Genomic DNA, 142,869 nt, shown 5'->3' on the forward strand with positions numbered 1-142,869 from the left:
ATCATTATTAATTCTCAACAACTAAGTACAAAAAAAATCCAAAACAGAACTCCTTAACAGTTTTGCTTTATGTTCATTCTCAGAGTACTGAAACACGGCTTCGAGTTATCTGAAGTAAGTTGTTAAACTTGTGTATAGGATCCAGAAGAAAGAATGAGTCATTGGCTCTTTGATCTTATTTCATTATTCGATAAAATCTTGACTGATCTGATTTTTGGCCTCAACTCCTTTTTTCATACAGCACAGAGACAGGCCATTTGGCCCACTGAGTCCCTGCAGACCTCAAACATCCATTAACACCAAATCTCAGATGGTGACAAGGAGTCGTACAGGAGTGAGTGAGATCGGCTGGTTGAGTGGTGTCACAACAATAACCTTGTTCTGAACTTCAGCAAGACCAAGGAATCGATTATGGACTTCAGGAAGGGGAAGTCGGAAGAACACACACTAGTCCTCATTGAGGAGTCAGCAGTGGAAAGGGTGAGCAGCTCCAAGTTCATGAGCATCAACACCTCAGAGGATCTATACTGGGGCCCAACACATTGGTGCAATCATGAAGAAGGCACACCAGTGGTTGTACTTCGTTAGGAGTTGGAGATTTGGTATGTCACCAAAGACTCTTGCAAATTTCTGTAGGTGTACGGTCGAGAGCATTCTGACTGGTTATATCACAGCCTGGTATGGAGACTCCAATGCACAGGAACACAAGAAGCTGCAGAGGGTTGTAGACTCAGCCAGCTCCATCACAGACACAACCATCCCCACCATCGAGAATATCTTCAAGAGATGGTGCCTCAAGAAGACGGCATATATCACTAAGGACCCTCACCATCCAGAACATGCCCTCTTCTCATTACTACCATTGGGAGGAGGTACAGAAGCCTGAAGACCCACACTCAATGACTTGGAAACAGCTTCTTCCCCTCAGCCATCAGATTTCTGAACAGTCCATGAACACTACCTCATTATTCCTTTATTATTGCACTATTTAGTTTGTAATTTATAGTTCTTTTTATGTCTTTGCACTGTACTGCTGCTGCAAAACAGCAAATTTCACGTCACATAACTTAGTGATAATAAACCTGATTTTGATTCTGATCCTGATCCTAGACTAATTCCATTTTGTTCTCCCCACATTCACATGAACTGCCCTCAGATTCTTTCACTCACCTACACACTAGGGACAATTTATAGTGGCCAATTAACCTACCAACCTGCACATCTTTGGGATATGAGAGATGACTGGAGCACCCGGAGGAAACTCATGAGGTCACAGGGAGAAAGTGCAAACTCCACAAAGACAGTATGTAAGGTCAGGATTGATCCCAGGTCACTGATGCTGTGAGGCAGTGGCTCTACTAGCAGTGACACAGTGCACTGTGTTTTTGGACAAATTTTTGAAAATGTTCTTTCAGAAACTTGCATAACCTTGAAGGGCAATATTGAACTTAGGCTTCCTGAGCATCAACTGGGCCTGGTAGAAAATGATAGACAATATGATACAACATATTTTTGAGGACTATGACTTGTTCCTATCTTGACAAATATATGCATGAACCACTGCTACAGAGCAATGGAAAATCTTCTTCTTCTTCACTTTATTGTCTGAAAGATGAGTAATTTTCAGTCAGCAATTACAAATCCATTGAAGTGGGAAGGGAAGGGAAGGAATGGTAGATTCTTATAATTTAAAATTTTTCCTTTGTTATCTTATTTTAAACTCCTCAAACATCTTCATTAAAATGAATAAGCTTCTTTCATTGAACATGACACATGAAAATATATTAAAATGAAATTAAACTGCTGTTTGTCCCAGAGAAATGACTACTTATAAATTTTCGGTTCACTCACTATAATTACACCACAGAGACTAGTAATACAGCAATAAATCTGCTCATGTCTGAAATTTGGACCTTGAAGTTCCAAGTGGATAAAAAAGCAATTTTAATTAGTAAGTTATTTCAAAGCATCTTTTTTCCCTTTATGGACTCTGATCACTGGGAAACACGCCGAACACATGATGGAGAACTGTTAGACATAAAGATGGCAAATGCTGGTGGAAATGTTGGTTATTAATGCGGTTTAAAATCTGTGACTACTTTGCAACTCATACAATGATTGGCTCTGAATATCACACAAAATTCTTGGTCAGATTCTGCGTTCTGATTGGAGAGTTTCTGTATGCTTTCGATATTAATCACTTTTGGGTGTTTGAAGCTAGTGACCTCATTTGTAATTGTTTATATAGGATATTGTCAGAATGAATCTGTATGTTATTTAGTATGGAAGCGAGGGTAAAACAATGTGATTGTTCAGTGTATCCCTGAATCAGAAGTCCCAGGAAATAATCATTAATATTAGTTAATATCATTTTCACTTCAGTCCAAATACACATTTACATTAACTGGAACAAACATTTTACATGATATCAGAACTAAGAGGTAGACATGTTACATTCCTGAATCCACCCACTAAAGTAACAAAGGAATGGAAAACAAAGGTGCCAAAAAGGCAGAGGAATAACTGTCCAAGTTAGTGATGTCAACAAGTAGCCTTGCCCTCCAGCTGTGCATATTGGGAACTTTGCCCATTATTTTCCATTGTTTCAATGGAAATTAAGAAAGTAACCTAAATGTCATGGCTTGCAGGCAAAAATCAGCATTAGCAGCTCAAACTAGAAAACTTAGCCTTAAATATTTGAAAAATACAGATACGTAAAGCCAGCATTGCAAATGCACATGACGTACAGATGTGTATGTGTGCACACTCACATACAACGTGTTTGTATGACACTTTATAATCCGGCAGTAGATTAAAAATATGCCATTTGAGATATGTAGACAGCATAGTGAAACACAGACTTGCTGAGGCTGGACAACATACTAGTCAGATCACATGTAGGGTGCTATGTATTGATCTCATCGCCATCATAGATGAGCACAGAGAGGAGAAGTACGGTGCACGGTGCAGATTGTAAGAAGTGTTCAATTCCCTGTGACTCAACTAAAAATAATAGAAAGCTGATATCTTGCTTCCAGTTTCTTGTTTTTAGAATTTAACTTAATTCCCTGCAATCTGTTGTATAAAAAGTAATTATATTTACTGTTTGTGTATTTTGCTTGCAGGATGTCTGGCTATTCTACCAAATTATTCTACCAATCAATTCTTTATGTAATTATGTTTTCCTCAATGAGAAATGAATCTTGTCCCATTCCAAGACAGTGTAGCATAAGTAAACCATCAACTTCCTAAACCATGATTGAAACACCTGAGGGAAGCCAAACAAGTTTAATAAATAATTTTGAGATTACTCAGAAATCCAACTGGTAATTGAAGCACAGCCAACAGGCTACAGCAACTGACATCAATGTTGCAAGTAACCTTCACTTTTGTAATTCTCAGGGACTTATTCAATCCCTTTTTTAAGGTCTGAGGCAAACCCATTCTTAGACAACATTCTGGCGATATATTCTTGATGCCAATAACTCACCACTATTTTCCGGTGTCTGGTCTAATTCTATTTTGCATGGGTCCTCTGTATACCTTCTCTCCATTATCTAATTTACGTAACAGGCCCATTAAAACAGAATATACTCAGTTCAAAATTTTGAAGATCTTAAACATATTGCCATGCATCAATTGTGAAAAATATATCATGCCCTGTGAACCTCACCAAGTAACTAAGTGCCCTTGGGTTATGCATCATCGAGGTGACTGGTGCCTGGAACACATTTATTTCAAATCAGGGCAGAGTCTTTTGGCTGGAACCATACCAAGGCTTTGAATTTCTGCTTTTATTCTTAATTGTAATTGCTTCAAATACCAACTCACTTACCCTGCTGTCTCCAACCACACTGGGACCCTTCAAATAAAAGCAGGAAACATTCAGCAGGTCAGGCAGCCTCTGTGGAAAGAGAAACAGAGTTGATGTTTTGGGTCAAAGACCCATCATTATAAATATAAAAGTGAGTAAACAAGTTAGTTTTAAGTTGCAGAGAGGATGGGGTGGGAGGGATCAAAGGGAATATCTCTGATAGGCTGATGCTAGGGAATACCAATGATTAAGGAGCTGTCAGATTAATGAGGACAGTTAGAGAGAGAAAAAATAGACAAATGGATGTGTTATACATGGACATGAATTTGATATGATAAGATATGATATCTTTATTAGTCACATGTACATCGAAACACACAGTGAAATACATCTTTTGCGTAGAGTGTTCTGGGGGCAGCCCGCAAGTGTCGCTACGCTTCCGGCGCCAGCATAGCATGCCCACAACAACTTCACCTTCAGTGAGTGAGAATCTAATGGTACATACTTCACAGCACAACATTTATCCCTCATTCAAAGATAATGAAGCATCTTAACAGTTCTAGGTTTCAAAAGAGTCCATGCTAAACTGACTGGAAATACCTGCAGGTACTTAGAGACCACCTAGATATATTGGAAGTTTTGATCCTCCTAAGAATTTCCAACAAGGACTAATGCACTGCAATGGAACCTCTTGTAAAAATAAACACATTTGTCCTGTCCTAACAAGTCAAAGACAAGTGATCCAAAGGAAAACAGTTCTATCTTTGCAGAAAACATTTTTATTAATATACAGCCACAAAAAATAATGTGAGCTGGTCAAGAAGTATAAAAATTTTATGGAGAGGAACCTGATGTCCTCACAGATATCCAAGGACCTCCCTATTTGAAAACTTATAACATCAAGCTGAATTTAATTCTGAAAGAAATGTTAAACCATATTTAATATATATTAAGCAGAAAACAATATATACATTAAACCTAAATACTCAGCCAGCAACATCCCAGAGAGCTGAATAAAATCAAAATGTTCATGTTTCTAGTGCCAAAACATGAAATTTGAACTTTCTATTTATTATACTGGAGGCATAGACAAGGGCAATTAAAACTTCATTTCAATGAAGGTCTCTACTGAATCTAACCTAATACTAGGTGATGTATCTGCTGTCATAATCGACCTTTTGGTAGTCATCTTGGAAAACCTGCCCCTCATTTATAATTGTAAGGACAGAAGTTAAACATGTGCCATGGGAAATGGTTATGGTGAATATCAAAGAAATGCTTTTGCTGCTGATGAGGTTTTACATTTGTAACCTTAAATCGCTCAACAGTGTATATCCTTGTGTTGGATTAGTTTAGACAGAAGAGTGAATTTCTAGGGTAGATTTCCAGGTTAAAAACATTGGGTTTTATAAACACAAACAATATGCATGTCAAAATTCATCAGCAAGAGCTGCAAATAATTTAAAGTATTTTACAAGGCGGTAGGAGTGGATAATGAGAGCTTTGGGATTGGGAGCAATGACACTGATGAACTGGGAAGGAAGCAGCAGTGTGGGATCAAAACTGAACATGAAAGATTGCATTAGATACTCTGATCTAATTCCATTAGGATTTGCTGTTTTCTTGTTCAACTACAGCTGTGCCAATTTATTCGTTTGTAACAAAATATACTTTTGATGTCCAGTCACTGTAACGTGCATGAGAACATCACCCTGAATGAACCCAAATTGGCTGGATTAAGTGGCTTTTATCTATGGCAACTGTTAATTGGCTTGCTGATAAGTTGCAGGCTGAAATTTGTTTCTGTTTTCTAGTTTGCTTTTCTCCAACCTGCCAGCTGTCTATTTTGGAATAGCATTAGAATGACAATCCGCTGGAGGAATTCAGCAGGTTGAACAGCATCTGTGTGGAGAAAGAAATTGTCGACGTTTCAGACCTGAACACATCAGCATTAGTTATGAATTTTACTCATTCTATACATTCAAAGAATCCCATGTAAATCCCATGTTTATTATTGTCACATGTACCGAGCTACAGTGAAAAACTTTGTTTTGCAAGCCATTCATACAGATCAATTCATACATCAGTGCATTGAGGTAGTACAAGGGAAAACAATAACAGAATACAGAATAAAGTGTTACAGTTAAAGAGAAAGTGTAGTGCAGGCAGACAATAAAGTACAAGGCCATAACAAGGTAGATCGTGAGGTCAAGTCCATCTTATCATACTAAGATATAGCTATACTTACAATATTCTCTAGACTTTGGAATCATAAGAAATAAAGGCAGAAAAAAAAGTCTCAAAGGAAGCAATTTCTTCCAATAATTGATTCTATTTCAGCCACAGGTTATTATTGTTCTCAATGTCATCATTTTTAAAGTTATTTTCTTTGCCTACACAGTGTAACCATGGACTGGATGTCTCCACATCTCAGCAGGTTATCCAAACCCACTGCAGAATTTAGTGAGGTAAGCTTATAACTTTTCTTTTATAGAAGGGGTCAGCAAACCAGCTGTGGAGCTTGGGATTCACCATGCAAACAATGCCATTGTCCAAGATGGAAGCAGCCGGTTGCTGAAAGCTTTCGCTTCTTACTTAGAGCAGATTGGTCATTTTCTTATTTGTCCTTTCTTCATCTCAAGAGACTGCCGTTACAACAGCCAAAAGAGAACATAATCGACCACCTTAGCTCTTTGCCGAGGAAAGCCTATGATGGCAGTTATAAAATATACTCTGTAATTTGGACTGTTGCAGCAGCTGCATGCAAAAAGCCTGGAATTTTGCAATGACAATCCAGACCCTCGTAGATCAGCAGATGAGAAAAAGTAGCCTCTGACAGCTGGCCATGGCACTAGAAACTTGAGCATATAATACATGACAACATACTTGTTGGAATATAAAAATCTTGAAGGGATTTAATTATGTAAAATATAGGGGAATTCCACTGTTGCAGTTTTGGAACTGGTTCCATTTTCTGTTTTCACTGATCTGCCTTGCCAGTTTATTTAAAGTTATTGGGACCAGTATTACATCTTCATCTGACCTCATTGGGTATGAACCGCAAAGGTGATAGATATTGGAAAACTGGACAGAACATAAATCCATTGGGTTTCTTCAGAGAATCATAGTCATACAGCACGGAAACAGGCCCTTTGACCCAGCTCATCCATGCCAACCAAAGTTTCCTCCTGAGCTATTCCCATTTGCCTGCATTTAGCCCATATACCTCTAAACCTTTCCTATCCATGTATGTAACCTAATGTCTTTTAAATGATGTAATTGTAGTCGTCTCTACCACTTCCTCTGGCAGCTCGTTCTATATACCCACCAATCTCTTTGTGAAAAACTTGCCTCTCAGGTCCCCTTTAAATCTTTCCCCTCTCACCTTAAACCTATGCCTTCTGGTTTTAGACTCCACTACCCTAGGAAAAAAGAGTGTGACAATCCATCTAATGTATGCCCCTCATGATTTCATAAACCTCAGTAAGGTCACCCCTCAGCCTCCTTCGATTCATTTTATTCATCTTTGTTCTTTTGCATCACCTTATTGTGCCTCTAAATAGATGTTGGTGGTGAGCCACTTCTTTGAACTACTGCAGTCCCTTCTGGTTAAAGTACTGGACAAACAGTTCCAGAATTTAGACCCAGTGATGAGGGAAAGAAATGTATATCCAAGTCAGGTTGATGTTCAACTCAGAGAGGAAATTCCAGAGAGTCATCATTTAAAATAATTGAAAACGTACCACCTAGTAGAAGGAAGCTATTCAACTCATTGTGCCTGTGCCCAATTGAAAAAGAGCTACCCAACCTGATCCCACACTCCGCACTTGACCTTGTAGGTCACAGCTCTGCAGTCATTTTCTAAATGTGGTGACTGTTTCTGCTTCTACTAGCCTTTCGAGCAGTGAATTACAGATGCCTACTACCCTGTAGTTGAAAGATATTTATCATCTTCCTTCTATTCCTTCCACCAATTACACTAAATCTATTACCTTGGTTTTTGACCCATCTGCAAAGGGAAATAGCTCTTTTCTGTTAATTCATCGAGGCCTTTTGTTATCTAATACACATCAATTAAGTTGCCGCTCTTCCAAAGTGCCAGAGCCTTTGAGTTTGGAAGTTGCTGTGGGAGTGGTCCAGGTGAGGAAATGCAGTGCATTCTGTAGATCCCACACACTGTGGTCACAATGCAGTAATGGCAGAGGGAAAGAATGTTCATGCTGGTGCAATGGATTGCCAGTCAAGCAAGTTACTTTATCCTGGATGACCTGAAGTATTGCTGGAGTTGCATCCTTCCGGGCAAGTGGTAAGTATTTCATTGTGCTCCTGTGTATTTTGGATGGTGAGAAGCATTCAGGTCACCATAGGGTACCTAGCCTCTGATCTGCCCATTCAGATAGTTGCATAAGCACCATTTCTCAGGTGCTTCTTCTGCTCATTGAACCTGTGCTCCAGCAGAGGTTTAGCTGCTTGAACATAGAAAGAAGCCATTCTGCCATTCATATAAATTCTGGCTCTTTGCTGGTGTTATATAAAATTAAACTCCCTGCATCACACTCTCCTCTTAGAAGGAAGAGAAAACAAGACTTTCATTTATGTAGCACCCTTCACATCCTATTGCAGCCAATGACATTTAGAAAACGTGGCAGCCAATTTTGCACACAGGTTCTCACAAATACCAATCTGATAATCATGGGCCAAAGTTTTTTTTAGAAACGTTGATTGACAAACAAAAATCACATCCATCTGAGAAAACCACCGAGGACTTAGTTTAACGACTTGTTCTAAAGAAAATGCTTCTGACAATGGAGCAATCTCTTGGTACCAGCTTATCAGATTTCTGTCTCTGGAGTGAGACTTGAAGCAGAAAATTCTGTCTTAGAGGTAAAAGTGCCACCAATTGAAATACAACTGATACTAAAGCCCTCTTGCTAATGCTCACTGCTTTAAATATTTATTGGTATATACATCAAAGATACAATCCCCTTTAACTCATCATCTCCTGTGTAAACATTCTATATTCCAACACATCATTAACATTTCTCCCTGCCATATTAATATTACATTGATAATCCCTTGCTCTGACTCCCCAGGTAGACACTGGGCTTCACAGCTGAGGTAACCAATTGTCATTGATTTTAATGGAGAACCGAGAGAGTGCAGATGCTGAAATCTGGAGCAAAAAACAAACTGCTTGAAGAACTCAGCAGGTCAGGCAACATCTGTGAAGGCAAAGGGATGGTCAACGTTTCAGGTCCTGATGCAGGGTCTTGACCCAAAACATCGACTATCCCTTTTGCATCAACAGATGTTGGCTGACCCAGAGTTCCTCCAGCAGTTTGGTTTTTTGCTGTCATCAATTTTAAATTGGTCATTTTTCATTACCTTCTGCAGTAGGGAGAATAAAATGACAAATATTTATATTGGCTCTGTCTGGCCCCTCTCTGCCACTCTCAGAGCAGCCAGGTTTCAGTTTGACTTTCCTTCCTTAACATGGGGTGAGCACTGTGACATGTTGCTACAGGTGAGAGAGCTGTCACCGTTGCTGAAATGACTCCATCCTCTAGGACTGAGTGGGGGTCATTGCAAAGTCAAGCTGGCAGGTGGTACTTCCACTCTGCTGCACTTCTGGCAACATTGAAATGCTATGGAATTTTCTTCCTGTTGTCATACTATAGAGAAGAATTTCTTAGTTCATTAAGTTCTTAAAAAGGCTTTTTGTTACTCTGCTGTGGATCATGAAATAAAATTGGAATAAATGCACCCTTATTAGGTAGGTGTCAGAGGCTTTGCTTTCAAAATTTAAAAAGCAAATGACAACTCCATCCCTTGTAATTCCGTTTTTATTCAGATCAAATTGAAAAATCTTAGCGTTGGGTAATAAGAGCAGTATATAATAACAGGGTAGCATCAGTTTATGAAGATTGCTAGCCTTTTTTGGTCTTTACCTTTAATGACTTTTTACGTTATGGTCTAATGCTTTGGAACGTAAATCCAAGATTGTCTTAAGATTACAAAATGTGGAGGAAAATATTTTTCTACCTTTTTAAATGCTTAATTTATCTGTCAACCTGCTGTTGAGCAGTGTATCCACTAACTACTTTATACCTTTGAAAATCCATCATCATAAATATTATGTTGAAGGAAGAGGATGAGGAAAAGGAGACACAGAGGATTTCTTTGATCCTAATATTCTTTAAATAAACCATAAGGACTGACCTTTGGATATTAAATGTCTGAATAGAGAATGCTCCTTTTGTAGTCAAGATCCTATATTTTAGCACTATCTTTGCCTTGACTTCACATTCCATATTAGATGATAATTCTGTGGATTTATGTCAAAGCAGAACCATTAGGCAACAACTGATTCCCATAAACACAGAATAAAAATAATTCAGTTTAAATGGTTACAGAGTTTACATGAAAAAAACTAGAGAGGGAAACCTGAATGGTTTATGATTGTTTGTTGTTTTGCTGCCAACAAGAGTAAGTGTAGCAATGAATTTTCCAGGCTTTCCCTTCTGTCACTCCAGCACAGAACAATTTAATTTTATACTGCTCTCTTATTAATGATCTGCTATTATGATCTTGCACAGCAGTTTTTCTGTCTTGCCAAACATTTACTTAAAACCTTCTCCCCCTCCTGATGACATAGAATCTAGCTTGGGTTCCAAGTGCACCTAAATCATGCTGGTGCTGTACCTGGGAAATATTTTGTAGTGGGAACCTCAATGGAGAAGCATTGAACAAGAACCAAGTGTGGGATACTCTTAAAGTGGTATTGCACCTGCAAATGGTTGTTCTTCCACTCACCCCTTTCCTAACAGAAAGATACTTCTGCCATTTATGCTCCCCAGCCATTACCTAACTGAAATCTTGTTGGGTCTGAGCCAAGGCTGAGTGGTGCCACACACAATTCTGAGTCAAGGGAGTGTGGGATCAAGCCCTACTTAAACACATGACCTCAGTTGGCATTTCAATGCAATAGAGGAACTGTGATCTGCTGTCAGAAGAGCTATCTCCTGAGAAATGGAACTCAATATGAAACTTGCGTACTTAGGAACAATTCATCCCAAAGCACCATACAAAGTTTTCAATGTTATTTGTCAATCAATATTGCAAACATTATCCTGTCATTCGTTTCTTCGTCGTTACTGAGAACAACTTCCTTTATTGGACTGGATTTTGTAAGGAAGTTATGATATTTCCCCACAAATATGTCACAATGTTCACAATTCCTTTAACTTGCTAGCTTCTCTTCACCATTCTTTTCAGGACTATATCCCAGCAACAGAAGGTGAAGTTATGGCAATTCATCAGCACCAACATATTTATGTATGTAGGGTCCTGCCACCATGAAGCTTTTTCCATTTACAATCAAGCTGTATTGGATGTGCTGGTTGACAACAGCAGATCTGCAAAAGGTACATTTATATTACCAGGTAGGTCAACAGCAAGGGATGGCAGCAAATTCTGGACCATTACAACAGACACAAAGCGTCAATAATTTTTCATTGGCTATGAAACATTTTTGGACATTCCAATGTTGTGAAATATCCAAAATAAATGTGAAACAAAAGCAGCAAGACCTGAGAATATTCAGCAAGTTGGGCAACAACTGTGCCAAGAAAAACAGAGTTACCGCTTTATTAGACTGAAAAACAAATAGGAAGTTTAAAAAAACAGAGACAGGAAAATCAGGGAGGGGTAGTAAAAATAAAAGTAAAGATTAATGACAGGCGGCAAAAATTACATGACAAAAAGAATGATGTTGCAGAGCCAAAACAGATGGTAATTGGATATGTAGCAAAACATGGTCCTTTGCACAGGAAAAATAGAACCCATAGTTCCAGCTGCATTGTGGAATAAACAGGCATGTTGTTTGTCATTTTAAGTTATTGAATTCTTTGTGAAGTCTAGAAGGTTGATAAGTGGATAATCAAAAGGTATGGTGCCTTCTGAACTTCATTACAGCAATAAAGGAAGTTAAAGACACAGGTCAGAATGGGAGGAGGGCAGAGAATTAAAGTGATGGATAATCTCATAAGTACGCCCCAATTTATCTTTTACTTTCATACATCCGTCATTTGTTTCAAACAAGAGTGCTTAAAAATGGCATTTCCCTTTAACAGAGGAGTTGAAGTAAAAAAGGTATTAGTTTTGATGAGACAGGTTAGAGCTCTTGACATGGCCTTTTCAATAAAAATGGCCACTTCTCTTTGTTGCCTCTTGTCCTCAGTTCAACAAATTATTTCTTGTATTCATAAATCAAAACTCTGCTTACTGTTCCAATTTATTAACTTTTCTGCTGTTTTGAAGAAAGGCTATGAACAAAGCATAAAATATGTTGTAATCATTCGTTACCACACAAATCAAACAAGTAACAGTTTTATTTCAATAAGGCGTCAATGGGAATCCCTATGTTACTCACTCTATAAATGTAAATACCTTGGATCAGTAGGAAATTTGCAGCAGCAGTTCCTAAATGCAAACACCTTCTCAATGTGGGCTAAAGGTTTTATCCTTGGAGAAAAAAGTACTGCTGCTACCAGTCATTTTTACTCTCCTGATAGTGGACCCATGGTTTCAATGGTTTTAGTGCTGTGGTTTTGCTGACAGCTGGCTGGAAGTATGAAAGGATATTCAACCCAATAGTGAGGCCAAATTAAATAATTAAAGATTACAATTTTTTTTAAAACAAAAATTGTATGTCTACAGTGAAAACACTGCTGCAACTATTTCCAGAAATAACAGCACATTGATTAAGAAATTATGAAAGGAATTTGATAGGCAGAAGTAGAAAGTTATTTCCTCTGGTGGCAAAATCAAGCACAAGAAGCCATAATCACAAAATATCGATTAGACCATTCAGAAGCAAAAGGCCTGGCCATGTGCTGGAAGGTGCTACATCACTACAAAATATTCCCAACCACCTCCTTCATATGCTCCATTCCCCAGCATCAACCACACTTATTGTAAATGGTAGAATTGGGATTCTATCTAAGCATGTCTCAGGGTGCCATCATTACTTCCAGTAATTTAATGTAAAATGTTTTTGACAGCTGCAGGGAGAAAACAGTTGAAATATTTAGATTGATGTCACAAAACCAGTGTCATTACAGCGGGCATACGTCACTTGAGTATCTATTTTTCAGACACTTTCTAAGCACTTCCAATCTAATTCCAACCTATCAAAATCTTAGAACCACAATCTTTTCTCATGAATTACTCTGTTTAATTTGAGTTCAGATGTAAAGCTAACTGAAGAAAGTTCAAGTTCAGATGCAATTAAGGAAATAGCACTACTCCTTATTCACAAGGTCACAAGACAAAGGAGCAGAAGTAGGCCATTCAGCCCATCAAGTCTGCTTATTTGTATCGGGTAATCTCAAGAACATTGCCTTTTGTTTTCTCTGTTTCATTAATTCAGTAACACACAATTGAAAGATTTGAGGGTAAATTCATTCCATTGGAAACATAACGTAATTGATTAAAAGATTCCACTGCAATCAATTGGACCTAAATTTCCTTTTCATTGAATTGATATAAGAATCATATTTGTTCTGTTTTTATCAATTTGCTATATTACATGCCAGAATCTATTTCACTTTCCATTCATTTGCCTGCTCGTTTTTCTCCTATTAGAGAGAAAACCTGATATTCGTGCTGCAAGCTGAAATTTTCTAGATTCTCACATGTATAGCTAATAGTACACTCCTTCAGTTCTTCAACCTCTGTAGAACCTGAATTGTACAAACATACATTCAAATTATAATTGGTTGCTCTGCTTTGTATGATTTCTGTTCAAAATCACTGTCTAAGCTACCTTAGTCTCAACATGCAATGGCAGTATACGTCCAAGTTGGAATGATGTGTCTCTTGGAAGTAAATATGTTCCCATGCTCCTGCTGTGCTTGGTCATCATAAAGGTAGAGATAATCTATTTGACAAGTGATGTTGAAGAAGCCTTGGTGAATTGCTGTAGTGTATCCTGCCTATGATGTCGGCAGGATGATGATCTGCCAATCGGAACCTGGAGGTTCAGTACGATCATCAACGGGTGGGGTGGAATGAAGTTGGAATAACCTATCAGTCAGCAAGTTCAGAGTTGGAGATCATTGCAGATGAGTGTCAGGACAAAAGATAATAGGGGGGGGTGTGCCAGAAGAAAGAATAGTGTGGGGACACAGGGAGGGACCGTGACGTGGACAACAATGAGTAGGAAGGAACTGGGTAGCAAATCATTGTGGCAAGCGGGTTGATCAGGCAAGAGTTGGTGGAGGGGTCAGGTGAATCTTACAAATGGAGTCCAGATGAAGGGTTCTCGACCCAAAATGTCAACAGTCCATTTCCATCCGCAGATGCTGCGTTCCTCCAGCATCGTATTTGTTGTTACAAATGGAGGAGTGGGTTCAGTTGTAATCTTGGGTGAAGATGGAGCCTGTGCTGGGGTGGAAGTAGGGGTTCCATGGGGGAAACACTAAAACTTCACGGATCCAATAGTAAGATGATGCTTTTACTTTGTGATGGTTCTATTATTGAAATGTTAACACTGAGCCCCAAAAATATGCTACTACACAATGCAGTTTCTATTAGTGAATAGCACAATTTCTAGGCAGTTACTAAATTTCTTATATTATTCACCATTTTCCAACATAAATATGGTCATAGTAGCACCTGGAGAAATAAGCCAAACAATAACCAAAAGGAAATAGGAAAATTTTCTGGTAGTTTGAAATGGGGTGGAGCTCATAAGTTTAGATATTAAATACTGAAATGGGATAGTGTACTAGCTGCATAGTGGCACAGCTGGTAGAGCAGCTACCTCACAACTCTACTGACCCCAGTTCAATGCTGACGCCTGATGCTACAAATTCAACCCATGTGGGTTTCCTCCCACATGCCAAAAGTGTGTGAGTTCACGGGCTAATTAGCCACTGTAAATTGGCACTTAAGTGTAGGTGAATGGTTGAATCTGGGGGAGAGTTGTGGAGGGAATAAAATGGGTTAGAGTAGAATTAGAGTAAAAATGGGTACTTGATGTTCAACATGGACTCAGTGGGCTGAAGGTCCTGTTTCTCTCTATGACTATATCACACTAAGAATATAAGAAATAGAAGATGGGTTAGGTCATTCATCCCCTAGTACCTTCTCTGCCATTCATTAAGTTCATGACTGTTCTTTAAGCTCAGCATTAAGTTCTTGTACTGATCTGATATCCTTTGATTTTCTTAATATCTCGAAGTCTATCAAACTCTGTCTTAAATATACTATGACTGAACCTCTACAGATCCCTCAGATAGAATTTCAAAGATTCATGACTGCCTGGATGAAGACATTTCTTAATATCCCAAATGGCTGACAGTTTATTTCAGATCTGTACTCCCTAGTTTTGGACCCTCCAGCTTGAAGAAACATCAACTCTGCATCTACCCCGTCAAACTTCTGAAGAATTGTGTATGTTCCAATGAGATCACGTCTCTTTTAAACTCTGGAGATTAGAGGCTCAGTCTGCTCACTCTCTCTGCACATGACAAACCCACACATCAGGTACATCCATGTCCCTCTGAATGCTAAATAGTACTCCACCTTCCTTCCTCATCTACAAAGTGGAGGAGTTCACATTTTCCCAGATTATACTCTATCTACCATGCCCACACTGTATCCCACTGAAGCCCCTCTACATCCTCTTCACAGACAAACTTACCACCTTTTTGATTTGGATTTACAACACTAGATCCCCTCATCCAAATCATTGATATAGATTGTAAACAGCTGGAACCCAGCACCAATTCCTATGGCACCTGACTGACTACAGCTTCCCAACCTAAAAGTGACCCATTTCTTCCTCCTCTCTGTTCTCTGTCCATTAACCAATCCTCACTTTGTGCCAGTATATTACACTCAATAGCATGTGATCTGATTTTGTTTCAAGAATCTCTATGCATGGCACCTAATCAAAGGCTTATCAAACTTCAGATTATCAGGCTAAAATCTAAATTCTATTGACTTTCCTTACTGACAATAAATTGTATGTATTAAAACTCTTATCTATGTACTTTTATCTTTGCAGCAAAACATAGTTTTGTTTGTTCTGCATGGAGTGAGCATGGTGCAAGTCCTTTAAGTTGTTTGATGAAAAATAGGGCTAAATTAAGTTGCAGACAAATATTGACAAATCTGCCAAGTAATAACTAAAATTGAATATTGTTAATTTGATATTTTTTTAAATGCTTTGTAAAATTCTGCCACTGTGATAGAGTTAACATTTCTTCAGAAAAGAATAACATCAAAGTGAGATATGAGAAGAATTGTTGTTAAAATTTGTTAAAATACTTATTTTGACCTAAAAGAAAGTCACCATTGATTTATTTTTTTTTGCAGTTGAGCAAAATGCACAGGAAAGAAAATTGATGGGTCCTTCTGCAATGTATCCTCTGACCCTGGTCGAATTCTCCATTATTCATTTTGTCAAGGCCACCCAATGTACCTGGGCACTGGCCCAAGGAAATTCTTGTGTCTGTTGCAGAAGTTACTGTAAGCATCATTGTGCTCGTCTCTGCTTTCAATACTCAAAAGCATCGTGCATGGGCACATTACTGGTTGATTCAATATTTTTCACAGCTTGCAATGTACTACTTTGTTTCCATTATATATACATTCGAAAACAGTCAATAGAATCATCACCCTGAGCTTTGCAAGTTACTGGAGAACTGCTTCTAAATTCTTTTGTCCTCTTTGCCAATATTACTTCAGGACATGTTTAGTTTCTATGTTGTATTATTCATCAAAAACATTAATATCAGAGTTAGAACTTGCTACTTATCTATTTCTTGCATTATGTCTTTCATCCTCCTTTCAAAGCATATAAAAGGTGAATAATGACAAAAAAAATCAAGAATTAACTAACATACAAAGAACGCAGAGCAGATCACAGGAGTCTGCACATCAACATAGATGCTTGTCTGTGCAGATTATATTTATGCTTTCCAACAATCTTAAACTATGTAAATAAAAAGCTTATACCCTTGGATGAACCATAATTCAGATCTTCCTCTCGGCACTTAACATAGAAGGGAACAAAAAGAACAAGACAGGAACCAAAGGTTAAAGAAGATTGGTTTGTCATGGAATTCTGAGGAAAGCTCCACTCTTGTGCTTAAGTGGCTTGAAGTTTTAAGTTATTTTGAAAGTTGTTTTAAAGGTTACCGCCACATATTAAAGTATGTTTACAGCAGTAAGTTATTACTGTTTATATGTTTCTAACTTCTTATGTTCATTTCTTGAGTGTTCCAACCAGTGCTTTGACTGACAAGTAGTGGTGTTAATCTTCTGCCGGTGACTTGTTTTATCATGAGATATGAAAGTAGTAATTTGATCCATGTTTCTTTCAACGAGTCAACAGGTTCAAGGGTCCCCTTTGTAGGCTGATTTATTTCAGCAGTTTTCACGTGATTTTCTTCAAACCTGTTTTATTTCTCGTTTTGGGGATTGTGATAATTTGTTCCTTTTGTTTCTCTTCTGATAATATTTGTAGCATCGTTTTTTGTTCTTAATGTGATTAAATGCTCTTGCACATGCTAAGATCCATTAACTGATTTATTGCAATGACTTTGTTTTAATTATTAGAAATTCTATAACCTAGCCTTCCAAACTCAGATGAAGTGGGTAAAGTTAAAAGAGGAGGGTGCAATTAACTAAACAAATTGTTTTTTTTGTTTAATTTTTATAATTCAATTGCTAATGGTGGGGTGGAGAAGTGGAAACAAATTTCTCTAAAGTGGGGTGCAACAGAGTAACCTCTGCTCAGATGGAGAAACTTTTACACTATGTATCATCTTCTCCTCTCTTAAATATTAGCCTGTGCTTTCTTTAAAGAATTTATCATGCTTGCACCAAGTACATAGCAAACATTGTTGGGTCACCACCATTTCCCCACTTCAAAACAGAGTAAGTGAGAGAATTATAGGGAGTATCAGGATTCAGATCATGACATGAGGAAGTTGCTACAAATCTTAAAGATTAATGCCTACAACGTTCAAATATGCCATATTAACTCAAGCATTACAATTATGATTAGAACAACAGTTAGTCAGTGTCTGCTTTATGAGGCTCTTATTAATATTTTTTGAGAACTACTTTCCACTGATGACTCTAAATAAATCCAGTTCTAATTTTATAATATAGACTAAGTTCCCATCTGCTTTGAGGATCATATTTCACAATTCCATTTACTTTTCATGAAGACCATTCTGACAGACTTTCTTGTGGTTTCTTCTGGTGAATGCACCATAAGGAATCCTTGAAGCATAAAGTTTGGATATAAGTAGAACACAGGTATCTGCTGTTTTTTTTTAAATCCCAATTGGGGTAAAAAATGTTTTATGCATTAAACACACAAAATAGTAACTTATGCACATTGAGCTCCACTGTTTTCTTTCCAATGAATTTTATAGATCACCAGGTCATATGTTTAGTACATACAACAAAGGACAAGTTTCCACACTGGGGTTGCTAAAGTTGCAGGTGAGCCTTTGCACTTGATGGAAAGATTAAATCTTGCTGGTGATTTCTGTTTAACTCAAGTTGTCAAAACTGTACATTTTGGAAGTTGCTGCCAGTGCTGAAGGATAACTTCAAAAGACTGGAGTTCCTGTGTGATGTTGCAGCTAATTTGAACTGACATCTGAACAATTACTCGAGAGGAAGCAAGCGCACTCTAAAATTGGCCAATCACCACATTTGAAACAGATGACTGGCACACTATTCAAACAGGAATGACTTTTTTTTGAAATGTGGTGCAGCAAACATTTGGAAACTAGTTTAGAAAGGGTTCACTTTTGTTATAGCTCTAATTAAAGCTTCCATAGTGTACAATCATGGCCAGAGTTTGTGGGGTCAAGCTAACAAAATGTAATCATTATGAAATTTTAGATCTTGTGTTAATAATATACACATTGGCTTACAGTTGGCTAACTCTGATCAAAATCAACAATGAATAATAATTGATTAACATGGACATTGACTCACAGTTGCCTAACACTGACTAACATAGGCATTGACAAGCAATTGACTAGCATTGAGTCATCTGATCATTGATGAAGAGTTGGATAGCATTGATTAACTTCAGAATTGACTAATAGCTAAGTAAGGGGAACGGGTGGATGAACGATACTTAAATTTCTAGAAGATATATGATCTGTATAAAAAGGTTACTACAGAAGATAAAAGCTCATGGTAGAGGAGATAACTATAGTCAGCATAGACATGGTAGGCCGAAGGGCCTGTTTTGGTGTTGGATGACTCTATGACATATTAGCATTAATGGAAGATTGACTGACTAAAGGGAAACAGAGACAGTCATAAACACATCTTTTTCTGGTTGGCAAGATGCAATGAATGTTATGCCACAGGGCTCAGTGTTGGAGCCTCAATATTTTACAATTTATGTAAACTTATGCAAAAACAGACATGCTGGAGGAACTCAGCCAGTCAAACAGCATCTGTGGAAAAAGAAACCAGTTAACATTTTTGGTCAGGGACCCTTCCTCAGAGTCCTCAGCAGTTCTGAGGAACTGAGTACATTCCAGCATTTCTGTTTTTGTTTCAGATTCCAGCATCTGCAGTTTTATTTGTTTTTCACTCAACCTTGTAGCCTCCGTATGTCTTCTTCACAACTTATTTTCCTACATCTCTTTGTGACATCAGTAAATTTAGCAACCATGCCTTCGGTGGCTTCATGTAACTCATTTACATAAATTGTAAAATGTTGAGGCTCCAACACTGAGCCCTATGGCATATCACTCATTACATCTTGCCAACCAGAAAAATGATCTATTTATGACTATCTCTGTTTCCATTTAACCAGTCGGTGACCCTTCCTCAGAACTGCTGAGGACTCTGAGGAAGGGTCCCTGACCCAAAATGTCAACTGGTTTCTCTTTCCACAGATGCTGTTTGACTGGCTGAGTTCTTCCAGCATTTCAGTTATTGTTACAGGGTTGAGTGAGTGTACAAAGGTCTGGCAAATGATGTGGGAAAATGTGAAATTGTCCATTTGGCAGGAAAAATAAAAAGGAAACATATCATCTGAATGGTGAGAGACTGCAGAGCTCTGAGATGTAGAGTTCTGGGTGTCCTGATGCACAATTTGCAAGATGCTAGTATGTAGGTTCAACAATCTGTTATCATTTATTGCTACATGAATTGAAGACAAAAGGAGGGAGATTATACTTTAGTTATATAGGCCAGTGGTTAAACTACATCTGGAGTTCTGCATACAATATTGGTCTCTTTGTTTAAGGAAGGATGTTAATGTATTGGAAGCAGTTCAGAGAAGGTTGACTAGACCAATACTTGGAATAGACGAGTTGTCTAATGGAGAAGAATTAGACAGGCTAGGCTTGTATCTGCTGGGGTTTGGGTGATTTTATTGAAAATATAAACCTCCTGTGGTTTCCACCAATCACTAACCTGCCTCTGTCTTCCAACTCCACCCCTTCCTCTCCCCCACTTCTGGGGGATGGTTTCATCTGCCCATCATCCCTCAGTCCACCAATCAGCTAGTGTCCCCTATCTCACCCCTCCCCCTCTCCTTTTTATGCCAACTATCTTCCCTCTCTGCTCTTAATACTGATACAGGGTCTCAAGTTGACGTTGACAATTGCTTTCCTCCCACAGATGCTGCTCGAACTGCTGAGTTCCTCCAATAGGCTATTTGTTGCTCCAGATTCCAGCATCTGCAGTCCCTTGTGTCTTCTGTGTTTTCTAATCTTAGTTGAAGCTACAGTCATCCAGGCAAGAGGAGATTATTCCATCACTTAGTGACTTTTATTTTGTAGATGATGGAACAACTCTGGGGTGTCAAATGAGGATTCACGTATTGCAGAATGCCCAACCTCTCACTTGCTCCAGTAGCCACAGTATTAACGTGGCCGGTCCAGTTCAGTTCTAATTACACAAAGACCAAAACAAAGCACACTTGAAGTGCTGAGTGCATAATTACACACTACATTATATTTCCCTTCTTTCTTCCCCCTCACTTTCCCACCATAAAGCCTCCAATGCCAAACTAATACTTCTATCAGTGACAGTGGGGATGATGTAAGGAATGTTCAGAGTGTGAATTCTGAACACCTGCCTCATTCCTTCGGATTTTGTCTGTCTGCTAACCAGTTTTTGCTGTAAACAGAGCATTCCAGAACGTTCTCACTATGCCAGAGGTTCTGGCTCTACAGGACCATGTTCTGTAACATCTGGTTCAACAGTACACTCGAACTGTAAATTTAGTAACACAGAATGGAACAAAGCAATAGACTTCACAAATACTTAACTGTAGATTCAATCATGCCACTAATCCTACCTCATATTTGTAAGTGACTTGTAAAACTCATCAAGCTAGATTTAGCCCACAGGCCATACATTTACGCCTTTGGATGCTCCAGCCTAACTGAGCTACATGTGGCTACATAATACTGTAGCTACATGATGCTTCACAGTACCTGAAAACAGAGCATCCATGAACATATGTCCTAAAGACATGTTGAAAGGTTAATTGGATACTGTAATTTACCCCTTAGTGTAAGTGGCCAACGATCCAAAGGGAGTTGATGGGCTTGTGAGAGAGTGTAAGTTGCAGAACTACAGGGAAATGAGGAGAGAGAAATTCAACCGATGAGGTTGGTCTGCTGAGAGCTGACATAAACCTGATGAGGTAAATGGCTTCCTTCTATGATGCAATAAGTAAGTAAGTTAATATCTACAAAAGCATTTCTCTTTGGAGGTTGGTTTACAAGAACCATTTATATTCTTTCACTGATATCATTTGTGAATTTAGGCTTATTCTGTCATCTCAGACTGGTGGGAGTTGTGTGGGGATCACTATATTTCCCCAAGAATGAATACCATCCTCTAGGAACAGGTTAACATGATCCACAGAATCATGATATGCACATTTTTGTCATCATTCATTTGGCCAGTACCGTCCCTGAACCAGAGTGCAACTTTTACCTGTGAGATTATTTCTGCTGATCCTGATTTAATAATGAAGTACACCACATGATTATAGCCCAGCAGTTGCCACCAGAAAGGCATGTCTAATACACAAAGTCATCTTTACCACTCTTGTGTCAGCAATCTTTAAACGACAGTATGCTTTACCCTTCTTGTGGTCAATCTCTATGTTAATGTAACTGCCTATTTTAAACGAATATTTTCAACTTCTTTGAGATTTAAATTTAGCATGATGATATATATTCAACTCTCCCAGAAGATTGATAATGATGAACTACAAGCTGTGGTATGCATAGTGGTGCAGTTGGTGGAGCTGCTACTTCACAGCTACAGCAACCTGGGTTTGATCCTAACCTCCAGAGCTGCTTGTGTGGAGTTTGCATGCTCTCCCTGTCACCACATGGGTTTCTTCCAGGTGCTCTGATTTCTCTCCACATCCCAAAGTCATTGCAGGTTGTTGGTTAATTGACCATTGTAAATTGTCCCTAACATTTAGCTGAGTTGCGGAATCTGTGGAGAATAAAATGGGATTATTGTAGGATTAGTATAAATGAGTGATTCATGGTTGACACGGACCAGGTGGGTCAAAGGGCCTGTTTCTATGTTGCATGACTCAATGGCTCTAGTATTGCTCCCTGCAAGATCACTTCCTCAGACATTCTTTCTAATTCCACTTCCATTTCAGGATAAGAGTGTTGTCTGAAATTGCTATCACAAAATATGATAACACCCATTTGAATGTTATATTATTTGTCAGATGCCAGAGCAATAATTCTTGCTTTAAATTTGAAATGGCGTCACCTTTTTCAGCATAGTAACTTCAGGCATGAAATGATCCCTGGGTGGAGGTCTGCATTCCTAGAATGTTTCATCTAATGTTATTTACATTCATACAAAGGATCACAGATGGGATGGAGACAATCAAAAGTGAAATTGTAACTGCTTGTACTCAGCAAGACCACAGAAAAGGCAATGAATGCTAGGATAAAGGTTAACAATATGCATCCGATTTTTTTTTAGTAGCCTCCCTGAGGGAGGATCATACCCTAATTCTGGATGCCAATATCTGCTTGGTAAATAAATGTGAAAATTAACCATTCCTCTTGTGTAAAGTAAATATGAAACATTGTATTCAGTAATTATATCCACGCATACCAGATGGTGAATATGTGGGAAGCAGAGTATCATGTTAAGGACTCTTCAATCTATATAAATTTATGAAGCTGAGTAGTAAATACTAGTGATTTAAACAAGCAAGTCATATGAATCATTGCAACTTTGTTCACTTAGTTTATTAACGGTACAAAAGATGCGATTTGTCAAAATTTGTAGGTTTTTAGTAATGCATAATTCACAAATGCAGGCTGTCATTTTAGAAATAATTGTGCAAGTGCAATCACTGAACTATTTCATTTGTACTTGATTTAAATTGTCAGATACAAAGTGCTAGCTGCAAACAGTTACATATAGTTGTAAAAGAGAATTTCTTCACCTTGTTTTTTTTTTCCCTTATGTTTGAAGTGCAACATTAGAGATTTCAGATATTTTTAAGAGGAATAAAAATTGCTTACAAGAGAATTGTTTGTTACATGCTGCATGAAAAGTAACTAATCACTGGAAATAAGAATATAAGATGCAGAGATAACAACCTTTTTATGGGCAAGAAGTATTTTTGGCAAATCTAATGGTGGAAGATCAAACATTACGTCTGTCTGACATTCTTTCTGTTTCTTTTAGCCAATGGAGAACATCTGGAGTTTCATTTCCATCTTCCTGATCTTCTGCAGACGCTCAAGATAACATCAGCACTTCAAAATCCACTCCATGTACCAATTATTTATGACCCTCTTGGCAGAGTCACAGTCAGAAGGTAATGTGATCGCTGCATCCAGAAATATTATGGATCTTTTTTCGTTTCATTTTGAAACAAAATGCTGGGCAAAACTGTCATGGGAGATGCACCATTTGGTTCAGGTAATTGCTGAAGTGTTCTTGGCAAAGATAATATGTGTTTTACTCATTTTTCAAACCAAAGGTTTGAGCTAATGTTGGATCTATCTGAATGTGGCCTTCAGGTAACTCACCCAAGCGGCCATTTTCTTACATCTGCCAATTGACAATCAAAGTCCTGGCAGTTTATTTGTCCTTGGGAGAGGAGTAGTGGAGAGGATTGGTTTTGCAGCTGAGCCAGCTACTGCCCTTACTTGACAGACACACAAGTACATTTCAAACAGGAGGCAAAGGAGTAGCGATGATGGGCAGGAACTATGGCTGCTTTCTCTCCCTTCCTGTGAGACAACCAGTCCCATTATAATGCGTTCCTGATGCCCCATTTGAGACCAGTTAATTCAAAACAGACCAGAGATCAATGGTTTATGTACCTTGGTGTATTAATTGTTGCTTGAATTTAAAACTATTGTGTGTGTGATCCTAAAAGTGTTTCAAACCAACCATCACTGGTGAGATATCCTATGTGTCTAGTGGACACACAACCCTTTTGCTGAGACTGCTTTGAAAGAATAAAATGATTCATTATACCTGGAATATCTCTGAGAGACAAGGATATGCCCCATGAAGGCTAAAGTACTTTCAATGTAATTGGAATTACCTTTTTTTCCTATTTGCTTTATATTTAAACATTTGGTTGAGGAAGTATTACTTTTTTGTGATGGATTCCTCCACAACGTTGCATTAGTGCATCCTAATTATTTGTAAGGCAAGAAGAAATATCATGGAGCATGTCTATTTGCAGCTGTAAATTCTAGCATTACCTGAACAATCACACAGACAAGCTTAAATTCTCATATTTTCTCCCAAAGCCTCAACGTTGAAAAGAATGTCAAAGTTGCCAAATGTTCCCTGATTGTATGAACTAGGCATGAACATATATGACACATGCAATCGAGGAAATTCCCATCAAAGTTTCTTGAGAGGTTCTGCAGCATGCTTTACTGAGATAAATTGGGATTTACAGCAGGTACTAAAAATGTATGTTTGGAAGAGGGCTGATGTTAAAAGCAACTCCTTTTTTGTTAATTGGGGATTTTGTTAATTGACCTGAGTGATTATTGCCATAGTTCCAGCTAATAATCTTTCCAGCAGGTCTTGATGATAAGAACATATGCTAATGTTAGGCCAGAAAAGCATTATGTTTCATCCCGAAAGCACTTCAAGAAATCCACTTACAATCTGTGGTCTAAGCCCTGGTTTTCTGCATCTTTTTCATTTTCCAGCACCACTCACCAGCCCTCATTCCTTGTTCAGTTCCCTCTAACATCACATCAGCTGTTTGCTTCTCCCTGTACTGGCTGTAAATTCCTCACTCTTAATGTCTCAGTGCCTTAGTATTATTATACCTTAAGCTCATCTGTCCTATGTTGATTATATAGCGATGGCCACATTTAACATGGCGTGATCCAGAAGCCTATTTACTATTTACCTGTAAGACAGGTAATTCATTCTGCATCTTATTAATTAATTGATAATGGTAATTGGATTATTATTGATACAGTGAAAAGCTTTCGTTTGCATGCCATCCAGTCAGATCATTCCGTACATAAATACATCGAGATAGTACAAAAGGGAAAGAAAAATCAGAATGCAGAATATAGTGATATAGGTACAGAGAAAGTGCAGTGTGGGTAGACGAATAACATGCACAGGCCATGACAAGATAAACTGAGAGATCAAGAGTTCATCTTTATTGAATAAGAGGTCCATTCAAGAATCTTACAACAGCAGAGTAGAAGCTGTCCTTGAGCCTGGTGGTACGTGTTCTCAAGCTTTTGTATCTTCTGCCCGATGGGAAGGGGGAGAAGAAAGAATGGGTGGGAGGGGTCCTTGATTATGTCGGCTGTGGGAAGAGTAGACAGATTCAAAGAGGGGGAGGGCTGGTTGTCAGATTTTTTTTAAGTCTCTGGACTTGACACAATGGACTACCTGTAAGTTAATGTTGAAAGTCCTGTCCTTTTTAAACTACTTACTCCATAATTAATTTCTTGTAAGGTTATTGCAGAAGTCACATGGCAATACATTAAACAAAAAAAGGACTTGCATTTATATAATGGTTTTGAATTTGCTGAGTGAGCTCACCACTTGCATTTGAGCTGAGTATAAGTCACAAACTTAACAAATTCATATCCAGAACACTGAACTTACTGAAAGGTAAGGCCAGTTCTAAAACAATAGTTCTCTGTATAGTAGCAGGAGCTTGTGTGCAGGACTGCTGTCATGAGGGGGTCAAAAATAAGTCACACCAATGAATTACAGAGTGGTTAGAGCACATAAGGAGGCAATTCAGCCCATCATGTCTGTGCCAGCTCTCCACCAGAGCATCTCACCAGCTTCCAACCTCAGCCCTTTCTCCATGACTTTGCAAACTAGTAAAATGGCTAAAAAAAATTGGCAGCAAGCAAAACGATGGCCACAGGTTTTCCTGTTGTCAAAGTGCCTTAATGTTTCTAAATATCAAGTACATTCAGAAACTCCAAAAAATCAATTAAAATCTTTAAAAAAGTATTATAATATATCACCTAAGTACATTTAACTAATTTAAAACATTAAAATAACACATAATTAATTTTAAAAATATATAATTTCCTTATTTTTCATGTTCATTCTCACACCCAATGCTGTCTATTCGAAAGAATGGGCTCATTGATGTGCAAATTCAATAACAAGTGCTGGGAATTCAGCAAGTTTATGCTTCATATGGAGCCCAGCAGTGGAGCAACCCGAGAACACATCAACAGAACTTAGCCAACAATTCTGGTACCTCAAACTTGCTGACAACTATGAAGGTCGTTCTGTGCCAGTCTGTGCACAGCGAGAACCCACAGCACAAATGGGATAAGTAACCTGGAATTTGTCCTCAGCTGCTGAAGTGAAATGAACAACATTGCATTGATTGCACTTTACACTCTGCTCCAGGAATTTCATCTCATTGACCTCAGTTATTTTTCTTTATTTGGTTCAGGAATCTCACAAACACATGACAAATCCTAATTGAAGATTCTTAGATTAAACTCCACTTATTCTATCTTATTGCAGTCTCGCTTTAAAAGATCAAAACTAAGTGAGCAATATTTCACATTATTCAAGAACAATTAAAAACAAAAGGATTTACATCAATGTGTTCCATTTACATTTTCAACCTGCTTCTTCATTAATAAATTACTTGTCTCTGTTGTCTCTTGCATGTTGTCTCTGTTGCTGCATTGGCTATCATGAGGGTCAAATGACACACAACATCACAACAAGAGCAAGAAAGATTAATGATCTATTTCATTGATGTTGGTAGAGGGATAACTTGTGACCTTAAGAAATGTCTGCTGCTTTTCTTAAGGCTCTATAAGATCTTTTACCACTGTAGGCAAACAGGACATTGGTTTACTATCTTGTCAACTAGATTGTACTCCTAGCATTCCAGTGACCCTTTGGGTCTGCCTTGCAGAACTGGTTCAGGTAACCTACTCAAGAACTTAAGACTGGGCTTGACCCTTTGACCTTACATCTCAGAAGTGAAGGTGCTACCACTGAACCAATCCAATGAAAGCTATATTATAAGCCAATTCTTTTTTGAGAGTTTTCATTAACCTTTTCAATACTGCTTTGCAGTTTTTGAATACAGAGGTTTATTGTAATTTTGTATTTTATTTAAATTTTGTAGAGTTTTATATTATAACATTTATAACTATTTGTCTTCAAGTTTACATCCATTGACTCATTTCCCTAATGATACATCAAATCCTTCAAACTAGTATACTTATTCTAGCAGATTTAGTTTAAGCACATCGGGTGAAGAGGAGATAAAACTCAGCTGAGATTCCCCTCCTGCTCCTCTCGCTAAACATTTACACCTATTTTAATACTATCACCGAGGACATGATTCAGGTTCTTGAACTACTGGATAAATCTAATCTCTTGGTTCATTAAAAATGCATATTTTAAGCAGATATATTCATAATTTAAGCTGAATAGTAGGATACCCCATGACAGATTCAATAGATTCAGAATCTTTCCACTATTTAAATGTGGTTCAGTGGCAGTCTGGATCCTGGTTCAAATCTGAATCTAATCCCCAATGAAGTGAAAATCAAAAAGACTGTAGTTGCTGGCAATCTCTGATGAAAAGAGAAAATGACGGAAACACTCAGCAGCTTAGGCAGCATCTGTGGGAAGGGAAACAGAGTTAATGTTCAGGTCAAGGACCTTTCATCAGAATTGTGAAAGTGAAAAAACAATAGAATCACCTCAGCAACCCTCGCTTCACCCGATCACAAATATGTCCTTTGTCCTATTCATCCCTCCCTTAGCTCTCTGCATTTTAAAACTAACTCGTTTTCTCAATTTCCCAGCTCTGACCTGAAATGTTTTCTCTTTCCACAGATGCTGCCTGACCTGCTAAGTGTTTGCAATATTTTCTATTTTTACCCCATTGAAGTAACTGGTGTATGTTAGCATTGGAAATGGCCTATTGTGTGTCTGCTGGCTTTTTTAACAGAGTATTCCAATTGGTCCCATCCCCCTAATCTTTCTCCATTGTTCTATTATTTCCCGCCTTCAAATGTTTATCAATCCCCCTTTGAAAGTTATAATAAATGAGTTTCCACCACAGATTCAGGCAGAGGATTTCAGAACAGAACAACTTGCTACATATTTTAGTTTCCTCTAAAGATCTGTTTTTAATTCAGATCTTTAGATCAAAAAACTTGGTTCAAGACCATTTCTGTTTGCGTAAATATTTTGATAGTTAATACAAATGAATGACCTACAATAAAACATTTGAACATAGTTTGTCACAATTGTTTATACTATCTTTTCCATTTTGACATCTATATTACTGAACCACTGGTGTATTCCTTAATGTGGCTACAAAAGGATCAAACTACTTCCTCTATGACAACAAATTAATCTAACTTTGCAATCACCCAAAAATATTTTGTGAAGACTATTAAACACATCAATCAATTTGCTGACTTTGTGCTATCTCTTGTGTACATGCACATGTTGGAATTCTAGCATTTCTTCCTCAGAGATTGGTGAATGAAAAAGATACTAATCAATGTCACTGTTTCATTTTTATTTGAAACTTTTTATAAACGTGTTAATACTCATAACTGAGACATGAAATAATATTTTCTCGTTCTTGTCTAGACTGAGTACTGATGACAGAATGTCCTGGGAAAATTATTGCGTTGGATAGTATGAGTGAGTAGCTTGAATGCACAGAGGACATTGGGTTTAATGGCTATCTCAACTTGAATTAACGTTGACTTGTGTGATTTAGTTCAAGTCACCACTTTTTCTGAATAAGGAAAAAGCAACAAATTCTGATTTAAGTTTTCTCTTTTCCCAAGAAATCTGTCCAGGACCTGGCTGATGAGACAGTCGACTCAGCAGATATGCATCACTCCATCAAAATCTTCAGGCTCTGATCCTGCCACTTTGCTTACTAGAAGATAGATTAGCAGTTGCATCTGCACTTGGTGAGTTACCAGGCATGAGTGAGCTGCAGCCTGGCCAGTGGGAAAGGGAAGGACTTGTGCCAGCACCCTGGAGATTGAGGCTTTACAGTGGGTCTGGAATAAGGCAGCCTTGGAGAAAAAGGCTCCTGTGCATGTCCATCAAGATCCTTATGAGTATCATGAGGCCTGCCTGAAAATCTGGGTGAGAATCCAGGAGGTTGGGTCAGACCATCTCCACCTTACTCATGACTTTGGCTGGAACCCATTCTTCCCAGTGTGAAAATAGTGACCATATAATTACTGGCAAACCTAAAGATACTACAGAATCCAGTGGCTAAAGCCTCAGCTTCCATGCCAGTGTTAGTTGGCCACCCAACAGACTAGTGCTTGATGACGTCTTCACTTCAGTCCTGCACTCTCAGCTTGCTGAGATGCAAGCTCACACTGCTTTCGTGAGTGTAGATGGGAAAATTCAAATGAGCTTTCAGAGTATCACAGCAGTCCTGCAACTGTCTTCCTCCTGCAGGTTATTGGGACTAGTGTTGCCCTGTGTCAGGACACTGGAGGTTGGTTCACAAAGGTTGAATCCACTGTCCTCTCCCACGATAACAGGTTTTGTGCTCTGTCCCCTGATCTTCTTGACAGTACCCTAATTGCTTCCCAAGCTGCTGTCCCTGAAGGTGAGACGATTTAGGTTAAAGCCGTGTAGGACATCTAGACTGAGAACTAGAACTCTGGTCAGACCACACTTGGAGTATTGTGTTCAGTTCTGGTCGCCTCATTATAGGAAAGATGTGGAAGCTTTAGAGAGGGTGCAGAGGAGATTTACCAGGAAGTTGCCTGGACAGGAGAGCATGTCTTATAAGGATAGGTTGAGCGAGCTACGGCTTTTCTCTTTGGAGAGAAGGAGGATGAGAGGTGACTTGACAGAGGTGTACAAGATGATAAGAGGCATAGAGCGAGTGGACAGTCAGAGACTTTTTCCCAGTGTGACAATGGCTAACACGAGGGGACATAATTTTAAGGTGAGTGGAGGAAGGTATAAGGGGGATGTCAGGGGTAAGTTTTTTACAGAGAATGGTGGGTGCATGGAATGCACTGCCTGCAGAGTTTGTGGGGGCAGATACATTAGGGACATATGAGAAACCCTTTCATTCCCAGGATCATTCTCGTAAACCTCCTCTGGACCCTCTCCAATGCCAGCACATCCTTCCTTAGATATGGGACCCAAAACTGCTCACAATACTCTAAACGTGGTCTGACCAATGCCTTATAAAGCCTCAGCATTATATCCTTGCTTATTATATTCCAGTCCCCTTGAAATGAATGCTAACGTTGCATTTGCCTTCCTTACTACTGACTCAACCTGCAAGGTAAACTTTAGGGAATCCTGCACTAGGACTCCCAAGTCCCTTTGCACCTCCGATTTCTGAATTCGCTCCCCATGTAGAAAATAGTCTATGTCTTTATTCCTTCTATCAAAGTGCATGACCATACTCTTCCCTACATTGTATTCCATCTGCCACTTCTTTGCCCATTCTCCCAACCTGTCCAAGTCCTTCTGCAGAATCCCTGCTTCCTCAACACTACCTGCCACTCCACCTCTCTTTGTATCATCAGCAGACTTGGCCACAAAGTCCTCAATTCCGTCATCCATATCATTAACATATAACATGAAAAGTAGTGGACCCAACACCGACCCCTGCAGAACACCACTAGTCAACAGCAGCCAACCAGAAAAGGCCCCTTTTATTCCCACTCTTTGCCTTCTGCCAGTAAGCCAATCTTCTATCATGATAGTACCTTTCCTGTAATACCATGGGCTTCTATCCTGTTTTGCAGTCTCATGTGCGGCACCTTGTCAGAGGCCTTCTGAAAATCCAAGAAAACAACATCCACTGACTCTCCTTTGTCTATCCAGCCTGTTACTTCCTCAAAGAATTCCAACAGACTTGTCAGCCAAGATCTCCCCTTAAGGAAATCATGCTGACTTCGGCCCATTGGCCGATTCGGCCTATCGTAGGCTGACAATGGAAAGAAAAATTTTTTGATACTGGAAGTGGTTATGACCTGGAATTCATTGCCTGTAGGTTCAAACAGAATCAAACAGGACTTTTGAACTGGATAAAATAAGAAAATACTGGAAATATTCAGCAGGTGAAGCAGCATGTGTGGTGAAACAGAGTTAACATTTCAGGTCAGTGACCTTGCAGATCACTGGGAATAGTTAGAAATGGAAGATAGTATGGGTATAATAGTATGATGGTTAAGTTACTGAACTAGTAATGTGGAGGGTAACAGCTAGTGACCTGGACCTGACCTGGATCACTAGCTAGGAGCTGTATAATTTAAATTCAATTCATAATAAACTTAGAAGCTAAAAATTAATCATTAATACTGATGACTGCAAAACTACTGATTTGTCATGAAAACCTCTTTGATTCACTACACTCGTCAATAGAGGAAGCCTGCTATCCTTATCTGGCTTGGCCTATGGTGCTTAGCCATGAGTCTAATTCCCCCATCAACAGATGAAGCAAAGCTGGCTGAAGGTTCCACCTGTAACAGATTTAACTCTCCACCCCTCATCGTTTGTGCAAGAGACAACCAATGTTTCCACCATTATGTGGAAATCTTCCAAAGATTTTCTTTCATGTGAAAAATAAAATGGTTTGTAGGAAAGCTGGCAGAGAATGAGATTGTAGAAGTTACTTAGCACGCCAAAATATGCTACTAAAATATAATTGGGTTTCAGAGGAAATGTCTGATGTAGCTATAAAGGGCTCACTTTCCAAGTCCACAAATACTCTTATGTAAAGAGTAATACAGATTTCAATTTAATTTTGAGGTAATTCCCTGTAGCTTCTGCGTCTTAGAGTGAAAATGTCCCCTGTGCATATAGAACACTTATGTAAAGGAATTAGTCTCTATATTCTGCAAATAGTGTGTTCATTCATCGCATTGGACCATGAGAAGAAAGTAGCATTGACTCCACCATCTGGGTGCAATTCAGGCACAAATATAAAGGCATCCTCATCAATTGGGTTGCTATCAAGTTATACCAGTCACAAATGTTAAATGTTCCCAGAACTTGTCTGATAGTAATCAGCCAGACCTATAAAGATTTTCTAAGATGGTTACATAAAATGGGGGGAAAAGCTGATTATTCCAGGGAATATTAAAGAACCTGTAATAGTGCAGTGAACTGTCTTTGACAGGAATTTGGATCAGAAAATCTGGAAGCATATTTCCTTTTACATTCCATTGTTTTCTCACTGGGAGTGTAGAAGAAAGGAAAGATTTGCACTCATATAATGCCCTTTGTAACCTCAGGACATCCCAAAGCACAATACAGCCAATAAAGTATTTCTGAAGTGTAGTCACTGTTGTAATGTAGGAAACACTACAGCCAACTTGAATACAGCAAGCTTCCAAAAACAGCACTGTGATAATGACCAGCTAATCCATTTAAGTAATGTTGAATGAGAGATTAAGATTGGCTTGGCCATTAGGGAAAACCACTGCTCCTCTTTGAACTTGTATCATGGGAGCTTCTGCTCTCTCTTACCTCAGAGAGCAAATAAGACTTCAGTTTAAAAGATGGTATAACTGAGCATGGTGCTCCCTCAGTACTGCACTGAAAACCCAGATTATTATATCAGACTTCTGGAGTAGTGCTTCTCAGAGCTCCTCAACACACAACACACAACACACAACCTCTAACTCAGGGCAAAAGTGCTGGCAATTAAGCCACATCTGACACAATGATCTTTATATATAGTTAGAACATATTCTAAACTCCATGTAGGTTCTCTGTTTGGTCTTAAAGGCAACAACGTAACAGAGGCCAAAATCTTAATCTTAGTGCTGCATTGCAGATAAGTGTTAACCATACCAACTGTACACATATTTACTTTCAAAAGATCGATAATGCACATTAAAGGAGGGGACAGATGGAAAATTATTTGTGTTAATTTTCAAGCAGTTCAGAAGTAATTACACCCATTCAGAATATCTGTACCCTATCCATAACCAAAAAACAAACCGTTTTAGCCTTTGTTATCTTGTTCTTAATGAATAGGATTTAGAATATGTTTCACAAATAGTCCATGCAAGTAATCATCTTTCATTTCTCAAATTTGAACATTCATGGAAGCATCACAGCATGCCTGACCAAGAATGATTTAATATAGCAATGGAAGAGAGGATAAAGAGCTAACAGCTGCAGGAGGAAAAGAACACAAAGAAGGCAATTGTTTGTCAAGCTGAATGTAAACAGACGACATTTCTGCATCCACCCCTCTCAAAGGTATGCAAACTTCACTTCAATAAGCCAGGCGTATGATGTGATTTAGGTTAATGGTTTTGAAATTACTCTGTCTCAGAATCTCTGCAGAGTTAACACACTCCCAGGAACATCTCACTTACAATGATAAATTCCTGTGGATTCTCTCTCTTAATTTATGAAAGAAAGATTGACTATTCAAACGAAAAGAATGTTATCATTGCAGAAAATGAAAATAAAGCTTATGAGATTTTGTGTTTTTTTTAATATTGTTTTTCAGGATCTGCCTGTCGCTGACATGGCCAGTATTTATTATCTATCCCTAATTGCCCTTGAGAAGGTATTGGTGAGCTGCCTTTTTGAACAGAGGGTGAAGATGCTACCACAATACTGTAGGGTAGGGAGTTCCAATATTTAGACCCAGCAACTCGGGATGGCACGTGACTGAAAGGGAAACCTGCAGTTGGTGGTGTTCCCATGCATCTGCTACCCTTGTCCTTCTTGGTGGCAGAAGACACAAATTTGGGAGGTGCTGTCAGAGTAACCTGGGTGAGTAATTGCAGTGCATTTTGTAGATGGCACACACTTCAGCTATTGTACGGTGGTTATGGATGAAGTGAATGTTTAGAGTGATGGATAAGGTGCCAATAAAAGAGACTGTCCTGGACGGTGTCGAGCTTCTTGAGAATTGTTGACGCTGCACTCATCCAGGCAAGTGTAGAGTATTCCACCGTGCCCCTGACTTGTGCCTCAGGGGTGGTGGAAAGTCCTTGGGTGTCAAACGTGAGTCACTTGCCACAGGATGCGCAGTTTCTAACCTGCTCTTCTACCACAATGTAAATGTTACTGTTCCAGTTAGGTTTCTGGTCAATTGAGTCCCCCAGATATTGACGGTGGGGGGCTCAATGATAGTCATGCCATTGAATGACAAGGGTAGGTGATTCGATTCTCTCCTGTTGGAGATGATCACTGCCTGGCACTCTTGTGACCCTAATATTACCTGCCACTTATTAACCCATGCATAAATGTTGTCTAGGTCTTGCTGCATGCAGTCATGGACTGCTTCATTTGCTGAGGTATGGCAAATGTAATTAAACATTCTGCAATTATCAGTGAACACCTGCACTTCTGAACTTATGTGGAGGGAAGGCCATTGATGAGGCAACGGATGATAACTGGGTCTAGGACACTGCTCTGAGGAGCTCTTGTACTGATGTCCTGGGGGTGGGATGATTTCCCTCCAATAACTAGAACCATTTTCCTCTGCGTGAGGTTTGACTCCAGCACTGGAGTGTTTTCACTTTCATGGTCGTTGGCGTGAAATCCACCTACAATGCAGCAATGACATTTTACGGAATTGCTTTAAATAGAGAAGATTCACGAATACAATCTCACCATCCCGATAATCTGTAGAGTTGATTCCACAACTTGTTGCATTTTCCTGAATGCAAGAAATTTCACTTATCTGGCTATTTGAGCAGGTTTATATCTGTATGTTTCTATGTAGCACTGTGAAAGCTCCCATATTTGTGAAACTTTCAGCTGCCAATGTGTACTGCATTATCTGCTGTCACCTCTTATACATTTAGAGCTAGGATCCTTTTTCAGTGAGTGAAGTCTATACTTTAACTTCTGCACTACAATTTTGAGCTCACTGCTTGTCTTTGCAAATTTTTCCTTTAAATATTTCCATTACACCAGGTAGAAGTAGCACATGTCAACTCAACACACACAAAATGCTGGAGGACCTCAGCGGGTCAGGCAGCATCTATGGAGAGAAATAAACAGTCAACATTTCAGGTTGAGACCCTTCATCAGGATTGTGTTTGGCTTGTGTTTATAAGCCAACTCAAATCAGTGCAATATGATGTATGCCATGATGTAAAGAGGCACTTGTGCCTCAAACATAAGTGGTAGTACCCACCTATGTTCGTCTAAACATGAATTCTAAAAGGACATTTTCCTGGATTTTTTTGCTATGTGTTTCTGCATAAAAGATTAAATCTACTTGTAATGTCCCTGATGCCTTGTTCAAATTTTGTTTTTAAAAGACATGCAAAATTAACTGCCTTTTTTTAACATTCTTGGGTGGAAAATATTTTTCAATAGAAAATCTTGTAGACTTGGAAATTCAATTGTATAACGTTATATTTCTCAGTGTTCTGCTCATTTTTCCATGAGTGAAATGTGATAACAACCACTCTAAAATTCAGCTGGGCGCATCCTGTCATGAGACACCCACAGGACTCCAATACAATCACCACATCAGGGCCACATGGGATGATGTAACTCCCCTCCCAACACTCTTTTTGCAGCTTTGGAATCAACCATATTGCCCTGGGAGTGCCTGACACTTTGCACTCCTGGGACAACACAGTCTTTCATATTTTCTTACAACATAGAATATATGTTGGATCACAGACTAATACTATTCCCACACTGATTTTCCCTGTAACCTTTTCTTGCCACAATCTCATCTGATCCCCCTGATTCTACAACTTATCTGCACACTGGAGGCAATTCACAGTGGCCAATTAACCTACCAACCTATATCTCTATGGAATGTCAGAAAAAAAAGAGCAATCAATGGAAACCACATGGTCAGGAATGAACCTGGAGTCACTGGAACTGTGAGACAGCAGCTCTCCCAACTGTGCCACTCATAGAGTCTTAGACTCATACAGTTATACAGCACGGAAACAGGCCCCTCAGCACAGCTTGTCCATGACGATCAAGGTGCCTTCTTGAGCTAGTCCCATTTGCCTGCATTTGGCCAATAACCCTCTAAACTTTTCCTACCCATGAACCTGTCCAAATGTCTTTTAAACACTGTAATTGTACCCGCATCCACCACTTCCTCTGTCAGCTTGTTCCAAATACCCACCAACCTCTGTGTGAAAAATTTGTCCCTCAGTTCCTCTCTCACCTTAACCCTATGCCCTTTAATTTTAGAATCACCTACCCTGGGAAAACAACTGTGACCATCCACCTTATCTATGCCCCTTATGATTTTATAAACCTCTATAAGGTCACACCGCAACATCATTAACTCCAGGAAAAACAGTCCTAGCCTCTCTCCTTATAACACAAGCCCTCCAGTCCTAGCAACATCCGTGTGAAACTTTTTTGCACCCTCGCCAGCTTAATCATATCTTTCCTATAGTATGGTGAATAGAATTGGACACAGTACTCCGGGCATGGTCTCACCACCTTGTACAGCTGTAACATGACATCCCAACTCCTGTATTCTGTCCCCCTTTTGATGAAGACAAGCTTGCCATACATTTTCTTCACCACCTTGTCTACCTGTGTCACCACTTTCAGGAACTACGTGCTTTAACTTCCTATGCTTTAACATGCTGACTATCCCTAATCAGTCCTTGCCTTTCCAAATGCAGATTGATCCCATCTCTCAGAAACCCCTCCAGTCACTTTCCCACCACTGATGTTAGGCTCACCAGTACGTAGTTCCCTGGCTTATCCTTGCAGTCCTTTTTAAATAAAGGAACAGTATTAGCCACCCTCCAGTCTTCTGGTTCCTCAGCTGTGGCTAATGAACATACAAAAATCTCTGCCAGGGCCCCAATTTCTTCCTTTGCTTCCCACAACATCCAACAACACACTTGGTCAGGCCGCAGGGATTTATCTACTTTATGTACCTCTAGACTTCCAACATCTCCTCTTTTGTAATATTGATATGTTTCAGGACATCATTGTTCTCTTCCCTGAATTCCCTATCTTCCATGACTTTCTCCATGGTACATACAGATGAGAAGTATTCATTTAAGACCTCCCCATCTCCCATGGTTCCACACATAGATGACCACACTGATCCTTAATGGGATATATTCTCATCCTAGTTATCCTTTTGCTCTGTTCCAGTCTTATTCCAGAAGCACTGACCTGGGATGCTTACAAGTACAGGTCATCCCCGGGTAATGAATGGGTTCCATTTTTACAGGCATCCATAAGTCGATCTTGCTTTTAAGTTGGAACATACACAAAAAATCACTCGATAACCATATGTCCACAGTATTGTAACGAATAGCATCAAAAGCACATAAGACTGATAAGAATAAATGATTACTAAAAGTGGAGAAAGAAAACTAGTTCTGCTGTTAGTATGTTCGTCAGACTTTTGAATTCAATAATACTTTGAGAGCTCGTTCATTTGTAAGGGTGTTGATAAATCAAGCTTTTGTAACCTTTATAAAGTACTGTCCTAAATCTTTAGGATTGGTCTGGCTCCCTCCCCACTTACCATTCCCCAATTTCCAATCCGGTGCTAACCATCCTACCCACCACCTCTTGATATATTGCTGATGTCCTGATGTTCCTAACCACCCTGCACCATTCAACTCCCAAACACTGACTCCTACTCTCACAAATTGCTGGACTCCAAGGCTCACTGCCCTACACTCTGAACCCCCCCACCCCCCGCCCACCACCAATTCTGACCCTGGCTTCTGGAGAGGGGCATCGGGCACTACATTTCAAAGCAGATGTGACCAAAGTCTTAGTTCTAACTGAATTTTAATATGAAGTGGCAATGACCAAAATAGGCATTATCTGGTCTCATCTATGTCGTTTCTGTGCATTCTTTTAGCTTCCGTACAGGCTAGAGTGTTCCCTGGTAGGACTCTTGATCAGCTCTGCGTTGACAAAACCTATCCTTCATTGGTTTTTGACAGGTTGCTCATTGCCAATCTCAATCCAATGAATGTAATTGCAAAACATCAATATACATACCACAGGTTTGGACATGATTGATCTTAGCTATAATAATTAATCATTAAGTGACCTCCTGGCAAACTCTGTTTAGAAAGATGCATGAAAAACAACTTTTTGCAGAGGTACCAGAGACTAGAAGTACCCATGGAATCATTTCCACCTTTACAGGTTTGCCGATGGATGTTACATAATGACAAATTAAATTGATGAATGAATTTCATAGCAGGAATTAAAGGGAAATATTAAAGCAATTGCTTTACTGCAAAGAATCCTCAGGATAGATACAAGTTTTTACTTCAATTATTTGACTCTGCACAACCATCCTTACGCCAAGAAACCAGCACAATTCTTAAAACCTTTTTTCCTCACAAAGGAACTTTTTTAGTATGGAAGTGTGTGATGTGTGAGTCAGTTTATTTTCATTTATCCAAGTGCATTACATCAATTTATGTCCTCTTGTATTTTGCTGCAGTTCTCCAGGTCATTTGCTTTTCCGCCCAATCTGATTTCAACCACATATTTCAAGACCATATTTCCAATTTCTGTGAGCAGTTGAATGAGCAATTGCCATATCAAATGCCAGTGTGAGAAACCACCCTTAATTCCAACCATTTCTTTTCCTGTTTTGTGTACATTTTTGAAATCATTCTAATCATATGCACTTACATCACTTGCCCTGATCACAACATCGGATAACATGAGTGTCTAATGAAGATGATTATTCAAAAGATTTATTTACTTATTTGATATGGGTCCATTGACAATATACCAAACATGCAAGATATTTACAGAACAACATAGTTTCAGAAGGGTTTGAATCTAGAATAACTGTCACATGCCTGGAGGAATGTTTAACTTGAGTGAGTATACAACATATATTTAAATTTTATGAGTGGTCCAATTGATATTGTCATCATTGAGGTATAAACCTCTTTTGCTACAATGCATCTAGCTGCTACTAAAGTAAGGTGATGTGCCAATTCTCATCTCACAGTCATTAATTCATCTTAAACCTCTTGGTATATACTGCAACTTGGTTTTCAATATAATAAATGATGATATTGAGAATAAATTATTCTAATTAGTGTATTAAAAACATCAAACTAACTGAAAAGTACAGAGAGAATGACAATTCAGCCCATTATAAATCTTAGTATCTGAGCTTGTGAGTGGTCTGGATATTTTCTGGCATCTCTCAGCACAAGTGCTGCCAAGTTTCAGATTCCCATGCGAATCAGAAGTCATGAACTTATTGGCTGAGCTCCTCCGGCAACATTCTGGCTGCATTCCACCTCTGGACTCTGTATGGAGTCCAGCAGAGGAGAGGGAGCTTGCTGAGATTCTCCAGCATTTATGCTGATCTCAGGTCTGCACCAGGCCAGACCTCTAACGGGATCCATGAGTCCATTCATTTGAATGGAAAATGTACAATTGCAAGGAAGCAAGGTAACACTGAGTTTACAGTTCTATCCTGTATTGAGGTTGTGCTGCATATTCAGAGATACTATCCTCCAAGTTGGATGCAAAACTGTTGCGGGTTCTGCTGATTGTTAACATTTCTTTGAATTGGGGAGCCCAATAATTCTCCTTAACCAAAAAATAGTTTTACTTTCTTTCTGGGAACTTGCAATAAGCAATATGGCTGGCACATTTACTTTTGGTGATAACTAAATACATGCGAAGCACCAAGAGATGTGATCAGATTCTAAAATAAATATACATTTAGAAAGAAACATTCAGTGCCAATTAGCTCATGTTTAATTTTTGAATGCTGCTTTATTTAAATATGACAAGAAGCTCGACCACTGCTGTTCAATGCACATCATATTGATTAAGATTTAGGTGCTAATAATTAACTTCTGTTTACTTAAATTAAACAGTTCATCTGCTTGGATCCCACCCACTGAGATACTATTCAAAGTTTTTATGTAGCTTAGCAACCATACAAATTGTATTACTTGCTTCATCAAAACTAAATGTGTTTAGTGAAAACATTGGACAGTAAAGAATCAATTAAAATCGACAATGCCATGAACCACCTAAAGAATATTTACAGGAAAGTTACCAGTTTGACCACCCTTTACGTCCTCTCAGATAATCCAAATCGCTTTGTTAATGTGTTACACTGGTACCTGGTAAAATTATTTCTCTGTAGATACATTTATCCAATAAACCTTAAGTCATAAAAACACACTAATTTAAGTTCAACATTGAGCTGACCAAAGACTCAATGAGAAATGCTGACACAAATCTTTTGCCATCGTAAATATTACACAGCGAGTTAAATAATGGCCCCCTGAATGGCTCTGATATAGTGTTACAGGGTTTCCTGGTGATTAACTACAGATTATTTCTTCAGAAACCCACAGGGAATTTGTCAAATTGTTAATCCTCTTGTGTGTCCATCAGTCACACATCACATATATTACATACATTGACAATTGGCGTCTGTATAGAGAGCTGCGTTGGCAGAAAAGTTGAGTAAAAACAGAGTAATTTCCTACCTAAAACTGAAACAGTTCTGTTTATTATGAAGGATAGAATCCACCAAAGTGAGATTTTAAGGCTATGAAATAATTCTAAAGGCTCAGCTGTTGGTTGTAAACCACTTGAACTTTGCAGATGCAACTTATATTATCAGTTTTTCTTCAGTCCCTTGCTCTATTAGATTCCTATGGCGTAATTACTCTCAGGAATCCAATATTCATTCTTTAAATTGATAATGTTGTCCTCATCAGTCCAATGCAAAAATTATTAGCACAATTTGTAAATAAATGTACAAGAAACCGATACTCAATAAAGTTAGAACGAAAATGAGGAAAAGCAAACTTCAAACATGTTGCTATCTTGAAGCAGCTCAGAGACAGAGAACATTATTCCTCAGAAATGTTGACAGAATTAATTACAGTGGTTCTGTAGATAAATATGCAAGCTATGAAGCTGTTGGTTCTTAGACATTTTTATTTTAAAATGCTACAGATAACTAACCTTTATCTCACAGAGAATTTAGAAATGAATTTGATTGGACAACAAAAATCTGTACATTCCAGCACAAGATTAAGAACAGAATAATTTATAAATGTAACCTTGCAGTATTATTGGACTTAGATTCAGCACCTTTAACACAATTTAATAAAGGCCAAAATATGAGGAGTTTTGATACCTCAGACGTTTAGATTGAAGGAGATTACAGAGGTAGGCAAGAGCAATTCCATGGAAATATGCCAAAAACAATGAAAATAAGGATGAAGAATTTAAATGGGAGACAGGGTAGGCCAGCAAGTGCAGGGAAATGAAATTTGAAATGAGTTTGGATTTGTGCAGCAGATTTTTAGATGACCTCAGTTTTATTGAGAGTAGAATGAAGGCAGCCAGCTTGTCATTAAGCATAGGGGAAAGGAAAACATGGACGAGGATTTCAACTCCTAAAGAGATGGGGCAGTGTAGAACTGCTCAGTGTTGCAGTAGTGATGGTGAGGATACATGGTCCAAAGCTCATCTCAAGATCTAATACAATAACAAAGTTGGAACCATCTTGTTCAATGTTAGACAGTTGCTAGATACAGGGATGGAGTTGGTAGCGAGGGAAATGGAGTTGAGATGAGGTCTTCTCAATATTTAATGGAAGGAAATTTCTGCTCATCCCATGGTAAATATTGGACAAGCAACCCAGCAATTTAGAGTCAGCAGAGTCATAAGTGGTGGGAAGGTACAGCTGAAGGTATAAGATATGGAAACTGACCTGGTGCTTTTGGACGGTGTTACTGACGACCAACAAGTAAATGAGAAAAAGGAGGGAATTCTTGGAACAAGCAGTGGTAAAAATGCAGTTCTGGGATAGGGAGCCATGACAAGTGACTTTCTGTCAATGACTGGACAGATAGGAAAAGTAGTAGTGAGTGTAGTCCTACTAAGCCGGAAGAGAGTAGAGATAGAGCAGGATGTTGTGAACAACCATATCAAAAGTTGCTTTTCAGTTTTTGAAGGATTAGGAAGAATAAAATACTTTTGATGTATACCCATAATATGTCATTTCAGTTCTATTCCAAAAGATTTGGTACAGCGAGAAGGAGAAAAACTTGATTTGAGGGATGCATTCAAACAGTTCCCAGAAAGATAAGCTCAGATTTGAAAGCTGATAACATGCTGGAGAAGAAAGGAGAATTGGAGATGGGGCAATAATTTACAAGGATAGTGGGCTCAAGAAAGACAAAATTAGCTAAATTGGAGCCAGCAAAGGAAGTTGGGCAAACAATGGTTTTGTGGGGATTGAATTGAAGGAGCAGAGAGTGAGCTTCATGGACAAGATAAGCACATGAAGAGAATGGGAAGAGAGGAGAAATTAGAAAAAAATGCAAGTTCAGGCCAAGGACTGGAAAGGACTTTAGAAATTGTGCCCTTGAAAGTGAGGGAAGTAATAGAGGTTGCCCCGATGGTCTTAATCTAATACCAATGAAGCCCATGTGCTCCTCGCATTTTTTGCAAGTGTGATAGAGGAGATAGGAGAGTTGGTTTTAAAAGAAAAGTCAAACTTCTTGCTATTCTTAAAATAGGTATTTTTATACAACATACAAAACTGCACCAATCCTTACTGCAAAAAACAAACTGCTGGAGAAGCTCAGCGAGTCATGCAGCATCTGTGAAAGGAAATGGACAGTTGAGTTTTTGGGTTGAGACCCTTCATCAGAGCAGTTCCTCCAGCAGCTTGTTTTTTGCTCCAGATTCCAGCAATGTATCTGTGTCAGTGATCCTTACTATTAAGTTAGCCCTAAGCTTAATTTTAAACCATTCAAGGCCACCAAGCCATTTGATTTTAAAACTACATCACTTCATTACAATGTAGTAATAGCAAATGCTGACAATTGGGACATGCAATAAGTATGATCACCATGAGAATATTTTGATTTGTATCTTCCTGCCTTATGGTATTATCTTTAATTCTTTAAAACAAAGCAAGTAATACATTAATTTTAGATGTTTTACATCAATAAATATGTTTTATTTTAAATAATTAAGTTCAGCACTATTTCTGTTGGCTCCATCTTCTTGTAATCAAAGTAACAGCTGTGGTAATGAATCGATTATATAATTGCTATACTATGGTCTGATTTGTGAAACAAAGCCAGATGCCAGATGAACAGGCACCCGCAACTCAATTTTCTTTGATTTAAAATGTCTGTGTAGGCAAGTGGTCCAGGGTTTCGTTGCGAACCTTTATTGTCAAAGGGCCACGTGGTACAGCAGGGGCAGATTAGTGATCGACCTTGATCTGACGGATGTTTAGTGTAAGGCCGATTCTCTCATATGCTTTGATGAATGAGTCAACAACGTATTGGATCTCAGCCTCTAAGCATGCACAGACACAAGCATCATCTGCATACTACAATTCGACGACTGACGTTTGGGTTATCTTGGTTCTGAATTGTAGTTGCCATAGGTTGAACAGCTTCCCAAGAATAATTGGATATGGCAGAAGAAGTTGAAATGTGACTTGAACTTTATTTAGCAAAAGTAGATTGGCAAAAAACATAAAACTGTGATTACTTATGATAACTAAGCATATGCTCAAAGTCCAAAATCCAGCACCCTTGGGATTGAGAAAGTGCTCAATTTCTGATTCTCCCATATTTCAGACAATGTAAAAATAATGTTTGAAAAATAAGAGCATTTTTATTTCCTGAGTAGATTTTCTTCCAAGTCATCTGCTTCCAAAGTAAGGTCAGATATTTCAAGCCAGACCAGTGTGAGAGAAACAAAGGACTGCAGATGCTGGAACTCAGCAGGCCAGGCAAGATCCATGGAGAAAAGCAGGCAGTAAATGTTTCCGGTCAGGTCAGGAAGAAGGATCCTGACCCAAAACATTGACCGCCTGCTTTTCTCCATGGATGTGCCTGGCCTGCTGAGTTCCTCCAGCATCATAGTGTTTTTCAGACCATTACGACTTAGAGTACAGGATCAGCATGACATTGTAAATGATGTGGCAGAGCTGGAGAACTTAGTAGTTAGCAAAACACACAGAAAAGTCTGGATTTCATTCAGCTCCAGTTTTCAGACATCCAGTTTTGGACATCAAATCTCTATTGTCAATTATGATTTGTGTCTCTGGCCCATGATGACTCAAAATGGAGGAGCATTGGAGATGGTATTGGGAACCTTGAGGCATTCATGGAGCCTTGCATACTGATGATAGAAACAGATCACCTCAACAGATCCTATCAGGCACCTCTTGCAACATCTATGGAAAAGTCTGAGGTTCCCATATTAACCCCATTAGCCACTTCAGAACCCACAAATCTTGAGTGGAAATAAGTCATCATTGAACCTAAGAGAATGCCTGGGAAAAGAAAAAAAATTAAGCTATGATGCCTAGTTTAACTTCCAAATGAATTTCATGCCTTTTCCACCAGTTCCAATTAATTTGGAGACTCTGGATACCCTGGAAAAATATTAAATTTCTGAAATTTTAAGACACTGATTAAGAAGCTCCACTTGGAATAATAAAGCTCAATTAGAATTAACAACGTGTCCAGATATTGGAAATAAAGTGGGACTCCAACTGGAAATTTGATGAACAACCTACAGAATACTAATGATAAAATATAGGTGCAAAAGCAAGTCCATACGAGAGATAATTGAGAAGGTAAATCAGCCAGGTCCGTAATACAGATTGAAATAAATTGCTAAGAAAGTAAACTGTGGTAACTAAACTGTGGCGCACCTCCTGCAAATTGACTGTGAAATGATTATGAGGAAATAGAGCAAACTGATAAAATTGTTCAGCTGGATGACCTAACTGTGTCAAAACTAGGGATCTGCATCTTTGTTTTAGAGTACCTAAAACAAAATAACAGTAATAAAAGTGACATCAGTAAGTTTTATTTCCAGGGTAACTTTATGAAACTGGTAAAGTTAACTTTCTGGTAAAGTTAGTCTGTGGAGAGTTAATCCTAATAGTTTTATAACCTGGTAGGTTAGTCTAAAGCATAAATTAAATACATTTTGTGTTAAATATTCATCTCAATTCTCAAATGAATTCATGAGTGGTATAACCTTGTCATTTTAAACTGGGTGGGTGCATGCACTTCCGGATTGTTTCTTGACAATGTTTGTATGAAGGGTATGTAAATTAGATGAGCAAGTAAAGTTGCATTGTACATGATGGTTTACACTTGGTGTTCTTGCAATGCAAAGAGGTCATTTCAATGTTCAAGGTAATCAACTTTGACAGTTTTCAAAGTAACAGGTTAATTTTCAAAGATGAGCAATCATTAAAACCAGAGACTATTTTAGAATTCAACAGGTCTGTGTGTTACAACTTGGTCAGGATATGGGGTGACATTAGCAGTGTTTTCAAAAGGTCAGCCAGAGGAGAAAAAAGACTTGAAACTAGAAGAACAGTGGTACTGTTTAAATTAGGTTAATATCTAATAGGATAGAAAGTATAAGCATTGTATCCTTTTGTTGAGTGTTGATTGGTTAAAAAGCACACCAATTTAGAATGGGATACAGCCTTTACCTGATATGTTGAGGCATTGATTTTAACTCAAGATACACTGGACTCATTTTTTACCAGAAGTCCCAGGCAATGGATGTAATAATTGGAGACCAAAGGTGTACTAAGTAGTGACACAAGAGACTGCATATGCTGGAACCTGCAACCCCTCCTCACCTGGATCCACCTATCACTTCCAGCTCTTGTCCCACCCCTTTCCCTTACTTCTTTATACTGGCTATCTCCCCTCTATTCTTTCAGTCCAGATGAAAGGTCTTGACTCAAGACGCTGACTGCCCATTTCCCTCTACAGATTCTGCCTGACCAGCTGAGGTTCTCCAGCAGTTTGTTTTTTGTGTGTTAAATGACCTCTGACAAATTCGGACCTGCTCAGGATCCTGCATTGGCTCCTCCATGGCCGCCAACAAGGTACCAATATCATTATATTTTAAATAAAGCACTTGTGGAGCCAAGGGGAGAAGGGCCTCTTTCACACTCTGTAGCCTGGAACCTACCTGAGGTTCATTGGCAATGTGCTTTTCATGTGGGACACAACCAGAGCCAGCTACTCACCTCAAATATTTAGATGAGGCCTTGGACCCAACCTTGAGCAAACCATGGAGGCCTCTAAAGGCAAAATATTAAGTATTAATTCACAGTAATTTTCACCCATATATGTAATCAATTTACCTGAATTACTATTTTTCCTATCTTTATGTAAGTTAGCATGGAGTGTATTAGCCTTTGAGGAAGGGCAGGAGAGAAGTGAAGGAATTAAAATTCAAAAACTAAAATCCCAATGCCAGTCTTTCTCCAATTGACCCACTTATTGTGTGAGGGACAGATGGCTAATACTTTCGAAGGTTGGACTTATCATTTCAATATGATACTTAAATTAGGAGCATTAACTGATGGCTTGATCACCCCTACAATCTTCTATCCACAATGTCTCCCAACCTTCCATTCACAATCTAACCCACACTTCAGTTCCACCAATCCCTCCCTCCCCATTACCACCAACCACAGCCACATTGTCACTCTAACTCTCTACATCCTAACTCTGAACACTTTTCCACCCTTCAGCCCTCCCAGACTCTCATTTTTGCTCACTATAAGGCAAGATATATAGAGTTTTATTTTAAATAAGGTCTTGCCATTGAACCACTGTGTTTACCATCCAGTTTAAATCATCCACTTTACCCTACTCCCACTTGTTTTGCTTTGGTGTTGGCCCCATTGTTAGTGTAAAGTAACCGTGCATGACGTTTATCCCCTTCAAAAAATTGTGATTATTCTGCATTCTCCCCTGCAATGATTACCATGATGAGATTTAGTTATTGGATCTGGTTTGTGATAAAATCATAGAAATCAATTTGTAAGAAAAATAGTTTGCTGAAATAGTTTGAGCATAATAGGTTATTATACAAGAGAAAAGGGTAAAAGCCCTTGGATATATCAGATGCCAAAATAAGAGGATAAATAATAAAAAAATAGAGGTACTTAATGTGCAACCAAAAAAAATTGTAGAATGCTGAATGTGGTTACAGTTGTTGCCACATAATAAGTGGACCTTGAGCATGGAAATAAAGGAGTCTTTCAGAACGATGTTGGATGATTATTGGTAATTAGTTAGATGGTAAGAATTATTCACGTCTCATGAAGGTATTGAACCAACCAATAAGAAGGCCTGCACTTATTTCACATCTTTCATGACTTCAGGTTGTCCCAAAATGATTCACAGTCAATGAAATAATTTCAAAGTTTATTCATCGATGTAACACAAGCTTACTTTGATGAGAAAAATGCCTTGTCTTTAATATATCAAAAGAAATATTTTTAGGCTTGTTGCCTCCTGGAAAACTAAGTTTTGACACTCCTTTTAATGGACCTGCATATCCATTACTTAATCTTCTAATCCTAAAATCCAAATTAAAGTCATTCTGTTGGACTTTGAGAAACTAATCTGCTGAATAACAAAAAAACTGACGGATGTTTGGATGAGCAACTGGTGAGAGCTATTAGAAGGAACTACCAAACTGAGTTATTTTAAAATGTATTCATTCACAACACTGTTGTCTAGGCCACCATTTATTGTCCATTTCTAATTTCAAGGAAAGTTAAGAGTCAACCACACTGCTGTGGGCCTGGATTCACATGTAGGCCAGACAAGGTAAGGACGGCAGATTGCTTCCCTGAGGACATGAACAAACCAGGTCGGTTTTTAAACAAAAGTCTGGCAGTTTCATGATTGTTGTTACTTGTCCTATCTTCTAAATTCAAAATGTATTCAATTGTTTAAATTTAAATTTCCCAGCTGCCCTGGCAGGATTCAATCTGTTGTGTCTACACTAATAATCAAGACCTAGCCAAGTAACATAACTATTATGTGACCATATCAGAGCACTCTACTCGATTTTTAACATGTTAGGGTTATGTGAGTGAGCTTCTAGCTTAGTCTGAAACTAAGCACTATGTAGTTCCCATTCCATATTTTCTCACTACATGGAAGGAAGCCATTTGGCCAATAGAGTCCACACCGGCTCTCATAGCATTCCCAACTGTCCCATTCCTCTGCTTATTTTCCTATAACCTATTCTCTCTCATATACCCATCATTTAGTCAGGTACTTTAATAGGCAAGATGTAGAATGATGCAGTCCTAATGTGCATTGATGGGATTCGTGGAGATGGGCAAAAGGGCAGCATGGACATGGTGGGTCGGAGGGCCTGTTTCTTAGCTGTATGACTCTCTGACTCTATAATTCCCTTCTATTATCCTGCCACCCACCTATACTAAAGCAAATTAACAGTAGCCAAGTAGCTAACTACCAGCATGTCTTTTATAAGTGGGAGGAAACTGGAGCACATGGCAGAAACCCACGTGGTCACAGGGAGAACATGTAAACTCCAGACAGATAAAACAAGAGGTCAGGATTGAACCTGATTTGCTGGAGCTTGTCTCCTTTCATTTGTATATACGATTAATAATTGAACAAGCACCTATCACTTCTTGGGAGTGGATGAAGATGGGTGAATCTAATTTAAAGGAATTCCATCAACCAGCTACTAAAAATGTGGCTGGGGAAAACTCATGTTATGTTCACATTCTGAGTAAGAATATTTCAGGTTCAACAGGTCTACCTGCCCTAATCCTACTTAATATGCTTCATAGCCTGATTGATGTCACAGGCATCTGAAATCAATTTTAATCTGAGGTTACAGAGAGCCCAGATACCACCAAAGCCTGGCAAGTGACAGCAGGATGGTCAGAAGAAGGATAGGTATATTTTGGTCTTTTTTGCGAGGTTCCCTTGTGATCATAGCAGCAGGAATTCCTCTCACTGACAGCTCATTGGGGACATCCCTGCCAGCACCGACATTGCGTTTAAGATCATTACCCTGGATCCCCTGGCAGTGGGGTGGAGGTGGAGGTGGGGAGGGGGTAATCACTGGTCCAGTTGCCCATTGTTGACATCATTTCTGTAGTTGCAGGTAGAAGACGATGCAGACACAATTAAGTGATGACTGGCATTTGAAATGCCTCTGGCCTCAAGTCCAACTCTCTATGGACTCCGAATTGCCCTGAGCTCCAATCATGGCTGTACTATATTGCTAGTAATGAAAATCGAAAATCTTGAAAGAAAATTCAAATTTTTGACATTTACAAGTAAATAACCTCAGCTCATTTAGTTACATAAGTTATACTTGACATTAATATAAAGTTCATGGAAAAAATTGTACAGTTCTGATTTTCTGGGCAGTCTTCACTGTGCATTCTGATGAACTCAGGCTGTGAGGAGGATTGTACATTAATATTTTATAGCTGAAATAGAAATCTTCTATAAGAGGTAAAAATACAAGCAGTGATTTGGGGATGCTGGAATTCTGAGCTTGGGTTGAATTCTGCTTAGAACAGGTACATTTTTTATCAAGAAGTTAACTACACAAGCTTGCATGTATAAACAATAGTCACTTACAAAGACAAATCAGTTGCAAAGTAGGTTTAAAAGAACCAAGTTTGCAACACCCACCAGAAGCCTCCCCACCACCCTCCCCAAAATCAGAAGGGGAGAAAAGGGGCCATCAAAACCAATCAGAGGGCCTATGGTGTAGACAAAAGCACATGGGGAACAGCCATAGAGTTATATTCTGCAAGTTTATGATTTTGAATGACATCAAGTAAGAGTCATCATAGATAAGCGGAGACAGCATGAGGGCTCTATGTTCAACACAAAACTGATCCACCACTGCATCGTGTTCAGTCACCCTAAGAGAGTTCATGGATGAAGAAGACCCATCATAGCATCAGTTGTTGTTGACAAGTGCCCCTCAAATTGCTGAGGCCGCCGGAACTAAATTCACCTAATTATAGCCATTGGTGAAAAAGGCATATGGCAAGCTTGCCTTCATTATGATAAAGAATGTATACAGCACGTTTGTCTTCATCAGTCATGGCACTGAGAATAAAAGTTGGAAAGTCATATTACAGGTGTATAAAACTTTGGTTAGGCCACATTTGGAATGTTATGTACAGTTCTGGTCTTCACACTATAAGAAGAATGTGGAGACTTTGGAAAGGGTGTGGAAGAGCTTCACCAGAACGTTGCCTGGATTAGAAACTACTATCTATAAAGAGACACAAGAGATTCTCCAGATGCTGGAATATGGAGCAAACACACACAAAATGCTGGAGGAACTTAGCAGGTCAGGGCTGATGAAGGGTCTCGACCCGAAACGTCAACTGTTTATTTCCCTTCATAAATGCTGCCTGACATACTGAATTCCTCCAGCATTTTGTGTGTGTTTATCTATAAGGAGAGTTTGGACAAACTTGAATTGATTTGTCTGGAGCATCAGAGGGTGGGGGGTGGGCGGGGGGCAACCATGAGAGGCATAGAAAGGGTAAATGGTCAGAGACATTTTCTCAGGGGAAATGTCAAATACTACAGGACATAGGTTAGAGTGAGAGAGGGAAAAGTTAAAGGAGATTTGCGAGGCATGTTGTTTACACAGAAAATGGAACGCACTGTCTGGAGAGGTGGTATAAGCAGATATGATAGCAATGTTTAAGAGGCATTTAGACAGATACATGAACAGGCAGGGAATGGAAGGATAGAGACCGTGTGCAGGCAGATGGGATTAGTTTTAATTTGGCATCACGGTCAGCACAGGCATGGTGGGCTGAAGGGCCAGTTCCTGAGCTGTACTGTTCTATGTTTCTGTGTTTCTATTACTAAGACACAGTTGACACCTGACACCGATATATTTTGCTGAACTGGAGATGGAAAGCAAGGTGCAGGAATGGTTAATAAAATCCACAAACATTTTGGCAACTACAGATCATCCGGCTGCACATATGTGACAATGTTCTGTGTCAAATGTCAACACAGCTGCTGAAAATATATGGTCTGCGTTGCCATAGGAGGCAAGATTAATTAAAATACATAACAGTTGCGAGTTACATAGCAAAGAGTCTACATCATCAGAGAACAATCAGACCAAGTTTCAAATGATATGTTGAGCGGTTTGGTTTAGATTGCAAGTTACAGAAAAGGTATTTACAGTGTAACAACATAAGTCAGTGGATATGTGTTATACTTCATGTAAAGGTGAGTAAGTCTTATAAGAAGCAATGGAAGTCTCAAGGCTTAGCCACAGTGGCAACACTGCATGTTTTACTGTCAATTTGGAAGGAAAATAATAAATTTCACTCCAGGGACTTCTGGTCAAAATCTAGGCTACATGTTCAGGGGGAGCATAACACTTTTGGAACCACTTTAGGATGAAATTTAAATCTAAGTCCATGCTTGCCCCTCAGGTGGACATCAGAGTTCCCACTGTACTATTCTGAACAAGAGTAGAGAAGTTATCCCTGTGAATAAGCCATATCTCTCAATAAACATCTGGTTATTAACACATTGACATTTATGGAACATTGCTGTGTGCAAAATGGCTGTAGCATTTTCCATTTTCCATCAGTGACAGTACCTCAAAACTAAAATTCCTTGCATGTCAAGCATTTTCTGACATCCCGGGGTAAGAAAAGGACCTTCATAAATGTAAGTCTTACTGCTTATTCGCAACTACCAAAGAAAGAAAATGCACCAAAATGATCAGAAAAGATTTAGTCTTGAATGCTCAGAGCATGTTGTTAATTATGTAATATCAAGCCATGTGAATAAACATATTACATATGCATTTGAATGAAATGGTTACACTTTTTTTTAATGCCAGATACTAGACCAGCAAGTTTCGCTTTCAAATTGCCAAAGGACAATGTTTCCATTGTGGTGGAACATAATCAGTTGGTGAACTATCAATATGTAAACGTATCTGATTGATGTCACTTTTGTCGGCAGTTCCAGTCAGTAAGTCCTTTTTTCTTACAAATCAATAATATGTTTATTCAGCCAAATAGACCAAGTAGACTGGAGCAAAATTCCTTGTGCAGATTCTTATCAATTTTGCTATTTTCTAAGTGACATTGTAGAACTGTTTTATGCTTCATGCTGGGTGAACATATTGCCGAAGGAAGTAAACGGGGTCTGTATCCCAAATGCTTGGCTGCACTTCATTTGACATACTGACAATTCCTGCTTTGCAGGAAGAAGATAAACATTCATTTATTCATTTGCTGAAATTTTCACAGATAATAATGTCCCACACGTGAGAGACGGTTTGTACATTTATTATCCTGTAAAGTAATTGTTGCCTGCAATAATATTTCTTTAGCATGTAGAATTTATGCCTGAGAGAATCCCTCAATTTACACCCATATTGCTAATGCTGGTGGAAATTGGATAGGATTTTTTAATTGCTTTTTTAATGTGGTTGGATTGGAGGTTAACATTTTTAGAGAATTTGTGTGAGCAAAATGATTTAAATTTGTAACAAGTAGCACTAACTTACTGTGGAAGGTAAACAACAGAAAAGCTATTGCAACTTGAAACTCAGGTACAAAAGCAAATTACAAATTAAAATGTGGCCACATGCCATTACTGTCTCTTTGCATTTTGTACTGGAGAATACATAATAAATGTATAATATAGCACAAGTTACATGACCAATTTTTGGTCTCCGTTAATAGCTAATCACTAAAAGAATAGAATCTGATCATGGCTTCATAACCTTTTTAGATTATGGCACTTAGAAAAGTGCACAAACCAAACTTAACTTTACATACCTGACTAAAGAGTTGAATCCATTTGTGTTGTAGATTGAATTCCAATGAATGCCAAAACCTAAGTGCAACTTTAGAGAAAACAAATATGTGTAAAATTTTTTTTAAAAGTTGAATTTTTTTCCCACTTTGAAAGGATGCTTAGAAATCTAATGCTTCACTGAATTTGGAATAATCTTTTTATGTTCAAAGAATTATTACATTTACAAGAACATTAGTAAATGTTTTATTCAAATACAGAACAACAGAAATATAATTTTAGAAACTTTAATACTGACTAAAGTTACGCTGAAATTGGGATTGTATCATTTAAACCTGATCCTAAGTATGTACCAATTGGCTGCAGGGATATTTACTGGATTTAAATAAAACACAAATGATTAATTGTCATGTAAATAAAGGCATATAAAACACAGTTTCTGTTTACTTTAAAGGACTATGATCTCCCCAATGATTTTGCATTGGATTTTTAAGTTGTTCAGCAAACTTTTTGTTGGAAAAGCAAAAGCAGAACTCTGCTGATGCAGGTGATCGGAAATAAAAAGACAGAAATTCCTGCAAATCCTTCCCAAGTCAAGTGGAAAGGAACAAAGTGAATGTTTCAGGTCAATGACCTTTTTCTTTCTCCACAGATGCTGTCTGACCTGCTGAGTATTCCAATATTCTGTGTTTTTTTAAATGTTAAATCTTGAAAAGCAAGCCTTCAAACTTCCCATTTCCCCTTTTTGTTTCTTTCATATCCTAAATGTAATTTCAATGCAGGTATAATCGATAGCCTACAATGTCAAGCATTATCTATTGTGTCAAGATAACACTTAAGCTGGTTCCACACAATCCTCACCCCTTCTGGTTAGGTTAAGTACAGTTATATTCTGATAATGCCAGCATTACCCTTCCAGATTTTCCTTTGATCCACCCTCCTGCATTTTTCTGAGTCATCAGGCTTTATCTTATTTATGTTGTTACGTATTCAAATAAAAATCTCAGTACTCTCTCACTTCCCTGTCATTGTGCATCTGGCCTTTAGAAATGAATAACAGCATTTTTCTTCTTATTACTGGTAATGCTTTACAAAATTAAGATTTTGTTGAAGTAACCTTTAACATAACATCCCAATGGAATGAACTACTGATAGAATAATACAATAAGAAGTAACTTTGATGTTAAGAAATATTAAAATAATTTAATTCTCTAATTCTTCTCATTTTGATCTCTATTTTTCTCTAATACTTGGCTTGTAATTTTCAATCTATTTTTATAACCAGTATAATTAGCCTTCTTTCATCATTCCTTCTGAAGCTTTAAAGCATATTTAAACTATACACACCTTTGTAGTTATTCCACATATGTATTTACAAATTATGTACTTGTCGATGCCAATTAAATATGTAAATTATAACTAAAGCTGAGTTTACTTTAATTACAGCATTCAATGGGAGATGGGAGAAGGCAAAGTTCAGGGATCACCTGGTACTTGGAGTTAAGAACAAAGAACTAGAAGCAGGAGTAGGTCGCTTGGCTTCTTAAGCCTGCTCCAGCACTCAGTAGGATCATGGCTGATCCTGTGCTTCCAGTTCCCTTTCCCACATGAGCATTGCATCTCCCACCAGTCCAAAATCCTATCAAATTCAGCCTTCAGTATACTCAACAACTGAGCATCCATAGCCTTCTGAAATGGAGAATACAAAGTTCAGGGCTGAATGAATTCAGGTCAAAGTTGAATTCAGATCATAGAAGATGGAACTCTAAAGTTCAGAAGGTGTAGCTGGAAGATAGCTCATGTTGCCCAAGAGTTTGGTGGGAACAGTGATTAGACGGTATTTGATGGGGACCAGTAAATTGGGAGACTTAGGGAACATGAAAACCAAACTGGGTCTGAGACTGGAAGAATAAAAAAATTTGGGACTACTAAGAGCAAGAGAGCTATATTACAGCTTTTTGTAGATTGTGGCTTAGTTCTTTTCTTATGCTGAATAAGTTGTGCAGTATAATTGCACTATTTCTGGAGGCACCAGGATATATTGGGTCAATGCTGGCTCATGGCAGATGTAATCCAGTTCCATGGCTCATACTATTGATCATCAGTGGAGCAGGCTTGGAAATAGTTTTGGGAATGAAAGTGTTCCAAGTGTGGTATGTGTATGAGAGTTAAAATGATGTGTTCCATATACATGGGGATGGAAACGATGTAAAGTTGTTGTGGCAATTGGAAAGTGGTGTTGGCAGTTCTTGAAGCACTTGACAATTCTTGAAGCCCTACCTCTATAGTGCAACTTTTGTTTTTTGGGGTATATCATCAAATGTGCCAATAGATTGGTACTATTGGGTAAAATCAGATATTTATTGTTATACTGTATGCTGAAAGTTGAGTTTATTTGATAGAATATTGATGAGAAGAAAATTAAAATTAAAGACAAAGATTATGCATATTCCAATTTGTAAGAAGATTCTGGTTTCAAGTCCTCACCCAGCGACTTCCACATACAAAATTCAGTTTGACGTTCCAGTGCATTACTGAATGAGTGCTGCACTATCATAAATGTTGTATTTCAGATGGAATATTAAATTGGGGCCCAGTATGCTCTCTCCGGTGAACGTGAAAGATCATATGATATTAGTTCAAAGAACAGCAATCCCAAAATTAGGTTTGCATAAACTGGTGATCTGGTTATCATTTCTGGAAAACTGTTACGCACAAGCTGGCATTTTCTATATTGCCTCAATGACTGCACTTCAAGGGAATTACTGCACTCCTTGGCTTTAAAGTCTCTTGGAACATTTGAAAGAGATGTAGATGGCCTTCTATAAACTAAGGAGATTTGTTTAATATATTACAAAAGAACAAAAAAAATAGGATTCTAAATCCTGACCAAAAAGAAATGTAGATGCTCTGTTCCCAGAACTATATTAATGCCCATCTTGCATAAAAGTCAAACAAGCCTCTGATTTCCCCTTTCTTTCTGTGGAATAATTGCTCACATCTGTCCAAGAGCTCCCTCTAATGTTCCCTCTGGGAAACTGCAGCTCCACGCCACAGCCTTCTGCTCCAACTTAATCTTCCCAAAGCTTTTGATTTCCACATAATTCTTTTTTCTAACCAAACTTCTAGACATTTAAGAAAATTAAATTCATTGAAAATATCAAAAGTTTTTATCATTGATTCATTTCAATGAACTAAATATATTTTCATGCCTAACAGACTTGCAATGAACCTTTGAAAAACATCATTCTAATTAATTGCACTGAAAGTTTCCTTTTTTACAAGTCAACAGGGATCAAGAGTAAGAACATACAGAGCTATACAAACCATTTAATTAGACTGCTTACAAAATTAAAGGGTATAAGAGTTAGACAGAGAGGCATCACACAAAGGAACTAATGATTAGCTTGCATGATATTGAGGACAAATATCTCAATGCTCTTCAGGATTCTGTGATCTCACAAAGAATTTCTGTTGTGCAACTTGTACATGTATATGTAGAAGTGAATGGAAAATGTTGGAGAGTGGTAGAATGGGTGAAGGGGAGGGGTGTTTTGAAAATAATATCTCTGGGTGTGGAATTTATGTCAATTGTGTATGCATGTAAGATAGTTTATATATTATTGACAAATAGATTGTCAAAACAAGTGCTTGTATGAAAATATACATCTTGCATGAGAAAAGTTATTTGACATATAGAACCTTCTCAATCTGAGAAAGTAGTATGCAAACAGCTGTAACCCAAGAAATGATTAATTCAAAGCCAAGCATTTGCAATTGCAACACTGGCATAAAAGTAATTAAATTCTAGAGTGTTGAGAAGACATTCTAAAAGGATGAGAAGTGGCTGTTTGAAGAGACGTAGAAATCCAACTGGAGAAGAGGCAATAGAATAACTAAGGGATGAAACAAAACTGCTTCAGATGGGAAAAAGATTAAGAACAGAGCAAATAGTGGACAGTGTAAGAATCAAAAACCCACTAAGCTGTAAGATTCAAACAAATGGATAAAGAGGAAAAAAGAGAAATCATTGAAACACAATTTTAAAGAAGTAAAACAAGGAGGAAAAAGGGAATTCTTCAGGAAGAGATTAAAAAGAAAGGCTTTAAAGATTATTGTTACCAAGAATTTCTTTGTTAGATATCAGATGGGATTGATATTAATTGCTTGCAATGGATGTAATTTACAAATTACTATACTTAAATATAACAGTAAATATACTGTAAAATAAATAGACTGAAGAATATTTATTTTCTTATTTATAGTTAAAGTTAACTAAAGTATTGGGGCAGATCCTGTTTTTAAAGGCTCCTTGCAGGCAATCACTATCTGTGATCACCCCGCACTCGAACTTACCTGGTCCAGATGTTGAAACCCTGCTTTATTGACCCAAATTGTCCTAGACTCTAGCCACAAGATTTGATCAGTACTCAGGACTCAAATGACCCACTAATGTAGGTCCAGCCATAAATCCCCTTTGATAGCCTTTTACAAATGGCAAAGCCCACTCCCAGCTTTGTTGGCTGTCAGTACTGTGACATTCAGAGGCAATTGCAAAATCAAAAATGAAGTAAAGAATTTAAAAATATTAAAAATGAAATGAAGAATAAACAAATGCTAAAAATGGAAAACAAATTAAAATCAAAATCATAAAGTCAGCTAAAACCATTTAATGATACTTTTAAATAATTAACAATATAGAAGCAGAACACAAAACAAATAGAAAAAAGACATTTACATTCTCCCTTCCATGTTTTTCCCCAAAGTCCTATAATCCCCACTGAAATCAATGGGGTTGCAGATCCCGTGCCAGATCAAACCTGATCCAGGATCTGAGAGTTGATTCGCCAGTGCAAATCCTCAGGAATCTCAGCAAGATTATGTTCCAGTGCTGGATTTAATAGGCAATCTCAAAATGGAGCACATGGAAATGCATGGTGCCAACTATTGCCCAATAGGTTTAGGACTTCCATATTTGACTCTTGATGCCTGGAAGATCTTGACTTGCTGGCATTTCCTTGCAAAATCTGCACCATTATATTTTTGTCATTCAAATGTAAGTTACAAATTTTAATCACTCATAATGCATTGTAATCAAGTGCACAGACCAGTCAGACACAGCCAAGGCACTTGTTATGTCATTACTTTTCAAGAGACTTTAAGATGTTAATACCAGGTGTTTCAGACTTCTCCAAGTGTCAAGGGAGGCAGCTCTTGCCTCTGCTTAGAGTATCTAGTGGACCATTGGAAAATTTCCTGCTGGAATCCCTTCAAACATTTTCCACTATCTTAACTATTTGTGTGCCTTCTTAAAGCTTTTATTTATGACTGAATTATACTCTTCCAATTTTTTAAACTGCAGTCATTGTTATAAGAATACAATGATGTCTATGTATATCCTGTAGATACATAACAAGTTGTGGGAGTGAGTGTTATTGAGATGAGGACAACCTTGATGACAAATGCTTGCTTGCTTGCTTGGTTAGTTCCTCAAAGATTTTGATTGCATCACTGGAGATACTTGCCAGTGTTTTACTTAGTGCTTTACAAATCAACTTGTAGAAGGAGACAGGGTAGCACAGTAGGTTTAAACATCATTCTTTCATTGGGATATTGGCTTGAATTCAGCCCAGAGTGATGACATCAATGTCTTTCCCGTCTGTCAGTTATCACAGCATTAGGAGCAGCTGGGTGAATATTGTGGATTTTAGCTTGATTAGCTTTGGGATTGGGGAGAATTGATGTGCAATTTTCCTTTGGATAATTGAACAGATGAAGTAAATTTGAAATACGGTTCCTCGTATATAGCTGTGGAACAAAAACTAGATGTGCTGGAAATATGCAGCAAATCAGATGGAAATGTAAAAATGGAGGAGTCTGGAAATTTGCAATAAAAGCAGAAATTTCTGAAATACTCGGCAGATCAGGTAGCATCTGGGGAGATAAAAACAGGGTTAACATTTCAAGTCAGAAACCTTTCATCAGAGCTGAGGAAACTTAGAAATCATACGTTTTTAAGTTGCATAAAGGTGGAAAGGATGGGGAGAAAATGGGCAAGTTTCTGATAGATGGGAGATGAAGAGAGACTGAACGGTACAACTATTGGTGCTACTAGCTGAGAGAGGTGGTGAAGGCTTGTTAATTACAAGTGATCTGCCTGGAGAAGATGTGAATTGGAGGTGAATGAGAACAGAGGAGTGCTATCAACACAAAACATTCATTCTGTATTTCTCTTCACAGACCTGACAGACCTGCTGAATGTATCCATCATTCTGTCTTTATTTCAGATTTCCTGCAACTGCAGTGTTTTTCTCCTCCTGTGTGTGTACTTACAGTTCCTTCAACTAATTTCCTTCATCTCCTATTTACATCTCCTCCATGAAGATCATCCCTGAAAATGTTATTTCCAATTTTAAAAAAAAATTTATAGCAAATCAGTGGCATCTGTGGAGAGAGTAACATTTCAAGTCAACAATCTTTCATCATAACTGATATAGTTAGAGTTGCACAAGTTTTAAGATGCAAGGAATTGGGATGGGGTTGAAAGATAAAGGATTGCAAAGCAAGAGAGATTAAATGACAAAACATACAATTATACAGGGTAGCAAAAGTCTAGAGGGGTGAAAAAAATTATTGATTATCTGAATTACCAAAGGAAGGAAGGCATTCTGGAGAAGTGGATTAGAAATGTTGGAGGTGCTCATTATCTGAAATTGTTGAAGTCAATGCTGAGTCAGGAAGGCTTCAATGTGCTTGATTAAAAGTTGAGTTACTGGTCTTTGTGCTTAAGTTGAGCTTCATTGGAGCAGTGTAGGAGTCCGTAAGCTCCAGGAACAGCAGTTCCTCCTTCTCTTGTTATTATGTCTGTCAATCCTTTTTCTTGGCTTACCTATTGGAGGGCCTCCCAGACCGGAGCAATAGTGGATATCTGGGCAATTTCCCTCCCTGTATATAACCTATACAGTCTTATGAAAATTTCCATCTAGAATTAATACTAATATTAAAGAAGGGTTGAGCTTTTACTTCTGATTCAGATGCCCAATGCTTATATTACTGAAACCTTCCAGGTGATTGAAATTGAAAGGATATTAAAATTTAATATACTCTCTTCAATTTACATTCTTTGTAATTATTCAAAACATTATACAAGAGCAAAAAGTCCAACCACAGATGTTGAAGCACTTCTGCAAAGTTTTTGTGAAAATTAGCTCAACTACTAACCCTGCTGGATAATGGTGGTAAAACAGCTACAGAAACACCAGATTTACAGATACTAATTGCCTCTTAAATTTTGCATAAAATCATGACATTTAAACAGAAGGGAGATACTTTGATTTAAATTTCTGAACAATTGTACTTTGTAGGGATAAAGCAAATGCTCACTATTATAGCTTGATCTGGATCTAACCAGAAATGAGCATTCCATAAGCAAGCATCCTGTATACTGTCAAAGATGCAGCTTACATTTCATCCTAATTTTTTAAAAACCTGCAGCTGACTTCTTTATATCATTTGCATGATCATTTCCTCGGACCTTAGGTTATTATTTTTCCTGTGTAACGTCTCTGACAGAGATCCACAAAGGAGAAGTCAACACATAGGTTGGTACTAAGCTGTGTACAGCATGAGAGTTCCATTTGTAATCTGTGCTAAATTAACTGATCTCAACTGAGTTGGCATCATAGTTATTACAATTACCCATGGTTTTATAACCTAGGGAAGGATTAGCAAGTGGCTTTGTTGCCATTCACTGATTTCAAGTGTGTGCTTATATCTGCTTATTGTTGAGGGAATTGGCGTTCTTTTAATGTAGTACAAGCAATTGAAAGAGATTAAACAAGTATAAGGGGTCGTGGACCTTAAACATAGAGGCACACAGCACAAGAGTAAGAAAGTTATGTTGAACCTCTTTAAAACACTGGTTCAGCTGCACCAAGTGTATTGCATTTATTTCCTGTCATTGCGTTATATGAAAGACATGAAGGCCCCAAAAAGGTTGCAGTAAGGATTTAGTTGAATAGGACTTGGCATGAAGACTTCATTTCATGGATAAGCTGAAGAAACTGAGAACGTTGTTCATGGAACAAAAAAGCTGTCCAGGCCTATAAATGATCCTTGACACACTGACTCTGAACTAATCAATATGATTGAGTCTAGCAAGCTACTCTGTTTAGAATTAAATAAGAATGGACAACAGTTGCTGGTCTTGTTTATTATGATGCATATCCTATGAACAAATGCATTTTAAAAAGTAAATGTAAAGTAATTATTGCATTGTCAATCACGTCAAAGGGTATTTTTCAAGCAGTCCTCGGGATTGGTTCAACAACAATAACATACTTATAGAGAGCCTTTAATGTAGCAAAAGGAACCATGGTGTCTCACAAGCAGCTCTTCAAAATTATTTTGATGCAGGCCACACAGGAAGATATTATAACAGATGATTGAGAGTTTAGCAGAGAGGTTGAAAGGACTGCTTTGAAGGAGGAATGACAGATAGAGAGACAAATCAGTGTGGGATTTCCAGAGAATAGGGTCTTGGCTGCTGTATGTATGGTCATCAGTGGTGGAAGAATTAAATTTAGGAATGAACAGAAGATCAAACACCCTTGAGGGTTATGAGAGATCTGAGGGCACAGCCTCAGAATAAAGGGATGTCCCTTTGAAACTGAGCTGAGGAGGAATTTCTTCAGCCAGAGGGTGGTGAATCTGTGGAATTCGTTGCCACAAATAGACCAAGTCATTGGGTGTATTTAAGGCAGAGATTGACAGGTTCTTGATTGATAAAGTGGCTAAGAGTTATGGGGAGAAGGCGGGAGAATGGGGTTGAAGAAAAAAATCAGCATGATTGAATGGCAGAACTGACTCAATGGGCCAAATAGCCTAAATCTGCTCTATCTTATGACCTTATGGTCTTATAAGATATCTTTATTACATCGAAACACACAGTGAAATATATCTTTTTGTGTAGTGTTCTGGGGGCAGCTCGCAAGTGTCGCCACGCTTCCGGCGCCAACATAGCATGCCCACAACTTCCTAACCCGTACGTCTTTGGAATGTGGGAGAAATCCGGAGCACCCGGAGGAAACTCACGCAGACACGGGGAGAATGTACAAACTCCTTACAGACAGCAGTGGGAATTGAACCGGGGTTGCTGGTACTGTAAAGCATTATGGTAACCGCTACAATACCGTGTGTGCCTGGAGAGGGAAGGCCTTGGATAGATATAAGAATAATAGTGATAATTTTAAAACTAGAGCTTTATTTGGTCAGGAGCTAAAGAAGTCAGAATATATGTAACTTTATTGGTGAGGCACTGTCTGAGCCAGCTTCCCATATGTGGGGTAAGGGGAGAGGGCTTTTCCTTTAGGGCCCTACTGCTACAACAGTTACTTTATAATTAACTCGTTTCAGAAGTAGAGAATTCTTTGAGGAAGGAGTTCATATGTACATTTATTTGTCATTTTTTGCAAGCATTTATTGCCTATGCTGGCGTACTTGTGACATGAATTACTTGCCACTTACAAGCCCATTTTTGAATGTCGTCTAGGTCTTGATAACATGCGGTTATGGTCTGGTTCATTTACTGAGGGGTTGCAGATGTAATTAAACATTGTGTAGTCATCAGCAAATATCTCCACTTTTGATCTTATGATGAAAGGTCATAGATAAAGAAGCTAGTTGGGCCTAGGACAAACTTCTGTGAGGAACACCTTCAGTGCTGTCCTCCGACAAACACAACCATCTTTCTTTGTGTGATGTACGACTCCAACTATTAAAGTGTTTTTTCTTGATGCCCATTGATTTCAGTTTTATCAGGGCTCCCCTGCTGCCACACAGTCAAATGCTTAAAAAAATACATTTGACAGAGTTTTTCAGTGAAGTTGATGCTTGCAAACTCTATGAAGCATATAAGGGCATTGATATTAGACATCTGTATTAAAGTCTGTATTAAAAGTGTATGTGTGTGTGTGTGCACGTGTATGCACATATGTGCGCATGTACATTTGGTCAGTTATGAGGGGCCCACCAATTACAATTTTAGAGTCCACCTAGCCTGAGGGGGGAGCACCTGTGGCCTAGCACCAGTTCCACTTGTGAGACAAGGAGCCAAACAGACTCACAAACTCAGAGCTCATCACAACGTGACTGTTTATTCCAGGGTCTCTCCAAATTGGTCAGGTATCCCTTGACAGACAAATCCTACAACCTGGAGAAGTCAATCCTATGATTCTGTAAATTAACAGTTTGATACTATGTATACCACATAGGCCTGATGGTATGTTAGGGTAACTTAGGATACAGAAAGAAGAGTTTAGGGTGAGCAGGTAAATCCCTTGGTACATTATTGATGAAATGTTATGACATAAAAAGCAAATATTTCCCCTCCCACACACACCGTTTCCATTCACTTTCCAGCAAGTTGTATAGTTATAACAAACTCTTTTAAATGGAATCGACAGTGCACATTCCCTACCTCATCCACTCAGGGTAGAGTGAGCTTGGATGGATAAAATAACAAACAAGTGAATCAAAGAAAAACGAAAGCAGCTCTCTATGACCCAACATGTAAAACAAAAGCAGCACATTTGCTACACACTACTAAATACTGAAGTGCTAGCTGAATGGTAGGGGAAGTATGCAAGGCCAAGAGCAACTTGGCATTATAGAATAAGTCCTTCTAGAAGCTGACATCATAAAGTTCAAGCTCAATGCAGACTGGAGTATAAGAGAGGGCTACTGGCCTTTATGGCAGGACTTTTTAATTTAAGATAAATATGTTCTGTGCTCATGCCCAAGATGAGGGAGTTTTATAACCAAGAACGCACATCATTATTTTAAAAAGGCTTTTCACTACCAGATTACAAATCCAGCACTCTTATTTTGGCATTGCACTTCGTAAACGCATAGAATCATTTCCTGCATCTGCACTCTATAGAAATCAGATCTCAACACTATGTAGTGAAGCAAAACAGCCTTAAAAAGACTTGATACTTGCCAAATATTTTAGACTGCTTGAAGGTCACTATTTTGAGCAAAGACCGAGAAAACTGTAAAAGCACATTGAAACTATTAAATGTGAGTGTGCTCTTCAAGAAGGATAGAATGTAAAAGTGAAAAACCAATGCATCCCTTGTACAGACATTTGGTCAGACCCCAAATGGAGTGCTGCACTCAGTTTTTGGCACCAGATCTCAGTAAGGGATAATTTTCCTAGGGGAAGTATAGTACACATTTGCCAGAGTGATTCCAGGGCCTAATAAAGGATAAATGTATAGATTAATTTGGTTTAAATACCACTGAGTTCACTGAGCTGAGGGGCAATCTAACCAAAGGTTTTAAAACGATAAAGGCTTTTAGATAGTGTAGATAAAGGTGGACCATTTTCTCGGGTGGTGGGGTGGGGGGTGGCAGGGAAATCCAAAATAAGGAGTTAACCTTAAAATTAGAACTGGTACACCTAGGAGTGAAATCAGGAAACACTTGTTCACACAGACTGGAAAACTGGAACTCTCCCCACCTAAAGGTATGGATGCTGTGTCCAATGAAATCGTCAAGACTGAATTGAAACTTGCAACAGGGGCAAGAATGATTGCACCCTAATGAATGAACTAGAAATTTTTTATTAGGTAAAAATATTAATAGATATGGAACACAGGCAGATATATAGAATGAATGCACAAATTAGCTGTAACCCAAATGAATGACAGACAACCCAAGGATCTGAATGGACTACTACTGTTCTGTTTACATTATATATAATTTTTGCAAACAGTGTTCAATAAGTACAGCAGACTGCTCAATCTGAATAGATTTACACAGGATTGCATGGAATTTCTAGTTCATCCATAACGGTGCAGTTGTTCTGGTTGTTGGCCCCTGCTGCAAGTTTCAGTTGAGCAGCCCTGCCTTTAATTGCCTCAATCCTACATTCCCTTCTTCAACCTTCTAATCACTCCACCTTTATCTCCTCCTTGAAGGCACTCTTTAAAATCTATGTCTGTCCTGATTACCGTTTTAAGATTCAACTTTATATTTATTTGTTGGCACTCTTGTGAAATACCTTTGAAAGTTTTGCAAAAAGTAAAAGTGTTATATTAATGCAAATGTTTGTTGTAGCTGTTGCTGCTGATAGATTAATTCTTCATCTGTGATTGACATTTCTATTTCTTTCATTCCCTTTTCCGTCCTTCCAAATTTCTTCTTTCACTAAATGTACTAAAATCCCAATTTATCTATCAGTCTTGGTTTGGGATGGGTTTAACATCTTTTTTTCCCTTATAGGTGCTGACTGACCTATTGTGTACTTTCAGCTATTTCTGTTTTCATTTCACATTTCCAATACTTGCAGTTGGCTTTTATTATTTTACAAAGGAATGGAACAGTTGTTAAGAAATTCTAGCACACCCTAATGTGTGTGAAGTATAGCAGCAGGGTGCCAATGACTGTGTAATTCACTGGCATACATCAGCTGCAAACCATAGTTGCACCCAAGGTCCAACACCAGCTGCACTCCCCCTCAGCTGGAAAAGCTTTATGTCAATTATGACTTCCAAATATCAACACACATATATAAGATATCTTTATTAGTCACATGTACATCGAAACATACAGTGAAAAGCATCTTTTTGCGTAGAGTGTTCTGGGAGCAGCCCACAAGTGTCGCCATGCTTCCGGCACCAACATAGCATGCCCACAACTTCCTAACCCGTATGTCTTTGGAAAGTGGGAGGAAACCGGAGCACCCGGTGTTACGGACTCAGTGAAAGTCCCTTTAAGATAGAGAGTGTGTGTGTATGTGTGTGTGGGGCGTGCTTACGTCAATAGAAGATAAAGGACGTAATGACGTTGTTGAAGAAGTTAGAAGGAGAGAGAGAGAGAGAGAAGGGAGAGAGACACCAGCCTGCTAGTTTTCTCTATCGATGGATGAGAAACAATAACTGTGTCTGCCACTGAAATCCATGTATGGAAGTTGGAAGTAATCCGGTGGAGTTCACTTTGTTGCTGACCTGTAGAAGGAAACAGGTATTTGTGTGTGGACGACCACGATTCGGATGCTTTTCGGGGTGAGGAAGTCACTACCGAGTAAACACTGAAGTGTTGCTTGGGTTCCATCGTGGAACATTTGGATTTCGTATTTACTCTCTCTATGTTTCTCTACGTCTACGTCTTATCTTCAGACAACGATGGTTGTTGAAGAAGCCCTTGCTCATGTTTCACCTTATGGCTTGCGGAACTGAACTTTAAGAACCATTCCGGAACTGGGAGTTTTGGACTTTGCCACACACACACACACGAAGAGTTTAGTTTTGGGGTTAACGTTCGAGGTTTAACATTTTTGAATTCTAACATACTAACATTTTTACTTTTATTTTACGTATTATCATAAGTAGTGATTAATAAAATAGTTTTTAACACTGAATCATGCTCAGTGTGTTTCTTTTGTTGCTGGTTCGTGACACCGGACAAAACCCATGCAGACACGGGGAGAATGTACAAACTCTTTACAGACAGCAGCCGGAATTGAACCCAGGTCGCTGGCGCTGTAAAGCCATAACATATGTTGATCCTAAAGGACTTCTGTCTCCATGAAAAGTACCTGTCCATTTTGTTTTGTTATTATGTCACAGGAAGGACATGATGCATTTTCAATATGTTATTACATCTCTCAGAAAAAGGTGCAGCTCCCCACAAAAATGAATTGCCAAATGTTTTTGTGAAGGTACATCTCCTTTAAAGCAATCCTACTGTATAACTTGACACAGGAAGATAAACTGGATGCTCCTGTAAAACTGCTACACCACCATGCCTGCCTTTGTGAAATAATGATCTAAGCAAGAGGTCATTGTGGATCCTTTGGCAAACCATTAAAGGGAGTTTCTTTTTATGAATAATACGTATTTCAGAAATAAACACTAGTAGCAATTTATATTTCTGTAATACTTTCCACGTAGCTGACCTATTTATAATATTGAACCAAAGTAATCTATATTGTACAAAATATACTTGTGGTTTCAACATCATGTATGTGCTTTGAGAAACATGGAACTGAATACAATGGTTTTCCAAACTGTTTTGAAGTAAAAAGTCCCTTCCATTTGAAGGATTCTTTAAGAAGTTTAAAAAAACTTGAAAGAAAGTGATTGTTGACATGAAGACCAAAACAAGATTATCAGCTTATTATTTAAGTCTTTTTGCCCAGAAATACTCTGTGTTAACTCTCTGTCCTGTGCCAAAATTCTTCATTTCAATTGGGACAAGCCTATGACCATTACAATTGCCTCAGCACATCTGGGTGGAATGGGAGAAAACTGGTCAGGTTTCCAACAACAGATTTTTCCCCAGTATTTCTTGTTAGTTTATGATAAGGACATGATAGAACCAACACTGTGTTGCACATTTCCTCCATGGTCAGCTATCTATGATTCCTTGGATGAGGAGGATGTCTCATGGGAGGAGAATGAATCAGATCGACCTATATTCACTGGAGTATAGAAGAAAGGGAGTTCATGTCATTAAGGCATTCAAGATTCTGAAAGGTTGATTCCAAAGGGTGAAAGGCGACTTGATGGGCTAGAGAATCTAAAATTTGCAGGCATAGTCTGGGGATGAGGAGTCAGCTATTTTGGAGGGAATTGAGGAATACAGATCTTTGAAACTATTTTCCAAGGAGGCCTCCGGATGCTCAGTCATTGAGTATATTCACACTGACATTAACATTCTTTTGTACAGAAAGGAAGTTGGTGGATCAGCTGGGAAAATGGACATGGCTCAGGGTCACTCCTGATTTTATTGTATAATGAGTTGGGAACATCTGTTTTTACTTCTTAGGTTCTTATTTACAAACCATAACCATAAAGGTTTAAGATTTGATCATGGCTAGTTTAGTGAGGTCCTACTCATGAAATTAGTCCAAAAACTTATGTAATGGAAGGAATAAAAATGCCAATGGAAAAATATTTGATAAAAATTCAGATTATTGTTCAAATGATCTCAGTGTGTATCACCTTGTAACTGGACTCTATCAATATTCTCTCTTGCAATGAGGTTGACGTGCCTTTATATGGCTTAATTGTTAGGCTTATCACAATATGTTCCTGTTTATTTTAAATCTTTTTTTATACAGTTTCTATGCATTATCTGCATTGTTTCAATTAGTTTGAAGTAAAATATTACTCAATTAACCAAGATCGCAGAAGTAAAGACAATCACAGTAGGATGGGGTCAAGAATATTTGGTTCTGTTATAAGCACTTCCTTCATAAGATTTATGCATACTCTCATTTTTCAGATGGAATTCCTGACCTCCTGTTTCTCCTTCATAATTTCCTAAGTCAGATCCCCACAACAACTTTGATCCCATAAGACTTACTGAAAGAAATTTGTGGCCATCAATAAGTTTAATTAATGCATCATTGTCCTTTGTGGTCGTCAGCAAGAATAATAGGCTAGGAATTTCCTTGTTTCTCATGCTCCATAACATCATCTTTACCAGGAGTGCAATGGAAACCTGATGTATGGGATTTCTGGCAAAATTACAGTGACAGAGCCAAAGAAATTGGTTTGGAGTTTGCTGTTGATTCAGAGAAGCTTGCAATATTGTGTCAACCATCATCAAACTTAAAGTTAGATAGCACAAAAATGTAACATAAATCTGTTTATTTTCACTGCCTAATTCTTTGCATTAAGTTCCTTACTTTACATTGAATTAAGTTTCCACCATCTCATTTCTTTCTCTGCATGATTCTGAGACACTTTTATCTGTTCTTGGCTCTTATATTAGCCTATCTGTCCAAACCCATGTCGTTTTATTCTTGTATAATGCAACTGTTGTAAGGTTTGCACGTGCCATTTTCCTTCAGTATGCACACCTGACACTGCATAGGGTGGAAATAAGAAAGCAGGAAACAAAAGTCCAGTTAGTTTTACATCTGACAGTGAAAAACTTATAAGCTAATAATAAAGACATCACAGCAGGACACTTGGAAAAGTTCATGGTTATCAGCCAAATTCAACATGGCTTTGTAAATGGGAAATCATGTTTGACCAGTTTATTGGAGTTCTTTGAAGAAATTAAGTGATGTGGGAAAAGGGTAATTGGTGGATATCCTGTGTTTAGATTTTCAGATCTCCAACCTCTTCAGGCATTTTGGTTTTCACTTGATAACATGCTGCATCAAAGGATATTGTGGAAAATCATAGCTCATGATGTAGGAGGCAATATGTGGGTTGGCTAACAGGAAACAGAGAGTAAGCATAAATGGGTCTTTTTCTTATTGGTAAGTTGTAATGAGTAGTGTGCCGCAGGGATCAAAGTTGAACTTTTTACATCTTTTATAAATGAATAGCGCATCAGGAGGCTACAAAGGTTATAGATCGATTAAGTGAAAGGGCAAAATCTGTCAAATGGAGTATAATGTGGCAAAATGTGAAATTGTCCATTTTGGTAGTAAAAATATAAAAGAAGCATAATATCTAAATAGTGAGACACCGAAAGGGGTCTGGGTGCTCTAGTGTATAATTCACAAAAGGCTGGCATGTGGGTATAGCAAGTAATTAGCTAAGCTAATAGAAGAGAATTGAATGCAAAAGTAGGGAAGTTAAACTTCAGTGAGATAGAACCTTGGTGAGACCACATCTGGTGTACTGTGTACAGTATTAAACTCCTTACCCAAGGATGATAATGGATTAGAAGCATTTCAGGGAGGGTTTACTAGACTAATACCATGAATGGTCGTATTGTCTTAGGATGGATTGTTGAACAGGTTAAGTTTGATTCCCCTGGAGTTAGAAGAATGAGAGGGGACTTGATTGTAACATTTAAGATCCAAAGGAATCTTGACAGAGTGATGAGGAACGTTTTCTCTTGTGGGTTTTAATACTTTGTTGCTGATTTTATTTAAGGTCTTTAAATAGAACATAGAATAGTATATCACAATAACAGGCCTTTCCACCCACGACGTCTGTGCTGATCATGATGCCAAATTAAATTAAACCTATCTGCCTGCACATGAAATATATCCCTCTATTCCCGGCGGGTCCATGTGCATGTCTAAATGCCTCTTAAACGCCCCTATCGTGTCTTCTTCCACCACCACCCCTAGCAGCGCATTGCAGGCACCTACCACTCTCTGTGTAAAAAAAACTTACCCTACACACCTCCTTTAAACTTTTCCCCTCTCACCTTAAATGCACGTCCTCTAGTATTTGACATTTCTACCCTCGGAAAAAGACTTTGACTATCTACCCTATCTACATTTATAAATTTCTATCAGGTCTCCCCTCAGCCTCAGAGGCTCCAGAGAAAACAATCCAAGTTTGTCCAAACCCTGCTTATAGCTAATACTCTCTAATCCAGGCAATATCCTGGATTCTTCTGCACCCTCTCCAAAGTCCTCCACATCCTTCCTGTAATGGGAGGACCAGAACTGCACACAATACTCCAAATGCATCCTAACCAAAGTTTTATATAGCTGTAACATGACTTCCTGACTTTTATACTCAATGCCCTTGAGTAATGAAGACAAGCGTGCCAAATGCATTCCTTCCCACCCTCTCTACTTGTGTTGCCACTTTCAGGGAGCTATGGACTTTGACCCTAAGATCCCTTCGTATATCCATGCTCCTAAGGGTCCTGCCACTTACTGTATACTTTCCTCTTGCATTTGACCTCCCAATATGCATCACCTCACACTTGTCCAGATTAAACTACATTTGCCATTTCTCTGCCGGGGTTTCCAACTGATCTACATCCTGTTGTATCCTTTGACAACCTTCTTCACTATCCACAACTCCACCAATTTTTGTCTACAAACTTTCTAATCAGCTCATATATATTTTCATCCATGTCATTTAGACATCCCAGCACTGACGCATGCAGAACACCACTGGTCAAAGACTAAATCACTGTGGATCTCGTGCATTTTAATCTTCCGCATCAGCCTATCATGAGGGACCTTATCTTTACTCTGAAGTTTTCTTAGGATAGGTGCAGGCAGGAAGGATTACAGGGTTAATGCTGCCTGCATCTGAAGCCCATAAGCAAGTTGTGCAATGACCCATACACTATCTAGGGGAAAGAAAGCAATATTTGCATTTATATAAACTTGCAAAAATATTATTTTAAATTCAGGAATTCAGTTTGATTAACTTTAAGCTCGAGGCACGAATACTATGCACAAGAATTAAACACACCGTGGCCATCGACCAGAAACATTAACATTGATTATCATCCACAGACGCTGCCTGACCTGATGAGCATTTCTAACCACTGCAATTTTGTTTTTGCATTGATAGTTTAACTCTGCCCGTCTTAGACACAATACACATGCACACCTTTTAAAAGATCTTCCTTTCAAAGACCTGAATGCGCTTAAAGCACTTTGGCCACGTTACTTGGCAAGGAAAAGCACCTTGGACTCTGATTGACATGTTGAAGCAGCCAATGCCCTTCAACCACATCTACACCTCCCGCCCAATATCATAATTCCCTTCAAGATATTTTAAAAATGAATATCCACGTTGATCACATTATTGAAATTGGTTTTATATTCAGAACTATTAAATTTAATGATATTAATCAAAGTTACATCACCCACCAGCCGTTTGGGACCAGGGGGGTGGGGTTGCGCTCAGGACCATCAACTGTTCATCAAGAGTGAATCTGTGCCTCATTTTACAAATCGAGGGCATTTAGTGCACGGAAAACAGTCCATTGCCGGTCAGCCGGCCGCAGTGTCGGGGTCCGTCTCGGTATTTTTTAATTCTCCATGGTAACGGGAGGGAGGGGCGGGAGCCGGCCGACCCGGACGCGGAAGTGGTCCTGGTTTGACCTGCCTCTGGCTGGCTGACGCGGTGACAATGGCAGCTGCTGCAGGTAACAGAAGCGGGAGCCAAGCGCGGCCGGGAGACACGGCGACCTCGGCGGCGTTAGGCCCGCCCATCCCGGCGGCCCCGAGCACCTCACCGAGCAACCGGGGAGGTCGGGGTCCGGGGGGGTCTGTGCAGACGTGGCTTCCCCCCGCCCCCTTCCATTCATTGGCTTCCCGTCCGGGGCGGGAGCGGGGAAGTGGAGAAGGAGGGGGAACGGCGCGGGCGGCGGGGGGTGGTCCTGGGGATCCGAGAGGAGAGGGGGGGAAGGGTGGTCCCTGGGGATCTGGGGGGGGGGGGAGGGTGGTCCCTGGGGATCCGAGAGGAGGGGGGGGGGAGGGTGGTCCCTGGGGATCCGAGAGGTGGGGGGGGGGAGGGTGGTCCCTGGGGATCCGAGAGGTGGGGGGGGGGGAGGGTGGTCCCTGGGGATCCGAGAGGTGGGGGGGGGGGAGGGTGGTCCCTGGGGATCCGAGAGGAGGGGGGGGGAGGGTGGTCCCTGGGGATCCGAGAGGTGGGGGGGGGGAGGGTGGTCCCTGGGGATCCGAGAGGAGGGGGGGGGAGGGTGGTCCCTGGGGATCCGAGAGGAGGGGGGGGGGGAGGGTGGTCCCTGGGGATCCGAGAGGAGGGGGGGGGGGAGGGTGGTCCCTGGGGATCCGAGAGGAGGGGGGGGGGAGGGTGGTCCCTGGGGATCCGAGAGGAGGGGGGGGGGGAGGGTGGTCCCTGGGGATCCGAGAGGAGGGGGGGGGGGGAGGGTGGTCCCTGGGGATCCGAGAGGAGGGTGGTCCCTGGGGATCCGAGAGGAGGGGGGGGGGGAGGGTGGTCCCTGGGGATCCGAGAGGAGGGGGGGGGGGAGGGTGGTCCCTGGGGATCCGAGAGGAGGGGGGGGGGGGAGGGTGGTCCCTGGGGATCCGAGAGGAGGGGGGGGGAGGGTGGTCCCTGGGGATCCGAGAGGAGGCGGGGGGGGAGGGTGGTCCCTGGGGATCGGAGAGGAGGGGGGGGGAGGGTGGTCCCTGGGGATCGGAGAGGAGGGGGGGGGGGAGGGTGGTCCCTGGGGATCGGAGAGGAGGGGGGGGGGAGGGTGGTCCCTGGGGATCCGAGAGGTGGGGGGGGGGGTCCTGGGGATCCGAGAGGTGGGGGGGGGGTCCTGGGGATCCGAGAGGTGGGGGGGGGTCCTGGGGAACGGGGGGAAAGGGTCGGGTGGGACCTGTGGGGGGGTGTCACAGGGAGGGAGGGTCCGGGGAACAGGGGGGTTGCGGGGAGGTTGGGTTGTGAGGGAGAGGGTGAGTTGGGAGATGATGAGTGTGGGTCCAGGCTGCCAGGGTTTAGCCACGCTCTTTGATCCATTAGAGTTGGGGTATTTTTAATGTTGTTACTCGGTTCACCACTACATGGTGAGCATTTCTAAAGATATCTTCCCTCTGTTGTATTTTGCTCTCTGACTGTGAATCTGCTTGATTAAGGAAAATTGCAGTCAGAGACTGAATCCTCACCCCATTAACTCCAACTCTAAATCTCAACCAGACCTATACAATTGATGAGTGAGGTGATACCCCTCTGGTCACTCTTCAGGCACTTAGACGTGTGAGGTAATATGCTCTAGGATTGATTTTATTCTCCAGAGCTGTCTATGTCCCAACTCATCTGCAATGCCTCTTCTGCTCTCACGTGTACACCTTGGGTTCTCTACAGAGTTCTACGTAGCTATTCCCACTTCCTGGTGGTTTATAGCTGCAGTGCCCAGTTGGATTCTGAATTGAGTCTGTAATCTCTTTAATCCAGTACTAAAGCTCTAGTTACAACCTGTAAAAATTCCTCCTTGCACAAGTATTCATTCACCTGCCATACCAGTCCTTGTTTATCCCCATTGATTGTCTGCTTTGCAAATCCTAATCATGCAAATACCTGGCTATACTTCACAGGGCCTCTGCAAATTCTTCTGACCCTGCATACCACCTGCTTTACAAACTCTGGTCTAATGTGTGCATTTCTCCCCTTCCTCGGATAGTAATTAAGGAGCCTTTAGCTATATGGCTATGGTGGAACTGCCTCCCTAAATCCTTTTACTTCCCCATATCTCTTTCAAAGCCTATTTATGACATGCATGTTCAGCTGTGTTTTTTGCCCTCTGCCCTAATTTTCCTTAAGTTTGATCACCATTTGCAAAGTTAGTCATGACAGAAAACCTAAATTGTTTCTAGGGAGCAAAATATACAATAAAAGCAATGTTGGAAACACTTGGCAGGTTGGGCAGCATTAATGCTTGACCACATCTCATCTGTTCCTTGAATGTCTGTCCTTTTACCCTCTCCTCCCTGACAGAGCAAGAAGGGAGTTTGTCTGGCATGGTTCTGACTAACGTCCGCATTCAACGGATCGTACTTTGCAATTTCTGCCAGCTCCAATAAGATTTCACCAGTTGATGCACTTTGCGTCCCTTTCAGCATTCTGCAGGATCACTTCCTTCTTGATTCATTGGTCTGCTCTGGTGGAGAACTGCTAGCATTTTCCAGGAAGTTCCAGTCCATTGTTATTGATGTAAAAGTAGCAACAACAATGCAAGTTATTTTGTTCTGGCAAATGTAATTTCCAATGTGGCAAAATTAATTTTTTGTTGCAGTTATTTTGTATCAACGGTTTGCAGCAGATATAACTTTGCAAAATACATTGATGCATAATTATTGACTCTGCACCCATTAAATGCTATCAATGCCTCATAATTCGTCAAGATGAATGGCCAGTTAGTTTGAATGAGGTATTACTTTGATGGAGGAATGCTACTTAAATACCAAAAAACTCTTTAAAGAGTGGAGAAATGATTTAAATTCCACCTGAAGTGATGAATGAGAAGTCATTTAAAAAAAAGATTCAGTGTACTGGAGTGTTAGCCTACTTCAGTTTTTTCAAAGTCTCAAACAGAATGTTGGATTCACTGGCAAGACCAATATTCATTACCATTCCTTTATTTTGGGAGACTTGGTGAAGCTTATGCCAGTGAATATTAAGGGCAGGTGGTTAGACTCTTACATGAAAATTACCTGCCACATCAGGCTGTGAATATAAATTGTTTAGATCTTGCTCCATGTGGGTGTGAATGGATTTGAACATTGTGCAGCTATGAGGAAGTAACACCAGTCCTGGCCATATGAAGGAAGCTTTAATGAAGAAGTAGAAATGGTTGGGTGTAGGACACTGTTCTGAGAGTATCTGCAGCAGTGTACAATAGCTGGGATTATTGAGAGGCAACAATTTTCCAGTGCACAAAGCATTAGCCCAGTTATGGGAGTGTTTTCTCACCTTCAGTTTTATCAGGATTTCTTGATGCCACACAGTCAAACGCTGCCTTGATGTCAAAGGCAATCACTCTCATCTCATGAAAAGTTATAATATAAATACATTGAAATATTAAATAACACACTTTGAACTGCATTTATATATAGCCTGTGGCTGATGAAGCCTTACGTTTATAAACCATGCTGGACATAAATTGTTTTATGTAAATGTACTTATACTGGCTCTTGTCAGTTTTACAGCAGCTTCTGAGGTTCATTCTTTCCATTTGTCACCTTTTTGGATCAGGATAAGTTCTGATTCTTTGTAACTGAGTAACCATGTCGCATTTAATAATGCTGTACAGATTCTTTACAATGTTAAACATATTGCATAAGCAACTTTTTTAATTTTTACTATGAATTTGAATAATTAAAATATAAAGGAGTGGCATAAATGTTATGATCATGTACAAAATGGAAATCATTACTAGTGTAACAGGGCATTACACTATTACTAGTGTAATATGGCAGTGTAGTGTCTGGACCTTATCTGTCTAAATGAACTAAACACCTCTTGACTATCTCAAGAATGTGTCTGGAACTATAAAAGTTGTTATTTTATCTATTGATCAAATAGAATTTGCTGCCGGAAAGGTTGGAAGAGCAGATTCATTGACATTTTTGAGAGGATTGGATATGTATTCAAAAAGGGAAAAAGTGCTTAACTGGTAAAATGGACTCGGTGGGTGCTGTAACAACAAACATTCAGATGTGTCAATGGATTTTTTTTGGCTAATCTTATGATTAGACTAATTGATGTAAAGTCCCTATTTTCAGTTTTAACAGCCAGATTAATTGGTGCACAGTTTTCTAATTTCCATAAATGAAGGATTTATTAGTAAATTACAACATAAAATAGACCATTCAAACCAGCCAGCATTAGTGTTCATGCACCACATAAGCAATGATTATAATATCTTGTCCTATGCCCCTTTCCTTCAGCCATTACTAATTTATTAATTGTTCATATGGTCTTCTACTATAAAAACAGAAAGTAGTTGGATACACTCGGGTCAGGCAGCATTTGTGGAAAAAGAAACGATGAACATGTCGGGTCCAGAACCCTTCATCAGAACTCTAACCCTAGATGGATGCTTTGAATAGTGGAGAATAGTAATGGGTCCTGGACATGAAACTTCAAATGTTTCCCATTCCACAGGCGCTGCCTGGCCTGCTGAGTGTTTCCAGCATTTTTTGTTTACAGATTGCCAGCATTTACAGGATTTTATTTTTCACTGCAGTTTCTACCTTAGTCATTAATTCTAGGTATGATTTGCCAACTCTAAATGTTGCCTTTTTTTTTAATTGGAATTGCTTTAATGATTTGTTAGCCCTCTGATCTCCACTTTTGTACTGATAATTCAATACGGAATTATCAGAACTGCTACTCTTTTAGAATTGGCTCTTGGATGAAATGTGTAACTGAAACCTTACCTACCTTGATCTTGTAGACGGCAGAGCTCCCAAGGCATCTTTTCAAAATTTGTCCAGTATTTTAGTCAACTTTCAGAATGTTTTGCATACATTTTCTGTTTACTTGGTACTAAAGCAGTTGATATGGGCATTTGCTCAATTGCCTATTGTGGCGTATTGCTCCTAGTTCAACAATAACTCGTTTAAGATGACCTTCATTAAAGATAAAATTTGATAATCAGGCACATTCTTTCATTACAAAGCTGATTAAATATCAAGTGACTTTGAACATTCATATTTCTCAATCCTGCAGATAACTAGACTATTTAAAGCACTCTGTCAATGGCTACAGGTGTGTTTCCATTGTTGGTAATGAGTGATAAAATTCATTAATCCATGGATCTGAATAATTTGTTTTAAGTGTAATTTTCCACAACTTCAGTGTAAACCCAGTGCTTTTATAAATGGTTTTCCTTTGATAGATGATCTTCATTTCAATCATTCAGCATGTACAAGGATGAAAAAGCATAAAATCTCTCGCAGGTGCAACCAAAACCTGTTCCGGGACTTTACATAGTTCACTTCAGTTTATGTCCATGTTATCTTAGATGTCAGATCCATATGGTTTTGCTTCTCCCAATTTTTTTTTGATGTTCAGATAGATAATGGTACAAAAAATTATAACTTGATCATTAACTTGCTGATTTGACAGCTGTGTCAGCAAGCATTTGTTCTATTCAGTTTCATCTGTTGTAGGCCGGTGAGAAAGTCTTCAATGCTCTTTGATTAGTGTGTATTTATCTCCACTTTATAGCCATCGATCATAGAACAGCGCAGCATGGTAACAGGCCCTTCAGCCCATTATGTCTGTGCCAACCATGATCCCAATCTAACTAATCCCATCTGCCTGTTCATGGTTTATATCCCTCTATTTCCCACCTGTTCGTGTGTCTATCTAAATGTCCCCTAAACATTGCTTTCGTATCTGCTTCTACCATCTCCGTTCCAGGTACCTACCACTTTCTGCATGAAAACAAAACTTGCCTCGCATATCTTTGCACAAATTTCCCCCTCCCACCTTAAACCTGTGCTCTCTATATTTAACATTTCCACCTTGGGGAAATAGAACCTGACAATCTTCCCTCTCTATGCCTCTCATAATTTTATATATTATTGTCAGGTTGCCCCTCAGCCTCCAATGCTCCAGAGAAAACAATCCAAGTTTGTCCAACCTCTCCTTATAGCTAGTTTATTCCAATCCAGGTGAACCTCTTCTACACCCTCTCTAAACCTTCCACATTCTTTGTGTAATGTGGGACCAAACTGCACAATATAGTCAATGTGGCCTAACCAAAATTCTATACTGCTGCAATGCGACTTCCCAACTTTTATACTTGCTGCTCTGATTGATGAAGGCAAGTATGCTGTATGCCTTCTTTACCACCCTATCCACTTGTGTTATCACTTTCAGGGAGCTATGAGCCTGCATCCCAAATTCCCTCTGTACATCGATAATCTTAAGGGTCCTACCATATACCGTATACTTTCCTCTTGCATTTGACCTCCCAAAATGCAGCACCTCGCACTTGTGCAGATAAAACTGCATTTGCCATTTCTCTGCCCAACTTTCCAACTGATCTATATCCTGCTGTATCCTTTGACAATCTTTCTCACTATCCACAACTGCAATTTGTGTGTCATCTGCAAACTTACTAATCAGACCACCTATACTTTAATTTCAATCCTATATAAATATATTACAAACAACAGAAGTCCCAGCATTGATCACAGATTTCCAGTCAGAAAAACACCCCTCCACCACTACGCTCCATCTTCTATGACCAATCCTGCAAACATCTGTGGGAAAGGCAACTCAGCAGTCCCAGCCATATCATTAAAATTGCTGCTCTATCTGTAAAGTGCAGATAAATGTACATACCAGAGTTAAGTGTTTCCCAGAAAAATTACAGAAAAAAAATTTAGTGCATGCATGTATGATCCCATTTACAATTTTTTTTTTGTCTTGTTTTTCAGGTTCAGGGATTCTGTTCACCTTGGCTCTGCTGACCATTACTCATGCTGTCACTCTGAAGCATTATTTGTCAAATTCTGATGTTGAAAGATTAGCACAAACTTTAGAACAGCCTTTTTTAAATTTGGAGAATGCCTATTACACCATAGTAGGCTTGCAAAAGCTAGGAAAAGAGGTAGCAGATGAACAGGTAAGAAGTAGCACAAAGATAATGTAAATTCCAATAAATTTCATGAATGCACATCATGGGTTTTCATCTAGTACAAGTTCTCGTATTTGGGATACATCTTCCTTCATTGGAAAAGATCCACGAAGCCTCCCCAGTTATCTCTTAAGACAAAAGAAAGAAATGTAAAGTTGCGTGATTTTTTTTTCAAGGATACATTTTGAATTAATGCTCTTCTGGGATAGATGGTCTGCAAATTACCCCCTGGATTAATATCAAACGTTGATTTTCAAGTCCCTTAGCATCATACTGTATTTGTACTACTTTTGGATTCTAATTGGTGCTTGATTACTAGCACTATTAATAATGAGGAGCTAGTCTTAGGCTGCAAGATCACATTAATGAATCGGAAAGATGGGTAGAGAAATGCCAGGTGGAACTTAATCCTAATGCGTGTGAGGTGATGCACTTTGGGAAGACGAATAAGGGTAGGACCTCTACAGTGAAAAATAGGGTTCTAAGGGACTAGTGAGTAACAGGAACCTCAGTGTGGAAGTCCAAAGATCCCTGAAGGTGGCACCATTAGCAGGGATGTAGAATATAAGAATAGGGAGGTTATGATACAACTGTATGTATTTTATTTTAAGATGTGGGGCTGCAGCTGGAGTACTGTATGCAGTTCTGGTCGCTGCACAATAGGAAGGATGTGATTACACTGGAGAGGTGACACTGGAGATTCACCAGGATGTTGCCTCAGATGGAGCATTTCAGTTACAAAGGAGAAACTGGATGGGCTGGATTTGTTTTTACAGGATGGGGAACCAGATTGAGGTATGAAATGTATCAGTGGTATGGACGGTAAGAAACTTTTTCCCCCCCCACAGAAAGGTGTGTAAAACTAGAGGACATGGGTTTAAGGTCAGGGGGAGGAAATGTAAAGGGGATCTGAGGAAGAATATTCACCCAGAAGTGATTGGAGTCTCTGCCTCCAACAACTCTTGAAGGGATTTTGGAGTCAGAGACTCCCACAACATTTTTAAGTATCTAGATGAGCATTTGAATTGCCAAAACACCGAAAATTAGATTAGTGGAAAAGGGGAATATTATGTTTTATGTATTATGTTTAGTAATGAGTTTATTTTCCCGAATCTCTTCATTCAGGCAGCCTGTAACTTTTTGAAATCACAAGTGGACTTCACAAGTGTTGATTCCCTTTTTTATGCTGCTGAAGCAAGTCAAGCTCTACGCAATTGTGAGGCAAGTAATGCAGTAATTTGGTAATCTACGTTCATATATAAAGCATACAGGAAATATTTTGTCCGCTGATTGGTTAGCTTCTAAAGGCATGTTTATTTCACTTAAAAGGCTGCAGAGGCTTGTTCCACAATGTCTTTTGCTATATTGAAACAAGGATGATTCTAAGGCTGCAAAGAAGTTTGTTGTAGTAGTAGTACTACTACAACAGGGAAACCAATGTTATTAAATCATTTATACCATTTCACTTTATTAAGTAACGTGAGTTGCTAGCAAAATGGTAAGAGTGATGTTGGTTTGAAAATCTGAACATTTATATCAAGGAAAGGAATGGAATTGGGTTTCGTGCTAGTATTTTAAATAAAAGGAAGATTATGGTATTTATGCTGCCAAATTTAGCTTGTGAACCCTCTGGCTTTCTTCATCATGAAAAATTATTAAACCAGGGATTACAATCCACAATTCTCTGTCCATCTGGTGATGGTGAAAAGCATATTGATGAATTTGTGATGTACTTCATGTTGTGGGACTGTTATTCATCATTAATTTTATGTTGAAGGGTAATGAATAACCTAAGATTAAAATCTCTTCATTCCATAAGTTTTCTTTCATTCTGCTGAAAAATGGAAAATACATGGTCCTAAATAGTCTGTAAAGTAGAAGTAGATGCCTTGAATGCCTGACAGAAGTGGGAGGACTAATAAGCAGATACTAAATTCTTCCTCAAAATTCATTCACAGATTACAGTCAGCAATGAAACCAGAGACTTTTTGTTAGCAACAGTGAGTGATGATTCTTCAGTTACCCAGATTTATCATGCAGTTGGAGCTTTAAGTAATCTTGGCCTTCCTCTGGCATCTCAGGAAGTTCTCAACGCCCTTACAGCTCACATCTCTAAAGATGATGCCTCCTTGGGGTATGTAAGCTTTTTTGTATTGCTGTTGTTGAAAACCAGTAATTTGTCATTTGTAGATAATTACTTAAACTCCTATGTGATCAAGAATATGTATGTACTTAGCTATTCTGCAAAGAAACTACTTGTGCATTTGTGTGTTTTCAAAAATTGCTTTCATTATTTCAGCAGATTACTTGGAACTGAAGGGAGGGCATTTGACCCATTGTATTTGTGCATACTCTTCAAAAATAAACTGTAATTACTCCCACCTATGCTCATTACTTTTCAAATATATATCCAATTTTCTTTTTGAAGTTTGCTATTGAATCTGCTTTCACATTTGTTTCGGATGATCAATTCATGACAATTGACTGCATGACAATGTATCTCTTCGAATTTCATCCAGTTCTTTTCTCAATTAAATTTGTGTTCTCCAATTACAAATCTTCCTCCTCCATAGTTACATCATGTGCCAAAAACCTAGTAGCTTGAAAATTCTTTAGTGCTTGGAAAAGTATGTTAAATATTTAGTGCACAGTGGGCCAATAAGGTTCTTTTATTTTGGAATGTTCATTGCTGCAAAATTCTGTTGCACTCGAGACCCAAAGTGTTGTGTTCAGTATTACCGGCCTTGCATGTTATTGTGCTCATAGGTCGGTCTTCTACTGTCTCTATCCTTGTGCCATCCATGTTCAATGTGTGTAACAGTAAAAATTCTGGAATTGTTGTTCAAACAAGCGATATACATAATAAAGTGCTATTCACATATCCAAGCAGATCCATGCCTTAGGCTGACATACACTTAAAGAATCTGGAAGGAAAATCAATGGCTGCTTAGTCCATATGGTATTTCCCAGATTTTTGGTTACCAGTCAGTTTTCCTGAGAAAGTTAACTGCTTGGCACCCCTATGTCTTGTGCAACAATTAGAACTTCTAGCCCAATTTTTAAAATATCCTTAATCAATTTTTTTTCCTAATTTGATTTGGGAGGGGTGTATCTGTGGCTGTATTCACTGGCATATCCTATAAGGACACTAACTTGTCATTCTGATAATTTGATGCAGGTATTTAATCACAATTCAAAATTATTCTCTTAATTTTTTTTGTATTGCAATCACTCTAAAAATATTATATCAACAAAATAGTTGGCTTCATCATGCAAGCTGGAACCAGACTGAATTGATAACTAAATCCTGATAACAAACATGATATAAATAGGGTTCATCAGCAATCCAAAAATGATAATTTATCTCAAGCTCTGTGAGAGATTGGTGTAATTAAGTACAATCAGTGCATTCTAAATCACTTAAGGGCCAATGTTTATTTGATACATGGAGACAGAAGTTTGGGCACTCCTGGAGCTGTAAATACTGTTGTGAATCTGCCCAGGATTGCAAGAAACTGCAGAGAGTTGTGGACACAGCCCAGCAAGTCACGGAAACCAACCTCCCCTCCTTGGACTCTGTCTTTACCTCTCGCTGCCTTGGTGAAACAGCCAGCACAATCAAAGACCCCACCCAGCTGGGTCATTCTCTCTTCTCTCCTCTCCCATCAGGCAGAAGATACAGGAGCCTGAGGGCACGTACCACCAGGCTCAAGGACAGCTTCTGTCCCACTGTGATAAGACTATTGAACTGTTACCTTGTACGATGAGATGGACTCTGATCTCACAATCTACCTTGTTGTGACCTTCCACATTATTGTCTGCCTGCACAGCACTCTCTGTAACTGTAACACTTTATTCTGCATTGTTATTGTTTTTACCTGTACTACCTCAATACACTCTGTACTAACTCAATATAACTGCACTGTGTAATGAATTGACCTGTACGATTAGTATGCAAGACCAGTTCTTCACTGTACCTCGGTATAAGTGACAATAATAAACCAATACCAGATATAATTGAAGCAAAGGAGCAACAGATATAGTTTATTCTGCTTCTGTACTATCCAAACACTGAGAATATACTGTAGTTAAGATGTAGGAAAATGTTCTGTTTTTATGTACAGAAGAAGGTATCTTGAAACAGTGCATAGAGAATTTTGTCCAAGCAGATGCTACAAAGTATGAGAGAGTTATTTTGTGATCTCAAACTGAGTAGCATAATAAAATTGCAGTAAATTCAGAACTTCACAACCTTTTGATATACAGTAATGGAGAGTGCAGATATGTTCAGATAATAATTACTTCAGTTTTCTTTTACTAGTACTTTGAGATCACAGGATCATTAAATGGAGTTTCTTCTGATCCTTCTGAGCTTTCTAATGCACTGTAAATTATTGTCACATGTACCGAGCTACAGTAAAAAAAAACTTTCTTTTGCATATTATCCATACTGATCATTTCATAACTTCGAGCTAGTACAAGACAAAATAATAACAATGCAGAATAAAGTATTAATTACAGAGAAAGTGCAGTGCAGTAGACAATAAGGTGCAATGGTGTGGTTGCATCCGCTGTGGTACAAATTGAATTACAACGATGTAAAATACAGTTTTAATCTGTCATTAACCTTTTCATATATACCCCGAGTATTAGACAGCTTTGACTCTAACTATGTTCTTACTCTTTACAGAATTATCCATGCACTATTGGCAGCTTCTTACCTTTCTCAGCAGGCTGATCTGAGAAGCATTATGGAGGAGGTTGAGGTAAAAAAACTTCTGAATTAAAAATAACATAAGGAAAAATATTAAGTTCTGAACTGGCAATCTATAGGCAAAATTTTGATACCATTTTTGGGGGATAATGAAGTGGCTTGGGTGAGTTGGACTTTAGCAAGTTAGTTATTTTAGCAGAAGAGATTTTACCTGGAGGATAATGAAAATACAATTTTAAGCATTTTAATTTGTAATGCTAATTGGCTTTTGTATGTATATACGTGACCATTTGAGCTAATGTTTTTGAGATTCAAACCTAAAGTTCATCTGAGAACTAAGCCTCATTTGTTCTAAAGATATATTAATTGTTCAGCAATAGCTCTGATTCTGTAAATGACCTTGTACATTTTGTTAACCATTTTATATTAAAGGCTACAAGTGCCAACCATTATTTTTCCCTTTTTAGATATATTTGAATATGTAGATTAAATCAGTAGTACATGAAAATAAATCACCCGCAGCTGAATTTGCACCTCGTCAGTCATTACACCTTTGTGACTTAAACTCTTGAACCCTATGCTAGATGCTCCAAAGTCTATATACAGCTTCCAATTTCTTTGTTACCTCGATTGTTTTAAATGCGTACCTTAGCTTTATTGATGGAACAGCTCAACTAATTGAGCTCCCTTAGCACCAGGTAGTCAAACCTCTTATTTTAAGATAGAAAACTAATTTGGATGATTCATAGTTTATTCTGTATCTCTGGAGGCTTTGCTATTCGTATCTTTTGCAAATAAAGTAGAACTTTGGACTTTCTGTTGAAAATGTCAGATGATTTAGTTGTGAAGTTCTCATTCTTTTCAATGCTATATTTCTCAAGTTTGCAGTGAAACTAAGATTAAATATTTTTATTCAAGAGCAGGATACAATTTAACATAACTCAGTCAAGGATCAAACATTTTTACGGTGTATTTTGTTGTATGTTTGTGCCTATTGTGTTTTAAAATTCGTATACCTTTTCAGGTAGTTTTTATTGCTCTTATTGACGGTGAGGCCTACATCACCTATGCCCCTCTGTGTTTTCATATATCTTGACATTTAAATAAAATTTAGTGTGTCTTGGAATCCTTTCACAAATCATATTCCATGTCATCAGTGAATCTTCCTTACTTTCAAAAGATCGTGAAGCAGGACATTGTTTTAGGTTTTAACTGCCAAGCAAATTAAGTAAACAGTAATAGAACAGGAGGTAGTATATTTTACAGTAGTTCAAATTAGTTAGCTACTTGTAATCAAACTGTAAACTTTTTGCTGCAGAAAATTATTTTTTTTCCCCATTGGCTTTGAAAGTCATGACTTAAATGATGATCTTATGCTCTAGTTCCTGGCACTCTAACCTGGGGTGGAAAAACGGGCAGACGTTGCAACAGTTATTGGGTCTTGTTAACTTAACCGTCAAGTTCAAAAGCAGCTACTGATCAAATACACTATGAAATCCATGCCCTGCTAGTTCAGGATAATCAACGTTGCTATCATTTTGTTAAGAGGTTAGCTGTCACCAGGAAAAGCCAAAGTACCAATCGCAATCTTAACTCATGAAAGCTTGGTTAAAGACGAGCTTTTTTGAAGCAGAGTTTGTTGATTCCTTAACTTTAACAAAGAAATTCTGTTAATTTCTTCAGACCACCCAAGGTCAGATTTGTGTCTGTATTTGCCATTAATATTTAATCTGCCACTTTAGATAGATCATCTTCTACATTAAACTGTTGTTTGATGTAAGTATTAATATAGGCAGCCCCATTGGGGGGTTGGGGGGGGGGGGGCGCGCGAGGGAGGAGGGAGATTTGGGTTCCTGAAAAACAATCCATGTCACAATTTTCCATCTTCTGCACGTGTCAAGAAACAAAAGTTGGAAAAAAAATAAATTTTGTGTTGACTTATTTACTTTCTCCCCCACATAAATTCTGTGAGAGTGAATTTTATGCCATATCTCCAGTTTTTGTGGAGAGATTTGTGAATTCTGTAAGGATGAATATCTGTTACCCGAACAGACTTAACTTGGGGATTGCCTGTAATAATGTACTTTTAAGTTTTAAAATAATAGATGGCTCTTTAGAGTAAAATTGAATTTGATATTTTACAATAAGTAAATATGCTTTGTTCCTTTTTAGGATCTGATTGCTCGTCTTGATGATTTGGGAGGTATTTATCTTCAGTTTGAGGAGGGGTTAGAGACCACAGCAATGTTTGTAGCTGCTACCTATAAGCTCTCTGACCATGCTGGAATGGAACCAGCAATCAAAGAGGTAAGCATGGTGAAGAAGAAACCAGCATATTGAAGAACAATGCGTAGTTCACTTGAAAAGAAAAGTCTATTGATAGTATTTTCAAAATGGTATGTACTTTTTGTGAAGACCCTGTCCATTTTTAATTTGCGTGCTATCGGAAGTAGTAGATTCGTTTAGAAGTATTCCCTACATGGAAAATGTATGTTTTTGGAGAATATATTTACAAATTAATATTTATAAAATGTCATTTCTTAACTATGCTTTCCCACCAAACCACTCCATTTCGTTTGGTATAGGGAAGAGCAACATGTCATCAGTAGCTCCAATCATTACAAAAGGCTGCATGCAGACCTAGAATCAGATCAAAATTGCTGTTGACATTCTTTTGTTATAATAGCAGTATCCTTTCCAGGCCTTCTAATGTAATTGGCCACACTATCTTCTAATATCTCTGTAATGTGATCCAGTTTGGTGGAATGGTACTTGCCTGATTCCATTTTTATCTATCCACTTAGAATATAGAACAGTACAGCACAGTACGGGCCCTTCAGCCCATGATGTTGTGTCAACCTACATATATAAACACCTACTCCCTGATCAATCTAGCCCTTCTCTCATACACAGCCCATAACCCTCCATTTTACCTACTTCCATGTGCCTATCTAAGAGTCTTTTTTAAATGTCCCTATTGTATCAGCCTCTACCACCACTCCTGGCAGTGCATTCCAGGCACCCACTATTCTCTGTGTAAAATAAAAAACAACAACAAAACAAAACCTACCTCTGACATCTCCCCTAAGCTTTCCTCCTCTGACCTTAAACTGATGTCCTCTGGTATCGGCCATTTTTGCCCTGGGGTAAAGGTGCTAGCTGTCCGCTCAATCTATGCCCCTCATAATTTTCTACACCTCTATCAAGCCGCCTCTCATCCTGCGTCACTCCAAAGAGAAAAGCCCTAGTTCCCTCAACCTTTCCTCATAAGAGATGCTCTCTAATCCAGGCAGCATCCTGGTAAATCTCCTCTGCACCCTCTCTAAAGCTTCCATATCCTTCTTATAATGAGGTAACAAGAACTGAACATAATATTCTAAGTGTGGTTTAACTAGAGTTTTATAGAGCTGCAACATTACCTTGTGGCTCTTGAACTCAATCCCCTGAATAATGAAGCCCAGCACACCATATGCCTTCTTAACCACCCTATCAACCTGTGTGGCAACTTTAAGGGATCGATGGACTTGGACCCTAAGATCCCTCTGTTTCTCCACACTGCTAAGAATCCTGCCATTAACCTTGTACTCCATCTTCAAGTTCTTTCTTCCAAAGTGTATCACTTCACACTTTTCTGAATTGAACTCTATCTGCCCTTCTCCACCCAACTCTGCATCCTGTCTATATCCCGTTGTAACCTTCGACAACCTACACTATCCACAACACCTCCAATCTTCGGGTCATCTGCAAGTGTAACTGCACTTGTAATCATCACCACCAGTGGCTTTTCATCACTTATCCTCGCCATTATCTCTGACCTCCAGCAATCTCCTCTTGGACTTCTCCTGTTTCTTATCTCCATTTTGCCCCCTGGCAAAATCGTCTGAAAACACATCATCATCCTATATCTGTACAATTATATCATGGACCGATTAACTCAAGAATTTCAAGAGTTATAGAGTTAAGTATTTGACTTGAGATTAAAAATTGTACACAAATTTTGTTATTCTAGATGATTGCTAATGATTTAATTGATCCTGTTCAATATTTTGGATGTACATAGAGAAATGCAGAATATGAACTCATTGATTCTGATCCTTTAAGATCACTATGAAACTAAAATATTGTCGATCAACTTTTGTGTATTATACGTCTGTATATCTGCAACATTCAGTTTTACTTTTTAAATTTCAGGATCAAGTCATTCAGCTGGTTAATGCTATTTTCAGTAAGAAATACTATGCCACACTGTCGGAGGCTTTCAGCATTGCCTGTGCGGCTGCAGCTTTGTCCCAGAATCATTATCACATTCCAGTTATTGTGGTACCTGAAGGATTAGCCTCTGTTTCCCATAAGAAGACCAATCTGAAGGTAATTTCTATTACATCTGTGTAACCTTGAATTAACTTAGTTCAACTTGAGTAACTGAAGTTTTACGTTCCATACAGCAAAATCTTTCTCTCACTCAGGTGTTAAAAAATTTGAATCTGCTTTTGGTATCTTCCCTGGTTTAATAGCCACATTTGTTGCCTTAATGATCCAAGCAACCTGGCCCTCAACAATTTGTACACAACTGTACTGAGAGTGAAATGATGCAACATCAATTTACCTTTATAACCTGAACCAGCTATCCATGCCTATTCTAAGTACATCTTCAGTTTCCTTAAACAGTAACCAAACAAGCATTTGGTAAGATAGGTCTGAGTGAGGAAAAATTTAGATGCTTTATTGGATGATTATACAAAGGAATGTTCTAATTCGATCTATATAATTTGTCTTCACTTAATGGACTGAATCTTACTGATCTAACTATATTCAGTCTCCCCATACAAGTACTTAATCTTGTTTGGATGTAGAGGGCTTAGCAAGACTTGGGTGGTAGCAGGCACTGTAGTCTGCACTAAAGTAGTCCCACCTAAGCACTCCTGAAAGCTATGATAGGTGGCAGACCCTGCTCCTTAGGCATCCCAGCTGTAAAAGTTGTGAGACATTTAACATTTCTAAATGTTTCCAATGTTCAGAAACATTAAAGACAATTTTAAATTAAGTAAATTGTTAATTTAATTAAGTTGGGTTTAAAAAAAGATAAAACCAATTTTTGCCTTCTATAGTAACGGTAAATGCTGGAATTGCTCATTACATCAGATAGCATCTGTAGTGGGAGAAAGAGTTAACATCTTAGACTGATGATCTTTTGCCAAACTATCTGACAAGGTCATCAACATGAAAAGTTAACTGTTTCTCTCTCCACTGTTGCTGTCAGCCCAGCTGAGTGTTTCTGGCATTTTCTATTTTTATTTCAGATTTCCATCATCTGAAGTTACTTGCTCTTCAGTTACACTGCCGCTGGATTCCATGTTGAGTCCAGCAATGGAGATTATTAATAGATGTAGCACTATGTTTAATTCAGTAAGTTGTGGACTTTTGCATTTGACAATGGTTGCCTGGAAGTTGATAGCTTGCTGCCTATTTAAAAGCTAAATGTTAATGGCCCAGGTCAGGGTCATCTCTCCAAATGCTCATCTTTACAGCTTGTCTCTTCTAGAAATTCAGCTCACACCCCCTTCCTTCTCTCTTAGCCCCACCCCCCGTCCCCCAACACCACCATCCCCTGCAATTTTTCTCCCTTTTCATATGGTTTGTAACATTTGGGATAGAAATTAATCCTTTGTTGCTTGTGCTGAACACAGGTTCAAGCGTTCTGAGCAGCTACTGCTACTATAAATAAACATTTACCCCAGCTGATGAGGGAATAATGTCCCACTGGATTCAAAATTGTTTGTTCATAAGTTGAGCTAATAAATTGCTTGTTAGCATCTAGGGATAACTTCTTTAGCAAATAAACCACCTGCCATCTGACTATTGTTTTTTTAAAAAAAGTACTTCTGCTGAAAAGGAAAGTACATCAAGGTGTTAACACAAGGCTGTGATATTTGAGTATAGAGATTAAAGTGAGCTATCCTATAAAAGCATCATCTATAGAAATGCAGGAAATTGTATTAGCTAGCTTTGTATTAATTAAAGTCATATAAGAACTATTTTGTTTTTGAGATATTCATATCCATGTGTGATTTTTAACATAAAGGTAGATATAATTGGGTATTTATTCTCCAAAAAATTGACTCTGATTGTTGAATCACAGAATCACAATGTCAGAGACAAAGATCATGTGGCACATTAGTCTTTGCTGACTCCCTGAAGAGCAATTTAGTCAGTCCCACTCCCTGATTCTTCTCTATGGCTGCAAATTATCTTCCCATCAGTGAAGTGAATATTCAGATCCCATTTGAAAAGTATGTTTGATTCGGCCACCTCATGGGCAAAAAGTTCCAGATCATCATCAATCTGCACTCTTTAAAACTACCTTTAGTCACATCCTTTTCAAACTCCCTTATATTTTTCTCATCATGTGACCTTAAAGTTTGATGGAAACAGCTTTTCTCAATTTCTTGATAGGGTGGCAGAGTGAAGCAGCATTTAGCACAGCTGTCTAGCAGCTCTAGGGGTCTGGGTTCGACCCTGGCCTCATTTACAAGTTCTTCCCATGACCACCTGGGTTTCTGGCGCATGCTGAGGTCTTCTCCACGTTCCAGAGACTTGCTGGTACAGTAATTGGCTACTGTAAATTACCCCCTAGTGATGGTAGGAGGCAAAAGAATCAAAGGGCAGTTGATGGGTATTTGAGAGAGCAAGTTGCTGGTGTTCAGGGAAATAAGAAATAGGGAATAGGATTGATTTGATTGCTCTGCTGGGACTAAATGGTGTCTTTCTGTGTTGTAACAAGTAAGTAACTTCATCATGATCTTGTACTTTTCAGTGTCGTTTCAAAGGTGGCCATCTCCAGTTTCTCCTTTCTAACTTTGGTGTCAAAATTGTTCATCCCTGAAACAACATGGTCAATTCCTTTTGCGCTCTCTTCAGGGCATGAAGATTACAGCCTCAGTAGAATCAAAATAAAATTACAGTGGAAACTATAATTTTGACATGATAGCAACATAAGGCCGCCCAGTCTTTTTGCCTCATGAAATTTAAGGCAAATTTTGGGGGAACAACCCTAGATGAGAACCTTGCCATCTCAACTAATTTTGGAGCAACATTGAGGCTGATTAGAAAGGAACTGATGAATTTAGACCACTCTTTGGGTCAAAGAATTATGGGCACCTGGAGGATCAAAATCACTTTTTACGCTTCAGAAAGAATGTGTGAAAATGGAAAAGAAAAAAATAATAAATTTGTGAAGTTATGCTAATTACTTTTTCCATTGATTTTTAAAGAGTGTGGATTCATCTGCCAGATGACTCATCATTTAGGTGCTTTGCAGTTTTTTGTTCAGAAACTGTGTAACTATTTCATGAATGCAGAGAAGGAATTAGACTTGTTCAAGTCACTAAACAAAATGTAGTGTTTTTATGAAGTGAATATTTTGAATTGCAGTTCTCTCATTCTGGTAGTTGGAAAGAAATAGTAAATTTAACAGTAACAACTAATGACCTGTTTCACGAAAATTCATTTGGCTTTTAGCTTCAGCAAATAGTGGTCAACAGGAGCAGTTGCATTTGCAGAACCCTGTTTACTCTAGATGTTAACATAAACCATTTTTCATACAAGAAAAGTAACCATAGTGTGGCACCTGAAAGATGAGGGGAAAAAAGTTCAAGTTACTTTGATTATAGCATTTAATTGAAATTCATCTTCTATGCCCTTAACAAGTGGGGTTTGTATTGTCTTAGAGCTATGATATATTTTAAGAAGCAGCAACTTGTTTTTGGCAGCTGGCAGGAATCTTTGATTGCATTTGTGATGATAAATCTGAAAGTGTTGTTAGCTTTTACTTCATTTATTTCCACTGCTTTTTTTTTCCAGTTGCGTGTAATGAATGTCATGTCCCAGAGTCTGACTTCAGCTGATGTTCAGCTTGAATATGCCAAGTCTGTATTGACGAAAAGTACAATTCTTCAGGAATCATCCTTTACTTTGAACGGGTAAGAATGAGACTTTGTGACATATGCATACAGAAACTTTTATTGGCCTCTCTGGATGATCTGAAATGATTCATACTAATTATCTTTATATCAAGTTGAGGGGTTTGATAATTTTTCAGTTTTCTGTCTAAATCTCTATTTATAGAAGGTTATCCCATAACATTGAATTTCATGAGAGAGAGAGAGAGTAAAATATACTGGCAATGGATATGGTAATTGCTGCAATATAACATTTGAGGAATCTTGTATCATAGCTAAAAGGGTTTTGTATATTTGGCATCCATGCAATCTGTAGTGGCAAGCCTGAGCATCTAATTGCCTGACACTTTAATTATCCATACCACTTCCACAATGACATACCTATCTGTAACCTCTTGCACTGTTTCAATTCACTCTTAATTTCTCCACACACACACACTCCTGACCTTTGCTATTTCTAGCATTCTCTTTCTTGGGGTCTCAGCAACTTCTGATCAGCATTTCACGGCTTTTACATGGTCATTTGTTTGTTTTTCTTGCTCCCTAACTGCCATAATTAATCTCTCAACTAGATGGCTCCACAAAAAGTGGCAGCGCCTCAGCAACCCTGTTCTCAGCCGATCAGAGGTTCATTTTATCCTATCCATCTTTCCCCTACCCTCTCTGCAACTTGTTTCCTTGCTTTTCCAGTCCAGATGAAGGGTCTTCGGCTTTAAGTGATGATTCTGTTTTTCTTTCCACAGATGCTGCCTGGCCTGATGTGTGTTTCTAGCATTTTCTCTCTTTATTTCAGTTTTCCATCACCTGCAGTTTTTGATTTTCAGTTTGCACGTTCGGCATCTGTTGCATCTGATCTAAAAGTCTTTGGCAACATTTTGATAATCTTGACTGCCATGTCACAAATCCAAAAGCATGTTGACTTGAATCACCTTTTGTTTTTATCCATAAAGTTAGTGTATTGTTATTATTGTGTTCTTCCTTGAAAAGAAGGTAGTATTAGTTGCTGACTTTAAACCTTTCCACCAAGATCTGGTATCTGTCATAAGTTGTTAGAGCTCAGATCTTGGAAATTCCCTGGTTTCCAGCAACATTAATGCCATCAAGCTGGCTAAGCAGAAGAATTCTCAGTTTTACAGGGTACAAAATAAAGATCAAAGTGTACACTAGAAACTTAGTTTATTTTGAAATTTGTTTTGAAATATTTGAGGGAATTACAATTCACACAAGTTATTGTAGGGCTACATAGATTGCTAAGCAGCAGTTAAGACATAATATACCATTTTTAAAAAAAGATGAGCCTCATGTTATAAAACGTAACATTTTCAAGGTATTCTGTGCTAGGAATGGTTTGATAATATGGAATTTTGGGGATTGTGCTGTGGTTGGTGGTGAAACAGCACACCATGTGGAGGAGCATGGAGTCACTGAATGACTGCTACATTTTTGTTATCAACAGTGCAAGTCTTTCCTCTAGAAATTGTTGTCAGTTTCTTGGTGCAATGGTAGCATTTCTTTGTGAACTTGCAAAATCCAGGCCATATGATATTTGTTTTTAATACTGGTACACTGCTAGATTTAATCAGAGCTTTATTTATTCCCTTCATTGAAATACTTCTCATGGAATATGTCTTAAAAATGGCAAACCCTTGACTCAAGCCTTTTCCATGGCCCTTAGAGTTGAACAGAATGTGCCTTGCCCATTTTGCAGTTTGTTCTTTATGCACGTGCAATGGAATATTGAGATGTAGGTTCAATATCTGCAACTCTAAGTTCTTAACCTGATGCATTAACCTTGTGGTAGGCATCAATAAAAGGTCATAATCAGTATCTGTTGCATCTTTTCTTTGGTTTAACAGTAAATTAGCACATCAACTGAGGTTGCAGGTCACCTGGCTGCTCTAGTCTTGGAATGGTGTGTGGGATAAAGTAGTTGTCTAATGCACAGAAAACACTAATTTTTCCAAAAAAAAATTGCCTTTTTCAGAGTGCATGTACACAATTTTGCTGTTCTATTGGAACCACTTTGTTTTGAAACAGGAAAGGCAAAAGATTCCTGTGGATAGCACACATCAGTAATTCTTAATTCTGTAAGTTGATGTTTTACCTGATATGACCTTTAAATATTCATTGACACGTAATTTTATGTTTTTCAATAGTGATCTCTTTGAATTGAATTTAATGGAGGCAAAGCCACCAAGCGGATATTATGATTTCTCTATCATTGTGGAAGGTGATAACAGATTTAGGGGAAATCATGTGGAGGTATGTGCACCTTTTTAAAAGGTACTGCATGCAATAATTTCTTTTTTCTAAAAAAAAGTATGAAAGAGACTTAAGGCATTTACTTCTAAATAGAGTGTAATTTGTACACATTCCAGTCTCCAAGATTGTTTACAAGCCCAGCTCTACTCCCAAGCTGTGTTACTTGACCCCAACTCTATACCTTTCCCATGTTGTACAAGGTATTGGCCACCACACCATCATCTTTCCTTTTCGCCTTGCATCCTGACCCATGGTACACTTGTAGAATTTATTTGAGACTAATTTCAGATCTTTGACTCTGCCTTTTGTGCCCCATACACCAGTCGTCTCCCAGGTTTCTTTCTAATAATTCTCACCCCTATTTTCCTCCAACCAGAGTCCATTGCCTTCACTCTCAGATGTGTGGTTTAGCATTTTCTGTGTAAAAATTCTCTGCCTATTTAGGTCACCGTTTCTGGCCCAACTTGTGTTGTCTCTTGCTATGTACCTCGTGCTATAAATAATGGCAAGAATGGCAGTTGACAACATCAAACCAGCATGTGTAGGCTAAATGGAGCAGTTTGAAAATAAAAGAATGAAGAGATATGTGTACCAACAATGAATTCTCTTCCATTTTATCTATTTAGTAACTTTTTTCTTGTTCTGATTTCAAAGTATAAACATTAACATTTTATTTGAATCTAGCTGAAAATCAAAGTTGCCACTGAAGTTGGGATCACAAATGTTGATGTTTCCATTGTTGACAAAGATCAGAGCATTGCACCAAAGACCACAAGGTAAAGAAACCAATTATGTTTATTGAAATATTTTGAAAATGGTAGCTTTTCTAGAATGTCTAATAGAGCTTATGAATTTTATATATATATATATATATATACATAAAAATATAAATAAAATACTCATTTGAAAATATTCTTAGTATCACTTTCAATATTTATCCTATTAGGGTGATTTATCCAGCACAAGCCAAGGGTGTCATTACTGCTGATAGTCATCAGAGCTTCGCCTTATCTTTCCAGTTGGTTGACGTAAACACTGGAGTTGAGCTTACTCCACATCAAGTACGTACTGTACACTTCTGCCTTTCTCTATACGTGTTTTAAAAAGGTACCTTGTTATAGAGTCTTTGGGCCAGATCTTGCTTACCCAGACTTGCCCCCTATCTCCCTAAAACCACCCTTGCCCAGAATTGCCGCCAATGGTACTAAGTCCATCCATACATTGATTCCAAGGGGAATTCTCTCTGGCCCTTCACATTCAAGATTCTGGTAGTGGGATTTCGGCAATGTCATGGCTTCCAATTGCACACCAAGGAAGCCCTGCCACTAAATTTTGACAGCCAAAAAAGGCTCTTGCACCATCATTGTGAGCTGTTGTTTTGAAAAAGTTTTAATTTTCACATCTTACATTATTAAATATTGGGGTGTATTGTAAATGTTGTATGTTTTAGACTTTTGTGCGGCTGTACAATCAGAAGACTGAACAGGAAGTGGTGTTTGTGGCTGAACCAGATAGTAAAAATGTATACAAGTTTGACCTGGATGTGATGGAAAGAAAGTCTGAATTTAATTCGGTCTCTGGAACCTATTCCCTCTTTTTGATAATTGGAGATGCAACACTTGAAAACCCAATTTTGTGGCATTTGGTGAGTTTGTTTTTCCATTGAACGTTCTTTACATTTTTGAAATGTTTAATATTTCAAATAATGGAGGTGGCTAATGCATGCTTTTAAGTGACTTGGAATTTGTTCAATGCATCATTGGAGTCCTTTGGCTTTTTTTAAATAAAATTGTGCTCCCTGTGCCTTTTTTGGTGCTGAATTTTTCACTGAAGTGATTCAAAGTAATGGCTTCATCACAGTATGGTAAGTATATGCTCCTAATTTCATTTAGTTAATTTGCCACGTACTGACATTGTTACATAAAGATCTTCTGAATTAGCAACACATGGGATGAAAACCCCACAGTTTTTGCTTTCTAAAATACACCACTATTCTATCAACCCTTGTGCAGGTGCACAATTTTAATTTTGTATTTAAAGCAAGAAATTGAGATTGAATATGACCAATAACATTGAAAGTTTCTTTGACTCCTTCATGCTTCAAGTTTCAGCAAGTTTCATTCATTGAAGCCAGCATGATATTGAACTCTCTAAGTATTGATTTGTCATTAAAGATGATTCAGGATTTGAACATTCTGCTTAAAAGGGCCCAGAAGAGTGTTCACAAGTCCTTAACACTGGGAAAACTGAAACGTTCAATGATTTGAGGTAGTCAGAGCTGAATCTAATTGTATTCTAGTGGTGGATGAGTAGCTTGGTGTATCCATTATGGATGAGAAATTTCTGAAAAAGAAACAGCAATTCTAGAATTAGTGTCCTAGCTGCTGTGGTAATTTTTTAAAAAACAGAACAATATTGTTGAGGTGGTAGCAATAGTAAGGGTTTAAAAAAAATTTTCTAATACTAATTACAGTAATATTCATGAGAATTTGTAACACGATCTGTTTTGCTTAACACAATTCTAATGAGATGACGAGTCCAGGAGAATCCTATTCTAACATATTTGTTTATCATAACTCTCAATTCAATATGTTTATAATTTAGCTGTATGTATTCTAACATATTCAATAGAAACTAGAAAGAAATTATGTTAAGAAACTAACCACTTTAATACCAGGGTATCTGTTGTGCTGCTTGCCTATTAAAATATTTGGAATATTGCAGAGGAACCATTATAATTGTTTAGGTCCAAGTAAAAGAGAAGTATATGTTGTTACTGTAAATTAATGGGCCAAATCTTCCTAGACCTGGTGCACCATCCATGGTCCCTGCCTACAGACACTCGTGAAGGGTTGATCTCACAACGTCTCCAACTCAAGAACAAGGATTGACTAGATATCCAAAGACTAAATTTGACTTAGTCTTAAGTAATTTTTAAACTAAAGTTAATAGAAAAAATTGAAGAATTATATAACTAACCATTTATGCAAGGCCAAGAATCCCCATGGAAATGAATGGAATCTCCAATCATCCTCCAGATCTGACTTTGGACTAGGTTCAGAGTAATGATTTTTTGCAGTGTAATGTTAGGGATTCTCAGCAAGACTGGGCTCTGCTTCTGGGTCCCATGTCTGTCCATGTAAATACAAGAATTGGTTGCATTGGACTGGTTAAATGCAAGTAGTTTCCTTTGGACGTACCAGTCACAGCCATGAAACAACCAAGGCTTTTAAGATTTTCTTAGCATAAATTGTATGTCTTAACACAGAAAAATCTCTTTTATTTTCATGACTGTTGTAGGCCGATGTTGTAATTAAGTTTCCTGATGAGGAGGCACCAACCCCAGTACAATCTCGGAATCTCTTTGCCCCCAAGCCTGAAATTCGGGTAAGTACTTGTGTGAGACTAAACTGCAAATAATGGGTGGTGTTCTTATAACATTTTGTCCAGGCAAAAATATTACATTTCTAATGCTGGAAATACAATATAAAATACCAGAAATGCTCGGGTCAGATAGCATGTGCAGAGAAAAAAATGTTAACTGTGGGTCAACCTTGATGATGACCTTTTTGCAGATGCTGTAAGACGTGTTGAATATTTGCAGTATTTCAGTCTGGGTATTATACATGCTGGAGTAACAGTATGCTTTACACTACAGGGAATACTTCATGCCAGGCAGTTAACATTCATGAATTGCATTAACAACATGACTCATACCACATGTAGTGCCACTCTTGAGGTTATTTTGCATTTCATTGATATGTCATGTTTGGTAAGGGCAGACAAGTTTACAATGATGACACCAAAGCTAGTCAATCTGTCAATTTAACTTCTGCTTTACAGTGGACTTGCCTGTAACTTTGAAGCCACGTAATGACCAACAGGAGTAGTATAAAACAAATATGTATTAGGAAGGCTCCCCAACTCTAAAAATGTACTGCCTCATTTTTAATGCTTCTCGGTATTAAATTGCATTTGCCATTTTCCACGACGGTTATTTTGCCATCTTTCCACATGGTGTTTTGCAAATGTAAATTGCATTACTTGTCATCTTTAATTTGTGCACCCATAAATTGCAAGATTGCAAATTATTCCTGTACACAGTTCAATAAACTAGATTTAAGAAGGTAAAGGTAATTAATTTATAGAAGTTTGGTATATTACATAAAATTATTGACTTCAAGTATGGCAAGTCATTGACTTATAATTCCACGTGAATTATATATCCATACTTACTCAAATTGCAACGTTTTCTTCTAGTTACTCCCTGTGCCAAAGCATTCCATGATATATATTTGCTTAATGGGATTTGTTGTAAATCATCTTCACTTTTACTAGCTGCTACAAACTAATGAGCCCTCAGAATTCTCCGAACAAATGATCTTTCTCCCTTTGCATTATCAAAATTCACTTTACAGTTTTCTAAGTATTTCCAGTAGAGCAGTGAATATAATCCCAATTTCTCATGTCTCTCTACATAACTGTCTGTAATTGCTTATCCCTGCCATCATTCTGGTCAATCTGTACTACTTGTTCTGTGGTTTTGATAGCTTTTCATTTTGTTAGTGGAAATTTCCCATTGCTTTTACTTTTTTTTTATTCAATGTCCTGGTGTATAAAACTAAAGTGCCTTTTAGCCTTTTAAAGCTGTAATCTGCATGCTTTCTCAATTCTAGATAATTGTGAATTCAAAACACAGAAACTTGTTCATTCATTCCCTTCAATTTATTTACATTTTAGTTTATAGCCATCTCACATTTAAGACTAAAATGCATCTTAAGTCTGTCTACCAGTTCAAATAACTTGCCACCTTTTTACTTGGCACTTCGGAATGTTCTACCCACAAAATTTTAATTTTGTACTTTCCAACCTTAACTACAACTCCTAATTTGTTTGGAGTCCCCTCCTCAGTCCACTAATCACCTCTGGCACCTGTCTTACCACTTCCCCACTCCTCTTTATACTTGCCATCTCCCCTTCACTCCTGATGCAGGGTTTTAACCCGAAGTGTCGACAGTTCCTGCCCTCCCCCCCCCCCACCCCCCGCAGATGCTGCTCAACCACTGAGTTCTTCCAGCAGGTTGTCTGTTGCTCCATCTATAAGTTCCATCTATAAGTTCCAGGACACTCCCACTCCTCCATAAAAGGGAACAGACTGGTACTTGGAATATGCCCTCTTCTGGAATTCACATGGTGTGGTCATTGGCAATCTTGTTGTTGACCAACTTTTCTCATCCACTGGATTCAAGGGCTACAGGAGCCAGTTCTCCTTTTACATCCATTCCTTTCTGTCTAACTCTCCTTTTGCTACTCACGCATTCTGAGCCATGTATGTGTTATTTCTTCAACTTCTCTCGTTCTAGGTCATTTTCCTCTACTTGCTGCTACTTAATCATCCTTTGTTCTATACAAAACACTGAAGACATTTCTATAATATTTTTCTTTACCTATCCATACCTTCAGTCCTTTATTCCATAAGTTTTTAAATGCTCTCTTCTTTAATGTGCTTCCTCTCTTGAAGAAAGATCTTAAAAACTGAATCATTGACTTCTGTTTTTCACTTCAACACCTGACCTGTATTTCATTTTTTTATATAGTTTCTCATTCTGCTCCCACTCCTTTCTTTATTGCACCCCATTCACTGACCTCATCTTGTCTTGCTGACCAGCTCATCCCTCGTAATACAACATACATGTTTTCTTTGCTTAATCTTTTAACCATGTAACTATGTTTCCAGGCTCTTAATAATCAAAACTGTGAATATTAGGGAAGAGGAGACTATCAAAGCATTTAATTGATGTTGTTTACACTTTTCTAAATAGCAGTGCAGGTCAAGACTTGAATTAGGATCAGTCATAGGAAGTAAATGTACTTATTGTTTTAACTTTGATTTATACTCTTTTACATGATTTAGCGGCAACATGGTAAATGATCTTTTAACCCCATTTGTTTTTATGCGGTAATCTTTTAAACATGATTTCTCTGCAGCATCTCTTTAGGGAACCTGAAAAGAAGCCACCAATTGCAGTCTCCAATACTTTCACTGCCCTTGTTTTAGCACCCCTCCTGCTGCTGATAATTCTGGTAAGTCAGTTTTTAAGATAGTTGCTGGGAATGACTGGAATTTTGATTACAGCAATGTCTATTCAATGTAATCTTTTCCCATTTTATTGCTATTGGTTAACTACAGCTCTGACTATAATGTGAACAATTTTCCTGTACAATTTGAAATTCAGTCATTTGGCAACTTAAAGCACATCTTCCTTTTTGATTTTCATTTTTTCCCTATTTTCTCTGGCTGTTCCAAGGAAACAGTAAAAAGTGGAGATGACATTGATGTTGGCATCTAGAATTGCAATTAAGTTTGAACCCAGACATGGAATCATATGGGTATCACATCTAAACCTGTTCATGCCCTTACCAAATATGTAGATGTGCACTTACCACCTTACACCTTCTAGAATGGTGATCAGATATGGCTGACTGATCTTCTACCTTTCCTCAGATCCTTGATGTTTGTTTTTAAAAAACACACAAAAATAAAAATAGTTATGAAGCCCTGTAGTGAATACCTACTCCAAGAATTGATATCTGATCCTAATTGTTTTAATAGCTAGTACTGGGCATTTCAGTAGTAAAACCACAATTGGGATCAGACAAATATGATCTGTCCCATTTTCTGTGGAAGAGATGTCAATAGGTTAATAATTATTAGTGAATCATCAACCTGGTGATGAGGGCCAGGAATGATTGGTGATGCCAAACCTTACAAATCAGCTGCTATGCCTTCCTACCTCTCTCTTGGAGTGGGGGAGGAAAAAGAAAAATCAGTTCACAACAAAAGTAAGTTTGACTTTTTGGGGTGAAGTATTCAAATACTTTGAAATTAGTTTCAAGTAACATCTTGAAATGTCATCGTATTCTGCGAAGAAGGGTCTAGTAAATGGAGTCCACAATGTCCTCTGTAAAAATTGGGTTATTTATGCTCTGAACTTCATGACCATTAAACTTGTCTTCCAAAAGCCATTTATTCAACAACATGGCATATTGTGAATTATTCTTTTCAGCGTAATGTCCAGAAGAGTAGTGTAAATGCAGTTTTCAATATCTTGACACACATTCTATCAAAATGGCAAAAGAATGACTGGTGTTTGAGAGAGATGACTAGAGGGATATTTGAGTAATTTGTCATTTTGGATTCCACTTTTCATCTGGTGACTGACGAAGGTTGCTAGCTGTTCTTGTCCTACCTTGATTTTATTCTTTTTGTACCTTTTTTTTAATTGCTGATGTTGAAACATAGAATTTCAATAGGGATGCTAATATGTGTATTAAACAGCTGACATAGTCGGACATTTTACAATTTCAATTAATTTTAATAACTTCAGATTATTCATTACAGAGAAGAGGAAGAACACTGATATAGATCTAATTAATGTATTAACTTTAAATTCAATAGAATGAAAGATTGTTAATGAGATTTTGTTAACTGCTCTTCTGAGGCTTAAAAAAGCTAAAATTATTGCATACAGTTGTAGGAAAAAGGAAACAGTAAAACTAAAATGCTGTAGATAATCAGTGAAAGGAGAGGTGTTTGGGTCTTAGGTTATTTTGGTGTGTCATGTTACAATTACAGAATAATGTATTGAAATAAGGTAGGAGTTTGAACTGTAATGTGAGTATAATTTTAAAATGAAATGTGCATTGCAAAGTATTTTTCTCACATGATATAGGCAAAGGCATTAACAAAAAGTGGCACTGAAATTAAGTCACCATGAAATCACTGCCAGCAATCAATCTGCATTGATGTTTCTTCAAAATGCTGCCCCAAAATGCTCAAAACACTACAAGATTGAAGTATTGAATTATTATTCACTGAGTTGTACAAAAATGTCAATTCCAGGTTAGTGAAAAAGTCCAGTGGGTCCAACAGTTATACTGTTATGATCAGGTCGTCATGTTGATACCATTGATATCGGTTCTTTTTAGTGCTATATTTCTAAATGAATTGGGCACATTAAGAGTGAGATTCAGTTTAATTGTCTTACAACAGTGGGAGTCATGGAGAAATCTCCCTCGGATTTTTAAATTTTTTTAAAATCTCCCTTGGAAGTTGGCATTAATCATGGTTGAGGTTGGTGAACAGATGGATTTAATGCCTTTTTATTCATTTCCTAAATTAGAATGATCCTATAAGAAGAATATTACAGTTCAAGATTTACATTATATCTTCTTATAAATGTTGACCAGTTTTGGCACGTGTTTGTGTTTTATGAAAGTATCCTTTTAAGCATGTTTCTTCAAAATTGTTTTCTTTTGCAGTGGATCAAATTGGGTGTCAACATCTCTAATTTCACCTTTTCACCAAGCACTATTATCTTCCACTTGGGTCACGCTGGTGAGTTTGCACTTCTTGAGAAACAAATCATTTTAAAATCTATTATATTATCCATTGTACATTAAATTCAGTGTGTGGTCACACATTTACCTAAAAATTCCTAAATACTGTTAGAATGATATTGTTCCTGTCATCTATACTCTGTGTGAAGATGTCACCTCTCCCATCGCACCCTGGGTCACACCTCTTGCTGCAATTTTAGTTTAATTCTGAATTTAGCCATTGGGTTCCTGCACGTTACTCAAAATACTTTCTAGGAACTATTTCAGTTGTCATTTATTTTCTATAAAAGTTCAGTTCCAATATGACAAAAATAATACAGAAAAAATTGCATTAGTCAAAACAATTTTCATAAAGCACAACTTTTTGTGCATTATGCAAAGAAATTTATCCTAAAACCCAGTTATTAAAGGCAACATAGGATTCGGGTGCATGGGTCACTCAATTTTGAAAAATGTTCCTGATCTACTATGTGTATTTTCACAACTTTCTTTATTTTTACTTATGAGCATTATCTGTTTTGATTATGTGATCCAGCCTAAATTGTACATGGTAATATCCAGCAGCCAAAGGAGTGACAAAATCATGCAAATCTATATTTGGTAAGCTAAGGAGAACATGGCTTATTTTACAGACAGCTACTTAATTGTGGTGGTGTAAAGTTTTAATTCTGTTTAAGCTGGTCTTCCACAAACTCTCAAAGCTGTAATATGAAAAAATGTTTTCCTTGTCATGTATTTCAAGAGAACCAGTGAAATAAAGTACTACACAAGAAAGTTGGAGTTTTAATATAAAGAATTGAACTGTTGATGAATTGAGAACTCCCGGCAAGTACATTGTATATCATCATTTTGGCCAGGCCATTTAGTGGTACATGTGCCTGTTAGTAGTTTTGATTCAATGTTTATTCAGTATAGGACTTCTACAACCATTTTAGCCAGTGTAAAATTTCCCCTTGCCCTGCTTAATTCCAGGTATGCTGGGACTGATGTATGTATATTGGACTCAGCTGAACATGTTCCAGACTCTGCAGTACCTTGCTGTGCTTGGCAGCATCACGTTTTTTGCTGGGAACAGAATGTTAGCTCAAAAGGCTGTGAAGCGGTAAGAAATTCTCATCCAGCTCAAGTGTCCTTTGCATCTTTATAACTGTATTTTTAATTGCTCCAAATGTTTCTTTTGTCACTTTAGGTATTACAATTTTTTTAAACACACAAAGAGATGGCCTTTACCTCTCATCACCCTAAATTTACAGGAGCTTGCATCCAACAAAATTGAATCCAGATAATGATTCTGATTTAAATGTTCTGACTGATAAAACCAGATGGCTGGGATTCCATTGTGTCTCATTGCGCTTGGAGTTACCACCTTCTAATTATAAGTTAACTATAATTAAGAAGATAGAAGACTTTGGATTGTTCTGCATGATGTTGATCAACAAATATATACAAGAATTGAAGGAAAATACATAGTTGATGTAATTTTGCACATTATAATGATTTAATCCTAGGAACATTGTAATCACCAAAAACTAGGCCATTGTAATCAGAAAACTAGCATTTAATGTTTTCTTGGTATTGGCAATAGAAAGTCTCATTCAGCAGAACATTCCTATCATCAAAAGTTGAGTGCAATATATTGTGGTCCTTCACCCTAAAATACTACTTTTAAATGCAGCATTATCCCCAAGCTAGAAATTGAATCAGCTGCATCTATCCAGAGGCAGTTTTAGCTTTATTAAAACTTGCAAACTGAGTGACCCCAACATGTATGGCAAGCCAAAGAGATGACTGGCAGTCAGGCAAAAATGACCATAGCCATTTTGGCTTGAACAACAATATAATCAACATAACTAGAAGAGTTTGGTTTGTCACAGGAGAATGGGGGCACCATAATCAGCAGTGCTGACACCAAACGCAGGCTGGCTTTGCAAAAAATCTTTGCCTGTCTGAAAAAGAGCACTAAAGGCAGAATAATGGGCAACCTTGAAATTGACTCTAAAGTGGATCATTTAAATCAGGATATTTTTACTGATGCTGCCTGCATTGACTTGATTGCAGTATTCAATGTGAACATCAATTTTATGGAAATTAAAGCCAGCCAAAGCCTAATTTTGTAAGTGCTGATTCACTTATTTTAAAATATAAAATGCAAAAACATTTGCCTTACAACTGTTTGCCATTATTGTGTGAGGTTCTAAATGTATCCACATGTGTTTCTATCTGTTTCAGTGTAGGTATCCAGTGGCTGAAGTTTTATAGGATTAAACTCATGGTTCATTTACTTCAGGAACTTCCAGACTGATTCAGTTCTTGCCTTTGAGATGAAAGTGTCATCTCTTCTGGTGGGAGTGTAATGCAAAATGTTAAGAATTAATATAGTCACTGATGTGCACATTAAGAGGGAAGAAATTCTAGTGACAAAATATTCCCATTCCTAGCTTTTGTTTTGACTGAACAATTGAGTAAGTTGATAATGGTTACAAAGAAAGGAAAAGTATTCTGTGGTGGTGACACTCCTCACCATGATGAACAATTTTAACTCATTGAGGGTCTACAGAATGAAATATTTCATTCTAATACCACATTGAATCATACTCGATAAATTGGTTGGAGAAACCTTTTTGCTTTGCCTCCTGGGGTGGCCATTTCTACAAATGGATATAGAATTCTGCAGCTGATTGGTGTACCCTGTATTTGTATGGTAATTGTTTGGAAGTTAGATGAGAAGCATATTTAAAAGTGCGCTTGATTGTGCATGATAAATTGATTTTAAAGTATTGATAATTTTTTGATTTTGTTTTAAAGATTTTTTTTACCACTGTTGTAAAACTAAGGCAAAGTGAAGGACAAGCTTTCCTGCACAATGCAATAGATAAGCTATGTTGAGCGCAACTGCTCATTGTATAGTACGCTGCTGTACTGAGCAATTTCAAATGGTGTCACTTAAGTGTGATTTTATGTATTTGACATTTTAATGTAATCAGCTTTGGAAATCTGAAATGTTACATTTGTTGTATCAATTCAACCATTAACTATTGTATTAAGAGTAACTTGCATTTTAACGTTGTCTTCTTGCAAGGCATATTGATCACTTATGCACTCAAGTCAGTTGCAGTGATTATGGCCTTCCTCAATACTAGTTTCCCACCCCCCTACCCCAAATGACACATTTTTAAAAGCTTGATGTTTTACCTTTGGTCGACCTTTCTGTGTATCGTGCCCACGCAAATCAAATGAAATGGGTATTTGTGCTATTTGAGGTATTTCAAGTAACATTCAGCATTATCATACAAACGTAACTTGGTGTTTTTTTTATATACATGAATACCAGTCAAGTGTTCCCTTAAAAGTACAATTCAAAACCCTGGGTGTTGAATCAGTATGCTAAAGCCGTGTGCTATGCTCAACTCATTATTTAGAGCTTTACTGAGTAGTTAGAGTAAAATGCTTCATTTAGGTTAATCCATACCACTTGAATTTGAAAGCACCTCATCCTTTTATATATTTTAACTTAAATAATCCAAGGCTCTTCAGAAGCGTAATCAGTCTAAAATCAACAAGCCCAGGGAGGGTAATCAGAGGCATGGTGAAATTTACAGAAGATCTTGCAAGGAAGAAATGGAATTTTAAGCATGACGCCTAGAAAGCATTGTTTCCTTTTTGGGGTTGTGAGTTGAGGGCTTTCCAAGAGGCCACAAAGAAGAGGGCACAGAACTTGAGAGTGGTTTACAAGCTGGAAAGGATGGGAGAGATGGGAATAGCCTGACAATGAAGGTATTTTAAACACAGGGTTGCGATTTTAATTTTGAGATATTGGGGCCCAGAAACTGAAGATAAATGGAAAGAATTTGATTTGGGTTAGAAGGCAGCATTCTTGTGGGAAATGAAGGTATGATATCAGAAGCTTGGCTCGGTCAAAAAAACTGTAGTTCATTTTGAGACTTATCTGTGGCAAGGGTAATTCAACTTGAATGGCTTGGCATTTTGTTATTAAGCTTGTATTGGAACTTGCACACAGTAATGTTTAAACTTGTATTTTGATTGCTTAATCCACCAATGTTAGCTCATAAGCAATGAAGAATTATTTGAGTTTCTATTTAATAGTCACATTTGCATCTGCAAAAGAATCTAGGAATAATGAAGTTACTATGGTTAAGTATTTTCAAAAATATTTCCAATGTGTCCGCTATGAATCTGGTTTTAAAACTTCTGAAGATACTGACATAAAGAAAACATATTTCAAAATCTTAATACATAGATTAGGAATTGATAATTTGAGTATTTATTCGCAATGCACAGAACATTGCTCATCTTTTAATATGCTTAATTTGTTACTTTTGCTGTGTTTTGTGGGGGGGTTTTTTTGCCTCCTTTTTACTTTATGTTTGAAGATTATGATGTATGAGAGACACTCTACATTGTCCACTTGCAAGTTACCATTGCTGGTGACCCTTTGACAGTGTTGCCGCGACCTCAACCATAGCCAACCACAGAGTTACCCAATTCTGTTAACTGCCTTTTATCTAAAGATGAGTAGCCAATGGATTTCCCTGTTTTGGACAACACACACTGTTGCAAGCTCTGATGACTCTCATTACCCTAAAATGAGCACAAAGGATCACACCTCCAACCACGCTGGCCCATACGAGTCAAGGCAACAATGTACAGTCTAACTTCATGGAGGTTGTGTGTATGACCATTTATAGAATCAAATAGCACAGAAGGAGGCTATTTAGCAGTGCACATCTGTGATGGCAGTTTCAGTGCCCTATCCAGCTACAACCACTCATCTGTGCTTGCCCTCTGCTGTAGATTTTTCCTATCCCTTCACTTTGGAAGTTACTACTGAATTTCCTTCTGCCTGTCTTTCAGATTGTAACTCAATGGCCTGTATTTTCCTGAGTGCGGCCTGCTGATTCCAAATGTTTCAGAGTCATAGAATCTTAAAGCAGGAAAAAGGCTTTTCAGCCCATTGAGTCTGCACCAACTACCAAACACCATTTGCATTAATCCTACACTAATTTTTATTTTATCCTCCGCACATTCCCACCAAATGACCCACAGATTCTACCACTTACCAAACACTAGGAGCAACTTCTACTGGCCAATTAACCTACCAACTCTCATATCATTAGAGCTGAGTGGAATCTGAAAGACAAAGTAAAGCCATGCATTCACAGAGTGCAAGTTCCCCACAGACAGCACCCAAAGGCAGAAATGAACCCTGGTCACTGGAGCTATAAGGCAGCAGTTCTGCAAACTGCCAATTTGCTGCCACAGGTTCATCATTCCCTCATTTACCTTGATTGAGAAATCTAAATTCACTGATTTACGTTGTCTGGGAATCCAGCAATCAGGTCCTTACTGGCAGCAGGCCTCCAACAGCATAATGAGGTGAAGTAGAAGAGCCAGAATAATCCTACCCAAACTACTCCTCTGGACATGTTAAGCAGACAGTGCCCTAAACTGGCTTTGCCATCAAAGCTATCAAAGTTTTTTCAATATCTAGCATTCAGGAACATTTTTAAAAACTAAAAAAATTAACTTAATAACTGTTGTATTTTAAAAATTACTCCTGATTTCCCCCTCTTCAACACAGCCTGACAATCCCCACTCAGTCTGCAAACAGACTTTACAGTCTAAATGCTGGGGAATTGCAGCAAGTTCCTGCTCAACCGTCCGACTCTTTGGGGAATCCACTGGTGGACCATGGCTGGGAACTGGCTGAGCTCTACCGGTGATTAAGTTCAGAACTTCAATCTTTGTTTGGGAATTTTGAAATTTGTCACTGCTCACAGAAAAGCTCAGTAATATCCAAACTAAGGTATCTTTAATACATTTCCCCTTCCAGTTATTCTTCATGGTCTTCCAGTTACTGGCTTTACTACCAGTGGTAAACAGATCCTCTTTATTCTGTCAAAGCCCCTATTCAAACACTTCTGACATGTTACTTGCTAAGGAGAACAGTCCCAGCTTCTATTGTCTATTCACAGCACAGAAGTCTCTTATTCCTGGTGTTAATCTGGTAAATCTTCTCTGTTCTTTCTCCAGTGCCTTAATCCTCCACATATAGTCTGGTAACTGGACTTTGATCCTCCAACTGAGGAATCTTGAGTGATTTTATAAAGGTTTAGTGCATCTTATAACTTTTCTATTTATGCAATCCTGGCTGGCATATACTTTGTCTTCTCAATTTATCCTGCACTTCAGTTTCCTTTGCTAATCTTCATAACCAAGCAGTGTAACTGAAGTAAATGTTTGTTTATGCTGCAGGGTGCTTTACAGATGACTGATTGTATCATGTTGATGAATTCCTGTTGGATATATAATATTAGTAATGCTTTTGAAGGTAGTGCATTTAGAAATAGATTACCTGTGTAGTCTCTGAGGATCTTTTGAGCCATGGGGGAAAAATCTATTTTAAAGTGTGCATTCTTTCAAAATAAGGCACAAGTATATTTATCATATTAGACAGTGTTTTATGTTCCAAAACCATTCTAATAAGCTTCAATGGTTAGTTTATTCAACACAATAAGAGAATGTTCTTGTACAATGCTGTATTAGAAGAGAAGTCTTCACCTAATAGTGTAGTCCGTAATCAAGTTGTTTGATGCAGTTCACTGCAGTGCCACTGGCTTAAGGGGAAGAGGTTTCCTGTTGTAATTGCAATCCTGCTGGAAGCAGGTAGAAATAAAGAGGGCAAAATGGGGCAGGCTGTGATTTCTGAACCCTCCCCTCTGGAAAAAATGATTGAATATCTTACCAACAGCCACTTTTTAACAGTTCCTTGGGTGAGGTAAATGGGAAGCCAATGGGATTGTAGACTCGTGAGCATCTTGAGCACAATAGGCAAACATTTTGGAAAAAGTAAGAAGTCCAAAATGCACTTGTATTCGAAGATTGTTATGACTCCAGACTGAGTCAGTACTTTCGAGAGGAAACATTTGGGTCTGGAATTCACATTTGGCTTTTAAATATGGTTTATTAAAATGTTTGTAACAGTTTCAAATTTAATTAAAGCAATATCTTTAAATTTGTTCATGTATAGTAAGTATATTGTTAGAGGGGAGAAAAAGCTGAGAGTGTTCCCAGCAGAAAATACATTGGGAATTTTGTGATTAAGAAGGACTAACGAGAGTAGAAAGCGAACTTCCAAGTATTTAGTTTATTGCAAACTTTAGTGGTTTGATTCTTGTATGTACAGTTATAAACTCTCAATCTATCATCAGTGGCACTTAAATGAAGAATCTAATTCTGTGAACTTTAACATGGTATTCCTCTGCTCTTAAGATCTTTTGCCTTTTCTAAATCTATATTCCTCTCTCCTTTGCCAGGATTGCAGCAGAACAAAGCAGTAGATTGGCAAAATATAGGACTCTTCGGTAGAAAGGTTTCTAATCAACTTAACCCAAGTAAGGGTTTTAAATGCATCAGCTGTGTATGTAGAAAATGAAATTTTCTGTGCATGTGACTTGTTAAATGTTTTTCATTTCTGCTATGCATGGCAAAAGATGTGTATTTGAAGTTAATGGTAAAATCGTATTACTTGTTCATTGTCAAAGTGAATGTTGTGGCTGTTGGGTTCATCCAGACTTTCATTTGATGTGATCTGGATCAGAAGTACATTTTCTGCCATTTTAATGTTTATTTTGATATTCAATACTCATTGAATTTCTCTTCTTGATCTGGTATCTAATACAACTTGAAAAGAATATCTCAATGTATATCCCAACATATTGGTTTCCATTGTTGAGCAGGGAATTGTAGAATTATATTTAAATATCTCTCAAGATCCTTCATCATTAAAGATCAATATGTACTGCTGAAAATTAGAAGCTTTGAACACATAAGATGATCATTGAGTCCATTGTACTCATGCTAACTCTTTAAAAGAGCTTTACAATTAGAACCATTGCTTGCACTTCCTCCAGAGTTCAAAAAAATTGTTTTCTAAAGGCAAATGTCAAAGATGCATGTGAACTAAATTAGATAAGGGATAGAGAGTAAACAAACCAGAACCAGACTGGAATGTATAATGTTTTGTGGCATGTGACATTACATATTTCCATTGACATATGTTGAAAAATGCATGCTATAAATTATACTAATTTGATCAAGAATTGGAAAGCAGGGAAGAGTAATGCTACAAGGGTTGGTATTTCACAATGGTGATGTGAGGATAATTACGGATAACAAATAAAACTGCAGATGCTGCAGTCTGAAACAAAAACAAATGCTGGAAGAACTCAACCAGTCACGCAGCATCTAAGGAAAGAGAAACCAGTCAATGTTTTGGGTCAGTGACCCTTCAGAATGGGGGGGGGAGGGGTGGTGGGAGGGGAGGGAGTAGGGAAGAGTAGGGTGTAAGACAAAAGACTATATGAGAATAGGTTAATACAGATCAGGTGATAGGAACACAGGTATTGACTGTTAGCAGGGCACTTTAAAGAAACAGAATGAGAAAGGGATAGAAGCATGATCGGAAATGATGAGAGCAGTTTAGCTGAAGGTGGAGAATTTAATGTTCATTCCAAGGGGTTGCAAAGTGCCTATCAAGTGCCTTGATAGTTAGTTAAATAGAGCTTGGAGCAGACGTATTTGAACAATTATTCTACCCTTAATCCAGCTTTCATTGAATGGGGCATGTTTCTCTAGAGTCGATAAGTTTCAAAATTGGCTGCATGTTGTGTTGCATTTTATGTTTAAACATTTGGATGGTGTTTTATTTGTACTTTTTTCATTTTACAATGGGACACAATTATTCAGGAAAAGTGGCTATCATAATCATTCTGGCATTCATGTCAAATTGTTTGAATAAATCATTTCATGTTTCAATTCTCTGCATCAAAAGAACTGTATTCCATTCCTGGTACAAAATAATTTCAAAGATGTGCTCTACACTTTTCCTTTTCTTAAAAAAAACAATGACTTCCTCGGAAACTTAAAGCAAAGATTGCATTCTATAAATCAAAGTGACTTAAAAACTTACTATATTTAGTCTTTATTTTCCTTCGAGGCTGCTTCATGTTGCATTTTATCTAATTTGTGTAATTCCACTAATTTGATAAAATGGCCGATAGGTACTACCTTGTAACCATGATCCTGTTAAAAGATTCTAAATGTCTGGACGTTTTTAATTAACTAATCTTGGCTTTGTTATTTTTAAAACACCAATGTGATTTTAAATTCAAATTGTACTAACATAAGTTAAACTTTTATTGGCATACTTCCCTTTCAGCCTCCATATTTTCATTTTTCTTAAATCCTAATCTCAAATTTATTGCTTTGAAAAGTTTGAGGCCTATGAATCTTTTCAAAATGGGAACTACACAAAAATTCCAATTGGTGCTGGACTGACTGATTTTCCAGACTTACGGATGTTAGTCCTAGTAATACCCCAACACACTTTTAATTCATAATTTTTAGATGTTGTAGTGAGTGGGAAGGGAGTGTGGGAACCTGGGCCCTGGTGAATTAAAAGGAGCACAGGAAACATCACCTGGTGACCCAGATGTCGAACCATCAGAATTTCCAAATAGATAGCCGATTACTGGAGCTTTACATTATGGAAAGTGTTACAGGCTCATGTCACTTGAATCGATCTTAATTCACTATTGTTCTTAGATGGTTTTTCATGACAGACTATCGTTACAGCAAATGACTTGCATGTTCTGGAGTTCGTGTCCTTTTTTTTTCCTCCAATGTCTTAATCTGGTTCTAATTAATGTTTTATTTTGTATTCATTCAAGGGATGTGGGCTTTGCAGGCTGAGCCAGCATTTAATTAACCATCCCCAGTTGCCCTTGAGAAGGTGGTGGTGAGCTGCCTTTTTGAACCTCTGCAGCCTTTGAGTTGTGGGTACACTCACAATGCTGTTAGGGAGAGAGGTCCAGGATTTTGACCCAATGATGGTGTAAGAATGGCAATATATTTCCAAGTCAAGATGGTTCGTGGCTTGGAGGGCTGCTTTCAGATGATGGTGTCCCCATGCTTTTGCTGCCCTTGTCCTTCTAGCTGGTGGATTTTGTGGGTTTGGAAAGTGCTGTCTAAGGAATCTTGGTGAATTGCTGCAGGGGTACAAACTGCTGCTGCTGTGTGTCGGTGGTGGAGTGAGTTAATGGTTGTGGATGGAGTGCTTAGTAAGCATGCTTGATATGCACACCATCCTAGTTTGCATTTGTTTCCAAAAAATGTATCATTACTTGGTTCAAATTTTCTTGCAAAAAGCATGTGATGGGTTAAGAACAAATGGGCCCAACTTTATAGCTTTGAGGATCTCCTAATGTTCTACTGTACCTGCAACTGCAGATTTGGCCAACAAGACATGAAGCTTGTAGGTACTGAACTGAGTAGGGGCAACATGTGGACCTGCTTTGTACTGAGCCCTCGCTTCCATATTCCTCCTCGCCATAATTCCTCTCAAGGTCCACCTAACATCTGAGCTAGTGACTAAATTTCAGAAGACTTTGCAAATAGACAAGAGTTGAATGTTCATGATTAGGGCATCATTACTTCTGCTTGTAGCTGGCATTCACCATGTGCAAGCCATTATTGAAGGGCTGCATGAGTTTATTACATTGCTGCATTTGGTGCTTCATGCAGATATCTGTGTATTCTAGATGAATCTATCATTGCAGAGGCCTATTGCATTGTGCAGCTCCTGTTTGAGATGGACTCCAATTTCTCTGTGGCTCTTGAGATGCAGATGAACAGAATTTGGACATGCTTCCTGCTTCTGCAGGCCCTACACTGCTCCCCTTGTCTGCCTTTTCTCATGTGATTTGTAAGTCACCAAGTAAAAACCCAACTATCCTTAAAACTCAGCAAATCAAATAGCATCTGTGGGAAGAAAAATGGTCAATGTTTCAGATCCAAAGTGAGAGTATGAGTTGGTGCACTCTTGAATCCTGTGACTGTACCTTCTGTGAGTGAGCTCTGGGTAGCTGGTGTTATTCTACTGCACCACCTTGAGGACACACAAAAGCCTGTGGGCAAGGCAAGTTGTGAATTAGAACACAAATTAATTGTCACTAGTTTGACGTGTTGCTGAGTCCAGTGCTCAAAGAGATTCCATTTCTCTCCAGAGCTGCTACTCTCCATTTCTTTGCTTCGCCCACCATAGTAACCTAGCTCGTACAAGAAGGAAAAAGACAAACGAGGGTGTTGGCAGGTGTTGAAAGGATGGATGGAGAGCATTTGTTCAAGGTGACTTGACAATGCATAAAGAATGAGGTTGACTGTCGGTTGTGGCTGCACTGATAGGGATGTGAGGAAGTGCTCAGATGACAACTGAACAGCTGTCCCTGCAGTGTACACTGGTGAAGAATGATCTGCTGCTGTGAACTTGAGAAATGAGACCAAGCGTGTTGACGAGTACATGCACATTCATTTACATCCTAATGAGCAGATCTGCAGAGAGCAGCTTGCAATGAGTCGCCGCGCTCTGGCACCATCTTGCTTCGTAGAGAATGTGTGTGGACGTTCTTTTCCTTCCCTGAGTCACTTCTGGCATTGAATCCCATGCAACCTTGATGCTGGCCTGTTTCTGGCAGGCGGTTTAATCCTGTGGTGGTGAACATTATCTGTTTGCATGCACTTACAGCATCCAGCATCAAATCCAGGAAAATGTCACTGAAGTGAAGTACAGTCACTGAGAATCTGTACTTCAAAGTATCTTCCAAACAAAATAAAAGAATCCTTAGAATTCTGGGTTGAAATCAACACTTGCATATACTTATCATGTCTTAATGAAATTGGATGAGACATCTGAAGGTGCGTCAATGCAAGGGCTGTGTTGAGAAATCACTGACAAATGCAGTACATTTACTTCCAGGTATTCCAAGTTTGACCAAACACTTGCTCTGCCTCACAAACACCGCTCGCTTTGTTATGTTCACAAATTCAGCTCCGCTTCACATTCTGCAGTGATCAGATTTGAACGTTTGTCTCTCACTGAATGAGCAATGTAGTTAAAAGGGTGGGTGGGGTGTTTAAAGCTATGTATTATAAAGTGGTTTCTATCAAAGGCTTCTGAAGGCAATCACTGTTAGACCACTGGCATATTTGGATAATTGCCTCAACAGAGACTTAAAAAAATGGTGTCTGGTTTGATAACTATGAAACAATCAGGGCAATTGTGTGTTTCATGAGAAGTGGCTGTCTAATCTTTTGTTTTGAAGTTTTTGCCATGCTTAAATTCCTAAGATTGTGTTAATTATTATAAAGATATTTTGATTAGGAAGTTCTGTTCAAAAGAGGGATGTTTCACAGGGGTGTGATGTATACCATGCATAAGTATGTATGACGTAATGCAATAAACAGTCATTCATATCAGAAGAAGATTGTTGAGGGTTGAAATCAGAATATGTAAAACTAGATGACTGGAGTAGAAAAATAAGTCTGTTATGGAGAGAGGAAGTCTCAAAATAATTTGCTACCTTTAATGGTACAGGGAAAGTAGTTTAGTCACTGACCAGGAAACAAACAAATTGAACATATTTTAATTTGGTGCAACTTGCAATTGTATGTTAAGAACCAGCAAGTTAATTTGCTAAATAAATCTGATTTTCTTCTTTTAGAGCAGGGAGTCAATAGAAGCCCTTGAGGAAGAAAATCTGAAGATGAAAACTATTTCTAAAGCCTGAAGATGTGCCACCAGATTTTTTGAAATCTGATTATAATTTCCTTTCTGAAGTGGTGAAGGTGGTTTTTTTTTAAAGTGCACTGACTTTTTGGTCCATGTGAGACCACCTCTGATTTTTGGAAGTAATTGGCTGCACTTCAGAGTGTTAGCTTTCCTTTTGTCTCTGATGGTACATGTTTTGTAATATCAATTTGTTTTCTGCAATAAACCTAAGCAGAAAATCAAATATTCTCATAATCTTTATTGATCTCTTCAGTAATCTTTAAAGTTTCTCAAGTATGCGGTGGTGAAATGCTGCCACTTGTTTTACAGTGTGATTAAGTGATTGCTAGCCAGTGCTTTTCCTTTCTTAGACTATCAGTAGAAAGGCCGCTATTTATTGTCCCATCACAAGTTGCCTTTAAAGGTCGGGATATATGTAAACCACTTTTTATAAAACAAAATGTGCATGTCCTTCCAATCTACTTGGTGAAAGTTTGTTAAAGGACAGTTGTGATGGTTAGAACAAGTGGGATAACAATAACTTGACATGTATATTAAAATGTTGATAATTACATGCAATTGCTTGATGGTTACCCATACAGTCATCCCACATGTTCATCCTTTGCATCACCAGCACACAGTGCCTGTTAGTTTTTCCCATCTATAAAATGCACTGCAGTTGTTCACTTTGGCTTTTCTGACACCCACCAAGAAGGACAAAGACAACTGGCACATGGGAAACCTGGAGGTGGTGATATTCCCTCCAATTTGCACGCCATGCTCATTTGGAAATATATCATTGGTTCCAACATTGTTGCCGGGTCTAAATCTTGGAACCCCCTACATAACGGTGCCATTGTAGTATCTCCAACAAAAGTATTGTGGCAATTCGAAAGGACAGCTCACCGCCACCACCACCTGATGGGCAATAAATTCGAACCTTGCCAGTGATGTATGACTCTTGGAAAATTGAATAAATAAAAATGGAAGAAAAATGTGCAATATCTTGTGCAATCTCAATGCTATTGACTCATCCTTATTTTCAATAGTAATCAAAAGAGAGTTTATTTTAAAATCTTTAACGTACACTCATTTCATGTAACCCTGCAGGATTAATTAATGTACCTGGACTCTGCTTTCCTGGACTCAAGTTGCATTAAAGCCTCTACAATTATTTAATTTTCATATCTAGAATATTTGATCAATTCAAAATTGCAGTGGGCACTAAACTCTAGAATTGCATCAAATGAAGTATCAAAATAATGCATCTCTGAGCTTCCAATGTTCCAGACACCTTATCTTGTATCTGGGCTCATTACAGCCTTCCGAACAGATAACTTGGTTTCACTGTTGTATCGGTACTGGCCCGTTCTGCTAAAGGTCATCAAACTATAATATTGACTCTGTTTTTCTCCTTCCATTTGTAAAGACTGACTGCAGGGCTTTTCCTACAGCTTTTCCATTCTCGTTTTCTGCCTCCCCCTGCCCGTGTTGACTTGCCAACTGGATGATTCCATCTACAGCTAAGCCTGGCCTTGCCCACCCTTTCAGAGAGGTTCCCTTTGCCCTATCCATCTCTCCCACCCTTCACCTTGAAAAGTTAACTATTTCTCTTTTCTGCCCTCATGGTCCTCTTTGCTTTTAACCACTTCATCCTTGGTGCCAGGGCATTTAGTTGGCCTGGTCTAATCTCTGAAATTCCTGCCTTAAATCTCTTTTTAGATCTTCCTGAAAACCCACATCTGCTTTTGGCTGCAACAGCTTAAGTCGACAAAAAGGAAAATCATGGGTATAAATGGTGAACAGCCTCACCATCTGTTTGCACTTGGCAGTGGTTAATATCACCCTCAAGGGCGCTATTGTTCCTCAATGTTACTTGACTGTCCCATAAAGTCATTGGGTATAAATTTGTGTACGCCAGTTCTTTAACTAAAAGTTAGTGTGGAGTGTATAATTTTGAATGATAAAAATGAGTTTGGAAATATGAAATAGAGGCAAAAGCTGGAAATACTCAGCAGATCAGGCAGCATCTGTAGAAAGGGAAATTGCCCTACATTTGAGGTAAAGTTTGGAGTTTCACTGTCATAGTTGGCAGTTTGCAATATGTCATTTCAGTCATACACTCCAATACATCAGTACAGGTAGAGAAGATTAAGTCTTAAAAATAAAACATTTTTGAATTCATCTACTCATTAGGTACATTTTCTGAGCCAATGAAGATGGACTTATTCATGATGAGAATGAATGTAGCAGTTAATGGAGTCCTCCACAAATGCCATTTCTGAAGAGAGGTTTTCAAAGGCTGAGGGAGATTAGGGAGGTAGCTAGATGTAGAGAGTCTGGGTAGTGAGGCACATTTACCAGGGGTGGAGTGGAGGGAACATATCCTTGGAGCTGATTGCATGTAGGGGCGTGTAAAAAGAAGACATTTGGCATAGAAATAACTGAAATTAAGGATTTTAAAATGAATGTGATCACAAACTAATCCAAAACTAATGGAAAGGTGGAAGAGCATCTTTAATATAGTTTAGCTGTATGTATTTATTATGTGGGAAATCTTTTATTCATTACTGATTTACTTTTCCTTCTTTAAGCAAGTTTTGTTATTGTGCCATTCATTCTTCCCCACCCACTCACTGTCCCATCATTTATATTGAACTATCTACTTAACTTTGAAGTAACTGTTTCCTAGGGAGGGGCAATTGATGGATTTGTTCTTTGGACTCACCGCCTTCCCTGTCCAAATATTCTCCACCAGCTAATTTGATAGAGATCTTGATGCTGTATTTTCAGTTCCTTGTTTCATAATCTGCAGTATTTCTGTTCCTGGATTCCAAGTATCAGATTTCAGGGATAGATCACACAAATTGGAATTGTGTTCCCTGAATTTAGGTTCTATTAAAAAGAAGGGTATTTAGGGGTATTTATTCTTTCATTATCACTGGTTCGATAGAGTGGGAGTAGGGCAGACAACTGTTCAAGTCAGCACCACTTCTAGTTTAATTTGTCAAAATGGAATTTATCTGTGCCCATACTCAAGAAGACCTAGGCTGATAAGTAGCAATTAGTTTTCACATCTGGCAAGAAAAATTCATACCACTCAATTGCCAGACAACAAGCATCTCCAACAACAGTATAATCTTCACCTTGCCAGTGAGAGTGGCAGGCACTGTAGTGTAGTGGTTAGCGTAACGCTTTACAGCGCCAACCACTCAGGTTCAAATCCGGCCACTGTCTGTAAGGAGTTTGTACGTTCTCCCCGTGTCTGCATGGGTTTCCTCCGGGTGCTCCAGTTTCCTCCCACATTCCAAAGACATACAGGTTAGGAAGTTGTGGCCATGCTACGTTGGCGCCGGAAACATGGTGACACTTGCGGGCTGACCCCAGAACTCTACACAAAAAGATGTATTTCACTGTGTGTTTTGATGTACATGTGACTAATAAAGATATCTAATAGAATTGTCATTGTCCAATTATCCAGCATTAAGATCCTGAGGCACCATCGACTAGACCCGTATATACTGCAGTTACATACAGTAGGTGTATGATATTGGGTTTTCTGCAGAGTGTATCTCATATCCTGACACCCTACCTGCTTTCCCTCCCCATCCCAACTCCCTTCTGCATGATGTCGCCCCCAAAACCAACATGGTGGGAGCAGGCCCGTGGAAGTACTAGGCTGCAAAAAAACAGATGCTGAAAATCTGAAATAAAACAAATGTTGGGAACACTCAGCGGGTCAGGCAGTATCTATGAAAGGAGAAACAGTTAACTTTTAAGGTCTGAGACACTTCATCTGAAGTAAAGTTTGGAATCTGCATAATTACAGTTTCAGACTCCTAGTTGCACACAAATTTGGCTGTTCTACTTCTGCATAATTTACATAATCCTACTTCTGCAATGGTTCAAAGAGGGAGCTAAGTACCAACGTCTCATAGCCTAAGTGTTGACTTTACCATTGCTATCCACCCTTGAACAGTTAGGGGAAAAAAATTCAAAGCCATCAAATCCCTTAATAATTTTGAATACCTCTATCACCTCACCTCTAAGGCACCTTTCTTCTAGATTTTGAACATTCTCAGTTTAGCCATCATGTCAAAAAATTTGATTTCCACTTTCTCTAGAGCTGTATCTTTTATAATATGGAGATATTGCTGGACTATACAATACGGGCGAACCAAGTTTCTGTCTGTATTTTCTATTTATTAAATTCATACAATGTCTTCTATTTTCCTGATTTTAATCTCTTTTTCTCTGTGAATGTCCAGACACTCTCCATCTCCATCCCCAAAAAGACAATGTGAAGCTTATCTCCTTTTTCTGCCATTCATACTACAGTATAGCTCCTTCCTCATTCACTCATCCCTATACACTTCCCTCCCTCAGCTGTTGAGTAACAGCTCTAGTTTTTCTACACTTCGCCTCCAGAGACGCTGCCTGGCCATCTAACTACTTCCAACATTTAGTGTTTTTATTTTATATTTGTTTAAGCAGTCCATGTGAAGCTTGTAATTATTTAGTTATCTAATGGAACCTTGGAAAGGCACAGCATAACTTCTTTCAATCCTCTACTGTTCATCACGTTTCTGACATTTCTGTCAATTGCAACCTTTTGAAATTATCTGTCGTCAGTATTCTGTATCCAGGTCGTTAACATATATCAAAAAGGGCAGTGGCCCAAACACCAACTTCCTGACGATACTACTGCATACTTAACTCTCAATAAAAATAATAGCCCATTTCAAAGTTTGGGAGAGATTGTAGACTTTGATCTTGTAGTAAAAAGAGTTATTTTATAATTAGCATGATGTTTCTTTAAATTTTATCCCATTGTCAATTTCTGTTTGTTATATTCTTGATATATTTTGCTCTTTTCAATGGTAAGCAGACCTACACCAATCTGTGCAACATGCTTGCTTCTCTAAAGTTACACCATGAAAGCATTAATGTTCCCATCAATATTACTTTCATTCTAATGGATGCTATATGCAACACAGCACTGGCTTCCAGACTTAAAACTGACTCCACAAGGGAGAAAAACTAAGTTATCACAACTGCCACAAGCTAAAGCCCCATGAGTAATAGAAGATTTTGATTGTACTTCACTGGAAGTCAATGGCTTACAATGTAATTCTTTCCTTGACAAGAGCAGCTTATTAAGGCAGCAACACCTTAGCAGAATCCAGTCTGCACAGAAAGCAGAGAAAGATTTTGAGCACATCAAACATACTACCTATCTTTAAAACTAATTGTGTGGAGAGAGATGTCTAAATACACTTTGCAGAGTGTTAATCAATGAGTAGATAGTGAGGCAAGATCAGGTGCAGTATATGGAAGAACAACATGGGCTTGGCAGAAAATGATTGGAGACATACTATATCAGTAAGTCAGAAGACCAACAATCTGAGTATAGATAGAAATTCAATGTGTTCGCATGCTCTCTCTTGGGATACTCTCTCATGCTACTGGGATCTGCAAATCCAAAGTGTTTTTTAGATGTATAAATGATAGTGACAGATTTTTTTAGACATGTTTTTGCAATGGCTCGGGAGTTATTGATTCTGGGGGATTATTGGAATTTTTTTGCAGTTTTTCAGGTTTTTTTTTCAAGATTTATTGGGATATAGAGTCAAATACTTGAATTTAATAATGCCTTTAATAAATTCAGGACAACTTCAAGTGCTTCACAGCCAATAGGATGTACTTTTGAACTGTGGTTACTGTAGTGATGGTAGTGACCTAAATAATCTCTTAAAAATCATAATCATCCATTTTACAGACTATTCATATATGTATTATTGCTAGAATGTATGCAGTTATGTGTTCTTCATGGAGTATACTCACAAAGTAATGGTGATCAGTTATTATCTTATAACAGGTAATGAAGTTCATATTTAAAAGGAAACCTGCTTTCTTCTGCTGTCAGAGCACAGATGTTAATCCCCATTTATCTGTCCCCAATTCTCCATATCCAGGTCATTAACTGGTTTAGTTGTCTTCCTATTAACAAGAAAAATGAATATTCTGAAGAGATGCAACCGTACTTCTATCCTTCTGTACACATGGTCTTGACGTACAAGTTTCTTGGCTAAACGATAATGTTTCTATATGCTGCATCTGTAGTGGGCTCCTTAGGTTAAACTATTCCATTGTTAAATTAGGATCGAGATAATTCTGGCACTGTATATTTGTATTAATACTCTTTCTGTTATGTTAGTGGTAAGCTTGTCACTTCAATCCTATTTTTTCCCTCATAATTTATGCTTGCCGATTAGGTATTTCCCTTTCAAATTTTAAGTTGATCCTGTATTTCTGAGGCAGCATATTCCCTAACCCTACAACTCTTTATGTGAAGAGGGTATTCCTGGATTTATTTTGAACCACTTCAGCTCTATTTCAGTTTTTCCTTTAATGAAGGAAACGTTATTTCTTATCCACCTGGCTCATTATTCTAAACCTCTTAGTCAAGTCACCTGTTTACCTCCTCATCCCCAGTGAAAATAGTTCAATTGACCCAGTTTCTCATCAGACTTTTTGTCCCTGGTATTTATCTGTGGAATTCATTGCCACAGACGGCTGTGGAGGCCAAGTCATTGGATGTATTTAAAGTAGAGGTTGATAGGTTCTTAATTAGTAAGGGCATCAAAGGTTACGGGGAGAAGGCAGGAGAATGGGATTGAGAGGGAAAAATAAATCAGCCATAGTCGAATGGCAGAGCAGACTCGATGGGCAGAATGGCCTAATTCTGCTCCTATGTCTTACGGTCTTATTATCGCTGAACTTCCTCAAGGCCAGCAGTATCTTTCCAAAACTTAATACTGAGTACAATACTGCAGATGAGCTATGACCTGTGCTCACTCTGAATATAGTAATATTCACTCTTTTATATTCTGTACCTTTTGCAATTCTTCATGTGGCTACAAGAGCGGGTCAGAGACTTTATCATTAAGGACCCTCACCATCCAGGACATGCCCTCTTCTCATTACTCCCATCAGGGAGGAGGTACAGGAGCCTGAAGACCCACACTCAAATGTTTCAGGAACAGCTTCTTCCCCTACGCCATCAGATTTCTGAATGGTCCATGAATCTACCTCGTTACTGCTCTTTTGCACTATTTTGGTAACTTATGGTAATTTTTATGTCTTGCACTGTACTGCTGCCGCAAAACAACAAATTTCACGATGTATGTCAGTGATAATCTGATTCTGAGGCTAGGAATCCTACGGCAAATAACTCACCTCTTAACTCCTTAAAACAAGTCTAAAGGTCCCTCATGGTAGGCTGATCCAGAAGATTAAGACACATGGCATCCATGGTGACTTGGTAGTTTGGATTCAAAATTGGCTTGGCCATAGAAGACAGAGGGTAGTCGTAAAGGATTATTACTCTGACTGGAAGTCGGTGACCAGTGTTGTTCCCTGGGGATCAGTGCTGGGAGCTCTGTTGTTTGTGATATATAAAAATGACTTGGATGAAAATGGCAGGACCCTTAAGAGCACTGATATAAAGAGGGATCTTGGGATGCAAGTCCATGGTTCCCCGAACGAACTAACACAAGTAGAGACGGTGGTAAAGAAGGCATATGGCATGCTTGCCTTCATTGGTTGGTGCATTGAGTATAAGAATCAGGAAGTCATGTGGCAGCCGTATAAAACTCTGGTTAGGCCGCATTTTGGAGTATTGTGTTCAGTTATGGTCACCACATTATAGGAAGGATGTGGAAGCTTTGGAAAGGGTACAGAGGAGGTTCACCAGGACACTACCTGGGTTAGAGGGTATTAGCTATGAGAGGTTGGACAGACTTGGGTTGTTTTCTCTGGAGTACTGGAAGCTGAGAGGAGACCTGATAGAAACTTATAAAATTATGAGAGGCAGACAAAGGGTAGATAGTCAGAGTCTCTTTCCCAGGGTAGAAATGTCAGATATGAGAAGGCATAGCTCTAAGGTGAGAGGGGTAAGGTTTAAGGGAGATGTGCAGGGCAGGTTTTTTACACAAAGCGTGGTAGGTGCTTGGAACGCACTGCCAGGGGTGGTGGTGGAAGCAGAAATGATAGCGGTGTTGAAGACGCATTTAGACAGACACATGAACATGAAGGGAATTGAGAGATATGGATCCTGATAAGATCAGTTTCATCTGGCATATCATGGTTGACACAGACATTCTGGGCTGAAGGTGTCAGTTAGGACTCTTGTTATTCATTATTTATATAAATGATTTGGAGGTTCCTGTACTGTACTGTTCTATGTTCTATAAGAGGTAATATTAAGCGAGAGTTCTTTTGTTCGTGGAAGTCTATAAGCCTTGAATTATAAATGTCATTTTTAGAACCGAACTCCAAAAATGCTCAATTTATGAACTTCATCAAACTTTAAAACTTAAAAACTTATTACTGCTGTGGATTGGTGCCACCTGGGTGGAGAGGCTAATGATGTTGCCGTTTCCAGGGCAGGAAAGGGGAACATGTTTAAGGCTCTGGAGAATTACTTCGCATGTGTAGAAAAATATTTCTTTCTCTTAAAGAGAGGCCATTCATTTAAAATTGTCATTGGGATATGGAGGAGAGAGGTCAGGAGATTTTTTTTTATGTAGACAGCTGTTAGAACATGGAATGCTATGCCTTAAGGATCAGTTGAGGCAGAAATTACTCCATGATTCAGAGAAAAGTAGATGGGCATTTGAAGCAGAGCATTAAACAGCTCAGGGAAAAGAACACAGCAGTGGATAAGCTTTGAATTACTCTAATAAAAAGCCAACATAGAAACAATCAGTCAAATGATTTTATCTGAGCTGTCAACATCTATAGTTCTAATTGTTAATTTTATAGTCAAAGTATGAAGGTTTTAGCACTAGGATATGAAACACTGACTTTCACCATCCAATGCCAGCATGTAAAATTCAGAGACCTAATATGTTTGGCAAAGTATAAGTTTATTTTGACTCAGCCTCAGGAATACACATTTTTTAAATTTTTCTCATTTTTTTTGTGATTGCTTCCTTGAATGAGATATCCAGCTAAGGATTGTATTGTGGTCCCAAGCTCCCTGGGGACAAAACTGATATTGACCAAATTTATTTTACATCAACTACTAACAGCCAACAGACTGTGAAGGCAAATTTTCATCCCAGCAATCTGGTCTAAATCTAGATGTTCATCCCCAGTTAGTGCTCTGTAATCCTATGCACCGTCCAATTTCTATCTGAAGAAGCACAAATATACAAAAGAGATGAATAGTAAAAAGCCAGCTCATAAACAGATTGTATAAACCCTAGGCCAGTTCTTGAGGGAGGGGAGGGGTGAAATGAGCAGGGTGCGAGGGGCGGGTCAAGGGAGGAATTGCAGGAAGTAACTTTATTCGTCTTCTCACCTACATTTTGCATTCAGTGATGTCAGTCTAATCCAAAGGTCTGTGGTCCACAGGGATCATATTTCAAATATTATTTAGTTTTATGCTTGTGTGGTTTGATTGCATATCCATTTGTTTTCACTCAACTATCAAATTCAAATAATCTCTCCACACTATCTAGTCTACTCATAATTTTAACACTTGCTGATCAAGCCTTGTGTATTCACATTTATATAAATGACGAATAAAAAGGGTCCCAAAACTGACCTGCCTTCCAATCCCACAGGACTGCAGCCCATTGAACTTGGGTCTTTGTTGTTTTTATAATTACAGAATTTTGTAACTGAAAACTGTAGGTTAGATGCTCTGGGGCCAGTAACTTTATATTAAACATCCTATTATGTGATGTGATGGAGAGAGAGTGACTGGAGCAGCTCCTATCCAATTATAATGTTATTGGATCTATTCATTAGAATTCCCATCCAAGGTTTTACAGCTCTGCTGTCAACAACTTGAATTAATGGCTGCACTTATCTTTCCATTATATAATTATAAATTACTTTTGATTTTTTATTCTCTTAACAATGCTGGTTCAGTGACACTCTGCAGAACTTCACGGAGCTCACAGTTATAATACCTTGTTAACAAATGTACTGCTTTTATATTCGTTTTTGCAAGGGACCTCTTCTCAGCTGTTTACTCAAAGTTATTTTATTCTTTTTTATCTACAAGCTGCTTCAAAGTGTTACTAAGGGATAATCAGACTGAACTCTATGTGATGTCCTTTCAACATGGTTAGATTTGGTAGTGCATCAGGAATAATAATTTAATGACTCACATGAGCTCTGTTGGGCTGAGTTCAAAAGATTTTTAGCTACATACATAAAATGCAAATTGCTTTTTATCGATAAAGGCTTATACTGATTTTGGAAGTGACAAAAGCTCTTCTAGACGCCTTATTATTGCTGTTCATTCTCCAGACCAACGGGACACATTAGAATTTTTCACTGGTGACTTGAGATGGATCATCATTTCTATTCTAATTATTTAGCAAACTTGGAGAAATCCACTGCTTGGATAACAGTGCTAATCATGAAATGAGATCCAAAGTATCCTTTCAGCAGTTTTTATACCTTTGAATAGACAGACTCTGGTTAGGAGGAGTCAGCATGGCTCTGTGTTTGGGAGGTCATGTTTGACGAATCTTTTAGAGTTCTTGAGGAGGTAACCAAAAGGGTAAATGAGGGTAGGGCAGTAGATGTTGTCTATTTGGACTTTAGCAAGGCCTTCGAAAAGGTCCCACATGGCAGGCTGGTCTGGAAGGTTAGGTCCCATTGGAATCCGGGGAGAACTAGTTAGGTGGATTCAAAATTGGCTCGAAGGTAGGAAGCAGAGGATGGTGGTTGAAGGTTGTTTCTTGGAGTGGAGACCAGTGACTAGTGGGGTGCCTCTGGGGTCAGTTTTGGGACCCTTGTTATTCATTATTTATATAAATGATTTGGATGTGAATATACAAGGCTTGATCAGCAAGTTTGCAGATAACAGAAAATGAGGAGGTGTTGTTGATAGTGAAGGTTATTTTAGATTACAGGGGGATCTTGATCAATTAGGGAAGTGGACCGAGGAGTGGTAAATGGATTTAAATATGGATTAGTGTGAGGAGATGCATTTTGAAAAGTCAAACCAGAGTCGGACGTATACTATGAATGGTAGGGAACTAGGGAGTGCAATGGAACAAAGGGACCTAGGAGTACAAGTGTATAGTTCATTGAAAGTGGTGTCACAGGTAGACAAGGTGGTGAAAAAAGGCATTTAGCATGCTGGCCTTCATTAGTCAGTGCATTGAGTATAGGAGTTGGGACATTATGTTGTAATCATACAATTTGTTGGTGAGGCCACACTTGGAGCACTGTGTACAGTTTTGGTCACCCTGTTATAGGAAATACATGGTAAAACTGGAAAGAGTACAGAAAAGATTTACGAGGATGTTGCCAGGACTAGATGGCCAGAGTTATAAGGAGAGGTTGACCAGGCTAGGTCTTTATTCTTTGGAACATAGGAGAATGAGGGGTGACCTTATAGAAATGTTTTAAATTAATGAGACGTATAGATAAGGTGGACGGTAACAGTCTTTTCCCCAGGGTAGGTGAGTCCAAAACTAGAGGGCATAGATTTAGGGTGAGAGGGGAAAGATTTAAAAGGGACCTGAGGGGCAACCTTTTCACACAGAGGGTGACTATATGGAACAAGCTGCCAGAGGAAGTGGTTGAGGCAGGTACAATAGAATCATTTAAGGAGCTCTTGGGGAGGTACATGGAGGGGAGGGGCCTGGAGCAATATGGGCCAAATGCAGGAAATTGGGACTAGCTAGGTGAACAACATAGTTGGTATGGACTCGTTGGGCCGAAGGGCCTGCATCCGTGCTGTATTGCTCTATGACTCAATGAACATATGTGCTTCATTTGGAGTTAGCAATTTTTCAGTAATCATGGACAGTTCTACATTCTTAGTTTAAAACTATTCTGTCATCATTTGTTGTGCATGATGTTCGATTGTATAACAAGCAGAGCAGTATGCTTTTTGAAAGGTGTGTTTAGGAAATATTTGCAACTACAATAAACAGACAAGTACATATCAAATAGTAAATAGATGCCCTGTATTCACAATTTAAGGTACATGCTAATCAATGATAAAACAATGACTATATAATTTCAAATACATATTTCATCACACAATCATATAGATTTTCCTTCAGGCAGGATGTGATTAATTACAAATAAAACTGCAACAATTAAAACAATTGTATTTCTGAGTATGAATTGTAAATAGCATTGCAAGAGTTGCATTTAAGCGTGCACATATTTGCACTATTATTTGAAATGAGTTAACTCCTGGGTAAACATAATAGCCAATTTGTTGTACAGGAAACCTGTCCACTGGAGTAGGAAGCTGATGGTATCTCATGTAACATTAGTCCAGTATTGGGATATTTGGATTTTAGCAGAGTTTTGTTGGATTTGCATCACCATACTCAGCTTATAGAGTTTACTTGGTAAAGAAGTCATCACCATTTTAATTGTGGTAGAGCCTTTTTCAATGTACGGACTTGAAATTACTCTCAGTTGGTGACCCTCTATGACAGATGCAATGCATATTGTCTTAGAGCATCATTCTGAGGAGAGCTAGCTTCCCTCAACATTTGATGTTTAAATATTATTAAATCTGACTCTCAAGTATTGTTGTGCATGGTTTCAACATTTGAGAACACACCATTTCAATCACAAATTAGACTGTCATGATTTACCACAAAATTAGAAAGTCTTGATGAAAGCCATGAAGAATAATATAGAAATGATGGAAGTAACTTCTGGCATGTATGAACGTAAGTGGCAGAGTTTCACTAAGTATAAATGTGAGTGAAAGGAATATGGCCTTACCAATCATGCACATACAACTTTAAAGTGATATCATAAGACAAATTTCTACACCAAAATAATGCTTCCTACCAACTCTATCAATAAATTTAGTGCATAATACTGTGCATCAAAAATAATTTAATGAAGGATTTCTCTCAGAAGTAAAGTACATGAACCATTAGGGCGAAGATTTGTCACTTCTTCTATCAGTTCATCAGTTATCTGTGAGGAAAAGAGAAATTTATTCATTTGCATTCAGTATTTGTACTTAAGACAATACTGTGACTTGAGATTTAAGCAAAATTTGGGTTGGGTGGGGGGGGGGGGTGGTGAAAGCAGGCAGAATATTCTCTATTCATTGAAGGAAAACACCTCACTAATTCCAAATACTTGGGTTCACATTTGCAAAACCCAGACTCTCGGATCCCCAAGGTTCCACAAAAGTACTAATAAGGGTGAAGTAACTAAGACTGAACACTTAACCAGTTGAGATCATGGCAGGGTTTCTGCATTTTGTCCAACCAAGACCATTAAAATCACTGGTAGACTGGCTTGCAGAGTTATTTGGAACCAATTGAGACAAATTCTAGTCTCCTTGATTTCTGGCATTGCAGACTCCAATAATTAATTAAGCAAGCTGATTAATCTAACATCTAGAGCACTGTTCATAGTTGATGAATCTGCTGCAGAAGATTGGCTTTGACTCTATCTTCCAATGTTGTCTTGGAGCCAACTTTAACCTAGGTAGGGTCTACTTTACATAGCACTGCCGATATTTCCCATGAAATATTAGTCATTTGAGAACTGATAGTCACTGTTCTGATCTCTCACTGGATGGACAGCAGGTAATAAGTAGGAGCACTACGCACAGCAGCATTAACTGCCTTAACGTGTGAATATATTGTCGACAGTCTGGCCACAACATGGAAGCACATTATACTCCAAAGAGTTGTCCCACCAGTTGGAGGCTCATAGCTTTGGTGGAAGGAGCTTGACTCTCTACAAGCTAACCATTGGATCCTGGATAGGTGTGAACTGTTACATACAACCAGTCTCTAGAAAATGCTTTCCTGGAAGAGGTGTTCCGTTTCTCAGCACTTACTCAACCGCTGAGTGGATAAGCGTTTAGCAGTGACAGGACATTGGTTTATCACAAGTGATGCTGTCTATCACCACAATGTTTCAGATGTCCAAGTCTACTCTCTGTATATGTTCAGTTAGTGTTTACTCAGTCGTTATCTAAATTTTTCAAAGAACTGGACCTGTTGTGAGAATGACTCTCAACAGATCAGATGCAGTCATCCTCATATTTAAACTATCTACCATCACTAACTGTCCTATCACGAGTGCAGCAATTGGAGGAAAGGAAATGTTGTCTTCAGAAAAGGAAATTGAAGAGGAGTTCAGTAATAGAAAACTTACCATAAGTGGGAATGGTGCCATAATCTGCTTCCAGCGCTGCAGAGATACTCTCAGGCAGCTGTCGAATATTAACATTTCCATGTCTATGGTAAATCACAAAATATAACATAAACAATCTAATTTATAAATACCCTAATCCTAGACCTACTGGTACTTATTTTTTTTAAATGCCACCTGCTTTTATGATGGTTTCCAAGAACAAAGTATTACGTGTGTATAATAGGTAGCTCAGAGAAAATCCAAAAATAAATTCAAATGCTCAAAATCTGAAATAAAAGCAGAAAATGATGGAAAAGCTCACCAGGTGAGACAGCATTGTGGAAAGAGAAACGGTCAATGCTTCTGGTCTGAGAAAGGTTTGCAGACCCAACCCACTGCCTGCTTCTCTTTCCACATTTCCTTCCTGACCTGCTAAGTTTTTCCAGCATTTTCTATTTTCATTTATTTCCTCACGCTTATCCCTTTTTTCACTATTTCTTTCTCCACTTCCCTTCCTGAATGTATTGATCCCACTGTCCACCCAACCTAAAACCATCCCCTTGTACCCCACACCCACCATCACTTGCACTTCTCTTCCTACATACTTAACAATAATATCAGCAGATTAGTTGCCATGAATGATAGCACAGTGGTACAGCCAGGATATGTACTTTTCTTACCAGAGACATATACACAAACATTCTCTTCCAATAGAATTCTCTTTTCTCCTACCAATTCCAGGAACACTGAAGCCAATTATTACAGCTCCCCATATGTATTGTATTCTTGGTTGTAGTCATTAATTAAGCACAGCTCACTGTTGTTTGCAAATTCTGTCCCATCATTGAGATAAGTTAATTGTAAAATCAGTTCTCTGTCAAGTAATCATCAGCATCCTATCTCATAATGTGGAGGGTGTATGTTGCAATGGATTCCTCGGATTAAAATCCCATGAATGACTGTTTTCACTTCTGCCTTGGTTAGTAAAGACCGATCCACCATTTTGCTGAAATCAGCAGGCATACTGCAGAGGATGGCACCTTTGTGGAACATCACTCGCACTTTCAGAACATTTTAAATTCTTCTATAGGAAAGGAGTTCCTTGTTTTCATTGTAAAATATCCAGTTTAATATTGGATGATGCTCTTCCAATTGATCTATACAATGCTTTTCTTGATAGATTTTCCCAGTAGAAAGCACTTCCTCACTTTCCCAGTTCTGATGAAGGGTCCTGTCCTGAAACGTTAACTGTTTCTCTTTCCACAGGTTCTGCCTGACCTGCTGAGTGTTTCCTGCATTTTCTGTTTTTATGTCACCTGATTTCTCCTTCCTGTTTCCAATTCTGTTCTCAGATAATGAGCATACAAATACAGTTTTGCAGAAAGATTCAATGAATTTCACACTGGAATAAGAGCTGTAGCTGATTTGTCGTTCCTTAAACAAATTGTAGAATGTTCAATTGTTCACCTGAACCAGCAGCTCAGCAAAATCTACCTGTAATTTTCTATTCTATTGTAGCTTAGTTCCACACTGATTAGCTATTTTGCTACTTAGATATGATATATGATTTTCTTTGTCTTACGTTGATAATAATTTGCTTCTTTGTGGTTTATGGGGAATCAAAATCAATAATCTTCAGATAAGTTAATGCACACTATATTCAGCATGAAACTTAAAACTTACAGTGCCGATTGACTTGAGTTTGAATTATACCTTTGATTGCCCAGAATTGCAGCCAAGTATTTTCTAATTGCCATCTGCCTCTGGTATCGAGCATAGCTATCTGTGAAGATGTCATCGGAATGTCTCTTGGCTAAGGGTTCAGGCTCTTCCTCAAAGCTGCTGCCACTATTTAAAAAAGATAAAATTACACCAAAATGTTACATGTGGTCTGACTTAGTGATTTCATGTCATGTCTTGTTATTCAAGTCATATCTTATATTTAATATACTTCAACTTAACAGGAGAGACCTGGACAATTGTCACTTACAATCTCATTTCTTGTTCCTACAACATTGAAGGAGGCCATTCACCTCACTGGGTCCATACCAGCTCCCAGGGGAATGTTCCCAGTATTCACGGCTCCTTTTTATCCCTGTATCCCTGCAACATATTATCTCTCACAAATGCCTGTTAACTCCCCCTTTGATTCTTTTTGCCATTAACGTACAGTTTGGGGGTAACTTATAGAAGGCAGTTAACCTACCAGCACATCTTTGGGATATGGGGGGAAACAGAGAAACTGGAGAAAACTCACACAGTCAAATGGAGAACATGCAAACTCCGTACAGACAGCACATGAATTCGGGATCATACCTGGGTTCCTGGAGCTTTAGGGCAGCAGCACTAACTGCTATACCATTCTGCCAAGTGCCTGCACCCACACACTGAGGTTAACAAACCATATACTTCATATACTGAAATATATTTATGACACTAAATAACCCAGTCTGCATTAAAACACATAAATCGTGCCAAAATCACATTATTTCATAGACATTATATGTTCAAAATCTCAAATGAATAGTTATATATTGCTATGTACTTAGATGATTTAACATTCTGGGAGTGATGGCATTTAGACTTTTTTCCCCCTCAAAAGTGTAGGCTATTTTAATGAGGGCATAATGAAGAGTTATGACAAATATTTATGTCTTCCATGTTACTCCTCCAAAAGTGTCCTGCAGTGAAACTGATTTGGCATTTACACAACCACCATACAAGTATGCCTTCTGTCACAGACTTTCCCAAAGGTAATTTACTCCTTAGTTTTTTTTTTAAATCATCTGCAAATACTGATATTTTACTTTTGATTCCCGAGTCCATCACTTATGTAAATGGTGAAAAACATTAACCTCAGCACTGGTCCCTGCAGAAGACCACATTCAATCTTCCAACAGTCTGTGTAACTACCTTCAACTACTGTCTACTTTTTGTAGCTGGCTTACTATCCATTCTGTTATATTCTCTCTATATTATTATACTCCAGTCACAGTTTTATACAATACATTATAAAAAGGCTTTCAAAAGTCCATTTACACTGCATCCTCAATGTCCTTTTGGTATTTTTCAGTTTTTAGATACCATATGTTAACTCTGAGTAAATGTTACAGTATCTTTTCCTTCATAGTTCCCTAGATTTAGTTGGTCCAACTTTTGAAATACGAGAATAACATAAACTATCCACCAGTACTCTTTCATTATTTCCTTTTCTAGCACTTCTTCCAGCTACTCCTAACCTCTTGGTGGATAAAACATGAAATTCATCCCAACCTGAATTTTCTCCTCTATAAACTGGTCTACCTTGCCAATTAAGCTAAATGTGTTAACATCCCTGAAGATCTTCTCTTTTAACACCATGCCCACTTTATTCTCAGTAAAGATTAAAGCTAAGTTCATTATTTGTTTTTTCTGCAGTTTCTCTGCCATCTTCTATGCCTTTACCCTCATCAATGTTTAGTAACACAAATCATATCTAAAATTTCCTTTCGTTCCATGTAAGTTCTTTGAAATCTTGAATATTTCTTTTTCTATTTGATACTTTTACTCTAAGATTTCTCTTTGTCTTCCTACTTGCTTTTCTGACTTCTTTCCTAAAGCTTCTTTATCTTCTCATCAAAGTTAAAGTCAAAGTTGAGTTTATTGTCATATGCACAAGTACATGTATGGACAGGCACAATGAAAAACTTACTTGCAGCAGCATCACAGGCACATAGCATCATAAAAGCAGCAGTCACAAGAAACACACAAATTAAACATAAATTACGCACACTTTTTACAAGAAAGAACACAATTAGTACAAAAAAAAAGTCCATTTTAGTGCAAAGGGATCAAAGTGGTCATAGTGTTGCTAAACTGTAGTGATTAGGGTTTTGCCAATTGGTTCAAGAACCGAATGGTTGAAGGGAAGTAGCTGTTCCTGAACCTGGTGGTGTGAGACTTAAGGCTTCTGTACCTCCTGTCCGATGGTAGCTTCAAGAAAATGGCATGGCTTGGATGGTGGGGATCTTTGATGATAGATGTTGCCTTCTTGAGGCAGCGCTTCCTATAGATACCACTGATGGTGGGGAGGGATGAGCCCGTGATGTATTGGGCAGAGTGCAATCACCTGTGCATTAGAATTGCCATACCAAACCATGATGCAACCAGTCAGAATACTTTGAACAGTACATCTGCAGAAATTTGTTAGCATGTTCGGTGACAAGCTGAACCTCCTTAACCTCCAAAGAAAGTAAAGACACTGGCACGCCTTCTTTATAATTGCATCTATGTGCTGGGCCCAGGACAGGTCATCCAATATGTCAACACCCAGGAATTTAAAGCTGCTGACTCTCTCCACCACCGATTCCCCCAATGTAGACTGGTGCATCAACAGTCATTAGTGAAATATCCCATATTTCCTTCTTTTTGTTAAATAAATATGTATGTGGATGTGGTAATACACATCCAAAGTAAAAAGTAGACATAACTCACTTCCATAGGCTATTGCTTGAGGCAACATGTAAACTGAACAAATGAAATGATGTGATTGGCTACAGAATAAACTGAATTAAGTGGAAGAGTTAACTTACCCCAGTCTTTTGTCCACTATACTCTGCAAAAACCTTCTTGCAGAAATCTGGCCCAGCAGTTTCCTGTAGCTGTTGGTGAATATTGCATCCGCATGTCTTTCAGTCCTGAATGAATCAACAAATAGCAAGGACTTTTAAGCATTCTGTTATTTCCACACACAAGTGATAAGACTTATATAAAATGGCTTCATATTTCTTCCAACACAAAACTCCTCACAACAAATGAACCACAATCTGAGAAGCTTCTTATTTCTATAAAATACCAAGATGGAGCTCATATGTCAGCACTGCAACTAAGTTCTAAATCTTCTAGCAGTAAACATGATTGTGCTCATGCTAAACTGTAAAAGGAAAACTGAAAAGCTGCTGCAGAAGAAACCTTTGGCCAGAAGTCAATCAGACTGTTGTTTGCGAGATCTTGTAAGAAAAGGAGATGTTGGAACCCTGAACAGACTGTCAAGGTCATCAAGGCCCTCCTTATCAGATCCTCTCTCACAGCCAGAATCTCAGCATTACTGCACATTGTACTCGAAGTGATTGGGTTTGGGTTGAGATTATCTACAAGTAGTCTTTGTCAACTTCATTCCGACCAGCTTTGTAATACAGGATTCTGTTCAACAGACTGTTCCCCCAGTCATATACTGAGACAAACACCAGTTGCTGTTGAAAGATATCATTAGCTTGGTGAAAGATACCCCCTGGTTTGCTCAAAACTTGCTGGTCTTCCAGTGGAAGGAGCTGCCCACAGCTGAATGCTGCAGAATAGCACACTCTGTGGTCCAGGATTTTAATGCTGACAGATGCACTGAAGCTCAGTGCTGCTAAATGCCAAGTCTCTATGAGGAGTAGCCACAGTTTGCAGTCCACCCATCATTGCATATTGAGGTGCTGGAACCGAGGTCAAAAGAAAACCTTGGACTTCTTGTTCAAGAAGTGTAAAGAAAACTTGATTTGTGCTGAAGTAATGTAAATGAAATGGGATGGCTCTACCAAGACTAGCGACATGTGTATTCTACATATTTTCAAGTTTTGAAAATGTTTTTAAAAAAAGGTAAAAGAAAAGCTTTACCAGATAGAAGCCTCAGTTTAATGGGAGCTTCATTGTGAAATGCAAGATGAAAAGATGGTAATTGGTTTATTATTGTCACCTCTACCGAGATACAGTGAAAAGTTTTTGTTTGTGTGCCACCCAGACAGATCATTCCGTACATAAGTAAAATTGTTGGTGATATTTACACCAAGGAACTTGAAGCTCTCAAACATGGAGATGCCACGGTGCACCCTTGGGAAGGCAAGATCAGCCTCTCAGCAGCCATCCTGTCAAGCCCTCCATGAAATACTTATTTGCTTCAATGTATTCTTTCTCCTGAACTCCAAAGAGAGATCCAATCTACTCAATTTCTCCACATGGGACAGCCTGCTCATCCCAGGAGTAAATCATCTTTATTAGACTACACTACCTCCCCTGTTCCCAATCCAGGTTTGTCACCCAGTCACAAGATCACAAGATCACAAGATAAGGGAGCAGAAGCAGGCCATTCGGCCCATCGAGTCCGCTCCAAGGAAAAGGGAAAAAGAAATGGGGTGGGAAAAAAAGAGAGAGAAAAAAAAACTATTCTAATCCCATTTGCCAGCCTTATCCCCATATCCCTTGATACCCTGACTATTTAGATATCTGTCTATCTCCTCCTTGAATACCCCCACTGATCTGGCCTCCACTGCTGTGCGTGGCAAGGAGTTCCACAATTTCACCACCCTCTGGAGTCCACCCTACTCCAGGCATGTCCTCACCAAAACCTTACATAATTATATCAAGACTGTCTTACTCATATACTCACCCCCCTTATAATAAATACTGACACATTATTTGCCTTCTTTACTGTACCTACATTAACTTTCTCTTTATCCATGAGTACCTCCCACACCTACCAAATTTGATATTTCACGAATCCCAACATCTACCATCTTTTCACCCAATTACTTAATTGGTATATTTCACTTTGCACCCTCCTTGTGTTTAAACTGGCAATTTCATCAAACTGGGATAAATAACATATTGTGTAGGAAATTAAGTTGCCGAAATGAGGAAAAGCTATTCAGTCAAAGTGTTGGTTTATCTGCTAACTGACAAAGATCAGAATATCCGTCACAAGGTGCTGGGAGAAAAGATAGTTCTTTTGAATAATGAATTGATGAACACCCTGAATCTGGTTTTCCAGAAAAGGGGAAATTGGGCTCAAACAGTGCAGGAACTTAATGGATGGAAAGTGAAATGGTGAATGGGACAGCCAGCTAATGTAGCCGTTAAAAAGGCGTCTGTCAAAATGCACTGCAGTTATGGGATGCCATTGTCCAGACTCACCGTTTCCCAGCGAAGTCCTCTTTGTCCTCATTGACCCCTCGGTTTTGGACCACGTCGGTCTCCTCTGGTGAAGTACTGAGCAAGCTCCGCAGGGTCGACCTGTCTTCAAATCTATAACCAGATGCAACACAGTATCGATTGACTGCAAGAAACAATCTGTAACTAATCAGTCGAAAATATTTAAACCGCTTTATCCAGGAGCCCTACAGTAACAGATGACGCGAGGGGAAATGATATTCTGTATCGCAACATGATGTTAAATGAAAGGGAGATGTTTCAAGTCCACGTTGCAAAAAGGTTTAAGTTACGAAACTTTTGTGCATAACTTTAACCCAAACTAGGGTACATCCGTCTACTGTTTAATCAATTCAACTTAAGTCTTAATACAAGGACCCATCTATTCATATGAATAACAATTGGTAGTTTCATTCTGAACAAGAGGTGGAACAGTCGCTACGTTGTTTTTAGAATTTCTCCATTCAGATATATTATACTTTGTGTCTTGCTTACAATTCTGAGGGAGTCTCTTTTTATTAATTTACCAATTATTAAGAGCAGACGATGACCAGCAAAGTGTTATCACTGATGTGTTTGTTTGGGAACGTTAAACCAACTTTTGTCTATTCAAATCCAATGAAACCAAAACAAAAACGGGGCGGCGTTATCCACTCCCGTACACTAGACCATGCGGAGAAGTAACGGTATTCTGCATCGAGACACGATTTTAAATGAAAGGGCTATGTTTCAAACCCGAGCTGCAAACAGGTTGAAGTTATCAAACTTTATGGGTAACTTAAATCCAAACAAATATAGTCAGGGTTAAATTTTAGGGCGTGGAAAACAACTAAAACTGTAGATGCTGGAATCTGTAACAATAACCGAAATGCTGGAAGAACTCAGTCAGTCAGCCAGCATCTGTGGAAAGAGAAATCAGTCAACGATTCAGGTGGGAGACCCTTCAACAGAACTGAGGGTGCAAAGGTTCTGGTGCGTGGTATTCAACCTAAAACGTTAACTTTTTTTTCCACAGATGCGGTTGACTGGTTGACTCCTTCCAACATTTCTGTTTTTGTTACATTTCGGGTGTCAATAATGCTCTGTAAAGGTGGGAGCACTTTGTAATCAATTCTGTATAATACCATATATTAGATAATAGTAGACCTCATAGATATATTAACGTACACAATCGCTCTATAACCAAACCCACCTTAAAGCTGGATACACCGGCGAACACAGCGTGTGCACAGTAAGGCAGTAGAACAGGAGGAGAGAGGCTTTGTCCAACATTTTCTGTCCAATAGAAGAAATATACTTTAGAAATAGGAAAAATGTTTTAAGCAACATTCAATTTATCAAAACCTTTGCTTAGAAGTTTGATTGTTAAGTCTAAGGATGAAAACGCTGGTCAGATGGAACTTACTGCTGTCAGGAGACGGTCGGTCACGGCGAGTTCGTCACGTTGAAGAGCTCGGCTGTGATACGGTGCTTTAACGCGGGTCCTCGGCTGAATTTATAGTGCTCTCTAAGCCTCGCAATTTTCTGCAAAGAGTAGCCCCGTCGAATCGTGAGGGAGGAGGCAGCGCTCATTGGTTGTACCAGGTGTGAGGTGAGACATCCTGCCCGCAGCGCGCAGTATTTCCACTTGAGATATCTAGAATTTCCAATTCACAAAACTACTTGAGCGTCTTATGAATATTTCTCTCTCTCTCTGGTAAAGTGTCGAGGACATTGATGTATACCTATCTCTTAATGTATTTCATTAATAGATGAAGGATTCCATAAACTATTTGTCTCTTGACGTGATTATGAAACATCATTTATCATTCATTGCAAATAGAGTGGCTCTTCTCCGTTATCTTATATCCCCGACAGGTTTCTAAAAGTTGAGGACTAGTTGAAATGTTAAAGCTTTATAGCTAAAATCCACAGTTAGAAGATTAAAACTGACAAGCAGAGATACAGAGAAACGATGAACGCTGGAAACCTGAACTCAATATTAGAAACATGTAGTGTGTCTGACTAAAACTATAGAAGTGAAAACGACACGCCAACGTTCTTTCGACAATTTAAACATTTATATATATTCCCATTTGTGAACAATGAAAAACCATTCTCCTAAGCGTAAAATGCGCGTAAAATATTTTTCTACATATTCGATCTAGTTATGAAAAGGAGTGTGCAACTAACATTAACAGCAGATTAGTAACTTGTTAATCAGGCAGCAAGCAGGAATGCAATTACATCTCGGCCATGAGTGAAACATTCCTTTGACTGTTAAATATATACCCTGAATACAATAAACCAGTTTCTTCCTGGAGGAAATCACTCAAGGAGAATTTACAAAACTGAAAGATTTTATTTTAGTTTTTCAATTGTATTTTTTCTGCTATGCAAAGCATCCTTCCTTCAGTAAGGCTGATGACATTGAGAATATTCTGTGAACTGATAGATTCTGTAAACTGTAACATCCAGTTCTCTCTCATGATATTGCCTGACCTGCTAACAACCTCCATCATTTTCTGCTTTAACTACTGTGACTGTCCATACTATGACTATTAGGGTGTTGAAGCTACTGGTACTCCTTGTGCTAATGGTGCTTGCAAAAGGGTCACCACAATCTTAAAATATATTAAATATAGAGTCTCCGAACTGTTAATAAAACAGAAACTGCTGGATAGAAGGTCTGGCAGCATCTACGGAGAGAGAAAGTAGTCAACATTTTGTGTAAATGATCTTCCATTAGAATCTTCCAAATGCTTATTTAATTTATTTAGCACTTAAGATAAAAACTGGTTGTTCAAGGCCAAATTATAGCACATATGAGTGTCTCAACTTATGTAGTAAATAGAGATATACTGTGCTATAATTTACAGTAAGTATTATGTTAACGCCAGCAAATTCTTCTGAGACTCACAAAACAAAATCTTTAGAAAGACCCTAAAGACAATATAGTTGAAAACAGGATCTTTAAAACCATCTCCCATGCATGTGTTCTGAGGTCGGGTGTCTGTGTATCAGGTAATGCCATTGGAAATACTCCAATACAGTTAAAACAAGCAAAATATAAGTGTAATCTTACATTCTTACATTCTGCACAGAAATGCTAACCTGGCTTCCTCCTTTCAGAGCTCAGCTATTCTTAGAGTCTGCAGTATCTGCAGCCTCTTTAGTCTTTTTGTACTCTCTATTCTCAGAGTGTGTCTTACATATTCTTCAGAAAGGCTTAACAAATCATTATGGCAAATTTAATTTCCCTTTGAAAAGAAATAATTAGTTTTATATGAGATATGGGTATCCATATACTTTGACTGACCATTAAAAGATATCAGTTGGTTATAATTTTATTTCACCCATTTCATTGTGATGCAAAGTGTGCATGCAAAAATCCAGCATTCTTGCCCAGAAATATTGGGTATCACATCTGATGAGGTATACATTGATCTCGGAAGATTGACTGTCTGTTGGTTGAGAAGTTCAGGATTACGGAGTCTCAGCCTTACTACTGAAATGTGGCTAGTCAGTGGAGAAGTTAGAAAACGCTTCTTCACAAAAAATGTAATTTAAGAGTTTACAGGAAACCTTCTCCCACGAGGTGCAGTAAATGTTGTTTCATTTGATAATTTTATATTGGATGGATTTTCATTAGCCATGGATATTTGAGGATTAAAATACAAGAGCATAGATGTTCCACTACAAACATACACAGCCCTGATCACGCCCCACCTGGAATATCATACAGTTATCATTTCCAATAGAGTAATAAAGCACAGAAACAGGACCTTCGGCCCAAGATACCCATCTAAGCTAGTCTCATTTGCCCGTGTTTAAACCTTTCCTATCCAAGTACCTGTCCAAATGTCTTTTAAATGTTGTTATTGTCCCATTCTCTGGGGAAAAAGACTGCATGCATTCACCCTATCTTCATTTGGAATTGGAATTGGTTTATTATTGTCACATGTACCGAGGCACAATGAAAAACCTTTCTTGCGTACTGTTCATGCAGATCAATTCATTGCACACTGCATCAAGGTAGTACAAGGTACAACAATACAGAATGCAGAATAAAGTGTCACAGCTACAGAGAAAGTGCAGTGCAGGTAGACAATAAGGTGCAAGGTCATATCGAGGTAGATTATTAGGTCAAGAGTCCATCTTATTGTACTAGGGAACTGTTCAATAGTCTTATACCAATGGGATAGAAGCTTTCCTTGAGCCTGGTGGTACGTGCTTTCAGGCTTTTGTATCTTCTGCCCGATGGGAGGGGGGAGTAGAGAGAATGTCCAGGGTGGGTGGGGTCTTTGATTATGCTGGCTGTTTTACTGGGGCAGTAAGAAGTGTAGACAGAGTCTATAGAGGGGAGGCTGGTTTCCGTGAAGTGCTGAGCTGTGTCCACAACTCTCTGCATTATACTAGAAGTGTATACAATAGCAGTTCAGGGCCATCCTGAGACTCACGTACAGTTCTAGTCACCACACACTGTGAAAGATTTTATTTCACTGGACAGAGTGCAGAGGAGATTTACGAGGACTGGAAAATCATAGCTATGAAGAAGGACTGGATAAACTGGTGTTGTTTTCTTTGGAAAGTGGAAACAGAAGAGCAACTTACTGAAATATATTGAGAATGGTAGGAATTTGGAACTTACTGCCTGAAACTGAATATGGTGGCAGAAACCCTCACCGCAATTAAAAACTGCTTGCATGTGTACCTAAAGAGCTTTGACCTGCAGGGCTATGGGCCAAGTGCTGGAAGGTGGGACTAGGATACGTCACTGACAAAGCCTCATCCACCTTGTTAATTTTCTATGATTCTGTGGTTTTAAGGGTTCATTTCAAAGGACAAATTAGTCAAATGTGGTCTATTCCTATGGATTGAGATAGTTAAGGGAAAGAGTATGTGCAGGGGTTTAATTATGGAGGGATGTATATGGAGTATTTTAAACCTGTGGGGTGAATGTCCATAACCAGATTATAAGATTTGAGATGCTTATTGAGAGGAGTGCCTCTGTCCTTCTCCACCTTCTCCCACCTCCCCACCTTGGTACCAGCCTGACTTGGGTGACTTGATTGTTTTAATGATATTCAGGAGAATAAGTAAGAACGATTTCTACAAGATGAGGGGCATGGAACTAATGGACACTCTTAAACTTAGAATCAGAATTTTAGGAAGTTAAGGAACACTGCTACACGCATATGTTTGGAGCTCTGTTCTATCTAAGGCAGTCAATGAATGCAAGGTCAATTGAATGCAAGGATGAACTCCTGAACACTTGATCTCCCAATCTACCTCATCATGGCCCTTGCAGTTGATTTGTCTATCTGCACTGCACTTTACCTGTGACTGTAACACCACATTCTGTATTCTGTTTTCTTTTTACTCCCTTGATGTAATTATGTATGGCATGATCTGTCTGGGTGGCACTCAGAACAAAAGCTTCTCACTGTATCTCAGGACATGTGACAATAATAAATCAATACCAATAGCAATTGTTGATTTTAATATCTGAGATTAATAGATTTTTGTTCATCATAAGTGTAAGGAGATTTGGGGAACTGAAGCTTGGCCACAGATTAGCCATGATACCACTGAATGGCAGGACAGGGACAAGAGATTAAATGGATTACTTTTGTTTCTGTAATTAAAAGCAGAAAATGCTGGAAAGCTTCAGCAGGTCAGGCAGCATCTGTGGAAAAGAAAAAGAGTTAATATTTTAGGTCGAAGATTTATAGTATTTACACACTTTGATTTTCAGTTACTTTTGTTTCTGTGTTTCCCAACTGACAGTAAGAGCAGCATGAGAATTAACATGCATTTATTACCTTTAATACAGAAAAGGCATCTTTGGACCACAGAGTAGAAGCGAATGCGGAAAAAAATAGAGTTTGGGGTGATAATAGTTAAATGAAGCCTTTTGGTGATGGCCGGTAAAGAAATAAAAGTGCTGCAGGGGAACGGGGAGGTCAGGGAGAACAAGGGAGTGTCCCAGTCTGGGTAAAGAACCAGAAAACTCTCCCACCAAAGGTACAACAGAGGAAGGGAAAATGTGAAGAGGTTGGAATCATGAGACTATAGGATATCGAGCTGATGGAACTTGCAGACATAGGTCGGAGGGATTTTTAAATGACGAGGGCATTGAATTTGATAAACCAAAGCCAAAGGCTGCTAGAAACTTCCTAAGGAGCCATCCAAAGGCATTTAGGTGCACACCAATATACTTTCGCTATAATGAATGTACATTTTAACAATACATAGGCAATCCACAAGACCTGCTAGCAACCTCAAGGTTATTCAACATCAGAAAGCAGCAACATCTATTCCCATACTTTTTGCCAGTAGTAAAGATTACCAGCTAAGGGAATGGAACCAATGTACATCAAAATGGTTACAGAGTGTTCCAGTGCCCCTACCCCAAAGTGCCAGTCAGTCTGGCCTATAGCGTGACAAGGGCTGACTACCTGAGCATTGCACTATCAGATTCCAGTCTTAGGTATGTAGTTGCACAATGATTATAGCTTTTTTCACCCTGGGGATCATGACTGGAACCAAAGTGTAGGTATAATAGAAGGTGGGATCAGCTTAGGTTGCTGTTTGTCTACAGGAACAGACAAGATTCTCTCTTCTCTCCTCCTCCATCGGGTAGAAGAATACAGGAGCCTGAAGGCACATACCACCAGACTTAAGGACAGCTTCTACCCCACTGTGATAAGACTATTGAACAGTTCCCTTATACAATGAGATGGACTATGACCTCACAATCTATCTTGTTGTGACCTTGCACCTTATTGCACTGCACTTTCTCTGTAGCTGTGACACTTTACTCTGTACTGTTATTGTTTTTACCTGTACTACATCAATGAACTCCGTAGTGACTCAATGTAACTGCACTGTGTAATGAATTGACCTGTACGATCAGTTTGTAAGACAAGCTTTTCACTGTACCTCGGTACAAGTGATAATAATAAACCAATACCAATACCAAACATTGGCTAAATTGTCTCCTGTGTTCTAAA

General features: G+C 38.5%; 1 protein-coding gene across 2 annotated transcripts; it reads left to right on the forward strand.

The window, feature by feature from the left end:
- The first annotated feature begins 71,571 nt into the window (after positions 1–71,571).
- On the forward strand, positions 71,572–115,007 carry rpn2 (ribophorin II). 2 transcript variants are annotated; one of them, XM_052031159.1, is made up of 18 exons: positions 71,765–71,835; positions 78,605–78,792; positions 79,930–80,025; positions 80,763–80,938; positions 83,495–83,570; positions 85,691–85,825; positions 87,710–87,886; positions 91,379–91,497; positions 93,633–93,738; positions 94,423–94,514; positions 94,685–94,799; positions 95,189–95,383; positions 97,039–97,125; positions 99,727–99,822; positions 102,061–102,136; positions 103,111–103,240; positions 109,473–109,550; positions 114,717–115,007. In XM_052031159.1, the coding sequence occupies exons 1-17, from the start codon at positions 71,820–71,822 to the stop codon at positions 109,522–109,524; spliced, it is 1,932 nt and encodes a 643-aa protein (XP_051887119.1). In that variant the 5' UTR covers positions 71,765–71,819; the 3' UTR covers positions 109,525–109,550; positions 114,717–115,007. The 2 variants fall into 2 exon arrangements, with proteins under 2 accessions (XP_051887120.1, XP_051887119.1); XM_052031160.1 differs by lacking the exon at positions 109,473–109,550 and having other exon boundaries at positions 71,572–71,835.
- Positions 115,008–142,869: the final 27,862 nt, after the last annotated feature.

Source organism: Pristis pectinata, chromosome 16 (assembly GCF_009764475.1).
Source record: "Pristis pectinata isolate sPriPec2 chromosome 16, sPriPec2.1.pri, whole genome shotgun sequence".
NCBI lineage: Eukaryota > Metazoa > Chordata > Chondrichthyes > Rhinopristiformes > Pristidae > Pristis > Pristis pectinata.

Coding starts and splice junctions, on each gene's coding strand:
- rpn2 (XM_052031159.1), top strand. Junction 83,571..85,690: donor GCATTATGGAGGAGGTTGAG/GTAAAAAAACTT, acceptor GTTCCTTTTTAG/GATCTGATTGCTCGTCTTGA. Junction 94,515..94,684: donor ATTGCACCAAAGACCACAAG/GTAAAGAAACCA, acceptor TTATCCTATTAG/GGTGATTTATCCAGCACAAG.